We start from the raw sequence: 144,179 nt of genomic DNA, 5'->3' as shown, positions 1-144,179 counted from the left end.
TGGTGAATGTAGATAAAACTAACCCCCCGCTTTGGACAAAAGTGACACTTCCCACTGCCAGTTGGTGGCGCTATAACTTTGACTCACAAAAGTCATATCCATGTGATCGTCCTCTTATAACAAACACACAGCTGAAGTTTCATCAAAATGAATTAATGTATGCAAAAGTTATAACACACTTCCTGTTTCCATTTTCTCGCCATAAATTCATCTCTTCGCCACGGCCAAAGCGTTTGAGATATCAAAAAGTTGCTCGCAATTTAGCATCCTCAGTGTCTTGACTTCATGCTGACCGAGTTTGGTGCTGATCGGGTGAATCGTCTAGGAGGAGTATCGCAAATTCCACAGCATGCGTTTTCCGAACAACCCATAATAGCTCACTTCCTGTTGGGCTGACGCATAACTTAGAGCACGAAAGTTGTTCGGCCCGATGAGCTCTATATGTGTACCGAGTTTCATATATGTACGTGCAAGTGTGTTTGATTTATAGACCCCGTTTTCAGACCCCACTTTAGGGGGCGCTGTCGAGCCCCACTGCCACGCCCGGGTCCCAGCCTCAGCCCGGCCCTGATGGCCGCGCAATCTGATGCGTGTGCAAAGTTTCAAGAGTTTTCGAGCATGGGAAGGGCCCCAAAAATGCCCAAATAGTCGCGTAAAAAAATAATAATAATAATAATAATAATAACAAATAATCCTTAGAAGAACAATAGGGCTCTGCGCCCTTTCAGGGCTTGGGCCCTAATAAAGCTGCGAGCAGCGATGATGGGCCCAAGCCGGGGGCACCACCACCCCGGTGGCATCAGCTTAACTGTGCACAGCAGGCCAATAGGCATTTAATATGGGAAAAAATAAATAAAGGGACTATGTCAAAGTCATTTGAATTCACCTCATTAACTGCAGCAACTGGTGCTGCTATGACCAGGAACCACAACAGTCACATCTATGAGATCAATTACATTTTATTCATTAATTTTATGTCAGATGATGTCAAATGTCAATTTCAAAATGAGTGCAGAATACTGTCCAAATGCTGAAGTTGTATTATCCTTACACTTCTCTTAAAAATAAATTAAGCCAAATCACAGAGACCGCAACAATGATTTTAATATCAGTGTCAGGTAAGAGTAATATGCGTGCATATAATTTAAGGAAGTTTATTATAAACAGCCACTTTTATAAATTCATGTGAAATTTAATTTTTTTATCCATTTGAATTCTATCAATAAATAATTAGTTTAAAGAGGTGTCATACGTGATCTTTGCAAACACAGCACATGACCTTCTTTAAAGCCTATGTTATAGAATACAATTAAAAGTATTAGGATATCACTTTCAATTATGTGCAAATGTATTTTTTGCAGCTCAAAATATTGTAAGTTCAGAAGACCAGTATTACATATATATAATAAAAAATTTTTAACTTATTTTTCACAATAAAGTGATAGATATTGCTGATAGCAATTATGATATGAAAGGGTTAAATTATGAAAAAAACAAGAGACAAGGCGACACACACAGAGTGAGAGAGACCCCCTCCACACACACACACACACACACACACACACACACACACAGAGTGAGAGAGACCCACACACACACACACACACACACACACACACACACACACACACACACACACACACACACACACACACACACACACACACACAGAGAGAGTGATCCTGAGAGAGGGAGGGGGAAGGGGAATGACAGACACAAAATCTAAACAGTGAGAGAACATTGTTTTTATTTCACTGTCTGAAAACACTGTTTTAATATATCAACAATATAGTTTTATCTTCAAAACAGTGTTCTCTAGGACATATCCCACCTGGTTACTAAATAAGGCTACACTCCCACCTTCTGGTTATTCTATATTTAGTTATTCTATATTTATATTTAAACAAAAGGCATTAATCTTCTCATTTTTTAAGTTACACACACTACTTTTTTTCTTTTTTTTTTTTTAAAGACAATTAAATGTGTTTTTTTTTTCTTTTGTTATTAGTGTTTTTTTATATTTATATTTTTTTATTAATAATTATTTGTATTAACACAATTATTTAACTAATTATATAAAACAATATTGTCAATGCCCTACAAATAAACTGGTTTTATACATGAATTTTTTTATTCAAACCCAGAATAAAATGTTTTATCCTTTAATGCAGGCCAAAGCACAGCATTGAGAGTTAATCTTTTTAGACAGAAGAGTGGCTCACACACACACACACACACACACACACACACACACACACTGTAGAAATCAGTGACACGTGTCCCCATGAGTCTGTGTGCATTCAGGTTGAAGTCCCCACCAGGCTAGAAAAAAGAACACACACACACACACACACACACACACACACACACACACACACACACACACACACACACACACACACACACACACACACACACACACACACACACACACACACACACACACACACACAGTAGTAATGCTGAAGTATGCTGCAGGCAACTCTTATCAGTTAAGCCCATTCACCATCCCCCATCCACAACACACACACCCACCCACAAACACACACACATACACACACACACACTCATGTCTGGTTCACTATCTTTCTGGGGACTCATAGACGTAATGGTTTTTATGCTGTACAAACCATATATTCTGTCCTCCTACACTGCCCCTGCCCCTAAACCTACCCATCACACAAAACTTTCTTCAAAAGAACTCATTCTGTATGATTTATAAGCTTTTGTACCCATTGGGAAGTCCCCATGAGTCTGTGTGCATTCAGGTTTAAGTCCCCACCAGGCTAGAAAACCATTCACACACACACACAGAGGCAAGGTTTTTTGCTTGAAAACTTATACAATATTGCCCTCTACTGGTCATTTAAGGGAGAGCATGAGTGTTGAAAAACACACAAAAAAAACAGTGTGATATATAGAATAACCAGCAGGTGGGAGTATAGCCTTATTTATGAACCAGGCACTTGTGTGCTTATTTTGTGTTTTTTAGGCTTTTGCTACGGGAACACCGTTTGAGATATCCAATAACCGTTCGCATTTTAGCATCTTCTGTATATTTACTTCATGTTGTCCGAGTTTGGAGGAGATTGAATGAATCGCTTTTGAGGAGAAGGTAAAAACTAAGAGCTCGCTTTCCACTTCTTGTTATCTTCCAACCAAATTATCTGACTTCCTGTTGGTCAGAGCTAATGACTGTAAATTAGAAAGTTATCCGGCTCGAAATGTACAATATATATACCGAGTTTGGTGAATGTAGATAAAACTAACCCTCCTCTTTGGACAAAAGTGACACTTCCTGCTGCCAGTTGGTGGCGCTATAACTTTGACTCACAAAAGTCATATCCATGTGATCGGCCTCTTACAACGAACACACAGCTGAAGTTTCATCAAAATGAATTAATGTATGCAAAAGTTATAACACACTTCCTGTTTCCCTTTTCTCGCCATAAATTTGTCTCTTCGCCACGGCCAAACCGTTTGAGATATCAAAAATTCGCTTGCAATTTAGCATCCTCAGTGTCTTGACTTCATGCTGACCGAGTTTAGTGCTGATCGGGTGAATCGTCTAGGAGGAGTATCGCAAATTCCACAGCATGCGTTTTCCGAACAACCCATAATAGCTCACTTCCTGTTGGGCTGACACATAACTTAGAGCACGAAAGTTGTTCGGCCCGATGAGCTCTATATGTGTACCGAGTTTCATATATGTACGTGTAAGTGTGTTTGATTTATAGACCACGTTTTCAGACCCCACTTTAGGGGGCGCTGTCGAGCCCCCCTGCCACGCCCGGGTCCCAGCCTCAGCCCGGCCCTGATGGCCGCGCATTCTGATGCGTGTGCAAAGTTTCAAGAGTTTTCGAGCATGGGAAGGGGCCCAAAAATGCCCAAATAGTCGGGTTAAAATAATAATAATAATAATAATTAAAGCTGCGAGCAGCGATGACGGGCCCAAGCCGGGGGCACCGCCACCCCGGTGGCATCAGCTTAACTGTGCGCAGCAGGCCAATAGGCATTTAATATGGGAAAAAATAAATAAAGGGACTATGTCAAAGTCAATTGAATTCACCTCATTAACTGCAGCAACTGGTGCTGCTATGACCAGGAACCACAACACTCACATCTCTGAGATCAATTACATTTTATTCTTTAATTTTATGTCAGATGATGTCAAATGTCAATTTCAAATGAGTGCAGAATACTGTCCAAATGCTGAAGTTGTATTATCCTTACACTTCTCTTAAAAATAAATTAAGCCAAATCACAGAGACCGCAACAATGATTTTAATATCAGTGTCAGGTAAGAGTAATATGCGTGCATATAATTTATGGAAGTTTATTATAAACAGGCACTTTAATAAGATCATGTGAAATTAACTTTTTTCATCCATTTGAATTCTATCAATAAATAATTAGTTTAAAGAGGTGTCATACGTGATCTTTGCAAACACAGCACATGACCTTCTTTAACGCCCATGTTATAGAAAACAATTAAAAGTATTGGGACATCACTTTCAATTATGTGCAAATATATTTTTTGCAGCTCAAAATTTTGTAAGTTCAGAAGACCAGTATTTAATTAAAGATATAATATATGTTTTAGTTTTTTACTTATTTTTCACAATAAAGTGATGGATATTTGTGATAGCCTATGATATGAAAGGGTTAAATTATGAAAACACAAGAGAAAAGGTGACACACACACAGAGTGAGAGAGACCCCCTCCACACACACACACACACACACACACACACACACACACACACACACACACACACACACACACACACACACACAGAGTGATCCTGAGAGAGGGAGAGGGAGGGGAATGACAGACACAAAATCTAAACAGTGAGAGAACATTGTTTTTATTTCACTGTCTGAAAACACTGTTTTGCAATAACAACAATAGTTTTATCTTCAAAACAGTGTTCCCTAGGACATATCCAACCTGGTTACTAAATAAGGCTACACTCCCACCTTCTGGTTATTCTATATACCGGTAGCTCATTGGTTATCATTTTTGTCCTTAAACATTAATCTTCTCATTTTTAAGTTACACACACCAATTACTTTTTGTTGAAAAAGACAATTAAATGTGTTTTTTCCTTTGTTAGTAATTTTTTTTAAATATTTATATGTTTTATTAATAATTATTTGTATTAACACAATTATTTAACTAATTATATAAAACAATATTGTCAATGCCCTACAAATAAAGTGGTTTTATACATTTATTTTTTTATTCAAACCCAGAATAATATGTTTTATCATTTAATGCAGGCCAAAGCACAGCATTGAGAGGTAATCTTTTTAGCGCACACGCACACACACACACACACACACACACACACACACACACACACACACTCATGTCTGGTTCACTATCTTTCTGGGGACTCATAGACGTAATGGTTTTTATGCTTTACAAACCATATATTCTGTCCTCCTGCCCCTACCCCTAAACCTACCCATTTCACAAAACTTTCTGCATTTTTACATTTTCAAAAGAACTCATTCTGTATGATTTATAAGCTTTTGTACCCATTGGGACCTCAATTTAGGCCCCTACAGTGACATGTGTCCCCATGAGTCTGTGTGCATTCAGGTTGAAGTCCCCACCAGGCTAGAACAACACACACACACACACACACACACACACACACACACACACACACACACACACACACACACACACACACACACACACACACACACACACACACACACACACACAGTAGTAATGCTGAAGTATGCTGCAGGCAACTCAAATCAGCTCAGCCCATCCCCCCATCCACAACACCCCCCTTCACCCCCCCACCCCTGCCCCTCACACACACACACACACACACACACACACACACACACACACACACACACACACACACACACACACACACACACACTCATGTCTGGTTCACTATCTTTTTCTGGGGACTCACCATAGATGTAATGGTTTTTATGCTGTACAAACCATATATTCTGTCCTCCTACACTGCTCCTACCCCTAAACCTACCCATCACACAACTTTCTGCATTTTCACCTTTTCAAAAGAACTCATTCTGTTTGATTTATAAGCTTTTGTACCCATTGGGAAGTCCCCATGAGTCTGTGTGCATTCAGGTTTAAGTCCCCACCAGGCTAGAAAACCATTCACACACACACACAGAGGTAAGGTTTTTTTGCTTGAAAACTTATACAATATTGCCCTCTATTGGTCATTTAAGTGAGAGCATAAGTGTTGAAAAAAAAAAAAAAAAAAAAAACAGTGTGCTATATAGAATAACCAGCAGGTGGGAGTATAGCCTTATTTATGAACCAGTTACTTGTGTCTCTCTTTTGTCTTTTTTAGCCTTTTGCTAAGGGAAAACCGTTTGAGATATCCAATAACCGTTCACATTTTAGCATCTTCTGTATATTTGCTTCATGTTGTCCGAGTTTGGAGGAGATTGAATGAATCGCTTTTGAGGAGAAGGTAAAAACTCAGAGCTCGCTTTCGACTTCTTGTTATCTTCCAACCAAATTATCTGACTTCCTGTTGGTCAGAGCTAATGACAGTAAATTAGAAAGTTGTCCGGCTCAAAATGTACAATATATATACCGAGTTTGGTGAATGTAGATAAAACTAACCCCCCGCTTTGGACAAAAGATGGCGCTACTGAGCCCCTCTACCACGCCCGTTTCTGAATCTTTGCTTGCATCTTCTGGACAGCATGTCTGATGTGTGTGTTGAGTTTCATGCAATTTCAAGCATGTGAAGAGTCTCAAAAACACCAAAAAAGATTATTGGACTTTGACACGTTGCCATGACAACAGTTTTTCTAGAATCAGGAATCCATTCATATGTCTATATCTGCTATGTTTTGACATAATACTGATGAAGTTTGAAGTAAATCGGGTGAAAATAAGATGGGGATTTAAAGCAATTTTGAAAGTGACACACTTCCTGCTGCCAGTTGGTGGCGCTATAACTTTGTCTCACAAAAGTCATATCCATGTGATCGGCCTCTTACAACGAACACACAGCTGAAGTTTCATCAAAATGAATTAATGTATGCAAAAGTTATAACACACTTCCTGTTTCCTTTTTCTCGCCATAAATTCGTCTCTTCGCCACGGCCAAACCGTTTGAGAAATCAGAAAGTTGCTCGCAATTTGGCATCCTCAGTGTCTTGACTTCATGCTGACTGAGTTTGGTGCTGATCGGGTGAATCGTCTAGGAGGAGTATCGCAAATTCCACAGCATGCGTTTTCCGAACAACCCATAATAGCTCACTTCCTGTTGGGCTGACGCATAACTTAGAGCACGAAAGTTGTTCGGCCCGATGAGCTCTATATGTGTACCGAGTTTCATATATGTACGTGCAAGTTGGTTTGATTTATAGACCATGTTTTCAGAGCCCACTTTAGGGGGCGCTGTCGAGCCCCCCTGCCACGCCCGGGTCCCAGCCTCAGCCCGGCCCTGATGGCCGCGCATTCTGATGCGTGTGCAAAGTTTCAAGAGTTTTCGAGCATGGGAAGGGCCCCAAAAATGCCCAAATAGTCGCGTAAAAAAAAAAAAAAAATAATAATAATAATAATAATTAAAGCTGCGAGCAGCGATGACGGGCCCAAGCCGGGGGCACCGCCACCCCGGTGGCATCAGCTTAACTGTGCACAGCAGGCAATAGGCATTTAATATGGGAAAAAATAAATAATGGGACTATGTCAAAGTCATTTGAATTCACCTCATTAACTGCAGCAACTGGTGCTGCTATGACCAGGAACCACAACACTCACATCTCTGAGATCAATTACATTTTATTCTTTAATTTTATGTCAGATGATGTCAAATGTCAATTTCAAAATGAGTGCAGAATACTGTCCAAATGCTGAAGTTGTATTATCCTTACACTTCTCTTAAAAATAAATTAAGCCAAATCACAGAGACCGTAACAATGATTTTAATATCAGTGTCAGGTAAGAGTAATATGCGTGCATATAATTTATGGAAGTTTATTATAAACAGCCACTTTTATAAAATCATGTGAATTTTTTTTTTTTAATCCATTTGAATTCTATCAATAAATAATTAGTTTAGAGAGGTCTCATACGTGATCTTTGCAAACACAGCACATGACCTTCTTTAAAGCCCATGTTATAGAAAACAATTAAAAGTATTAGGATATTACTTTCAATTATGTGCAAATGTATTTTTTTGCAGCTTAAAATTTTGTAAGTTCAGAAGACCAGTATTTAATTCAAGATATAATATATGTTTTAGTTTTTTACTTATTTTTCACAATAAAGTGATAGATATTTGTGATAGCCTATGGTATGAAAGGGTTAAATTATGAAAAAAAAACAAGAGACAAGGTGACACACACACAGAGTGTGAGAGACCCTGTCCACACACACACACACACACACACACACACACACACACACACACACACACGCACGCACACACACGCACACACACAGAGTGATCCTGAGAGGGGGGGGTAATGTTTTTTTATATTTATATTTTTTTATTTATAATTATTTGTATTACCACAATTATTTAACTAATTATAAAAACAATATTGTCAATGCCCTACAAATAAACTGGTTCTATACATTAATTTTTTTATTCAAACCCAGAATAATATGTTTAATCATTTAATGCAGGCCAAAGCACAGCATTGAGAGGTAATCTTTTTAGACAGAAAAGTGGCTCTCTCTCTCTCTTACACACGCGCACACACACACACACTCATGTCTGGTTCACTATCTTTTTCGGGACTCTTTTCGGTAATGGTTTTTATACTGTACAAACCTTATATTCTGTCCTCCTGCACTGCTCCTACCTCTAAACCTACCCATCACACAACTTTCTGCATTTTCACATTTTCAAAAGAACTCATTCTGTGTTTTTCCTTTGTTAGTAATGTTTTTTAATATTCATATAGATTTTTATTAATAATTATTTGTATTTACACATTGCATTTAAACCGGAGAATATTTTAAAATCGCTCTAATATGTTTTACCACAACATTTTAGGATCTTCCATATATTTACTTCATGTTGTGTGAGTTTGGAGGAGATTGAATGAAATGTGTATCAGGAGAAGCATTATAAACACATAGACACAAATGGCCTCTCAAGTCATATTTAGGACTGGGAAATTTGGTGATACTTTTGTTACTAGAGTTTTTAGCCAAATCACAGAAACTGTAAAGATGTTTTTATTATCAGTGTCACATAAGAGTAAGATGAGTACCTACATTTCATGTACAGTTATTTTAAACAGGTACTTTTATAAAATCATGTGAAGTGTACTTTTAATACATTTTTGATTAGTGAATTTGTTTTGTAGTGAAAATAATGTTTTTACAATAGTGTATTCAAGTTTTTTTATTATTACTACGCTGTTTGAGAAATTGAAGAATGTGGATGTGTAAAATCTAATAATATAAAAAAAGGATATAAAATTAATCATATCTGATAATAACAAGCATGTACACTGCAGGGAATCGAACCCCATCCTGGTGGGTAACCTGGAGTACCATAACCAGTGTATTTTGCTTTTTGTTATTATTTGACTATAAGGAAAAGCAAAACATGTATTGGCAACAGCATGGTATGTGTAAATTGATCTAGTTAGATTAGCATGATATTCTGTATATTTAAGTATAGTATGTATCATTATTATTACAGTAGCAATATTTACATTTTCCTGACAGTTTGAAATCAAAATAGCACAATTATTTATTTATTTATTTATTTATTTATTTATTTATTTGTTTGTTTGTTTATTTGTTTATTTATAGTTTATTTAGTAATAGTTATGGATTGATTATAATATTTATATGCAAAATATTTACAGATGGGTTAATTAGAAAGTAGTTAAATGTGTAAGTGCATGTATTGTAATTATCGGTGTGTGTATTTATGTATGAATTTTTTTAAAATGTACATGTAAAGTAGAACTATAGATATATGTGTTAATACATGCTGTTGCAATGCAAGAAAAACAAAACCTTTATTGCTTCAACGATTTTTGAACGCATTTTTAAATGAAGGGTTTAATTAATGTATATGTAAACAATTTATATAACGTTAATTAACAGGTTCAAATTGGAATTAATTATTCACATTAAAAAACACTGAGTGGTATAGTGTGATTGTGTAAATATAATACTGGATGGTTTGTACAGCCCACTCAACCAGTTATACGTAGCACAGTCACAATTGCAGATATAAGTATAATACGAAAACACTACCAATAATTACACACATCAACAATACACTGAGAAATAGTGTGATTGCGTAAATCTAATACTGGATGGTTTGTACAGCCCACTCAACCAGTTATACGTAGCACAGTCACAATTGCAGATAGAAGTATAATACGAAAACACTGCCATTAATTACGCATAATAACAATACTTTGTTACTGGCTTAACAATGCAGGAGGAGTTAGAGAGAAGCTTTTTCCTCATGGTTTTGTCTCCTTTACCAGGTAGGCAAATCTGTATAGAACCTATTAACAATATCTATTTACAATACATTGTACAGAACAGTGTCATATATTGCATCCGTAAGCTATAGCTGTCCAACAAGTTGTTCAACACATTTAAACCTGTAAACCTCGAAATGAACACAGAACTCCCTCATGTGTGCTGAAGTAAACTGGCACAACATTTGTGTGCACTGAAAACTCTTCAATGTTCTTCACATAAACATGATCAATTAAGGTTCCTCTTTCAGTTGTTGGCTGTCTAACAAGTTGAATAAAACCCCTATCTGACATGAAAGAGCATAGAGAATGTGATTTTAATGCATCATTATTAAAATCACCTATAAGTACAATTTTATCGCGTAATGAAGACATTAAATCGATCAATTTACCTAAATTTTCTTTGAAAATGGACAACGTATATGTTTGGGGCCTATAAACTACGGCAAGTAATATCCCCATTTCAGTGAAGTCAGTCAGTATGCACTCCAAGTTAAGATTTGGGAATGTAATAGTAGAGTTTTCCACACCACATACTGTGTATAACCCAACACCACCATGTTGTTGAGCTTTTAGTTCACTGAAAAGAGGACAATTGCTGTTATATGCTGTAGAGCGCGATAGACCCACAAAATTATAATTGTCTAAATGCACATAGTCAGGCTGATAGCAAGCAGGCAACCATGTTTCAGTTAAACCTATACACATGGGCTGCAAATTTTGAATGCACACCATCAAATCCTGTTTATGACATGGCAAACTCTGTACATTTAACAAAAAGACTGAAAAATTATGGTTTTGCACTGGGATATTGAAATCGTCGTTTGTCATAAAACATGACATTTCATTAATCGCCTCAAAGACTTTGTCATTACAATAAATGCTTTTTTCATTAAAGTCTTTTATTGTCAAACCAGACAAACTTCTTACCCGACTTAATGCTACGTATGCCTGCCCAGCAGTAAAAACTCGCTTTAAACTAACAACCGCACTATCAACAGTTAAACCCTGAACTTTATGAACTGTGCACGCCCATGCTAATTTTAATGGAAACTGTCGACGAAGTCCACCTTTCGTACAAACAGTTTCCTCTTCTACGTATATCGGTGTAGATTGAAATAATCTTGCTGGCTCAGACAAACACTGCTTTCGTCTTTTTAAGCCCACATTACTATCATCAAAACAGACATACACAGTTTCAGGTAATTTATTCTTATTTGAACGCTCAATGTGTTTAACTGTACCACAAACACCATTAACTAGTCCATCATCAACATCAAGATTTTTTATTAACATTACACGTGCATTTATGCCTATAAGCAACTTTGCTGCCAAGGATGTATTATGAACCTTTACATGATGACCAACAAGTAATGCTAATTTTCCAGTCCGCTTACTACGTGCAAAATCTTCAGCCTCTATAGTTTCAACCTCTTCGCAGATTTGAATTAATTGCTCTAGGTTGTGCTCATGAACTTCATCATTTGTAGAAAAAATATGTAAACAGTCATTATTTTCATCGTTCTCACACCTTGACAGTATTGCCAAATCTTCTTTTCTTAGCGGGGATTTCCTGCTTCGCTTTCTTAATCTATTTAATAATTCAGCAAATATGTTGTCCTGTTGCCTAACAATCTGTGTTAATTCTACAACTTTAAAATAATTTAACCATAAATCGACTCCTGGTACATCCACAAAGAGGGGTTTACCCTTCACGGGAGGTAATTGGAAGAAATCGCCAACAGCAATGACAGCAATATTACCAAAAACAGAAAAATCTGCGGTTTGCTTTATTTGTCGCAATCTTCCATGAATGTATGCCAGAAGTTTATGATCCACCATAGATATTTCATCTATAATTAATATCTGAAGGCCACGGAATTTTGCACGTAAAGAATTTAGCTTCTCTTCACCTAAAGGTGTGTACGGCAACTTCACATTTGTACCAATACAAAATGTTGTATGGATTGTTGAAGCCTTTAAATTGTACGCAGCAATGCCTGTTGGAGCAGTTAAGAGAACACAAATGTCATCTGGGTGCAAAGACGATGGAGACAATAATCGCGTTGCTTCATATTGTATTGCTTTAATTAAATGACTTTTTCCTGTACCTGCTCCGCCAGTAATAAAAGCCTGAAATGCTTTTGGATTTTCTCCTCTAATTTTACCAAGACACCACTGTCTAATCTTATTGAAAACAGCCATCTGGGTCTTGTTTAAAGAACGAATTAAGCTCAACCCATCTATTCGACTTAGACAACTATTTTTCTTTTCTACCTGAGCAATTTGTTGATTGTTAATTAAATCTGGAATAATTTCATTTCCCTCTATTTCCTGATCTGTCTCAAGTCTAATTTGTTTACACTCAAAACGTTCCAATTGTTGTTCAGGACAAAGTGCACTCCATGCATTTTCTAACATGTCCTCATTATTAACAGTATTTTGTGCAGTATCCAGTACATCTGCATCTTTTTCAAAAAGTCCTCTATTTCTATTTACAACCTGTTGTACCAAATGTACAGATCCATCATTAATAGAAACCTCACCTTCTCTATAAAAATTCTCATAATTATCGTAGCCCTCTGGTTTCAGTTGACTATCTACACGATATGGAAGAAACAGTTGTAATAAACTTTGATAAAATTTTTCAGGACTCTTTGTCACTGAGAATCGTGCAAAACGTACAATAGCAGGTTGAGTGCGTGTTCTTTTAACAATAAAACCCAAGTTGTTTTGCAACATAATTTTATTAGAACAAGACTGACCTTTGTATATAATCCGATACTCTGATGCAAATGTGGCTAAACACATATCATTAAAAACTTGCTGGTTTGGCCTATTCTTGTATCGATCAATAGAACTCGTCATCCACATCTCTTCACTTTTCAGATTCTGAGACTCCAACTTGTTTTGTATAACGCTCAGTGGCAAACTCATACGAACAGTATCCTCACCTGTAGGAATAAACTGAACATTGCGTGAACACTCTTTTAAGTGCATATTAGTTAATCTATAAACTGCTTCCTGTGCACTAACTTCTCGATTGTGTAAATACACACTCCCTAGCTTTCTTAAAGCTTGTCTTGCATCAACGTTACCCTGGGTTGTTGATTCCCGTTGGGCATTAGCTAATAACAATCCCATTTCCCTTTCGGATTTTGAAATGTAGGAAATTATATAAACTATGCAGGCATAAGCATCTGTTACATATTGAATGTCCATATTGGCATTCCAGCACTGAAGGCCAAAATTATTATATTGATTAACCCACACTTCATTTAACTGTCGTTTCAAGACAATGTGTGTAGAATTATTTATGGACTTGTATGCCATTTCAAACAATTCCTGATTTATTCCAACACTGTTAAACAAACTTTCGACAGAATTTATCTTCTCTTCTAAAAGAGCTGTTTTAACTGCTGTCATTATGTTACGAGCATATTCTAGATTTGTGTTATCATTGACACTTCCACTTTTACTTTTATCTTGATGACTATTAGTAGAAACATCTTTATCAGGCTCGTCTTCCTCAGGCACATCTTCTACTTTTCTCCGGCATATAAACGTTCGCATTGACGGTGGTTTAGGAAAGTTAAATCGACAAACTGTGTTTTTCTTTTTGCATGTTTTTGAATGACGTTTACTGTGTTGTTGTACAGATGTGACAACGCTGTGCAGCTCTTCATCTTCACTGGGCACTTCACAAGTAACATACCTGTCTATAAAGTCAACAACTTCCTCATCAGAACTTTTATCTATTTGTGGGGCATTTTTGATCCAAAACAAACAATGAACATGGGGAGAACCACGTTGTTGAAATTCAACTCTATAAAAATAATCTACAATTTCTCCTATGGGTTGGACAGGTGACATAAGCACCTCTTTCAAAAAACAATGCCACCTGAAATCAAACATGCGAGCTGCAGTAACAGGATTTCGACGCAAAAGCTCACATTTGTCAGCCCATTCAAGCTGATCTAAAGATTCTTGTCTACCTTCATTTCTTAAAATACTTGACATGAGATTTGTCCATCTCATGTCCGCAGAAGAAAATGAGCAAAACCAAGTGGGAATGCCCAACTGTCTGACCATTGCAAATAAATCTTTTTGCACACCTTGCCAAAACGATGGTGTGCCCCGGATGGGCTTCAAAAACCTATACCCTTCATCAAAATTAAGAACTTGCCTTAAGGACTCTGTGTCTTTAAACATGTCACAGGGTATGGATTTGCTACTCCCATGCCCTTTTCTTAGAGCGATAGATACACTAGACACTACCTGTTGAACTTCTGACAAATACTGTGCATAAAAAATGTATTCAACATTTTGCGCAAATCTGCCATCTGCATGCAAAATTCTAGTATTAAAGTAGCGTGACAATGTTAATCTATATGGCCTTTTGTCATGAAAAGATGAACAACCATCTGGAAATAAAACAGGAAAACATTTTGCCTCGTTTGTTTCATCTGCAAGCATTTTAACTGGAGTATTCCCTTCAGCAGGAGCAATATTCACAATGCCATCAAAGTACTGATCAAGAACTTCTTGCCCAATATCTACAGGCTGTAAACACGTGTCCATGAACATACAGTGCTGTTGCCTATCATGTAATTCCTCATCAACATTTACATTTTCCACTTGATTCTCCTCAGTGTTATCTTTATCGTCGTCACCTTCATTTTCCTGCCTAGTAAACTCATTAAACCAATCGTCATTAAAAACTATTTCGGAATAAAACTTGTTGCAATGTTTTAAGTAACACAATGCCTGTTTAATTTTATTTGTATCAACATACTGATACTTATAATGACCTTTATATGTCAATTTGCGCTTCAACTTCACACATACGAAAGACCCTTCAGCTTCTGTTCTAGGCAAAACGTTTGTTGTTTGTTTTACATTAGCTGGCACACAAGTAATGGGGCCATGGACTCCATTTTGGGAGCCCTTTGGCAAAGATAAAAGTTTCATAAATGGAATATGTAATGAAATTAAATGTTGCTCTAAGTTATTAAGACAACTCAATTCTTCTGGTATTGTTTGCAATTCCAGATTGTTAACTGCACTTTCTGCTGGCATTTGACCTTTTTTTAACTTAGAATGACAAGTAAAGCAAATCCAAAGCTGACCTTTACAAGAATTTGCCAAATCACAGGAAATATCACATTGCTCACCACACTTGTGCAAAAAGCAATCTGTAATACATTTGTTGGCTATCAATGACATTGCAGGATTGTTATTGTAATATTCTCTTCTACAACACAATACCTGCTGTTTAAACAACAATCTATGGCAAACACAACAAACAAACTCTAACCCAGAACTAACTCTCTCTTCAAACAGTTTTCTGACAAAATCAGAATGCTGCTTATTTTGTTGCAATTGTTTTCTCTTCATCTTGTTTTTTCTTTTTACATTTTCTTTATGTGATGCATTGTTGTTATACTTTAAATGACTTTGTTTCTTTACTGTATTTCTATGCTTTTCATTATTATGGTATTTGACCTTGCTGTATTTCTTTACTTTATGTTTGTGCTGTTCATTGACATTGTATTTCACCTTGCTGTACTCCTTTACTTTATTTTGATGTTGTTGATTGATACTGTATTTCATCTTGCTGTATTTCTTCACTTTATTTTTATGTTGTTCATTTTCACAGTATTTCACCTTGCTGTACTCCTTTACTTTTTGCTTGTGCTGCTTGTTTTTAGAATATTTAATCTTACTTGCTTGTTTTAATGAGTTGTTATATGAAACATTTCTATAATATCTTGTTCTAGTGGCAGTTTTCACATGTTGCTGAAACTCAGTATTGCTATGATACAACTCCAAAATACGTTGTTTAATGTGGTCTTTGCGTGAATGCATTCGTACATTCATTTTACTTTTAACTCTTTTCAATGAATAATATTTTCCCACATATCTCCTCCTTTTATCATTTATATCATTATTTGTATCTCGATCAACAGAAACTGGCTCCACATGCTGAACATTAACTTCATTTTGTGGCTTTACACTTTGTCTTGTGCGCATTTTTCCAATATTGTCTTCATTTTGACACAACTTATAACATATCTGGTTATCAGGTTGTCTTACGCATATCACAACTTCATAGTGCGTGTCGTTACAGTGTGTCAAATATATCCCTTGATTACTGATTCTTTTATGTATACAACTGTACTTTAACCATTTCTCATTATGATATGTATAAATATCAACTCCTAAATAATTTGCCGTTGATTGAATTTCGACTTCTGTGGCCCATGATCCTACAAACTTCATTTTTGAACTTGACAAATAATCATCCATAGATTTATACTGACATCTTAAAAGACATCGGTATTCGTCACTATACAATTCCATGTGTTTTACAATTGCAAGTCTAATTGCTCGGTGAGATTTTTGTGTGCCACACACCGCTTGTGCCACTGCCCTGAAGAAACAATTCCCATCACCTACAATACTGATTGTTTTACAAGGACAGCCAATTGGTCCTATTTCTGCTGGTAAAAGTAAATTTTCACCATGGAGCTCTACATGAAGTTTGTTACTTAATTTTTGCTTAAGTTCAAGACACATCGGTCTAAAATCAAACATTCTGTTAGTTCCATTTCCCAAACAAACTACATCTGAATTAACAGGACTTTTAGAATTTTTTTCACTTATGTCCGAGTTTTCCTTGAAATGCTGTTTCTGTTTTTTCACAACCACACAATCTTTCTTTTTGTCCGAAGTCATAGTTGTACTCTGAAATCTCCTTTTCTCTCCAACACACCCTGATTTTCTTAAGTCCGTGACAGCTGCTTTATTGCTTTTAACTTGATGTACACATACACCACTTATTTCAAAAGCCTGTAGGTTTCCGCCAATGCATGCAGCCAAATTTTGAATGTGTTTCAAAACACAACTCAGTGAATTGTAATATACAACCACACTTAATCCATCACAATCTACCATCCCAGTACTACTACGGGCATGAGAATCAACTATAGCAAATTTCCCATTTTGCTTAATAATAGCACAGGTACTAGCATTTATGGTTAAAAAGCATGTATCATATGTTTCAAACATTGATTGCAAACCGTCAAGCAATCTCACACATGCACCAGACAAAAGAAATTCTTCTTTAACCACATCTACAAATCCAGAAACAAAGTCCCCATATTCAAATGTAAATGTATTTGAATTAAAAGTGTACTGCTGGGGTAGATCTGGAATGCATAACAACTTTTCCTCGGTTGGATCAGTGATTGAACCACTTTGACGTAAACTAGAATACAAGCTGTCACCCACAGTTACAACATTATCTAAATCTTTTGTTTCCCATGAGAACACACTACGTACACTGTGTTTTGCCATTGCAGCCAAACTGATTGCAACACACTGTTTTCCAGGCCACTGGAACTTGCTATCACCCTGATGAAATGTTCCACGGATGCTATTTACACCTTCTCTTTCATTAGATGTAGACGGTAAACTTTTTTCAGTATCTTTGACTGTACTAATTTCTCCAAGAATATTAGTATTGCTTAAGCTTGGCATATCTGATGAGATGTCGTGCACATTGAAACCACAGATTCTAAACTCATCTGCACTCAGGCTTGTCATTAAATTGTCGATGTGCAAAACCAGGTCTTGCCAGTTTGTGTTAAAAATAACAACGGATGTACCAATGTTAGATCCCATACCATGTGCATTACGGACATTACAGTCTACAACAACATAGAAATCGTTGTGTCTCACAATACTGCATATGTCTCCATTTATGTTCATCAAAGAATATTCATGACTAAACAGCATCTCCTGTAATTTCTCATACAACTCAATCTTTTTTCCATGTAATTCTTGTCCTACTGTTACTTTGCATGATTTATTGAACACACTATATTGGCCACCAAACCTGTGAGGAAACTGACCGTCTCCATTGCCTTTAGTTTTCATGTCCTTAACCAATTTACTTCCCTCACTACGAATGTCCTGAAGATCTGATTTCTGCCAGGTACACACATTATGTGTCTTATGCTTGACTATTGAAACTACACTGCAGGCTACACCTACAAGCTCCTCATTCACCTCTGTAGACTGCATTCGAACCTCATTGCCTGCTACAATGCCAGACACATCTGGGCACACGCAAACAGGGGAAATAGAGGCATCAGTCTTACTTTTGTTGTTCAATGGCTGGCGCCGCATTCGAAATCGCTTCAGCTTAGGCATCTAAGGAAAAACAATGGCATGTTGAAATTATAGAATTTATAATAATATGTACTAGGCATGTGCCGATATCAATTTTTCATGTTGCGATTAATTGATGAAATTTTATCACGATATACGATATTGTCACGATATTGAAATAAGTTGCAAAAACAAAAGTGCTGCCATAGCATTACAGCTTTAAGAACTATTTTTGTAAGAACAAAAATAACTGAATGTTTAAATACAATAATGCACCAAAAATATATACAGCTCTGGAAAAAAATTAAGAGACCCCTCATTGAGAAATTAATGTTTTGTGGTCTCTTGATTTTTTTCAGAGCTGTAAAAGTACAATTTTCAAACAGATTAAATTGCAAAAAAATTAGGCTATAAAGAACAACAGGGAGGCTAACAAATTACAATAAGGTCTCATTATTTATGCATTCACTAAGATTGAGCAATAGCTACATTTGTTACAGAAAGTATAATGTTTTTGGTAATGTTAGTTAAGAAATACTGATCATTGTTAGTTTTATCTTAGGTCCATTAACACAGTTATTTTGATTTAGATTTTAATGTTATTAAACAGTAACTAAGAAATTAACATAGAATGATTCATTCTTTATAAGTATTTTTCATTGTCAGTTTGGTAATAATGAATTAACATGTTCACTAATGTAGTCTTACGTCTCAAAGTTTTACTGAACAATAACAGAACGTTCTAATTATTAGGGTATGCTGTAGTCCAGATTAAAACATAAAAATGTTTAAGTTTGAAAATAAATAGCATATTAAATCTTTAAGTATTAAGTATTTGGTGCTTGATTAACAACATTGAGATTACAAAAACGAATGGATGTTTTAAAAACTACACGCGGTTTGTTTGTTTGCTGGTTTCCGGGGTAACAGCCGCATTCTGCCGTTCATCAGCGCCCTCTGCTGTCACTGAGCGGCACTTCAGCAGCGCGTCTCCTTCACCGGTTCAGTCATGTGCAAACGCACGTTGGGCTTGTTTATATCTGAGCGCGTGTCCCTTTGACGCAGAATACAGCGGTGTTGAGCATTTATACGGTTGATTGGCAAAGTATTCTTGAATGCATTATAAAAAAACAAAAAAATTGTTAATAAATCATTATTTACGATATTTTAAAGTGCCCACTATAACAATATCGTGCATATTCATTATCGTGATCAATCGCATTATCGAAAATCGGCACATGTCTAATATGTACTATGACACATACGTTAACCTTGTAATACATAATGCATTTACAATCTTTATACATTTAAATTATTTAAAATATATTTTTGCATGAAATGTGCAAACGCATGTTGTTTAAATAACCTGAGGCAAACATAACAAACAAAGTGCAACCAAGTAACCTTTATCTTCAAACTGTTAAAAATGAGTGAGAAAATGTCTTTTTGATTTTAGTAATATTTACATGTGGTTGCATTGTATATGATCTTAATTGTAAACATATTTGTTTCTTGTACTTAGTCAATGTTTTTAATTACTACAAAGCATTTATATTCTTTGATTCCATGATAGATGTTTGTAATTTTAAGCAAACAGAAATAAGTTTTTGAAAGTAATGACAAGGAAACTTTAAATTGCTTAAAATTGCTCATTAAGATAATATATTAATATAATGTTTTCATTGTGGACAATCTCACTTTACACAGAAAAATGAAGCAGCATAACCATGTTCAACATAGACAGATCATCAAATGAGCATTAATATGCTAATTTGATGATCTGTCTATGTTTTTTAATAAAAGATTTCTGAAAGATTTTGTGACAGTGAAGGCTGGCTTCTGAAAAAGCAGGTTTAGCATTACAAAAATATATTTAGACGTGCCGATGTTGGTAATGCAATATTCCACGATAATGAATAGCCTATGCACGATATTGTTATCATGGGCACTTCAAAATATGGTAAATAATAATGAAGTTATTACATTTTTATAATGCACTCAAGAATACGTTGCCCATCAACCTATAAATGCTCAACACCGCTGTATTCTGCGTCAAAGGGACACGCGCTCAGATGTAAATGAGAAGCTCATGAATGAGTGAGGGAGACGCGCTGGTGAAGTGCCGCTCAGTGACAGCAGAGGGCGCTGATGAACTGCAGAATACAGCGATTAAGCAACCGCACCAGTGAAGTTTAAAACAGCCATTTGTTTTTGTAATCACAGCACCAAATTTAATACTTAATAGGCTATTTATTTTCAAACGTAAACATTTTTATGTTTTAATCTGGACTACAACATGCCCTAATAGAATAGTTTAGATTATTTGTTATTGTTCGGTACAACTTTGAGACATAGGCCTAACTTTTTTAATGGAGCTAAGAACTAACAATGATCAATATTTCATAACTAACATTATGGGAGGTAACCGGTGTTACCTGCGCGAGGGCGGGCAAGTTAACAGGGACGCTAAAGACAGCCTTCTCTAATCTCGGTTGATAGCGCACTTTTTGAGGTCACGGTCAAAACGTATTTACATAGAAACCAATGTGAATATATCAAGATTTAAATTCAGAGACAAAAAATAATCCATGCATGACCTGTCATTTTATTCGCATCTAAATATGAGGAGGACGCTCTCATAGAAAGTCCAAAAGCGGATTCGGAGAATAGCCTACCCTGTCACGCTGGAGCTGAGCTGAAGGAAAACGAACGTTTTGAGTGATGAAACGTGACAACGACAATCAGATGTTTGCGAGAATATATGCTTTGTGTGCTTATCAAGCCATCTCAATGTAGCCTATTTATTGACAATAAAGTATCATTTGAATAATGCAGCTTTTTTAATGTAGTATCTTCTGCTCACAAAAGCTGCATTTATTTAATCAAAAATAGTTAAAACAGTAATATTGTGAAATATTATTACAAACTAAAACAGTCTTTTTCCTATGTGAATATATGGTTATTTATTCCTGTGATCAAAGCTGTATTTATCATTAGTCAGTCTTCAGTGTCACATGATCCTTCACTAATCATTCTCATATGATGGTTGTAATAATCAAGAAACATTTATGATTATTATCAGTGTTGAAAACAGTTGTGCTGCTTTAAAATTTTGTGGAAACCATGATACATTTTATTTTTCAGGATTCTTTGATGAATAGAAAGTTCAATGGACAGCATTTATTTGCATTTATTAAATAAATGATTATCTTTTATAATATTAAAAAATATCACTTGTGATAAGTTCAATGCATGTAAAATAACTTTTTTTTCCTATGTGAATATAAATAAACTATGTATATATGCTTTGAAAGATGTTGGCTACTTAGCTATATATTCCTGTGATCAAAGGTGAAATCATCCTCATTACTCCAATCTCAAGAGTTACAACCCTTCAGAAATCATTCTAATACGAGGATTTGATGATCAACAAACATTTATAAGTATCAATTATCAATGATTATCAATGTTGAAAACAGTTTTCTCAAGATAATTTAATGAATAGAAAGTTTAAAAGAACAGCATTTATCTGAAATAAATAGCTTTTACAACATTATACTATACTGTCACTTGATTGAATGCATCCCTGCTAAATAAATGTATTAATATGTTTAAATTCTTTCTCAAAAATAATTGTTCACAAAATTATTACTGACCCAAAACATTTGAATGGTAGTACAATTTTATAAACGTTTTTATTTTAGATAAATACTGTTCTTTTGAACTTTCTATTCATCAAATAATCCTAAAAAAAAATGTTTTACACAACTTCTTTCAACACTGATAATAATCATAAATATTTCTTGATCATCAAATCCCATATTAGAATGATTTCTGAAGGATCATAAGACACTGAAGACTGGAGTAATGATTATAAATTATGCTTTGCATTACAGGATTTACTATATATTCACATAGAGAACAATTATTTTACATTTGAATAATATTGTACAATATTAGGGCCACAGCTTTTTTTTCTATTTTTATAACATAAATGCAGCCTTGGTGAGCAGAAGAGACTTCTCTAAAAACATTTTAAAAATCATACCGTTCTCAAACTTTTGTTTGAGTATTGGATGTATAATTAAATGGCTGACAACAATTTTGGTTCAACTATAGGTTGGCTTATATGTTTGGTACGATAGGGGGCCAACCTCTGAATTTTGGGGCCAACCCTGTTATCTATCTATAAAACCGGAGATTTTTTTTTGTAAAATATAAGAATAAATGGTAAGAAGTAAAGAATGCACTTTAAATAAAACAAATATCACTGGATGTTATTCATGTAGGGTTTTATCGATTAAACTAGGCCTATTAAAATAAAAACACAAAAATTGCTCTCCATTCATTTAATTATAGGCTACATGTACTAATCAAGATAAACAATAGAATGTAAGCAGCCTCGTGGAACAACAATGCGCGTGCAGCAACATGAACATAATAGTAGGCTATATCAGAATAAAATAGAATAATTATTAGATCAACAAAATTAAATATTAAATAACTGTAAATGCCTATTCTAGGCTATAGCCTATTCTTAGCCTGTACTAAGTTTGTTATTTAGTTTCGTTAAACAGAACCTGATTAACAGAATGGAAATGAGTCATAAGAAACCCACATGTTTTTTTTATGTAACAAAAGTAACACAATAAGGTGTAACACAATGTTATTGTGGGAGTACAAAATAAATCCTTTACCGTTTTGAATGTTTTTGAATGTGTTTATAATTTGTATTTAACTTTTTTCCCGCTGTTATAAAAGGGGAGGCATATGATTTAAGTAGAAAAGCTAAAGTTTCTTCATGTTGAATAAGATACATACCTTAATGAAAAGTCTTTGTAATCGTAGAAATCGCAGAGATGTCTCCGAAGATGTCTCCAATGTCTCCGGTTCAGTTTTTCTAGCAGTAGCCTAATATAGTTATTGAAACTTGACGGCCTTCAATTGCGCAGCATAAAGTAGCTGAAACAGTTGTCAGAGCGTAACTCCAAACAAAGTAATTATTGAAATCGGCCAGAGAAGATATAGAACTGAGGGCGTGGCTGGGGGTGTGTGGGAGGGATCAGCATTGCAGCCGATTGGTGCACAATTATTTGAAGATACGATGCAGAAGGATAAAGTTTAACAGCCAATTGGAAAATTTGATCAACAACTTTGTCAAAGCAAAGAAATAAGTCACATTTATTAGGCCTACTTTTAACCTTTAAACTAAATTTTAAAGTGAAATTTAGTAAAGCACTAGAAAACCAATTTGATTATTAAATTGATTTGCAATAAAGTAACTATATAGCTAATGCATTGCTTCTGTTGTGTAAATACACAAAATGCATAATAATAAATCAATCGATATATGTTTGTAGTCATTAGGCCTACTTGATTAAAGGTTATTCTTAGCACAAACAAGTGATTGGTGTTCAAAAGACAGAAGGTCAGAAATTATTTTGAACACTTTAAGTGTCAGTTTAAAGTAATACTTTTCTTGTCACATGTTTCTGTTTTTAAAGACCTTTCTCTAGACTGAATTTCTTTTTTAAATTTTTATAAATGTTTTATCAACCAGATTGCCTGGATTTAATAAATTTATAAGCATTTATACAAAGGCTTAAATGGACAACACAACTATATTGAAAAAAGTCAGGGACAGAGCTATTTATTTCAGGCAGATTGGCTTATATTTTATCCAACTTAGACAACATTTAATTTATTGTTGTTCTTTCTATTTTATTGCCTGTAAAGTCTATTAAAAAATAGTTTTACATAGGCCTACAATTTAAAACTAATTGCTAACATGGTTGAATGTTGGAGAATACGTTTTTTTTAGGCTGTGCCCACAAATTCACAGCTCCTACAAGCCGCTGCCGGTGTTAGACCGCCTTAATGGCCATTCTTTTGTTTCTATAGAGACACGTTTGCATATGTGGCGCCAACATTATAGCCTCATTTGCTTATACAAAAGGACATGTATATTACCGGTAGGCACCAGTTTGTTCTTGTTCAAATTAGTTTTTATGAACCAACAATAACAAAATAATATTTTAAAAAAGAAAAGAAAAGTAAAGCTCTTTAAAAAATGTTAAGAAAATTATATTGTTTAATCAAATCAGTAAAAGTAGTGTATTATCTAAGATATTGCCTTATAGGCTATATATTGTCATATCCATTTATTTCTGATGTAAAGATTTTGGTGTGGGTTTTATGATATGGCATATGTGATATATTATTGGCACCAGTTTTGTCCAAATTAGTTTTTATGAATCAACGACAACAAAATTATATATATATTTTTTTAATGAAAAGTAAATCTATATCTTTAATTAAATGTTAAGGAAAGTATATTGTTTAATAAAATCAGTAAAAGTAGTGTATTATCTAAGATATTGCCTTATATATGTTATATATGTCGAAGGCTATATATATGTTGTCATATCCATTTATTTCTGATGTAAAGATTTTGTTGTGGGTTTTATGATATGGCATATGTTGCTATACAAACAATTAAGGTCTTCATACTTACTAATGTTTCACTTACTGCTCAGCAAAATTAGTTCAAAATTCACATTTTACTTGTAATTCTAATTCAGCATATTTGACCATTTGTTAGTTGTAAGAAATATGATTTAAAAAATATTTTATACCAAATGTGTGATATAGGTCTTATATTGAGCCATTAATTGTTAAATTGAGCCATTAACTTGTCCATTAATGTTAGGCTGTAGATAAATACAGCTGCATAAAAGCCAAAATATCTATCTATCTATCTATCTATCTATCTATCTATCTATCTATCTATCTATCTATCTATCTATCTATCTATCTATCTATCTATCTATCTATCTATCTATCTATCTATCTATCTATCTATCTATCTATCTATCTATCTATCTGTAATCCTCTACTGTTTAATGTATTTTTTGACGCCCACCTCTGACATATGATGCGTTCAATATTGACGATTGGCTGTGTATTAGGGCTACTCCCATTTATATCAAGGTGGCCTACTGTCCTTCTACGTCTTTGACACAAGGAATTCAAGAAGCAACATTCTTTTTTTGCCTCCTAACAGTTATACTGAACAAGGTAAGCCTTTCCTTTCATGATTCATTTATTCAACTACAAACTTTTTATAGTTTTCCACTATAGTTTTCTGTATTGCTGGATCCCTATATCCCTAATATACTGCTAGAAATGGACATTTCTTCTCTGAATTTTTGATTCCATTCTTATAGTTTCGCGTGTTGGAATGTGATCTGCAAATAGGCCTGAATCCACTTGAATTAGTTTGGACTGCTCTCGCACCACGTTTCCATTAAATATTTGCACTAAACCTTTGCATATTAAGGCTGGTAAATGTCGACAAAAAAAAAATATTGCGAAATGATGTCGTTTCCATTAACCGCTGTTATGCGCCTAAAATGTTGTTTTCCCTCTCTTGATAATTCATTCCAAAAAGTATGTATGTTGCTACGATAGCTATATTCCAGCACCGACAACCATTATTTTTAACGGAAGGATGGGCGTGCCACGCTTTAATTTAAATTAAAAGAACAAAATGTTTGAATTTGCATGGTAGCCTAACTCAAAGGGTTTTTCTTTCTTTTCTTCTTCATATATATATATATATATATATATATATATATATATATATATATATATATATATATATATATATATATATATATATATATATATATATATATATATATATATATATATATATATATATATAGGCTATAGGCCTTTTGGGACATTCAATATCTCCTTTATCAGCGTGCGATCACCCATACAATCAGTAACAGTTCGCAATTATATCCATATATCCTACCTTTTCTTGTAAACCCGATAAAATCCATGGCAATGAACGTCATCGGAGATGTTTAATCGACAAGCATTCTGAGAATTATTCCTAGTTGTCATTCAGATCAATCTAAAAGTTATTCTTTTAGCCTAGGCAATTTTCATTCAAATCGATGTAAAAGTAATTAAGCTATGTAGTCTATCATATCTTTTTTTACTAAATAAAAACATTAAAAACATATTGCAACAAATAATTACTCTGTTTAGCCTATGATTGGCCAATCCGATCCAGTCAGCGCTGTCAAAGAGCTTGATAGCCAAACTTAACCCTTGATTAACCAGCAACACTATTTGCTATTTAATTTATAACAAATTCCATATGCATTTTAAATTTTTGCATGATTTGTTCTTTGTTCTATGTGTTATATCTTTGCATTATATATGCAAATGTTTACTCATTAGAAATAAGCTTATCTTGTTCATATAATTAAGTGTGCAATCGTGGAATGTGTATGCCAAAACTCATGTTGGTGTGCATATGATACGCTGTTTTTCGCGTGCAAATGATACGCACTTTATGGCGTATATATGACACGCTCTCTTGCATAGGTTTAGGGTAGTGGGTTCATATGTATAATGCCATAAAATGCGTATCATATGCACGCAAAAAACAGCGTATCATATGCATGCCAAAATTAGTTTTGGCGTATACATTCCACGACATTGCACACTCATACTATTTATGCATTTTTCGTGAGATCCGTCTGCTTTACTAGAGGTATTGTGTCCTTAATAATGGCATCAGAATGCAACCAAAGCAAATTATATTAAAAAGATGGTTATAATTAATTATAAATCATCCAAAATAAATGCCATGATCATTAGATTTTATAAAGGTGTTACTATAATGATTTTGATCTGTAAAGTCATTTTTCTCAGTTCCACACTCCAGTAAGTTAAGGTCTTTTGCCTTTGGCAGTATATATATTTATTTATAATTGTAATATATATTACAATTCCGATTGTTAATGCTTTGAAAGATATACTTATATGTATTTATATATATTTCTTTCTTTTTTTGTGTATAACACTGCTATACATATGTACATGCTTGATTGATATTTTGTGTGTCAATGTGTAAATACATTTATAATAAACATTTCAGATAATGGCATCCCCTACAAAGATCCCAAAAATCCAACATCCTGAGGCTGACACCATCCACGACCGCCTCCAATTGCTTGCTGTAAGAAATATATTTTTTGCTTTTATCGTTTTGCTTTGATTTCTATATCATATTACATCTACATATTGAAAATATGATTACACAGATTTTAAAACTTTTTTTTTTGCCCTTTCAATAGTACAAGTGCCATGACCCCACAGTCAGCCCCAGGGAAACGGCACAACAGCTTTGTACCCTGGCTACTGAGATGGTGACAATTATGTCAAGATGGCAAAAACAAAATATTGCTCATCAGAGCACAATAAAGACATTGAGAGGAGAGCTCAATAAATCAAAAGCACAGCTGGCAGAAGCTCAGGTTAAAGCTGAGCTACTAGCTGCCATGACAGATTTGTGCAGAGATGGTAAGGATTTCAGTGCTTCAATCGTAACACTTTTCTTTTTCTTTTAAAAACTATTATTCTCCAATAAAACAATGATAACATTATCTTTTTTTTTTCAACAGACCTAAATGACGCCAGCACACAAACGGTGTCAAATGAAAATGCAGAAGGTACGCCTAAAGAGTTGTGCAAAGAAGGTAAAATATTAAATTGTTCTGTGCTTCACATCAATACAAATATATATATTTTACTGTTCATCTCCAAGGAAACTATTTCAACATTCTCTTTTCTTTTATAGACCTACATGATGAAGATTCATGACCCGTTTTGCCACTTTACCTCTTTGCCACTTTTTTGAATGTGCACTTTTTTTAAATAGATATATATGTCACTTTCTTTTTGTGTGAGTTTTTGGAAGAATGTATAGGCTTTTTTTGTGTCAATTTAATATATTGTTTTGCTTGTTTTAGCCTATTGCTTCTACTTTTAACTTTTTCATAATTTTACAAATAAATATACATTCATATCACACTGCTTCCATAGCTTCTCTACAAGTGTTGTCTATATGATTTACACCAAACTTTCACCTACAAATCTAGTGGCAGTGGCAGACAAAAGAGTGGAGTAATAATGTCCCATTTCATATATCATAAAACCCACAAGGAAATATTTATATCAGAAATAAATGGACATGACAACATGAATTTAAAACATAATCTCTTAAATAGTTAAATATCCTTTTTCTGATTTGATTAAACAATATAGTTTGTTTAACATTTGTATTAAACATTGAGCTTTACTTTTCATTAAAAAAAGCAATTATTTATTTTATAACCACTAATGTGGCCAAATATGTGCTTAAAGTAAATTGGCCGTCCAAAAATTGGCCGTCCATTGGTGAAAACAGCTAGTCATGTTGGCGGCCCTTATGCAGATGTCTCTCTATTGACACAAAAGAACGACCATTGCCATTGAATGCCACCGGGAGTTGATCTTAAGAGCTGTGAATTTGTTGGCCGCTTATGCAAAGGTCTATCTATTGACACAAAAGAACGAACATTAGCATTAACTGCCACCGGGAGTTGATCATAAGAGCTGTGAATTTGTGGACAATTTAAAAAAAACCTCCCCAAAAACGAATTTCTTTTCCCACATTAAACTGTTTTCAATGGTAAATAAACAGTTATTACATTCAATGTTAGTCCCATAACAAGATTTTCAATGGTAAATAAACAGTTATTACATTCAATGTTAGTCCCATAACAAGATTTTCAATGGTAAATAAACAGTTATTACATTCAATGTTAGTCCCATAACAAGCATATCCAAAGATCCCAAACAACCGTTTTGATTAACACAAATCACGTGTTCAAGCTAAGAAAGCAATAGCCTATGTTTTGAATATTTAACAGATTGTGTTTCAAATGCATCTTGTCATGTCCATTTATTTCTGATGTAACAATCTGCACAAAACTCAAAACGACCTGTTTTCAGTTTATTATAGCCAGTTTATTATTCAGTTTATTACTGCTATCATATAAATGGTATAAATGGTAAATATCAGAAATACATTTAACTGTATTTTCGATTAAATAAACGAGCATCAAATCATCATATTATAATGATTTCTGAAGGATCATGTGAAATTTCCATTAATCAAAAAAAAGTAAAAAAAAAAAAAAAAGCTAAATAAATAAATACATAAAATAAAATAAAAATTACACAACTGTTTCACATCATAACCATAGCTGGTTATTCTTTTGAGAAAATAAAGAGGGTGATAAAATAGAAAAAGTGTTGAGAACATTTTTGGAAAAAAAATTGAGAAAATAAAGAGAAAAATAAAGAGGAAAAAATGGGCGTGGCTATACGTCTGCTGGCACATCATAGGTGGTGTGACAAATTAGGTGTGAAAATTCCAGCCATGAACAAGGCAGCATAAATACAGGAGACAAATTACAGCTCGCTTCACTCTTCTTCAAGATGACATCACGTGTGTGGATCATTGGCAGTTCTATTATCCGCAGGCTGTACACTCACATCTGTGAACATCACATGGGGAGGAACCTCGGACTTGAGTGCCAGATCACTTGGGAAGGCCGAGGAGGCAGACTCTGGGAACAGTTGTTTCCAACGCTGCGCTCTCTTAGGGCCAAGGCTCCTGCTCCTGATGTGCTGATTATCCACCTCGGTGGGAACAGTCTGTGTCGGGGGGGTCGCAACCATCTGGATTTCCTTCGGGAAATGAAGTCAGACCTTGCTGAGATCTTCAGACTGTTTCCCAGAACCAGCGTGCTGTTTTCGGACATTCTGCCACGTCTGAACTGGAGGGGTCAGACTGGAAGGACTGGTTATGGCATCGAAAGACGCCGGCGCTGGCTCAACGGTGCAATTTCTGCCTTCTTGGCAGAGAGACAGATGCGCTGCATTCGCCACCCGAACATCAGCCTCTCGCATCTACTCCCAGACGGTGTCCACCTCACCGCTGACGGAAACCAGCTGTTGGTCCGCAACATACGAGAAGCTCTGCAGGTGGCGATCAGCAGATAGTGTCAACAGAAATGCGTTTAACTTAACAACAGCTCTTTTAAGAGCTCCCAGATTATTCAAATAAAAAGTTCGTTGCCAATTCCAAGTGTGTGTGAAATCATTGTATCCTCACATTATCTAATGTTGACATGTGTTTTTTTTTGTTTTGTTTTAGAAATGCTTTGCCCAATTTATTTGTACATTATAGGACATAATAGCCTACAGTTCAGGCCTAACTAAAAAAAGGGAACAGTTCTCAGAAATGCCTTTTTTCCAGGGGCGTCAGATCAATTTCATTTTTTTTGACAATGCAGCCCTTATTCACACATATCAAAAACATAGAAAATACAGTTGAATATAAGGCTTTCAGGGTTAGTTCCCAAAAAAAAAAAGAAAAAAAAAAAAAAAAAAAAAAAAGATGTCATTAGCCTATATGACTTTGTAGTTCCACACCCGTAAGACCTCCATAACACAGTTTAAGGTATTTTATATTTAATCAGACTCCGAGAGCGTATCCACGTGTAGGCCTATATGCACACTACACTATACAGAAAGGGAATAAAAACATCATCACAGTAGTCCATATGTGACATCAGTGGGTTAATTAGAATCTCTTGAAGCATCCAAAATACATTAGAGTAGAATACATTATGATTAGAGTAAATGTTTTGACATTTGGGTATAAAGTGTTTAATTCTATAATATATGGTGTAAAAACGTCTTAGTGCTGCCCTCTTAAGGTTGAACGGGGGCTACTGCAGTCGAGTTTTCCTATTGGACGTTGTTGTGCTTCGTGAGGTAGGATCATGGGTAGGATGGTACTTCCAACAGCTCACTATCCACGCCCCTGGCAGGAGCTCACCACGCCTTAAGAAATGTCTTCCCTTGATCACATGATGAGAACGGCTTCAGTCCAGCGCTAATTCACTTGCTTTCAACATCCTAATGAAGAAAATACAGATAAATAATGCAGTTGTAAGTACATGTTAAGCTTTTCTTTTGCTATTTTTGCTGCCCGTCATGTCTACAGTAGGGTGACCACCTGCTAAAAAGCCCAAGGGGGGACAAAGGGTATGTTTCTGAGGGACAATGTGGGACACTGCCTGGCGCGGCGGTGCCCCACCCCACGGGCAGACGGGCAGATAGAGGTTTACCCATTTCTAGCACATAGCACCTTACATGGTATATTAATAATGCCCTATTCCCCTAAACACGTGTAGGCTAATTGCTGATGTATGCTCATGAATATAGGCCAACCAATGAGTATTTTTGACATAATATTTTGAACATTCAATGAACTGACAGATGCACTTCCACTTAGCCTACGATTTACTTTAGCTAATTTACTTTACTTATTTTTCATTACAATTTATTCACTTTAAATCAATTATAATATAAAATTATAGGATTAACAGAAACTGAAGTCGCTCAACACAGGAACAGTAAAAAAAAAAGTGTTAAGTTAAACTAAAAGTAAAGTTAACTCCAGTTCACGGAACGAGAAGGGGAGGAAGGATGGTGAACTTCCATGTTAGTAAAGTCTGCACTGCAAAAAAAACAAAACAAAAAAAAAACAAGCATTCTTACTTAGTATTTTTGTCTTGTTTCAATTCTAAATATGTAAAAATTCTTACATTAAGAAACATTTAATAGACATGTAAAAATTATTGTCTTGTTTTGGGAAAAAATAGCTCAAAATTAAGCCAAACAATCTGCCAATGCGGTAAGAATTATTCTTGTTTTCTGTTTGAATTAAGATTATTTTTCTTACCCCATTGGCTGATTATTTGTCTGATTTTAAGCAAAACCTCTCTTAGTTTTGAGTTATTTGTTCCCAAAACAAGACTATTACTTTTGCTTGATATTTTTTTATTTATATTTTGGCAAGAAACAAGACAAAAATACTAAGAAAGAAAAGCATTTTTTGCAGTGTGAGTCTGTGTCGTTTGACATCGTATTTTACTCTCCATGTCCGATTGAGAAAGATGTTTTTCAAAGGTCAATCAATCAATCAATCAACTTTATTTATATAGCGCTTTTACAATCACGATTGTGTCAAAGCAGCTTCACAGTGTCAAACAGGATAATATTGCGACAAAATTAGATTTGGCTGTTATCAGCTTAGTTTATGTTATCATATAGCAACAATGTTGGCAGATCAGTATTTAAGTTTATAGAATTAAATAAGACCTAATTCATACATTTTATTTGTATAATAAGTTGAATAACTTTTAATCATATTTTTAGTGTCCCCAACTGAGCAAGCCAAGCCAAAGGCGACAGTGGCAAGGGTCACAAAAAGCTGTCTCTTTTTTTAACACCTTTCAGTCACAAATATTAATTTTTCCAGTATTTCTTGTACCCATTACTTCTCTTTTTAATTGATGATTGCGGAGCCTAAAGACTCCATTTTTCGAATAGGAAAGTGCGCATCTAAAAAGTTGTAAGTGTCTCTGGTATGCACGTGCGTGCGCTGTCATGACAACAACGAAAAAGTTGACAACAGCAGTTCAACTGAGGGGTGGGTGCGGCAACAGTAGCACGCTGAACTGTCAAGTAATGTTGGTTTGGCTGCCTGAGGTACGAGGATATAGAGCGACCAACTTCTTTTTGAGCAAGCATTAATTATGCGTGACACGGTCTCAATTTGCGGGACGCATGAATTTTGCTTCAAACGCTGTGCGTGCACGCGCTACGCGGGACGGGTGGTCACCCTAGTCTAACGTACAGATAATTTTCATACTTCAGACGCTTTCAGACAAACCCTGACACGCAAATGGTTGCCGTGGTAACGTGAACTACTGGCGTAACTTTTATTTGAGGAAATCTGTTGTAATAGGCTATTAGCTTTGAACTTATTATTCCTGCGCTTTTGTAGTGACATTCAGTATAAGAATATGACTGTTCAATGTTCAAAGATTAGTTAGTGGTCTCATTATCTCTTGCGCTGCTGCTTCGCTAGCATGAATGAATGAAGGAGCATCGTCGGCCTCTGGAGTGTTAACGTTACCCTTTAAAAATTTTTATTCAAACCCAGAATAATGTTTTCTCCTTATATGTTTTTCATATAATGTTTTCTCCTTAAATGCAGGTCAACGCACATTTATAAGCTTTTGTACCCATTGGGACCTCAATTTAGGTCCCTACAGTGACACGAGTCCCCATGAGACTGTGTGCATTCAGGTGTTAGTCCCCACAATGCTAGAAAACCATTCTCTCACACACACACACACACAGAGGCAAGTTTTTTTTGCTTGAAAACTTATACAATATTGCCCTCTACTGGTCATTTAAGTGAGAGCATAAGTGTTGAAAAAAAAAAAAAAAAGAAAAAAAAACAGCCAGTGTGATATATAGAATAACCAGCAGGTGGGAGTATAGCCTTATTTATGAACCAGGCACTTGTGTTCTTATTTTGTGTTTTTTAGGCTTTTGCTACGGGAAGACCGTTTGAGATATCAAATAACCATTCGCATTTTAGCATCTTCTGTATATTTACTTCATGTTGTCCGAGTTTGGAGGAGATTGAATGAATCGCTTTTGAGGAGAAGGTAAAAACTCAGAGCTTGTTTTTATGATTTTTTTAAAATTTAAACCAAATTATCTGACTTCCTGTTGGTCAGAGCTAATGACTGTAAATTAGAAAGTTGTCCGGCTCGAAATGTACAATATATATACCGAGTTTGGTGACTACAGATAAAACTAACCCCCCGCTTTGGACAAAAGATGGCGCTACTGAGCCCCTCTACCACGCCCGTTTCTGAGTCTTTGCTTGCATCTTCTGGACAGCATGTCAGATGTGTGTGTTGAGTTTCATGCAATTTCAAGCATGCTAAGAGTCTCAAAAACACATAAAAAGATTATTAGACTTTGACATGTTGCCATGACAACAGTATTTCAAGAATCAGGAATCCATTCATATGTCAATATCTGCTATGTTTTGACATTATTATGATGAAGTTTGAAGTAAATCGGGTGAAAATAAGATGGGGATTTAAAGCAATTTTGAAAGTGACACACTTCCTGCTGCCAGTTGGTGGCGCTATAACTTTGACTCACAAAAGTCATATCCATGTGATCGGCCTCTTACAACGAACACACAGCTGAAGTTTCATCAAAATGAATTAATGAATGCAGAAGTTATAACACACTTCCTGTTTCCCTTTTCTCGCCATAAATTCGTCTCTTCGCCACGGCCAAACCGTTTGAGATATCAAAAAGTTGCTCGCAATTTAGCATCCTCAGTGTCTTGACTTCATGCTGACCGAGTTTGGTGCTGATCGGGTCAATCGTCCAGGAGGAGTATCGCAAATTCCAGAGCATGCGTTTTCCGAACAACCCATAACAGCTCACTTCCTGTTGGGCTGACGCATAACTTAGAGCACGAAAGTTGTTCGGCCCGATGAGCTCTATATGTGTACCGAGTTTCATATATGTACGTGCAAGTGTGTTTGATTTATAGACCATGTTTTCAGACCCCACTTTAGGGGGCGCTGTCGAGCCCCCCTGCCACGCCCGGGTCCCAGCCTCAGCCCGGCCCTGATGGCCGCGCATTCTGATGCGTGTGCAAAGTTTCAAGAGTTTTCGAGCATGGGAAGGGTCTCGAAAATGCCCAAATAGTCGGGTTAAAATAATAATAATAATAATAATAATCCTTAGAAGAACAATAGGGCTCTGCGCCCTTTCAGGGCTTGGGCCCTAACAAATAATCCTTAGAAGAACAATAGGGCTCTGCGCCCTTTCAGGGCTTGGGCCCTAATAATCCTTAGAAGAACAATAGGGCTCTGCGCCCTTTCAGGGCTTGGGCCCTAATAATAATCCTTAGAAGAACAATAGGGCTCTTCGCCCTTTCAGGGCTTGGGCCCTAATAATAATAATAACAAATAATCCTTAGAAGAACAATAGGGCTCTGCGCCCTTTCAGGGCTTGGGCCCTAATAATAATCCTTAGAAGAACAATAGGGCTCTGCGCCCTTTCAGGGCTTGGGCCCTAATAATAATAATAATAATAATAATAATAATATATTTTATTTATAACACACTTTTCATTCCAAAGAATCAAAGGGAACAAAGGGAAAAATAACACACACAAAAAAGAATAACAAGTAAAAATATAGAAAAATATAAACAATCAACCAAAAGAGAAAACTGAGCAGAAACAGAGCTGATGGTGAAAAGAAAACATCTCAGGTTACTCAAGTAACCTATGTTCTCTAAATAGGGAACGAGACGCTGCGAAATGGCGCATATGGGGTTACGCCCTTGGGCGTGCCGATTGTCTGAAGCCCTTATAGAATCACGCCAATTCATTGGCTAATGGCGCAGCGCCGCCCCTCTAGCTCATCACCTTTTAGCTATACTGGCACGCACGCCATCTTCTCCCCAGATTTCTCTGCCGAGCAAAACGGTTTGTCGGTAGTGCGGGAAGCTTGGCAGCATGCGCAGCGTCTCGTTCCCTATTCAGAGAACATAGGTAAAGTGAGTAACCTGAGACGTTCTCTTTCATAGGTTCACTCGATGCTGTGAAATGACGCATATGGGGAACGGTATACCACACACGCCAAGCTAGTAGCGCTGCCGCATCTGACACTAACGTCAGGAAGACCTGAACGGCTGGATTAAGCTGACAGAACATGCGAACCCGGAGCCGTGTCAAGGTCTAGACTATAGAACTTGACACAAATGGGAGGTGAGGACCATCCTGCCGCAACACAAATGTCCTCCAAGAGAGCCCCCTTGGAGAGTGCCTGAGAAGAGGCTACACCCCTAGTAGAGCGTGCTAATGCCCAGAGGTGAAGGAACTCTGCGCACCTAATAAGCTAAAGAGATAGCCTCCGTCACCCAGTGTGAAACTCTCTGCTTTGATGCGGCAAGCCCACGGCGGCCGGCTCTGAAGCACACTAGCAACTGGTTAGACCCGAACCTCCCAGAATGGAGGATGGTGACCTGCGAGCGGAAGGAAGTAGACAACACCTTGGTCACATACCCCGGCCTGGGTCTGAGAGAGACCTTAACCAGGTCGGGAGCAAAATCCAAGAAAGCCTCGTTAACAGAGAGGGCTTGCAAGTCCCCTACTCGCTTCAAAGAAGTTAGAGCCAAAAGAAGAGCCACCTTAAGAGTGAGAACCTGCTCAGGAGTTGACTCTAAAGGCTCAAAGGGAGCACTGGTCAAACCCTGCAGGACAATAGATAAGTCCCACAAGGGTACACCAGGGGAGCGAACTGGCCTCAGGCGCTTAACCCCTCTCATAAAGGATGAAACCAAAGAATGCTTTCCCAGAGGCGTCTCATCCAGCTCCCTATGAGCGGCGATAGTGTTTAAGTAGTATATACACTCTAAGTGTATAAGCTGCAGCCCTGGCTGAAAACTTCTCCTGCAGAAACTCCAGATCTGAACCAACAGGGCAGAGGTTCAGAACTCCGGGGACATGGACTGCCCGGAGGGACAGGAATTTGCCCTTGGCCCATAGGAGGAGACAGCGCGCAAGCCTGTCCAGGGTGCGCGACCGACAGCCCCCCTGGCGATTCATATGTGACACCACCGCCATGTTGTCTGTCCTGATGATAACATTGTGCCCAGTGAGAAAAGGGAGGAAATGTCGAAGGCCCAGGAAGACTGCTCTCAGCTCTAGGCAGTTTATGTGCCAGGCTTGAGTCTCCTTCGTCCAGATGCCGCATGCTGGGCGACCTTTGAAAACCACACCCGAGCCGGTGAGGAAAGTGTCCGTCATAATCATCTGGCGACTGAAAACTACCCCCATGCCAACACTTACTGGTGAAGTAAGGGGATGACATGGAGCCCTATCCACTCAAAAGTGGCTGGAAATTGAGCGTTTCCTGTTTCATTTCCTTGCATCATGCCTATTTCTTCACGCATAGTTTCTGTTCTTGCCCATCCTCCCACTCCAACCTCCTCAGGATTATTCCTGAAATGTATGTCTGTCCTGTATCGTCCAAGAAAATGTTTGGTGAAACCCTGCCTGCACTGCCCAGTCCTTCAGCCTTGCCTGCACTCTCTCACTCCAGGCCTTTGTCTCTGTTCCATCTACCCATTGTGGATCTGCCTTAGACTGTTAGCTTACCAGTCCAGCCCTGGAGTCTCAACCCACTAGCTCCACCTAGAACCTCCAAGCCCATATCTCCACCTCTGCCTGTTGAGCAGTCAGCTTCTACTTGGCTCAATCGTCCCTCGTACTTCACCCAGCTTCTTCGACACTCCAGCTAGAGGTCTTCACAGGGCACCCGAGACCCATGGACCCGGGATCCGACCCGGAACCCATACGGGTTCAGGTCTATATTTTAAATGGTCAGCTGGGTCCATCAGGTCGGATCCCAATATATATTACTTAGGGTCCAGGGTCTGTTTAACGTTGTAGCCTGTGTAATCGATAGGACTCGGAGAACACCTGGCCGTGAGAGTCAGCACGGCTTGTGTGTTTTGTGTAACTTGCAAATCGCTGAATTAGGAAAAGAAAAGTGTGAGCTGGGAAATGAGGTTTAGAAATATACAACAACAACAAAAACAAGCTCTCTCTCTCTTTTGCTCACGCTCTCTCAGCCGTTTAGAAAGCGGGCAGATTGAATGTATGCGCTCTGTAATGTGTAATGTACTCAAGAATATATTTCAAATCAGCAACAAGACCTCAGGTGAACTGTCACATAAATGTTTTCTGTGACGCTCAAATTGCGTAAAAAAACTCATATTTCAGGTTGCTCCAGCTAACGTGCGAGTGCAGTCTTAAGCGCGTGTCATGTTTCTATGGCAACCCGAGTTTCTGCAGTGACTGTAATGACTTTAATAATACTATGAATGAACCGTCTTGTTTAATCTTAAAGTTCTGATAGTCAGACTCGGCTCAGAGAGATTATGGCAAATAAATAATGCTAACGTAAGCAGCCATGGCACTGAACGAGCAATCGTTATATTAGTTCAAAAGGGCAAACAGTCAAAGTTATTTGAGTTAACTCGAGTCGAAATGCAAATCTGCACAGATGCATAAATCCGTCACTGTGAAATAAAGTGGACTTTTACAGCAGAAATTATAAGTGAATTAAGCGTGCTTGGAACAATTACAGAGGAATATTGTAATACATCACAATCAGGTAGGCTACAAGGAAGGGAGACAAAGGCTGTAATGTTAGGTAGGCTGAGACAAAGTTATTTTTCGGCAAATTATTTCGGTTTATTAACTTGTTAAGAGCAGTTTATAGTGGAATATGAGATAGTCGGTGTGGCGGGGGGCGTGGTTCAGCAAGGTCTGCAGCGGGAGAGAGAGCCGTGGGACGAGCGGTAAGTAAGTGGGTTGGACGCAGATTGATAACACCTGTCTCTCGTTTCAGTAAAGGGCGCGGAGAGAGTATAAAACGCCAGGAGAAACGGAAGAAGGCGAGAGAGAGACGGACTGCTGACGCACCCCCCTAAGAGACTGAGTTAACCGGAAGCCGGAAAGGTCGCAACCCGGAAGTGAAACTGTTCCTGAGTGTTTATGAGAAGTTACACACTGAAGTGTGCGCGCTGTGTTTTGAGTTGAATAATTAAAGTCGTCAGCAGTCTTGCCGACCCCCGTGTCCTCTTCCTTCCTTTCCTACCGAATCACTACACTGGTGCCGAAACCCGGGAGGGAAGAAGGACCCACGCCGCCGCCATGCAGAGTTCGTCCTCCACGCCACTTGCGGACATCATCGCATCCCTCGCGGCCCTACATCGCGAGCAACATCAAGCCCTGCTGGACCTCCGAACCGACCAAGAGAGGCGCTTCCAGGCCATCGTCCAGGCCCAGCAGGAGGACCGCGAGAGGTTCTGGAGCTGGGTCGATCGGGAGGTTCACACCGAGGCCGCCAGGCAGCCCACCGCGCCGGTACACATGCCGCTGCACAAGATGGGGCCACAGGACGATACGGAGGCTTTCCTGGAATTACTCCAAAAATCAGGGGAGGCCTGCGGGTGGCCCCGTGCACAGTGGCCGGTGCGCTTGATCCCTCTGCTATCCGGCGAGGCCCAGGCGGCCGCACAACAGCTACCGGTGGTGAACCTCCTGGTCTACGACGACCTGAAGAGGGCCATCATCCAGCAGGTCGGCCGGTCGCCGGACTGGGGCGATGCCGGCCGGCCCTTCGCGATGGCCCAGCAGCTCTGGGACTCATGCCGCAAGTGGCTATTGGCCGGGGGAAGCGACGTGGACCAAGTGATCGATCTGGTGGTGCTGGAGCAGTTCATCACTCGGCTCCCTAAGAAGACGGCCGAGTGGGTCCAGTGCCACCGGCCCACGTCGCTGGACACGGCCATCGACCTGGCGGAGGACCACATGGTGGTGTGCCCAGGGGTCGGCGAACCACTAACTTCTACCTCTCTCTCTCCCCCCTCTGTTTCTCTCTCTCGCCCTGTCCCTCTTCCTAGGTCCCGTCCACCGGGCCTTCCCCGTGTTCCCCCCAGAGGCCGGGGGGGAATGGGCCCAGGCCAGTTCGGGGGTTTGAGGGCTCCGCCCAGGGGGGCGGGGCTTATGGGGGAAGGGGGGGATAGTGCTTCCGGGGCTCCTCTCTCTCTGCGCCCGTTCTCCAACCCACTCCCTGCCACTGGAGCGGCGGGTAGGTCTGGGCTGGCCTGCTGGCGTTGCAGGGACCCGGATCATTTCGTGGACAGGTGTCCGGTGATGGAGATTGGGACGATGATCCGGGTCCCGGACGTCCCACAGGCCACCCCCGATCAGGCTGGCGAGTACCAAATACCTGTGAGTATCAAAGGGGGTACGTATCCGGCCTTGGTGGATTCAGGATGTAACCAAACCTCCATCCATCAAAGCCTGATTCAACCGGGGGCATTGGATACAAGCCGCGTGGTTAAGGTGCGGTGCGTGCATGGAGATGTGGTGGAATATCCGGTTGTCCCAATTACGATTCAATTCCGGGGGAAAAGACATAGTGTAGACTAATTCTCTTGGTGATGATGACTTTCCTCTGGAGCAGTCTCAGGATAAGACTTTAAAACATGCGTTTAGGCAGGTCCGCTCCATCGACGGCCAGTCTCTCCAACCTGCCCTCCCGCTCACCTATCCGTTTTTTGCCATCGTAAAAGATCGGTTGTATCGAGTGACCCAAGACGCTCAGACCAAAGTAGATACAACCCAATTGTTAGTACCAAAGAGCCGCCGGGAAATGCTTTTCCGGGCGGCTCATTCTAATCCTATGGCGGGCCATTTGGGACAGGCGGCAACACTAAATCGTCTCATGACCCGGTTCTTTTGGCCAGGCATTCATTACAATGTGCGCAGATGGTGCGCGTCTTGTCCGTAATGTCAGTTGGTGAACCCACTGGCCGCCCCAAAAGCGCCTTTGTGCCCTCTTCCGTTAATGCAGGTCCCCTTCGAAAGAATTGGGATGGACCTCATCGGGCCATTAGAACGATCAGCGCGTGGGCATCGTTTTGCCTTAGTCATAGTGGACTACGCAACACAATACCTGGAGGCAGTGGCTCTCCGCAACATTTCCGCGAAAAGTGTTAAGGATGCACTGTTTCGACTTATCTCCCGGGTGGGGGTTCCGAAAGAAATTCTCACTGATCAAGGCACGGCATTTATGTCACATACACTACGCGAGCTATACGGGTTGTTAGGCATTAAGTCGATTCGAACTAGCGTCTACCACCCACAAACGGACGGCTTGGTCGAACGGTAGAATCGTACCCTTAAACCATGATCCGTAAGTTCGTTCAGGAAGACGCCAAAAATTGGGACAGGTGGCTAGAGCCCTTGTTGTTCGCTGTGCGGGAGGTCCCGCAAACCTCCACAGGGTTTTCCCCCTTCGAGCTCCTCTACGGACGCCAGCCCCGGGGGGTGCTGGATGTCCTGCGAGAAACTTGGGAGGAAGGACCGTCCTCGGCCAAAAACGAAATTCAATATGTGCTGTACTTGCGAACAAAACTCCACACATTGGGGCGGCTATCAAGGGAGAGTTTGTTCCAAGCCCAGGACCGCCAGAGCCAGCTTTATAACAGGGGAACTAGGCTGCGCAAATTCGCACCGGGAGATAAGGTACTTGTATTACTCCCAACGTCGAGCTCGAAATTGATGGCTAAGTGGCAGGGACCGTTTGAGGTCACACGACAAGTCGGAGATCTCGATTATAAGGTAATACGGTCCGATAGGAGCGGGCCCGTCAAATTTATCACCTCAACTTCCTGAAAAAGTGGAATGAGGTCGAATCAGTGATGTTGGCGACGGTGATCGGGGGGGGAGGATGATCTCGGGCCAGAGGCGAACATCAAACCCCAATCCCTCGCGCTGGCCCCCGGGGGAGATCACCTCTCGCCGTCCCAACTCACTGATTTGTCGAAATTGCAGGCCGAGTTTGCCGACGTGTTCTCGCCCCTACCGAGTCGTACTAATCTGATTCAGCACCATATCGAGATCGAGCCGGGTGTGGTGGTTCGCAGCCGGCCGTATCGCTTACCTGAGCACAAGAAAAAAGTGGTTCAAGATGAATTGGGGGCTATGCTCGATATGGGGGTAATAGAGGAATCCAGCAGTGACTGGGCAAACCTGATAGTTTTAGTTCCGAAAACGGACGGCTCTGTCCGGTTTTGCGTGGATTATCGCAAAGTGACCGCTGTGTCGAAGTTCGACGCGTATCCAATGCCGCGGGTTGACGAGTTGCTTGATCGGCTAGGCACGGCTCGCTTTTACTCAACATTGGACTTAACAAAGGGCTTTTGGCAGATCCCCTTGTCTCCATTATCCAAAGAAAAGACAGCTTTCACAATGCCGTTTGGATTACACCAATTTGTTACCCTTCCGTTCGGCTTGTTCGGGGCTCCCGCTACCTTTCTGCGACTCATGGACTGGATTCTGCGGTCCCATGCGACAAATGCTGCTGCCTACCTAGACGATATCGTGATATTTAGTAACAATTGGCAGCGGCATATGCAGCATGTGAGGTCGCTGAGGGGAGCGGGGCTCATGGCCAACCCAAAGAAGTGTGCAACTGCTGACGCACCCCCCTAAGAGACTGAGTTAACCGGAAGCCGGAAAGGCCGCAACCCGGAAGTGAAACTTTTCCTGAGTGTTTATGAGAAGTCACATGCTGAAGTGTGCGCGCTGTGTTTTGAGTTGAATAATAAAAGTTGTCAGCAGTCTCGCCGACCCCCGTGTCCTCTTCCTTCCTTTCCAACCGAATCACTACAGTCGGGTCCAGTCGGGTCTGTGTCTTCCCGCTGGGTTCGGTTCCAGCTATAAAATAATAGACGGGTCCATGTCGGTTCCGGGTACTATATTTTTTGGCATTTCTTGGATCTGCAAAGGTCCGGGTCCAGTTTTTGAAATAATAGACGGGACTCGGGTTGGTTCTGTGTAGAACATCGGGGACCTCTTCGGGTTCGGGTATGAATTTTTGGATCCGTGAAGACCTCTACCTCCAGCTACGTCTTGGTCGGTTGTCGTTCTACCTGCATCATGGACTTACAGGACACCAGCTGCACTTCGCCCCTCCATCCTTTTGGCTCCACTGGGCTCCTTCCCTTCAGCTCTACCTTGGTCCTCAGTCACCCCACCTTCATCTCATTCATCTGGCAACCTGGCTTGGGCTCTGCCCTACCCTCCAGGACATTCTGTCGCCCAGTACCTTCTGTTAATTGTCTTCTCCTGTGTCTCTACTGTCAGCAGCTCCATCTCGGTCAGTTGTCCCCTTGATTTCAGTTGCCAAGCCACCACCATGGCTCTTCCCTAACTCGACGCCATGGAACTGCATCCTGGCATTCCTGCTGAGGGTTCTGCCCAGGCTCCTCCCACATTCATGTTTGCCCTTGTTCCTCCCACCTTCTACTTTGCCCTGACTCTTCCTTGCATCATTTTCGCCCAGGCCTGTCCCTTTTTTATTGCTCTTTCTTTGAAATCGGCTTCTGACTTGCAATGACCGTCTCTACACTGACATTTACGGAATGAATAACAAACGGTAAAAAGAAATCTTCTTGGTTGAGAGGTGTTAGTTACAGGAACTCTGTTTGGTTAACAAATAATCCATAGGCGGAGGGTGAACAAGGGTAAGGTTAAGGAGATGCACTTCCCCTTTAAAAAACAAATTTCCTTGTAATTGTTTCAATTTGTCATACAAATTGACAAATTGACACAATCTACACAGCACAGCATAAACGCTCCTGAAAAATTATATTTTATTAAAGCTTCTATCTTCACAAACCAATGTTAATTGCTTACTGTATGGGGGATTTGCACAATGTGAGTGTACAGAATGTCTCAAGTTACGCATTTAATCGTTGACATTGACATTGGCCGACAACAGCCTGTGATGTCACTACTGGTGTGACCGAGAGTATAACATGTCAGCTGTAGAACTCATCCACTTCTTTGTCTTAAGGAGATGTGCACAGGAATGCCTGAAGCATGGCAAGGAGATGTAGGGAACCATGGTTACATGTGCAACCAGAGACGTTCCCTTTTGAATGGGAACATGCACTGCGCACCCTAGAGGACACTATGGAGAATGAATACCAATACCATGCTGAGAGGAAAGTCAAAGTGGCTGCGTTAAAGTCTACTTTAAAGTCTTATATATAATTTTTTCAACAACATTCTGTTCCATTAAAATCTGCATTTCCTGATTCAGTTAGAATGTCATCATAATAAAAAGCACCCAAAATAAGCAAATGGACAAATCAGATTAAACTTAATGTAGAGGCGGAAGACCTGATTATCTCTCGTTATACTCTTGCTATATTTAACAGAGTCATAGTGGAGACATTGAAATTCAATTAAGCTGTAAATGTTCTTTAATCAGCTTAGTGCCGGCACTCGTGTACTGGGAGATGGCAAAATATTTTTCTTTTGATCAAGGATTAAAAAAATGCAGCTGTTGCCATGCCAACTCAATTTATGCTCTGACCTTGAGAACATAGAGTTTCTGCATACAGAGTCAAATGTACCCAAACAGAAATGTAATATATTTACATACATGACCCTATATCCCGAGTATTGTTGTCATATACAGTGGGGCAAAAAACGTATTTAGTCAGCCACCAATTGTGCAAGTTCTCACACTTAAAAAGATGAGAGAGGCCTGTAATTTTCCATCATAGGTACACTTCAACTATGAGAAACAGAATGAGAAATAAAAAAATGACAAATAATATTTTCTGATTTTTAAGGATTTGATTAGCTAATTATGGTTAAAATAAGTATTTGGTAACCTACAAAAAAGCAAGATTTCTGCCTCTCAAAGACCTGTAACTTCTTAAAGAGGCTCCTTCGTCTTCCACTTGTTACCTGTATTAATGGCACCTGTCCACAACCTCAAACAGTCAGACTCCAAACTTCACTATGGCCAAGATGCAAGAGCTGTCAAAGGACACCAGAAACAAACTTGTAGACCTGCATCAGGCTGGGAAGACTGAATCTGCAATAGGTAAGCAGCTTGGTGTGAAGAAATCAACTGTGGGAGCAATTATTAGAAAATGGAAGACATAATAATAAATAATAAAATAATACATTTTATTTGTAGCATACTTTATATTTAACTAAATCTCAAAGTGCTACAGACTTAAAACAATCACCACCAACAACAACAAAATAAATAAATAAATAAAATAAAATAAATAACAGAAAAATTAAGAAGTTACAAATCAAATAAATTAAAAGCTCTGTTAAAAAGGTGGGTTTTAAGACCACTACAGTCTGTGGGGTCCGCAAGTGGTCATGGAGAGCATCCCAAAGACTGGGGGCTGCTGAGCAGAAGGCCCAATCTTCCATAGTACAGAGTTTGTTCCTGGGAGTCCTGAGAAGACAAGTTGAAACAAAACGGAGGTTACGTGTGGATGTTTGCGTGGTGAGGAGTTCCTTGAGATATGTAGGTGGATGGACTGCACCATGGATGCACTGGTGGGTAAGGAGGGAGATCTTTTACTCGATCCTGAGCGATACAGGAAGCCAGTTTTGTGATTTGAGAATAGGGGTGATATGGTTGTATTTGCGCACCCTCATGAGGATCCTAGTAGCGCTGTTCTGAATATACTGCAGCTTCTGGAGATTTCTGCCAGAGATGCCGATAAGAAGCGCATTGCAGTAGTCTAGCCTGGAGGAGACAAAGGCGTGGACAAGCTTCTCCACATCTACCAGTGAGACGAAGTATGGCAATGTTTCAGAGGTGAGCTTACACAGATGTTTGATGTGAGCTTCAAAAGTGAGTTGCGATTCCATTTTGACCAGGTTGGTGACTGATTTAGAAAGTGGAATGTCCTGATATGAGAAAGGAATGCTGGTGATAACAGAATTCCGGACCTGAAGTGGAGTGCCGACTAGGATTGCTTCAGTCGTGGAGCTGTTTAGCTGCAGAACGTTTTGCTTCATCCACACCTTTATCTCATCCAGGTAAGTGATCAAAGTGGATGGTGTGAGCCTGTGAGGTCAGCAGAGGGGGATGAACTTGTTCTAAGGTAAATTCTAGTGTCATCAGCATAGCAGTGAAAATAAATCCCATGCTGGCTTAAAGACCACTGATTGTCACAAGCCAAGTGTTTTGACAAGTGTCCCGAGTGCTCATCAGCGTCGCCCTGGAAACAAGGCAGTCACACCTGCACCCGCTCATCACGGGCTGAGCCGTCACACCTGCGGATCATCAGCGGGTGGCTTCATAAAGCCGACAAACAACCAGAGAGGTGAGAGATGTCTCCAGAAGACTCGGCTAACTGTTGTCTCCGTTTACCCCATAGAGAGCAGCGTGTGACGGCCAGCCCCCCCACTACGGAAGAAGGAGCACGGACCCACATCACCTCGAGCACAAAAGAGGGAGAGATAGAGGAACACGCCGAGCACCGAGCACTCTTCACACCGCACTTTCACTTTCTACATCAACTTCACTAATAAAATCCACCCTTCTGGGAATTCACCTGCCATCCTGTGTCGTGTGCTTCTTCACCCCATCACAGTGTCCATTAAAGATTTGCGCAAAACATTTTTTTGCGATATTTTCTAAATGTCAATAAAAGATCTATTGTGAAATGACAGTTTCCATTAGCCTCAGTTTTATTACTAAAACGTATTTTCCTCTCGCAATGTAATTCCAAATATTATGGCACTTTTGGTAGGTTTGTATATCCCATCCACCTCACTAGCCATTATTTTTATTGAAAGGAGATGTGTGTGTTATCCAAGCATTAATGGCAAGGAAAGCCTCCATAGGCTACTTAAGTGGCATGTAAATGAGGTGTTTGTACGTCTTTCTCCCTCAGATCGGTTTCAAGGTCTTTATGATAATGTGGCAGTTCTGTGTTTAGAATCCCATAATCCTGTAATTCTATTGTCCTTTATGAGTTGAGTCTCGTCTTCTGGCCATACATACCGCACCATCTGAACAGAACATGTTCTCCAACCAATAAGCCTATATAGGTTGTTTGTCACTTCCTTGGAATATGACCCATAGGAGAGTTTACTAAAGTTGTGCCCCTATCGACAATATTTTAATTAATTAAATATGACGCACAGGGGCGTTTTCTAAAGTTGTGCTCCTATTGACAGCAGGACACTCATTTTAAAGCATTTTTCCCTTTTATCTGCACATGACTTTAAACGTAAATATAGGTTGTAAAAGGGTGCTTTAAAAACAACCTATAGAGTCATATTTTTTGGAGGACAGGTTGGAATAGAATGATTGACTTACGCAGGCCAGGTTATTTTGATGCATTGCTACATATAGAGAACAGCAAAAATGTTTGAATTTTGTAGGCCACCCAAAACGTCCCAATGGAGGCTAACGATTGGTGCGTGAAGGTCGCTGCGCGTTTGTCTTTTCAGCGGGGAAAAGGGATTTTATTCCAATTCCTCGTTATCTGACTCCATTTAATCATAATTTAGAATTTAGGTTAGAATGCCAATTGGTTATTTGGTCATTTATATTTAATAGTTTACACAATCATTTGAATACTCCAGGGTTTCTACTGATACAAAGCCATATGCTAATCGCTGAAGTAACCCTTTAATGTTAATACACATATAAATGCATCTATTCACATTAACAGTGCAATTAGTTAACATTAGTTAATGCATTAGTGAACCGTGAACAGTGCCTGTAGCTTTGCTGTTTTTGTAAGGTTATCTTACTGTACAGTACATATTTACATTAGTTTACATAGCAGTTGACATACACTAAGGATGAAACTTTCTAACTCACCATCGCACTCTAAAGGTAAAAATGCTTTTGTGTACTATATCAACATTATTAAACAAAGCATGTATTAATGGTTCTTTGAGAACCATATCAAGTGTGCACTATTTAAACATTAACTGTTATGTTAACATTTGTAGTTTCATTACAAAGCAATAAATAATAATAAATGCCTAGTTTCATGAATGGTAAATCATGTTAATTAAGATTCTCGAAATGTTAATAACACATTAGTTAATAATGAAATAGTGTACACTTTACAATCAGGTTCTCAAAAACCATTAATACAAGCTTCGTTAATGATAAGTCGTGTTAATAAAAGTCTACTTAATGCTAGTAACACATTAGTTAATGATGAAATAGTGTACACTTTAAAATAAGGTTTTCATAAACCATTAATACAAGCTTCGTTAATGATAAGTCGTGTTAATAAAAGTCTACTTAATGCTAGTAACACATTAGTTAATGATGAAATAGTGTACACTTTACAATAAGGTTTTCATAAACCATTAATACATGCCTCGATAATGGTAAGTGTTGTTAATAAAAGTCTACAAATGTTAATAACACATCAGGTAATGTTGAAATAGAGTACACTTTACAAATAAGGGTCGCAAAATGTAATGATAGTAAAGTGCGTATAAACATTAACAACCTATCTGTTGATGTTCAGATGGTTTCCACTTTAGAATTATGTTTACTAACAGCCCAAAATCAAAGGCTTATTAAATAATGTTGATAAGGTACACAAAAATAATTTTTACATTTAGAGTTAGATGGTGAGTTAGAAATGTTCATACTTAGTGTGTGTCAACTGCTATGTAAACAAATGTAAATATGTACATAAGATAACCTTACAAAAACAGCAAAGCTACAGGCTTTGTTCATAGTTCATGTTAACTAAAGCATTAACTAATGTCAACTAATTCACTCTTAACGTGACTAGATGCATTAACATGTGTGATTTAAAATTAACTAATGCTGAAAAGAGGTGTTGTTCACGGTTTGTTTATGTTGCATTAACTAATCGAACTGTTAATGTGAATAGATGCATTGTGTGAGTTAAGATTAATGCTGAACAGAAGCTTTGTTCATGGTAAATGTTAAATAATTGTGTTGTTCATTTTAATAGATGCATTAATATGTGAGTTAAGATTAACTAATGCAGAAAAGATGTGTTGTTCATGGTTAGTTCATCTTAACTAATGCATGAACTAATACATTAACTAGCTGCTCTGTTAATATGATTAGATGCATTAATATATGTGTAACCTCAACTATATGGCGGTTTAAGAATGTCGACTAAATAGACTACGCCACCCCCACTTCCACGGGATAGGGGACCCTCATAATATTTATAACAGGTCGTTCAATTAAATGAACTAGAAGCCAGGGTATAAAAGGTCAACTTTTATTAGTTGCTCACAATTTTTCCTTGATACCACTTGGGTTCACAGCACGGTTCTCAAATAAATAAAAAAACACAGCAAACAAAGAAATCAAACTCCACCAAACACAGAACACACAAAAAAAGGAATGCCAATGTGCCGTTCACCACAAATTAAGAATCCCAAAATTAATAATACATCTAGTGCTCAAACACAGTAAAATAAAGTTGCGTTGCTCAAATTACAAAAAAACAAATGACAATAAAAAAATAAATAAAAAAAAATAACTCAAACTGTAATCATGAAACTGGATAAACCACATGGGAGAAAACACACCAATCCAAAACAAATGAACCCAAAAGCAAAATCCTTCACAAAACGAACAAACATCAAATATAAAGATCTCCCATACAGTTGTAAACTAGTAAATGAAACAAAACAAAAAAACGTTACAACAAAATAAATACCAAAAAAAACAAATAAATACCCAAAAACAAAACGCAAATTAATCAAATGAATCTCAAATATTAGTGGGAAAAGAAAACGGTGGCTGCTAGACCAAAAGGAGGGATGTAAGACCTGTAATTAAAAACATTTCCATCACCTGCCCCCCTTAAAGGCATAGCGTACTCATTCCGGTTACATATGTGTGAGTTAATGTTATTAGGATACTCCACCGCTTTTTCCTATTAAACTGTTATTCCCTTAACTAAGACCATTTAGCTTAGCCCACTAAGCCCAGTTCATTCATTACAGATATCAAACAGAGATCAAGTTAGAAGCGACCAAACACCTCCAGTTTTCCCTATTTAAATACAGTTACACAGATAGTTGAACGACCAATAGTGACTCAAAATAAAACTTGCCACTTTTCTTAGTGGGTTAAAAAAGATAACTATAATGTATGGTGGAATTAGCCTGGTTTTACCAGAGTCTCTTACATTTCATTTGTACATAGAGTCTGGCCACTCTCCATTGACAAGGGTTTATTTCCGCGAAGGCGGGCACCCTGTTGAGGTTTAAAACTATTGGATCTGCCCTGAGCCACTCTGGATCTGCCATAACCAATCGCTAACGTTTGGTCGTGACGTATGTCATGCGCCCTTCGCCTGTTTCACTCATGGAAATCCGACAAAATAAAAGTGCACATGTGCATGCCACCTCAGTAATAAAACTATAGGATAAAACCTAGAACTCGTGCATTCGGATTGTGATTTATTCACGCCACGGTGAAGAGGAGAGCTTTGTGATCGGGAATGCGGCGCTCACGTGGTCCGTAACATCATTGTATGCTGTAAATAAAATGTCATATGCTTGGTATGATAATAAATGCTGCTATAAATAACTGACCAATTCAAATGTTTAAGTGCTTTTATTTTAATTTGTTTGAGCGGTGATGAAATATATTGCTCTTCTAAATACTTGCCAGCATTTTAAGGAAATACAAGTCTATAAATGCATCCAAATAACAGCAAAGCAACCGTATGGTGTTCTGCAGTGGTCAAAAAATGATTACAAACAGTGAATTTTGAAGTGATATATTGTTGAAAACTCAGAGATGTGTATTCGGACAGCTGTTACATTAACACGACCTTGCGTTTGTCAAAAGCAGTAAGTTAGGTAACTTGGCCAGGGATTTTTACACGGGTGGTGAGAGACGGACGGCAATAAAATAACTGACCAGTCCCTGTAACTTAAATGATGGCAATCCCTTCCGACCCCACAAGAAACAGTTACCGTCCGAATAGCTTCAGCAAACTCCTTCATCACTAACGAAGCGATCTGGAAAATCAAACTTTTCCTGAATTTACCCTGTTGGAGGGTCACAACATCATGGCCACCAACAAACCCCAGCAAAGACTGTTATTGCTCCAGCTTTAACTTCTGGATATTCGGCAGCGGTGCCACAATGCAATCAATGGTTTAGTTTGCATCTTTCTCCGCCGCCATTACTGAACTACATCTCAAACTAGCGCTCGACATCAACATCATCGTTCTCAGCCACTCCCTCTGTTCACTGATTGGACCGGTAAAAATTTGTTCGGAGAAAACCTAAGACTACACAGCAGTCCCAGACGTAGTACTGAAGTAAAATGAAAATTGAGCGGAAGTACGTAGGAGGGCAGAGCCAGGCTATGGTGGAATAGCACTTTTGAGAGTACTTCGACTCCCCCCCCCTCATTTCCATCCATAGAGGGGAGGAGAAGATGTATTTATTGTATGTATTAACTTGTGTATTAACATAGTTTAATATGAAAAAGTGGGGAAGTATCCCTTTAATGCTGAACAGAGGTGTTGTTCATGGTTAGTTCATGTTAACTAATACAACCTTATTGTAAAGTGTTACCTCTATATTTAACATATATATATATATATATATATATATATATTACCCTAATATGATTCTAATATTGTTCTAATGTCCTAGCTTTAGTTTGAATAGTAAGGCTGTACTATTTGTGATGATAATGTTGCAGTTAGTAATTATTCCTTATTTCTTTTTATGTTACAACCACACCCATATATACCTAAATGCATATTTTGTAGATTGAAACGTGAAGAAAATAGATCTCAGAATACCACACCATGCTGGTTGCTGATTCTGAACCCTAATACTTCAAGTAAGCATATATCAAACTGATCCTGTCTTCCTGAGTTGTGACTGACATCCTTTAGTGAATGTAACATATTATCAGCTAAAGGGTCATTCCTACCTCTTCCTAGCATTGCAGTCCTTCATGTCTGATGTGATTTGCTACAGTGTCAGTATGGTTGATGATTATCAGAGGTTCCTGTACAGCCAAGATGCCAGACATGTCATCATGCTTACTTTGATGATTTTGAAGTGGACTATGGAGGTTATCGGCCATGTATTGAACATCCTCAACACTTAAGCACAGCAAAAATCATGCGGTAACGTTATATATGTATCCACATATTGGGCAAAGACGTGACCATACCTCAGCATAAAAAAATAAAATAAAATAAAACACTCAGCACTCGCTGCAGGTCAAGTTGACTGGTGTGTTTGACGAACAATATGTAGATGTTTAATGAGTGGAAATTGATTGTTTCTGAATGTCAGTTTGCTATTTTGTGTTCACGTCACATTGTTGAAGTGTGTTTTCTCAGGTTACTGAAGCATTTGCAGTTTAATGCACTTTTTTACCAAATCTTTCTTATAAAATTATATTTTATTTAATTACAGTTGTTTGAAATGTTAATGCACTTTAGTGAATGCTTGATTTAGTTTAGATGTGGTTGTTGCGCTTGCTTGTGCCCTCTTGTGGGCATAGGAGACAATACAGCACTTCTCCTTCTAACATTAAGTATTGACTTTAGAATTCAAAATATAATTAGAATTTTGATAATATTTAAGAATTAATTTTGAATTTAGCTTTTCAGCCATTTTGACAGCCCTAAACCAAGTTACTCCCCTCAGCAGCAGAAACCTCCCCTGACTAAGCCACTCAGTGCCAGAGACATGAATGTTCTGATTGACGAAATAGGGTGTCAGTTACAGCTCATGAAAGAGGTGTCCAACAGCCAGTTATCCGCAGCCTTATGAAGAGCCACCTCCTGTGCATTATGAATATCCCATCCCACATGGTATGCAAACAGAGCTTACAGGCCATCTAACAGATTCCAGATCAGGTACAATCCTGTCCCTAGATCAAAGAGTGATAATCACCACCCAAGGACCAAAGACTATTAACTAATTCAAAATTAATTAAAAACCCATAACCACAATTACATATTACTTAATCAATTTGTTAATAATCATGTGCCCCAACAAGTAAAGTCATAACATAATGACACCTTTATAAATAATTAGCTAATGATTAATTAAAGCAGACAACTGGAAGTTTAAATGCATGGCTTTGACCCAATATGGTAATTAACACGTTCATTTAAGTTATTAGTTAATATAATATCGTATTAGGAATTAATACATTATGACATATTTAACTAATAACAATTTAATGATTACTTAATCTATTAATCATAATCTTCATTAGTTGCTGATGCAGTAATCATTAATAAATGGGTCAGTTCACCATTAGTAATATGTTAACTCATGATTATCTGTGCATTAGTTAAGCATGAATTAATGCATATTAGTGCACCCTTATTGTAAATTGTTACCGAGTTGGTAATTGAAAGAAATATTAAAATAAAGATTGGGGAATGTATATCAAGGAAAGGAATAATTGAGACTGGAACTCCTCAGAGTAGTGTCATAAGTCCTTTGTTGTTTATTATTATGATTAATGATGTGTTTGCAACAACAGATAAGAGTATGAATAAATCGTTGTTTGCTGATGATGGAGCTTTGTGGCTTAGAGGTAGGAATGTAGAGTATATTGTTAATAGAATGCAATTAGTTTTAGAACATGTTGAGAGGTGGTCGTATATAGATGGGGTTTTAAACTTTCAGTGGAGAAAATCAAATATATTTTGTTTACAAATAAAATGTCAAGTATTGATTCAAAGATGAATGTGGCAAGGGGGGCGTGGTTCAGCGAGGTCTGCAGCGGGAGAGAGAGCCGCGGGACGAGCGGTAAGTGAGTGGGTTGGACGCAGATTAATAACACCTGTCTCTTGTTCCAGTAATGAGCGCGGAGAGGGTATAAAACCTCGGTGGAACCAGAGACCAGAGAGAGAGAGAGACGGACCGTTGATGCCCGAACCACAGAGACTGAGACACCGGAAGCCGGAAGTGCCGACCCGGAAGTGATCGTTGTTATTTTGAGTTGAGAGAAACTATACACTACTGAGTGTGTTTTGACATTGAAAGAGAATAAATAAAACAGCATCAACCGTCCAGCCGACCCCCGTGTCCTCTTCCTTCCTCATACTATCGAACTTTGTTACACTGGTGCCGAAACCCGGGAAGGAAGTAGGACAGCGCCGCCGCCATGCAGACGCCCTCCGCCTCGCCATTTGCGGACATTATTACATCCCTCGCGGTCCTCCATCAGGACCAACACCAAGCCATGCTGGACCTTCGGGCAGACCAGGAGCGCCGCTTCGAGGCCATTGTCCGAGGCCAGCAAGAGGACCGCGAGAAGTTCCGGAGCTGGATCGACCGGGAGGTTCGCACCGAAGCCACCGGGCTGGCCAGCGCACCGGTCCACGTGCCCCTGCACAAAATGGGGCCACAAGATGACCCGGAGGCCTTTATTGACCTCTTTCAGAAGGCCGCGGAGGCCTGCGGGTGGCCCCGGGCACAGTGGCCGGTGCGCCTGATACCACTGCTGACAGGGGAAGCCCAGGCGGCTGCACAACAGCTACCGGTGGCGAACCTCCTTGAGTACGATGACCTGAAGAAGGCCATCCTTCAGCGGGTCGGCCGCTCCCCGGAGCAACACCGGCAGAGGTTCCGCTCCCTGGAGTGGGGAGAGGCTGGCCGACCCTTCGCGATGGCCCAACAGCTCTGGGACTCCTGCCGCAGATGGCTCCTGGCCGGCGGAAGCGACGTGGACCACATCGTCGATCTGGTGGTACTGGAGCAGTTCATCGCTCGGCTCCCAAAGAAAACTGCCGAGTGGGTCCAGTGCCACCGGCCCACGTCGCTGGAGACAGCCATCCACCTGGCGGAGGACCACCTGGTGGCGTGCCCGGGGGTCGGTGCACCCCTTCTAACCTCTCGCTCTCTCTCTCCCCCCTCTGTATCTCCCTCTCATCCTATCCCTCTCCCTAGGTCCCGCCTTCCGGGCCCTCCTCGGATTCCCCCCAGAGGCCGGGGTGGGATGGGCCCTGGACCGTTCGGGAGTTCGCGGGCTCCGCCCAGGGGGGCGGGGCTGCTGGGGGTGGGGGGTGACAATGGCTCTGGTTCCACGCCCTCCCCGCGCTCATTCTCCAACCCACTCCCCGCCGCAGGGGCGGCGGGTAAGCCTGGGCTGGCCTGCTGGCGGTGCGGTGATCCGGATCATTTTGTGGACCGATGTCCGATGATGGACATCGGGACAATGATCCGGATCCCGGACGTCCAGCGGACCACCCCCGATCAAGCAGGAGAGTACCAAATTCCTGTAAGTATCAAGGGGGGTACATATCAGGCCTTGGTGGATTCAGGATGTAACCAAACCTCGATCCATCAAAGCCTGATGCAGCCTGGGGCATTGGATACAAGCCGCATGGTTAAGGTGCGGTGTGTGCACGGGGATGTGGTGGAATATCCGGTTGTCCCAGTCACGATACAGTTTCGGGGGCAAAAGCATAATATAGAGGTGGCGGTTAGTCCACACCTCCGGCATCCGCTAATTCTGGGGACGAATTGGCCCGCCTTTACGGCTTTATTGGGATCGTTGTGCGCGGATGCCGCTTGGGAGAAAAAGGCGAGGAAGGGGGCGGGGCGAGTACAGCTTGGGGAGACTGAACCGGGACCCTCGGGGACAACTCCAGAGGAACCGAGCGGGATCGAGAGACTAATTCTCTCAGACCGCGATGACTTTCCTCTGGAGCAGTCACAGGATGAAACCCTTAAGAACGCTTTCCAGCAGGTCCGATCGATCGACGGACAGTCTCTCCAACCTGCCTTGCCTGTCTCCTATCCGTATTTTGCCATAATAAAGGATCGGTTGTATCGAGTGACCCAAGACACTCAGACAAAGTTAGATACAACCCAGTTGTTAGTACCAAAGAGCCGCCGGGAAATGCTTTTCCAGGCGGCTCACTCTAATCCGATGGCGGGCCACCTGGGACAGGCGGCCACGCTGAATCGCTGAATGACCCGATTTTTTTGGCCAGGCATTCATGACAATGTGCGCAGGTGGTGCGCGTCTTGTCCTGAATGTCAGTTGGTGAACCCACTGGCCGCCCCAAAAGCGCCATTGCGCCCTCTTCCATTAATGCAGGTCCCCTTCGAGAGAATTGCGATGGACCTCATCGGGCCATTAGAGCGATCCGCACGCGGACATCGTTTTGCGTTAGTTATCATGGACTACGCAACACGATATCCGGAAGCAGTGGCTCTCCGCAACATCTCGGCGAAGAGTGTTGCGGACGCACTGTTTCGTTTAATCTCCCGAGTGGGGATTCCGAAGGAAATCCTCACTGATCAAGGCACGGCGTTTATGTCACGCACGTTAAGCGAATTGTACGGATTATTGGGCATTAAATCCATCCGAACAAGCGTCTATCACCCACAAACAGACGGCTTGGTCGAACGGTTTAATCGCACTCTTAAATCCATGATCCGTAAATTCGTACAGGAAGATGCCAAAAATTGGGATCGGTGGTTAGAACCCCTCTTATTTGCTGTGCGGGAGGTCCCGCAAGCCTCCACGGGGTTTTCCCCCTTCGAGCTTCTCTACGGACGGCAGCCCCGGGGGGTGCTGGACGTCCTACGAGAAACTTGGGAGGAGGGACCTTCGTTGGCCAAGAACGAAATTCAGTATGTGCTGGACTTGCGAACAAAACTCCACACCTTGGGGCGGCTATCAAGGGAGAATTTGTTGCAAGCCCAGGACCGCCAGAGCCGGTCATATAACAGGGGTACGAAGCTACGCAAATTCACACCGGGAGAGAAAGTGCTCGTTCTACTCCCTACGTCGAGCTCGAAATTAATGTCAAAGTGGCAGGGGCCGTTTGAGGTCGCACGACAGGTAGGAGAGCTCGATTATGAAGTGATTCGATCCGATAGGAACGGGGCACGTCAAATATACCACCTCAACCTGCTTAAAAAATGGAATGAGGTGGAATCAGTGTTGTTGGCAACGGTGATCGGGGGAGAGGATGATCTCGGGCCAGAGGCGAGCATTAAAGCACAATCAGTCGCGCTGGCCCCTGGGGGAGATCACCTCTCACCGTTCCAACTCACTGATTTATCAAAATTACAGGCGGAGTTCGCTGACGTGTTCTCGCCCCTACGTACCGACTTGATTCAGCACCATATCGAGACCGAGCCGGGCGTGGTAGTTCGCAGCCGGCCGTATCGTTTGCCTGAACACAAGAAAAAGGTAGTTCAGGAAGAATTAGGCGCAATGCTCGACATGGGAGTAATCGAGGAGTCCAACAGTGACTGGGCGAGCCCGATAGTTTTGGTCCCCAAAACAGACGGCTCGGTCAGGTTCTGTGTGGACTACCGCAAGGTGAACGCTGTGTCGAAATTCGACGCATATCCACAGTGTTCGAACTATACTGTGGCCTTTGGGGGAGCCCACTTTTCGACGCGAACGCGTCAATCTATTGCTTAATGCATTGCGGAGACTCTTAATATACAATTTACAATCATTGAAGAACATCTTTGTCTGGAAATGAAGCAGCAGACCAGTAAGTAAGTAAGTAAATTTGATTTATAAAGCACATTTAAATTCAGCTTACACTGACCAACATGCTATACAAAACAATCAAAAATACATTAAAAATAAAATAAGAAGAAAAAAATAAGAAGAAAATTAGATTTAAACAGTTACTAATCCAAAAATTAATAAGCAGGAAAGGCTAGAACATGAAGATGTGTCTTAAGTCTAGATTTAAAAACAGAAACAGAAGGAGCTCACTTAATGTCAGATGGCAACTATTCCATAATAATGAAGCAGCAACTGCAAAGGCTCTGTCACCTTTCAGATTAGAAAAACAAATGAGCAAAAACACGCTATGGCAAAGGAATCTATAGATATTCAAATTATATATAGCAAATTAGAAGTCAAATCAATAATAAAAAGGGACATATATACAACTGGCAATCTAATTGGGATAATGAGCAAAAATGCAGACATTTACATTTATTTCAACAATTGGTAGGTAGAGGAAGGAATTCAAGTGGGAGAAGGAAGGAAGACTGTATTATTTCTAGACTAAGATTGAGACATACGTCTTGTTCAAAATAATAGCAGTACAATGTGACTAACCAGAATAATCAAGGTTTTTAGTATATTTTTTATTGCTACGTGGCAAACAAGTTACCAGTAGGTTCAGTAGATTCTCAGAAAACAAATGAGACCCAGCATTCATGATATGCACGCTCTTAAGGCTGTGCAATTGGGCAATTAGTTGAATTAGTTGAAAGGGGTGTGTTCAAAAAAATAGCAGTGTGGCATTCAATCACTGAGGTCATCAATTTTGTGAAGAAACAGGTGTGAATCAGGTGGCCCCTATTTAAGGATGAAGCCAACACTTGTTGAACATGCATTTGAAAGCTGAGGAAAATGGGTCGTTCAAGACATTGTTCAGAAGAACAGCGCACTTTGATTAAAAAGTTGATTAGAGAGGGGAAAACCTATAAAGAGGTGCAAAAAATTATAGGCTGTTCAGCTAAAATGATCTCCAATGCCTTAAAATGGAGAGCAAAACCAGAGAGACGTGGAAGAAAACGGAAGACAACCATCAAAATGGATAGAAGAATAACCAGAATGGCAAAGGCTCAGCCAATGATCACCTCCAGGATGATCAAAGACAGTCTGGAGTTACCTGTAAGTACTGTGACAGTTAGAAGACGTCTGTGTGAAGCTAATCTATTTTCAAGAATCCCCCGCAAAGTCCCTCTGTTAAAAAAAAGGCATGTGCAGAAGAGGTTACAATTTGCCAAAGAACACATCAACTGGCCTAAAGAGAAATGGAGGAACATTTTGTGGACTGATGAGAGTAAAATTGTTCTTTTTGGGTCCAAGGGCCACAGGCAGTTTGTGAGACTACCCCCAAACTCTGAATTCAAGCCACAGTACACAGTGAAGACAGTGAAGCATGGAGGTGCAAGCATCATGATATGGGCATGTTTCTCCTACTATGGTGTTGGGCCTATTTATCGCATACCAGGGATCATGGATCAGTTTGCATATGTTAAAATACTTGAAGAGGTCATGTTGCCCTATGCTGAAGAGGACATGCCCTTGAAACGGTTGTTTCAACAAGACAATGACCCAAAACACACTAGTAAACGGGCAAAGTCTTGGTTCCAAACCAACAAAATTAATGTTATGGAGTGGCCAGCCCAATCTCCAGACCTTAATCCAATTGAGAACTTGTGGGGTGATATCAAAAATGCTGTTTCTGAAGCAAAACCAAGAAATGTGAATGAATTGTGGAATGTTGTTAAAGAATCATGGAGTGGAATAACAGCTGAGAGGTGCCACAAGTTGGTTGACTCCATGCCACACAGATGTCAAGCAGTTTTAAAAAACTGTGGTCATACAACTAAATATTAGTTTAGTGATTCACAGGATTGCTAAATCCCAGGAAAAAAAAATGTTTGTACAAAATAGTTTTGAGTTTGTACAGTCAAAGGTAGACACTGCTATTTTTTTGAACACACCCCTTTCAACTAATTGCCCAATTGCACAGCCTTAAGAGCGTGCATATCATAAATGCTGGGTCTTGTTTGTTTTCTGATAATCTACTGAACCTACTGGTAACTTGTTTGCCACGTAGCAATAAAAAATATACTAAAAACCTTGATTATTCTGGTTAGTCACATTGTACTGCTATTATTTTGAACAAGACTGTACATGACTTAATTCTACAATGCATATAATAGGAAAGCATCCCACAGGTTTATGTGAATGTGGAATTAGAGAAACTGTGGAACATGCACTTATTAATTGTAATAAATATTCAGATGAAAGAAGAAAGATAATTGAAGAATTTCAGAAGAAAGGTGAGCAACAATTAACATTAAAGAAGCTTTTAAACTCAGTAGAAGGGGGTAGATTAATAATACAATAATACACATTTTTTAAATGGAACAAATTTGATTTATAGAATATAGATGGGTTTTTGTTTTATTATTATTAGTATTTATTTATTATTATTATCCCTCTTTGGAATGTGATGGACTTGGGCTGCAGATGGAGGAGCTGAACACATAGAAGCATTGAAAGCATGAGTTCTGATTATTCTAGTAGGGATATAATGCTTCTGATTCATTAGCTACAGTAGATGTTGGTAATGCTCTTATTAAGAATGCGAACCGCCAATAATCCCAAGAAGAAGAAGAAATGGTCACGTCTAACACATAAGAAAACTAACTGGTGCGAGGACTAGAGATGGGTATCGTTAAGGGTTAAGGGTCCACCAGCACAGGGACCACCGGAACACGATCCACCGGCACCAGTACATCACTACCCGCTGTACAATTTTTTAATACATCCCAGTTTATTATTCCACCTAATTCACTTGAAGTACACTATGAGTACTAATACAGATTTCACCGGAACAGAGTCCACCGGATCAGGGATGAGGAGAGTCTTCCTTCTCCTTCTTCTCCTTCTCCTTCTCCTTCTCCTTCTCCTTCTCCTTCTCCTTCTCCGCTTAGAACCCACTGGAACTGGGTCCACTGGAGTCGGGTCCACCAGAACACAGACCACCGGAACTGGGACCGTGGAAAGACTGGGGTTCAGGCGGTCAACGAATTCCCAGAACCCCAGACTTCCCATTCTCTCCATCATGTCTGGACAGAGGGGCATGTCAAGGCAGAGGTTGTCTCTTTGAGGAACAAGTGATGCACCTCAATGAGGAACTGGCAGGCAAACTCCTGCATCACCTGTAAACTTCGACTCCACTCCATAGAAAAAATAAACACACACAAAAAAAAAAAAAAAAAAAAAAAAAAAAAAAAGACGTCAAAACCACCTAACCTGAGACCAAGACAAGACCAAAACTTTGAAGGGTCGAGACCAAGTCAAGAACAAGACCAGGGAATATGCATATTGGCACTTCTCTCGTATGTGTGGGTGTGTAAGTGTACCATGAGAGAAGTTTTGATAATCAGAAGGCATTGCAGATATGAGAGAAAATAATATTTTTCTTTTATAAGCAAATAACACTTAACTTTTCGGCAGAGGGATGCATTGAAGACGACAAGTCCATATTGTTTACAGTCTATGGTGAACAGAAACACCACTGACAGAGGGCATGTTTGTTTAGTGAAACAAGCTTGCACCATTTAAAAAAAATGCTAATCTCGATGAGGTATTAATCTCAGACACAATCCATTATGTCTTAAATGAATGTGAATAACAGAAGATGGAATATGTATCATACAGATATCCACTATTATACTGCTTTGCTTTTGTTTTTGTCTGCGTTGCATTTTATTTAGATTACACACACACACACACACACACACACACACACACACACACACACACACACACACACACACACACACACACACACACACACACACACACACTTTATATACTTTATTTGATTCCACATTACAAGTCATTTTCATTAGTGATCAAATTTTTTGAATTATCTAACAGATTAAAACAGCAGCACATCATCATCGATTATGCCATTCTAAGGGTACAGGAAACATCGCCTCTTCCAGATAAACATGCTTCCTATAGTAGCTGAGACTGAGTGGCCCCTGTTTTAGAAATCCCCCCAATGCGAAGTCCACGGGTCACCAGCCTGTGCACATGACCCAAACTACCAAACACTAACACTATAAGCTGGCATTTATACCCAATGTTCTCAATTATAGATACCAATGGCTGATTTCAGAGTCTTAGCAGTAAGAGTCCTCCATAAATAAGTCAAATGCACATGACACTTCAAATAATTTGACTGTTTTGCTATTCTGAGAGATGTTCAGAATGTCTGGTGTATTTGCAATTCCTACAAAAGTGTTAGCAGGGGAACGGAACCATTTATAATGTACAGTTGTGGTTTTTAAAAATCTGCTCATCAGTCGTGCAAGGAATCTGAGCAGCGATGAGGTCCACGAGTCTGTCATGTCTGGCAGTATATAATCCTTTCAGTGATGATGAGCAGCTGTTCATGATGTGGCCGACTGACTCCAGGTATTGAGGAGGGTCATGCAGAATGCAGGTGAATGGGTGGAGGGAAACCTTTGTAGTGACTGGGCTACATATATTAATAGATTAAATTAGCTCAATAGGGAATTATGGGGATTAATATTTAATTATTTATTATTAATCATAACTGGTTATGATCAAACAATAAATCTTCAAATCACCCAATAAGACATACCTAACCTAGGTATTTAAGCAATATAAATTTGGTTAACAACAATGGATTGCAATTAACGAATATATATTAAATCATTCAGAATGGCATTTCACAAACATTACTACAGAGAGCCAGCAAAGAACAACATCACCTTAAACAGGGTTACTAGTCTTAAACGCATCTAAATTTCGATGGAATTTATACTTGACTTGCATGATTTGCTTTGTGTTGAGTATAAAAGAATGCGTGTGGGTCCTCTCAGAGTGTTCTGTGAGCTGGAGCGCTCTCTCTCAGTTCTTCCAAGTAATCGGGTCTACGATCAGCGGGAAGTTTGAAGGTAGTTTGAAAGTGAATGTTGCCAAAAGGAGAGGAAGGTTTCCTTCGAAGTTGTGGAAGTTCCTTGACCGTTGAGATGGTGTTCAGTGCCTTTGTCCAAGGACTGAGTAGCGGAGCGTGCTGACTTCAAAGGAAACAACCACTCTGACCTCACCTCCTAGCTGGGGTCGAAGCCTCACGGCAAGAGGTGAGCCGGCTTCAGAGGATGGGAGGAAAGGTCCGAGGACGAGTAGAGAAGAGAGAGCAAAGAAATGTTTCCATTTGTCTTTTAAGACAATTAATCCACACCCCTTCTGGGTTAGTTTACCCAATCCAGAGGGTGAATTCTGAGCGGGAAAAATTCTCTTTGTCTCTGTTTACGACCTACTTTGCATGTTTTATCAGGTGTCGTAAAGGGTGTTGATTTTATACAGTTCTAATCCCAAGTTTGCTAAACGTATTAATGACACATTTCATAATCCTATTCTGTGCATCGTTGATTAAGACAAAGAGAGAGGAATATTTAGATATCAAACACATTATGGCTGGGAGACATTAAAGCAGAGATACATTCTTACACATGAATACAAGCATTTAAAGTGAGAACTTACATTGTTCGTTTAATCATGGTTAGGTTGGTATGACCTAAGGAGCATGCATACACACAAAGATACATCATATACAGTCTAGAATAGTCTTAATTAAAACTTCATAAGGAAAGTGTGTGTGTGTGTGTGTGTGTGTGTGGGTCTGTGTATTGGAAGAAGTTTCGGCATCTCTCTGTCTGAGAGAATGTGAGGGGGGAACAGGGTTCAAGTCATGTGACCAGATAACAATCTGATTGAAGTTGTCACAGCTTTCCAAAGATGCTGCCTGTCTCATTTCGACTGGGTCATAAACTGTCGAAGGTTTCAACTTCTCCAGACTCGTTCGCATCTGGCCCCTAATTTATATGTGGCTAAAAGCTATCCACCATAAACATCAGAATTGACTCATCTTTGATCCTGATGAGAGAGACTCCAGACGCTACACCATAGAGATAAGTTATTTTTAGTGGAAAGAACCTGCAGGCGTGCTTTTACACAGAAAGTAAGGATCTCCTCATTGATGGTGGCATTGCTATAGATGGTGTGTGATACAGAGTGGTCCGCACAGGGTAATTTTGCCAGCTTTCCCTGGAGCTTTATGCTGGTCCACTACTCCATGTTTTGGGCTCTCCGTATTCTGGGCTGGAGCAGGTGAACAATGTTATTATGGTGCAGCCTGGCCTCCACGATGACAGATGGGTCCTTTACCACCGCCTCAGAGACCTCTACAGGTGTATTATGGGAAGTCCACCTCAGGTCAGTATCTGTCCTCCAGCATAGGTCATTCAAATCTGGCAAGTCTGAGGACACACCGAATCCCTGTGCCCGTCCCTCCAGCTTCCCATTGGTCTTTCTCTTAAAGCCCAGGAAGCCATCTTCCCCACCGCATGCATGCTGCACCTTCCGTCTTTTAAAATCCAGCAGTAAGGATGCTCTGGCCATTTGCCTCACACTAGCATCATCACAGTTCTGCATGTTGGTGAGGTGAGACTGTCTCGTGGCTGTGTACTCCCACATGCAGTTTGGAACCCAAAGCCCTCCATCCTGTCTTTTCTGAAAGATAAAACATCTTGTGGAGTGTGTGTTGAGACAAAGCCATTTCCTAACCACATTTACAGTCTTGTTGTCCATTTCACGCAGCACTTTTTGCGGAATATGGAAATTTGCAAAAAGATGTTGAGTTTTAAAGAAAGCTATGTCTATTATTGCTTGTACTTTTAGGATTACAGGAAGAGGTGATGCGTCAATGAGATCCAGTCTGGCCATAAACTGATGTGCCATGTCAGTCACTTGCAGACTCCATTCTCCAGCGATGTTAAACTTGTGGCCCAGATAGTTATAGGTCTCATGTCTAGAGTACACTCTGAGTGGCTGGTCTAAGATGCCAAAAGAGGTAGGTTGGTCGGCCTTTGACATATACCAACGGTTGCCACCGCTCCTCCTCTCATAAAAGACTGCACATTTACTGTGCTTTCCATGTAGGCCAGACCATGTCAGGAATCTGTCAGTGCATGACAACATGCTTTTAATTACGCCTCCATCTCGAGATGCGACGACCAAATCATCAGCATAGCCCTGGACTGGGTTCGGAGACAGCTCGTGGGACGGGGCATGTGCACACAGCCATTTTAGCCATTGATTTATTGCAATGATAAAGTTTACAGCACTCCATGGACAGCCAGTTTTGATTCCTACCTCAAGTGGTATTGGTCTGGTGAGATATTTTCCACAGATCACTTGTAGGTAGGAGTCACAATACACATCCTTTATTATGTCCACTTAGATCTTCGGGAGCTGTATCTATTCTAATGCATCAATAATGACTCTATGAGGCAATGTGGCAAAGGCATCTCTGAAGTCAAGGAAGACGATGTATAACTTAGCAGATTCGTGCTTAAAATCATCAATGGCAGTCTTTAAGCAAAAAACATGTTCATTCATGCCTTGTCGCTCAATGTAAGCTTTTTGTTTATTAGACAGAATTCCCGTATCAACCAGCCATGGTAATATTCTTGAAAGCAAGCACTTCATAAAGACTTTATATACAGATGGCAGTAGAGAGTTGTCCCTCCAGGTTGAGGGGTCTTCTGGTACATTGTCTTTTTTCAGTATTCTGTGAATAAGTGCTCCCTTCCATGAACTAGGGACTTTGCCATTAATCAAATAGGTGTTAAAAATGCTTTTTAATATGTAGCGAGATGTTTGTCTAGTGGCTTTCAGATTCTCATAAGTAACACCATCTGAACCGCTGGCTCTATTATTGGGCAGATTTACAATCACTTCTTCAATCTCTTCTATTGTAAACGGCGATGTGGATAGCGGCAACTCAGTCAATACACCGTCTACATCATCCTTCCACGGGGGTAATTCAAGCGTGATAGTAGTTGGATCAAACTGACATTTTTCCCCGAAAATAATTATACACCTGCTCAGTGTTGCCAGATTCTAGTGGTAGCAGGAAACATGCAGTCATTTAGAATAATATCAGTCGCCTTTGTACTACGATGCTGCCATAGGTAGGTTAGTTTGTTTTTAACTACCTTTTTAGGATTTCTCCGATGCTGTCTATTGGCAGAGGCGATCGGTAGTTGTATCACCTCCCGCAAGTACCGCAGTTCTTCATTCCAGTAGGCCGGGTTTGTAACATGGAGTGATTTAGATCACACCTTATCTTCCAGTGGCAAAGTTCTTAAAATCCACATTACATACTTGAGCAGTGGTAGTCTTAGCTGTCCTCCATCTGTGCGTTTTATGGAAAATATTCCGGTTTTAAAGAAAGAGCTTCAGAGTTGATCACTAACTCTGGATTAAACTTGAGTTGACAGAGAATGTTTATACTGAGCTTTGAGAAACAGTTGAACTTGATCTAAACCAGGTTGGATTTATCTGGATTTGTCAACTCTAAAACTACTCTGAAACTCAGAGTTTGTTCAGCTAGCTTCATGCAACAGGCCTCAGATGTTTTTCAGTGTTTATTTGCAAGTAGTGCAACCTGAAAACACAGAATGGTACAGTGCAGTTGGAATGCTTTAAGGTAAAAGGTTACAAATAAAAAATGGACACAGAAAACAGAGTGCAATTTCTAATAACAATAATAAATACAATAATTTTTACAATAAATTCTTTCAATACTACATAAACAAATAAATAAATAGGTATCTATCAAATAACAATAACGGACAAAGAAAATGGAGGAATTGCAAATTATAAATATAGTAAACAATAACATTGCAATAACGGATACAAATAAAAACGGAGGTAGTGCAATTTCTTATGTAATAATAGTAATAAATATAAGTTTCCGTAACACTTTATTTAGTCCACTTTAAACATTATACTTTGTACATTTTCAACAACATGTCAACTAACTCTCATTAGAGTATTAGTATACAGGTATGTTATGATTAAAGGTGTTAGGGTTCGGGTTAGTAGAATAAGTTGAATTGTAGTTGCAAAGTTACTTACAGTCAGTAGAATGTCTGTTGGGGGACCAACAAAATAAAGTTTTCGTCGTTGTCGGTGCTCCACTCTTTGTTGGGAAATTCATGTGGATCCAAAACCTTAATAGTTCCGATTTTGTCCATAATCCGGTCCTTAAAAAAGGCAATTCACTATGGGTTCGGTCTTCCAAACTTTTGATTTTGATTAATATGTGAAATATAAAAGAGAAACAGCTAAGAAGGTGCTTATTTTGAAGACAGAGCACGCGCTCGGGGTGGAGTTCTCTGTTCTTTATATGTCCTCAGTTGTGGTCTTGAGATAAAATCCTGCGTCATCTTCGTCTAAGACCCAATAAAAATGCGGTTGATTCCGAGATGAGACCAAGACCTGTAAAAAAGTGGTCTCTAGACTGGTCTCGAGTACTACAACACTAATATAGAGGAATGGAAATATGGAATGATTTACTATTGCATACTATATACAGCATTTAATGTAAAATAAAGTAAAAATAAAATAAGTTAAAAAAAATATTTTAAGGAACATTTAATGGCACAATAGTAAATATATGTTTTATTGACTTTTTATTCTTGTGGATTTATGTATTATTTACTTGTTGGGACCTCAGGAAGAGTAGCCACTACCTAGGTATTGGGGTATCAAACTAAATAAATTAACTTTAAAAAACATTTATAGTCAACTTACTAAGGAATATTTTTTGTTTTTATATTGTTATTTTTATAGCAGTTATAGCAGCACGTCTTGCCCAGTGTCCACAACTTTTTTTTTTTAGGTGTCCTCAGAGTATGTCTATATAATTGTGTCAATTTTTTTATAAATATCTCATTTAATTTCTAAAGTCTGCAGGGCAGGGGCCCTCCAGGAGAAGGATAGACATCCACGTTATAGACATATATATATACATATACACACACACACACACACACACACACACACACACACACACACACACACACACACACACACACACACACACACACACACACACACACTTATATATATTTTATACACACTAAGAAAACTGGTGGTACCGGTATATGTATATTTATTTATTATATATTTATTATAATGACAAATCGACAACATTGATTGGATTTCACTTCCTATCATAGTTTTGACATTTGGACATTATTGTTTAGCTATTGACCTGTTATCAACTTTCCAGTGGTGGTTTTGTCTCAATTGGACAAGCAGTTTTAAATATAATCGCAAAAGTTTTGTAAGCGCTAAATTACACAAACTATAAGGCAAAACCTGCCATGTTTGGGATTGTTGGAAAAACACTGGTTTGAAACATCTTAGGCTACTTCACAGCATTGTGCCGATGATTTTGTGCCATTTTTTGAGATACGCCAATGTTCTCATAGACTTTCATGGCACCCTGGACAAAGGCATTGCATGCAACTTATTATCAGATTAATGGTTGGGTGTGGTTATAGCCATTTTCCTCTTACAGCACCACCAAGAGGCCAAGCAAGTTTTTTCAAGTGACCGAAGTTTGAGCTTATATACATGTGACCCAAGTTTTGCAAAAATATCTTGTTCCATTCACAAGTTATAGTCATTTTAGTAAAAGTGGCCCTCAACATTTTGACTTCTCTTAGAGACCATGAATCAGAATTTTTTCCATAATTATTAATAGACTCTCTCCAAAGAACATTTCTACAGTGGTTTGGTTCCAGTCATAAAACAATGTGTGAGAAGTTCACAAAAGTAGGTTTTTCAACCAAAAAAACTATATTTCTTGAAATTGGCGTCTGAAGGGCAAGCCAAATTAAAGCATGCGCTATGTCCACCTTGAGCCAAGGATTCCAACGATATAAGACACTTGAGTCCAAGCCTAACGGTTTAGGAGTTATGAGCCATTTCATACTTTTGTTTACTGTAGCGCCCCCGTCAGGCCGATTGGGGCATGCCTCAGTGACATTGGTAGTCAGTGTGCGTACTACCAGCCCTGAAAGTTTCAAGTCTCTACAACTGACGGTTTGGTCTGCCTGAGAAGTTTTAGATAAAGAATGATGAATCACGGGAGAATTTTCTACCATTTCGAAAGTACACATGGAAATGTCAACGTGGAAAGGGAACGCTGGCGCGCCTTGGCTGCCGCTCCTTGGCTGCGATTATTGTTTCTGGACTTGCACTCCGGTGATCTTGCTGTTCGTGTGGATTTCACCTGCATGGCTTTAAGGTACACTGCTGGCCATCTTCTGAAACTAAAGCAGTTTTTATCTTGCAAATGACATTTATACAACTTGTGTGGATGTCGGAATACTCCGGCGAAAGCGTTATATAGGCTACATCACTCTTCGAGGTGCAGTTTTACACCTGATGTTGTTTCCCGTCCTACATTTCTTTGTCGGCCTCAAAGGCTGATATATAGACCTGCTGGGATTAATTATAACAACTTGTCTGTGCCTACATATAGAGAGTTTTCACAAGAGTCTTCTGACTCCCCATGCCTGTTGAAATCAGCGTTTTTTTAATGCTCGCTCTGTCAACAACAAAGCTGTGATTTTATCTAACGTCATTGTGGAAGAAAATCTTGACCTCTTATGTCTAGTTGAAACATGGCACAAACAGTCGGATGGTCTTCTTTTTAATGAACTCACTCCTTCTGGCTACAGGTTATTTGATCTCCCGCGACCCTTCTGGTAGAGGTGGGGGCATCATTGTATTATACAATCAAAAAAACAGCTTAAGTCCCGTAGCTGTTCCGAAGTTCAATTCATTTGAATGTCTCATCCTGACTGTCTCTGAGTCTCATTCTACTGCCATAGTTACAGTATACCGGCCTCCTAAGGCGTTTATTCTAAGACATTCTATCTGAATTTGCAGAGCTGTCGTCTCATCTATGCCTCAAATTTGAAAGAACTCTTATTCTGGGGGATTTTAACATCTATATGGACAAAAAGGATTCTGCTTTAACAAAATACTTTTTGTCTATATTGAAGTGCTTTGACTTAATTCAGTTTGTTGACTGTTCCACTCATAACAAAGGACATATTTTAGATCGTGTGATATCAAATGGATCGCTTGTGTCTCAGTTGACTACTATTGACTTAGGGTTATCTGATCATCTGGCGAATTTCTTTGATATGCATATACCTGCTGCCAACATTGCCTCTTCACATACTCTATCATACCAGAAATTGAGATCAGTTGCACCACCATCTAACGTCTCTGTTTTTATTGATTATTCATTAAGTGAAATTTTTATGCAGATGATACTCAGATCTACATACACTTAAAACCTGATGAAATTGTGCCTGTTGATTTTCTTTCTCAATGTATTTCTAAGATGAATGAATGAATGTCTCAAAGTTTTCTATGTCTTAACCGAGAGAAGACAGATTATGCTCATTGGTTCACCCCACCAACTACATAATGCTGGGTCGGTTACCCTAGCTACTGATGGTTCAACTATTGAGTCCCAATCAAAACTGAAGAATTTGCGGGTGATCTTTGATGCAAATCTAACATGGGTGACATCAAAATGCATATTATGAAGTCACCGATGGCAGTGGCCTGAATGATTCATTTACATGATTTATTACCAGATGATTAATAATTTAATTGTCTCATGGTCTGCAACAAGAACATATTTTTGGCTTTAATATCCAAACAAAAGATGTGTCGATGCAGAAGAACCTTTATTTTCTAAATCAACAAGCATATTTTGGTGTGCAAAAAAACTAACAAAATTATTACTTTATTAAACAATTTCTTCTAGCCTGTGTCAGACTCTTACTCTGTTTGCTTAAACAGTGCAGTCAATTCATCATGCTCACGTGAACAGCATCAGCCAATGGTAAACCGACATTCTGGAGGCTGCACTGTTAACATTACATCAACAGTCTGACACAGGCTAGAAGAAATTGTTGAATAAAATCGTCATTTTGTTTGTTTGTCCACTAAAGGCCAGTTGTTTTAAACCCAAGTGCAGTTTATTTATACCTAAACATGAACAGACTTGGCTTGACAAAGAAACAAACTAAACTTAACTTGAACCTGAACATAAAGAGGGCTTACAGGTAAAAAGTTGGACAAGATATAATGATAACAGGAGTAATCACTGAACAAGGAACACCTGTGAACAGTCAAACCATGAATAAATGAGAACATGACACAGATAAAGGGAACTAGGGCTGCACAATTAATCGCAAAAAAAAAAAAAACTGTGATTATTTTATGCGCAGCTTCTCTGACCAGACTCTGTGATCAGTAGTAAATGCTGCTGTTTGCAAGCTAGAGGGAGCTCTTGCACAGGGTACTTCAAATATGCGCCGCAGAAGAACAATAGCATGTCATTCCAGGAAATCCCCATGAACATCATATTGGCTGCGTCCGAAAACCTAGGCAGCCGACTCGTTGCCTCATCAGACAATGGCAGTGTTTTGTGCATGAAGGCACCTCACAAAACTGATTTCAGACAGACTTCTAAGGCAGTGTAACACTTTAATGATCTACAGAGCAAAATAGAGCGAGCTTTGTTGAGAACTAAACAGATATTTAATTAATACATTAGTCATTTTTCGCTAGAAATTACATCAGAAGTGGAATATATTGGTAAAAAAAAAAAAAAAAAAAAAAAACATACATTCCCCCCCCCCCCCCCCCCCCCCCAGCTCAACTGTCACTGAATGGAAAGGACAGGATTGTGGGATGTCAAAGGCAACAAAGGACACATGCTGCCTTCAAAAATCCATCAGATGAAGGCATCTCAGGAGACAGAAAGTGAAGCAAACATTAGATTCGGACATTGCTTTATGCCTTCCTGCCTTCAAAGTGTCCTCCGAATGCAGCATTTACCAGGTTTTGGATGCAGCCATTATCAGTGAGCTGAATAGAGGGAATGAACATGACATCACCGTCAGCTGGACCGACTGCGGTTACACCCTACTGAGTGGCAAAAAGACTGAGAGGCAGCATTGGTTTACAGCGTGGAGGCTTGTCCACGGACATCGCTGTTCCAAACATGAGACAGACTTGATAATGGCGTGTCATTTTCTCACTCAAACTACTGCCACATACTGCTGCTTCTGCTTTTACAGGGAAACACTGCCCATAACTGCTTGTCTGGGATATGTAATCCTCGTAATCCTCTGTAACAATTCGTAATAATAGCATATTATTAGCGAAAAAGAGCTAGCAAAAGATCCAGTGTGTATCTGTATTTGCACTTGTCAAATGATTACATTTCCAACATGTTTTTGCTTCGGGGAGTAATGCAGCCAATCACAAACATGTTTGTAGATTTTTACAGTGCAATTGGCCAATCACAGGTGTTGATTTTGGAACCCACTCACCACTCAAAATGTTTGTCCAAGTGCTGAGTTCAGTTCACAAGCGTGCGCATCAATCCTCTGTAAGTGCAGACCAGGGGCGTAACTACCGACAGTGCAGGCAGTGCAGCCGCACTGGGGCCCGTGCGGCAGGGGAGCCCGCAGCGCACACGGGCCCATGCCCACATTGCAAACGGGCCCCTGGCGACAAAGTGACTCCGCAGAATATTGTGACACTCACATTTCAAATGAAAAGCACTGGTTTCAGATTTCACACGGCTGTCGCACTCTACCGTCACGCTTAGGATAGGCTACTGACCACCTTTTTCAGCATGTAAGCGGAGCACAGTTGCGTGACGCTCCGCTAGATATTCCGCTCTATGCCAGTAAGCTCTAGCCTAGACGGCCCGTCAGTCAGTGGGCGGGGCCATAATGACGACTACCGAGTTGCATTTGCGTGCTTCTAGTAAACATAGAAACTGGCAAACGGCGGCGGTCTTTCGAATCAGCTCTGACCACGACTCTGGAAGACTTGGAGTTAAGCTTTTCTCTGAGAAAAGAACAAAGAGCGGCACTGAAGCCATTCTTAAAAAGGGAAGATGTGTTCGGAGTTTAGCCGACCGGATACGGCGAATGCTTAATCTGTCAGCGAGCTCTGCTTCACCTTCATTTTGGTGTAGCGCTATCCTATCGTGTGCAGAGGGAGTTTGAAAGACAACCGTTTATCCCGCCCCTCGGATTGAGCCCTGTCTATGGTGAGTTTCCAGACCAAACATCTTGATGTGGGTCTGGCTTGTCAGGCTAAGTGAGCTCCACAATTCAGTATAAAATGTGAATTATTTGATTTAAATCTAGCGATTTCAAGCTTTCTTTAGACGTATGTTTCATGTTTATGTCATGTATTCACAGAGTTTCAGATTCTCGCAGATAGAAAGCGCACCTTTTTTATTTATTTTACTAAAGCAGAAAGTTTTGTTGTTATGCGAGTGTACACAAATAAAAGTAGACAATTAATAGTTTATAATTATGTCTCACATTTATCTGTATGGCCAAAAATTACGGAGTATTGCGAGTTATAGGCTATCCCCCGTCATGACTTGTGATGGGAAAAAAACAGCCGGTACGTTCTTCAGCCAGAGGGTTAAAGAAACCGTAGCCTATTTAGTTTCATATTTATGTTTAAATAATAGCCTATAATATTATTTATTATTATTATTATTATTAATTATTTTAATTAGGGATGCATCAAATATTCGGCTGAAAATGGACCATGTGCATTCTCGGTGCATTCTTGGCCGAAAGACTTTCATCACCGAAACAATATGTCCGAAATGTGATGACGCAAACAGAAACCGCGACCTGCGTGCTGGTCTAAAGAAGTGGTTCATCTCACATCTGATGACGCATCTATGGGTTGTAACTTGAAAATAATACTTTGTTAATGTTTCTCTTGATGGATACACGCACTGGCTCCTCAGTGATACACTAACACCAGCGATTATAAAAGAAAAACGTGGGCAAAATGGTCTCTCTTTATAAACTCTGTTCAATGCATGTGAGTGCTGCCTTAGGTTCGAATATGGACAGTCATTTTCACCATCAACACCCGCGTGTAGTGCCAGAAGACGCGAATGAGAACATCTGTCTCTGTGCACTCATCCGAAAGCGCGCAGTCTCACAGAGCACAAATATTGAGTTCTCTTTCAAGTCTTGCGTTTGAACGGACAAACTCACAAAAAAAGTAGCCTATGTCAACATGTCCATCTTGATGATTCTCTAGTTATATTGTTATCTACTTTTTTGGCCTTCAGAACATCTTAAAATGCCCATATGTAGATCCTAGAAATCTAAATTTTCTCGGGGGAGCCTGCCCCCGAACCCCCCTAAATAACTCACATTTGGAATCTTAGTGATTATAAAAGAGTGTCTTTTTTACGATTAAGGGGTGTAGGCCCTACGGTGACACAGAATAACCTATTAATATTTGATTTGTAAATAATAATAAACAACCGATATCCTGATATAGAAATGAAACCTAAACCTAAAGTGTTACATATGCTAGGTTAGGGGGGGCCTAACTGCATAGCCTGCACTGGGGCCCATCATTAGTAAGTTACGCCACTGGTGCAGACATTGTGAAAATAAGAGATTCATTGTATACCAGCTTCACTGATTAATATAGTGGAACTTTATGAGATGTAGTTTATTGAATGAGTGACAGCTTTTAGTGATTATAAAGTGTATTACCACATACACGCTTCCATACACAGACCCATTCGAAATAATGTTACATGTGGGATTTACTCGAAAATATAGTGGAACTTTGTGAGATTGCATTTATTGAATGAGTGACAGCTTTTAGTGACTATAAAGGAAGCGATCTTAGTACAGAATTTGAATAAAACTTTTGTTTTCCATTCTTGAGAAGCGGCCGCTCATGGGATTCACTCGAAAAGTGATGACTGACAGAACAAAAAAATTAATTTATGTCAAAATCATGCTCATAAAAATGTCAGGAAAACACGATTCCTAGCTGCATATCATTATCCATGGATCACTGAATTTTTGGTAAGTTGTAAGGACTTCTATATCGAGCCCAACCTTTAGTTTAAACTGATAATTGTTTGCTCTACTCGCATTTTCCTCTATTAACTCCAGTCATGCGGCAGCTCTTCTGCCACCCTGCCCTGGCTGAAGGGACGTGTTTCAGCAGGAAAGTGATGTTGATGCATACCCTCTTAAAATTGAAGATTGAAAAACGTTGATTGATTAAACTTGACTATATGCTTCTCATGTTTGGAAAGATGTTTGATTCGTGTTGCCTTTTCAATTGCACATTATAATTAACTCAGACTTGCAGTGATTTCAAATGGAGTAGCATTTACTACTGATCATTACGACATGCTGCACTGACAAACTGGGCATTAAAAAAAATCTCATTCCCCTGAAAATGTTACAGCTGGTTCAAAACAACCCACAAAAAAAGGAAAACATACATGTAGTGATTATTTTGTGTGATATTTTTGTGCAATTGTCACTCGAAAAGGAAGTCCCCCCAGTTTCCATTTCAGAAATCTAGTCATCTTATTATAGAATGCAGTAAAAATCCATATCTAAAATTTAAGACATCTGGCAAAAATGCCCCAATTTGAGTCTTTGAGTGCATTTTTACACTAGGCACCAAAGTGGTCCGTGTCAGAGAGTGATTTTTCCCGCAGGTGCCATGCGTGTATACTCTGGTATCTAAGGTAAATCATCAATACTATCATCACATACATGTGTTCTATTTAACTAAATACATTGTCATCGTCATAATTGAGCACAAGTAAGTTGCGTAACCAAACTCAGATCACCTTCTTCCAGGCAGTCTCGGGTTCAGTAACATACTCAATTCTAGTCAGAATACGAGTCTGATCTGGTCCGTGGCAGCCTTATAAGCAATACATGCTGTCCCAAACACAGAATTGATTAGTTCACCTCGAGTCTTCATTCTCACAGCCCCATAGGCTGTGCAGAAGATCCTGTACAGAACTGTTGGCCTGTAGCACATGCACGGTCAACACAAAATGAACAAATCACTCTCTGAGACAACTCGTTGATCCCGAGTCATATTTAAGATTAAAAAGAACAAATTGTTCATGAAAAAAGCATCACTAACGCATAGTCAACAGAACTCAACTGCACACATGCTGGAACTTGTAGAAGATGAGCGTAAACAATGTTTGCCGATGCTGGAAAAAAATATTTATGCAGATCTGCATTTACTTTATAACACAATCATAATTTTTGAGAGAGATCGTAAAGGTGAATGCATATACAAATAAGTTAGTCATTTAGGATTTCAACACAACTCTACAACTATACAACTCTAAGCACTCTTTGTTGACGAGGATGATTGCGTTATCTGTCAATCATCGTTTAAAGCCCGCCCTGACAATTTGATTGGTCTGAACAGTTTCTGTTCAGGCATAATTACTCGTCAACGGATCAAGTCTAGACCTAATTATGGAGCTATTTCAGTCTCATTAAAGATAAATACACACACTACATTCACATATGCACACACAGGATACACAAATGCACACACGATTCATAAATGCACACACAGGATACACAAATGCACAAAAAAATTCACAAATGCACACACAAAATTTAAAAAGCACAGAAGATTCACAAATGCATACAAAATTCATAAATGCACACAAAATTCATAAATACACACAAAATTCATAAATACACACAAAATTCATAAATGCAAAGAAAATTTACAAATGCGCTCAAGATTCAGAAATGCACAGGGCAAGATTCAAAATTGTATTTCTGATGCACACACAAATATATCTCGATTTACAAACTGCCCGCGGTCTGTGAACTTCACTGCATTTGTGTGTGAATTTTGAGACTCCCCTGACTTGGATCATCACAAGAATGCACCCCACATGGGGGATTGTAAACTTATAAGCCAATCACATGAACACAGGTGCTGCGAGCGCTGCGGAGTTCTGTCTGTCTGTCTGTCAGTCAGTTGAGAATTGAAGACATGGCTTCTGGCAACGACAGGGGAGCGGTAAGTATAACTTAACGTGTTAAGCTAGTTATCTCCTTGTTATGAGATGTTGTTTAATTGTTAATGTTAACCGTATGTAATGTAATTGTGCAACATTCAACATAAGCTAGCGAGTCTGTCGCCCCATGCCGAGGTAGCAGCTCGGGCCTTTGCGCAGTTATTGGCCCGGGAGCTGTCCTCAGCCCCAAACGCACCGAGAGAGAGCACAGCAGTCAGGGCTGGAGGCAGTGCAGCTCCTCTGCCGGTTAGCGATGCTAGGGTGAAACAGGCTGTGAGAAGGTGATACATTTAACTGATTATTTTAATTATTTTGGGGGGTTGAGGTTAGGGGAGGGTGCTTAATTGGCATGTTAACTTAATTGGCATGAATGTTTAGGTGAAGAATGTTACTAAAGCAGAAATTCACATAAAAATAGAACTTGAGGCTTAAGAAAAGATTATTAAGTCCACCAAAGTTTTTGATACATAGATAAAGCGTTGTGTTGTCAATTAAGTGACACATGTTCACTTTGCTGACAGTGAGTAATATTCTTCTGAGACATTTAATATTGATGTCTGCAACAGTAATGAGTAGTAGCATTAGTGTATTTCATACTTTTATTGAGACTTTATTTAAATTAAAGTTTACCTGCAAATCTTTGTCTTTCCTGAATCAGGCAGTTCCCAAGTATGTTTAATACTGATCAGCCAAGAGGAAAACGACGATTCTCGACCCCTGCCCCTTGCATTGTAAAAAGGACAGACTTTCATATCTATGTCCTTTCGGAACCCAGTCAGTTCACACCCAAGGGCTCAGAAGAGCTAGAGCTTGCCCATGCTGGCCTTGGGAAGAGGATGTTAGGTATACCAGACAACTTGAAACATGATGAGGTAATCATATTGTATATAATATTGTAGAATGGGTAATGATTAAAAATGTCAATCATTTGCAGAATAGTGAATCATTTCATTTATTTTTTTAAAGATTGTAGCTCTACTTGAGGAGGAATATCCTAAACTAAAGACCTTGCAAGGAGGTTGGATGTTTTTTAAGTCTACAGGTAGAATTTTTCTAAATCTCCAATTACAAAAAATGTAGTTAATGTTTTTCCAAATCAAAACCTCAGATATGTTATGTCTGGAGATTAATTACTATTCATGTTGTAGAATGACAATACTATGACTTGTTTGCCTGACAAAATATAATATTTAATATTAATGATTGTGAGACTGCAAGGTTTTAAAGGACTCTTACTACTTTCCATTTTAAAATAGGTGGTAGCGGACGTCGCAAGCTGTCCATAATTCCTACTGATGCTGAGGGTTACTCCACAAGGCTTCTAAAATCTCCGTCTAATAATGGGAAAAATGTAGTATTTGTAGTTCCACTACAGGAAAAGCTTTCTACGGAACCACTTTCCTTTGATTCAGTAGAGTTTGCCAAGATGCCACAGGCAAAATGCATTACATGTGGCAATCAAATGCCTTTGCAGCTGTTACCTTTACATGTGGAGGGATGCAATGGCCCATTGATTGTAAGCTGCATGTCTCTCATTTCTCTTTTTTAGTTTGTTCAAATGACTTTTTCAAAGTATTAAGTATTTGTTTATTATATATTTTCATAAATTGATTTTATTTATTTAGGAGAGTGAATCTGGGACTGAAGAAGAGTTCTTGAGCAGCCAGTCCAATCTCCCATGGATGAATCCTTGCCGGTAATAGATGCTGTTTTTTCTGTTGCTTTGGAATTTAGAAAGAAATGATTTTTTTTATTCATTACACAATGTAAGCAAGCAGAGGTTTTAGTACAATAAATTGAATGTTTGCAAATATATAAATAGATTTTTTTTTTTACTATGACACGTATGTAAACATTTTTGAACATAGCATATTTCCTGTCACTAGTGAATAGAAGACATCTGTATGATGCAGAAAACATGACACTATTCTTATAATAATTTCATGTATGAAAGTATTGACTTTTTTTGCAGGTCTGCCCAATCTGTCTTGCATCGTACCCAGCTGATGTTCTCCCATTTCATGCAAGCACATGTGGTGACAGGTAGGAAGTTTATGTCTGATAGATTCAGGTAACTGATAGTCAGACATTATCAGAATGTAAAGACATGTTCTAAGTATGAGGAAGGACATGTGTAAAGAGTGTTAGTATTACATCAAGAACTATCAGAGGAACACCTTTCTGCATTAAAGTGGGGGGCTATTCCCAAACTGGTTATTCATATTAATTCTGTAGCACATTTAGATAACATAGTTTTGTATATTAACTTCATGTCTTAATAGAAACATTTAGCACCACTGACCAACTAGATGGTAAATTATTTAAAAAAAAAAAAACACCACTCATGATTTGGCTGTTTCCCATCCTTCCAAGCAATGTTTTTTTTTTTATTATAATTTATTTGGTCTGTTCTAAGAATGAACTGTGCTCAACCCAGTGCAGCCAGTCCCTCAAGGGGAGAAGAATTGCCAGGACCCTCAAGGGGAGAAGAATTACCAGGACCCTCAAGGGGAGAAGAATTACCAGGACCCTCAAGGGGAGAAGAATTACCAGGACCCTCAGTTCCACAATCGTCAGCAGGTGATTTTTGCACAATTTATGCTATAATGTTGCATTGTTGAAAATAATGTTGTCAAAAAAAACTTTTGTCAAGTGATTTTAAAAAAGGAATATTGATTTCAAGTACTTCCACATGTTATTTTTGCTTTGGAAATAAGTTGATATTAGCATATCGTTTAGAAGGCCCTTTGCATCAACAACTTTTCTGTGGTAAATTACAGCTTCAACCTGGGCCACTGAAGTCGACCCCCAAAAAGCATGCCATTTGTTCAGAGAGGAGTTACTAAACCGTTACTCTGAAAGTCCACGCCTCTCTCTATCACTCGACATGTTTGATGCAGAAGAAGAACAGGACAGTGCATTCATTTTATTCTATAAGCAGAATAATGTGAACTGGGCAGCTCCATTCAAGTGCAGGCTGAGAGGTATTAATAAAGCGTGTAACTTTTTCCATTATAGGTAGTTATTCACTGAATTGATTTGAGTCCACATCCCTTAACCCCCCTGTATTATTATTGTTGTAGAAACTCTGAATTTTAGTACAATAGCCATGCTCTGTTTACTTGACATAATCTGGTCGATTGTCCTTTTCATCTCAAATATTATTTTCCCCCAAGGAGATGCAGCAGTGGGTGATGGTGTCAACAGACATGTTTTGTCAATGGCCATGCAGAAATTGAAAACTGGCTTCAGAATACATTTAGGTTTGTGTGTGTGTGTCCTCTGTTTTCATGTTAACTTTTTTTAATTGCAGTACTTTTTGTAGCCTATTCATTGGACACTGTCACCAAATTAGAGAATGGTTTGGACTTGTAAACTCTACTTTAAATAAACGATGTTATAACTTAATCTAAATGAACCTCCAAAGACACATTTGGGTCTAACTGTGATCAAGCATGTTTTTAAACATAATGCTCAATGTTTTGTGGCTTTTTTTTTTAATTTTTGTTAAGGCTCTGCTGCTCCTACAACCCTTTTTGAGGGGGAAAAAGAACATCGGGTTCCCTCTACATCTGCTGTCTTGCGGGAAAGCAACCTATTTGAGATGGCAGGTCGTATGATCGGCCATTCTTTCCTGCATGGTGGGTCCAGCTTATCTGGACTCAGTTTGCCTGTGGTGACCCTATTGACTGGTGAAAGCATCGACACTGCAGCATCAGCTCTGACACTGGAGGACTGTCCTGATATTGACCATCGTGAAACAATTAGTTTGGTGAGTAGCTTGGTTACACATTTGTACGAATTACTAAATTTTTGTTCATATCACATGTGTCTGTGCCAAGACATTTTGTAATCTGTGATTTCCAAAGCTTTTGGTGTCTTTTATTTACTCAATGTTAGTTATTTTTATTGTACCTTTTGCCTTTTTGGGGATTGCCTGGTGACAACTTTTCATGTAATTAAATTATTTTACCTTTTGTGAATGTGTACCTGCTTTAGCTGAAGAATGCTGAACTTACTGCAGAAGAAAACACCAAAGTGACTGATCTTTGCCTGTCCTGGGATCTTCCATTTCCAACCTCCACCAATCGTGTCTGGCTGTTCCAGGAATTGCTTTCTCATACAGTAATTTTTTTTTTTTTTAATTACCGTGTTAGTATTTATATTGGAGGTTGGCCATGTAACTCATGTTACATCTGTGCCTACAGTCTCTCTCTTATAAAAGAGTGCCTCTGTGTAAATGTTACCTTCTGTCCTGTCAATTCTGTCTTCAGGTACTTCACCGTGTTAAACAGCCAATTAAACAAATACGAAAAGGCCTTAAACAAACAGGAATCTGGCCACTTCTTTCAGCTAGGCCAGATGTCCACCCCTTCATTTTCCCAAGGGAGTCAAGTGAGGAGCTTAACCCACAGGTAAACACAATTCACACTACATGATTTTTAGCCCGATTTGCTGTTCGGCAACTGTCAGGCTGTGATCTGGAGTAAATCAGTGATCAATCGGCGGTCGCCAGTTGTGTGTGAACTACTCAACTCATCAAAACAGTGCCCCAACACCAGCCAGATATCTAGCATGAGAAATATCTGTAGAAGTTGGCCGACTCGACATCCAGCCAATTTAGCCATTATTCAGCCATTTATGATTTTATTTTTGCAAAGCCTGTGTGTAGTTTTGTTTGGTGTCACAGGGGTGTGTGTATCTAAAATGAATGGTTTATTTTAGTCATATGTTAGTTGTTACTTATGTGACATAGTTCATTTGTAAAAAGATAACTACAATTTTGAGATCACTTTGCAACATTTAATAAGTTTCAATCATGACATGACATGAAATATTTGATCCCTTGTAGACTGTGATCCAGAGCATTACCTGGCCACAACCCAACGTTGACAGTGACGAGGATGAGGACGACACTGTTCCATTGGAGAAAATCAGTCTTGTCACTGGATTTTTGAGAAAATTCATAGAGGAAGGTAATACTGTAAATAGTCTTTATTTTTCATTCTCATCTTAATTCACATAATTGTTTCCTCATAACAATCCCAGTTGCTACAATAATAAAGTGGTTCTTCATATTTACCACATTTTATGTGCATTTGTTTAATTTCATCTCAGTGTGAGGTGGTTTATTGTTTTATTGTCATGTTTCTCTCCCTCCTCCTTTCTGTCCTCTGCTGTGTGCTTTACAACAGCACAGGGAAAGGTGAAGACGTAAATGTGACTGTTTGACAGAAACCGTAAAGCCCAGCTCACATCTAGATGTAATGCACATAAAATTGCTAAATTAAACTTCATACTTGGTTTACATTCAGCAGCATTTAAAGTAATCATTTTGGCATTCTAAACTAGGAGAGAAAAAGGGACTACAGGGATTTTACTTTTGTAAAAGTTTGTACTATGCAAGTTCAGCACTGATATTTTGAAGTTTAGCACATTATTATTTGTCATCTGTTTTAAAGCCTGTCTAAACATTGCTTATTTTACTTGAATATTTTTTACTTTACTAAGAGTGCCATAACTGGATTTGTTGAAAAGATAAGAATCTTATTAGAGAATCGTTACTTCATATTTTTTGAAAGATCTATTCCAATGTAAAGTTTTGAGGGGTCAGAAGTACAATTTTCTCTTCCGTAGCATCACCAGATGTGCTGCGTGACCTGATGAAGTTTTGGGTGGGGTGGGAACTGCCAACAAGAAGACTCAATGTTGAGGTTGTAACCTCAACTTATCCAATGGCTCACACCTGCTTCTTCAAGTTGAAACTCCCCAGCCACTACCAGACCTGTTTCACTACCAATCCTTTTTCACCAGGATTTGATGATGGCCCTTAGTTCTGTAAGTTCTGGCTTTGGACTTGTGTAGGTGCAAATGTCATCAACTTCATGCACTTAGTCCCTCTTTTGAAATGAATCACTTGGAGTAATTCCTGCACCATTAACGTTATGAAGTTTGATTATCTGGCACCACCTTCACCTGTCAAAAAATACTTTGGTTTGGTTACTTTAGTTGGTTTGGTGATTGTTTTTAGGCTGTGTTTTTTATTTTTTATTTTTATTTTTTTGCACTAGTTCTTTATTGATTTTTATATTCTCAATCTAGTTGCTAGTGTACTTTTGTGACGTCATCTGAAGTGCAATGAGCTTGGGTCATATAAAGATCATCTCTTTGAGAGCTGCAGCAGTTTTCTTGGCTAAGCTCAGACTTCCATAGACATTTTGTTTTAAATATTGAACACTTTATACAGCTAGTACATGTTTAATACATTCAGATGTTACGGTAGATACCAGTTTCTCTAATGTTACTGTTGCCCTTTTACAGTTATGTTCTAACAATGTAGGTTTTTGTAAAGGCGGTTTGTCTAAATTTGTTACCCCTTTACAGTGATGTGTTGTAAATACATCTGTACTGCTACATTTGATAAATTTACACAAGACTTTCCATAATTGTGTCACCTGGAACAATATTAAAGGTGTTAAACAAGCATGTTTATGGTCTTATTCTTTATGTAGCACATGTACCCATTTGAAATGGCCTTCTCACCCAATATTGGAGCAATTCCAAAAATATTTTCACAAGTTACAGGGACAAGTTAAATTTTTTTTTTAAAATACAGTGTGTTTTTTAAAGAAATGTTTTTATTTCAAATGCCTTATTTACAAATGGCATGCAAAGCGCACGCAAAAAAAAAAAAAAAAAAAAAAAATCAAAATAATGACCAGACAAACTTATAAATTTCATACTAACTTACTGTATTTTTGTAGTGTCAATTAGTATGGAGTATCCTGGGCTCCTAGCATAATGCTCAAAACATAATTTGAAATGTTCTAAAGTAGTTTGAACAAAAACTTAAAGTCATAGGAAGCCACTGGAAAGTGGAAAGAGTACTATAAGCTCTTATCTTGCCTCAATTAAGTTCTCAATGTATTGGACCGTGTTGAGGTATATATCCACCCCGAAACAGTCCGATTGCTGCAATGGATCCATGTTGTCTCGCAGTGCTATCATTTCCAGATCCAAAAGAGGACTGCCCAGTTCAGGGATATTGACCCCGGAATGAGGCTCATTTGTGTTGCCACTCTCCTCCCATTGAATCTCTGGGATGGGTATTCCCTGACAAAGACGTGTGTATAAAAATTAGGCATATTAAATGTTATTGAACAAATGTACACTTTTGCACTGTGCCCATATCACTACTTATTACAAAACAGATAATCATTTCAGACAATATAGAAAAATGGATTCTATTTTATATAAATAAATGAATCACTGTGTTAAAATGTGAAGATAATTAAATATTCAAGACCAAGAAATGACCTGGACCCTGTTTCAGAAAGCGGGTATAGTGAAAACTGAGTATGTTCAGCCTGAGATGAGTGGAAACTCTGGGTTTTCAGTTTCAGAGAACGAGATCAGATTATAACACTGTGCCTATGTGGACATTAAAGCAACTGTCAGGTTGGTAGCAGCTGCACTGAAACAGTTGCCCAATCACTAAACCAATCTGTAAAAAAATTATCAATGAACAAATCTTTTATATGGTAGTTGCACTGATTGGAACATCTATATGGTAGTTATGTTGGATTGGCTATGATGTGAAAATTCTTGAGTGAGGATGACTGGTGCAGCTGAAACAAAAATTTGTTTAAAAGTGAGTTTTTCCATTATTATCTGCTGATAGTCTGAATGTGTTTAACATAATTTTATTAAACACAAAATGAACTTGTGCTCAGTTTGTTAAGCCTGCTTTCTGAAACAGGGCCCTGGCTATGCTCATATTCGTCACTTCACTAGAGGTACACAAACAATCCTATTCTTGCTTGAACCAAGCCATGGCTTTTTGAATCCCAAGAAAGGGACTTCAATTAATAAGGGTCAAGAGTCAGAACAATCTTCATTTTTTGGCATTTGGCTTTAAAGGTCCCATTCTTCGCGTGTTTTCGAAGCTTTGATTATGTTTACAGTGTGCAATATAACATGACTTCATGTTTCGTGTGAAAAAAAAAAAAAACAGTATTTTTCACACAATTGACTTATCTCTGTACAGCGCTGTTTTCTCTGTCCTACAAACGGCCTGATGATTTCCTTGTTCTATGAAGTCCCTCCTTCAGAAATACGTAACGAGTTCTGATTGGGCCAGCGCTTCCTGTGTTGTGATTGGACAGCAGCTTAGCGCACTTTGCCCGGAAAGGTCCTGCCTCTTACCACAACGGGGCAATGCAAGCGCTGAATGCCGCTCTTCTCCACGTGGGAGAGCAACAACACAACGCCTCCTATTTTGCGTGTTCTTGTGGGCGGAGCTTTAGTCAACAAACGGTTCTAGTGACGTCATCACAGCAGGAAGTGCAGCGGTGTAGTCCAAACTGGCCACTCGCTGTAGGCTTTGAAAGGGAACTTCTGTTCAATAAAATATCTCCCTTAGCATTGAACTTTGAGCTTTATAATTTTACAGGTATTATTTATGCTCTAACAGCAACATTACACACTAACTAAAGTTTGAAAGATGGAATTGCGAAGAACGGGACCTTTAATTGATTTAGGATCAACATTATTAATGCATTATTTACCTCAGAATTAGGATCTGCAATGGGGTTAAGGGCCTGGCCCACCTGCCACAACTGATTTGGTGTCAGGTTCTGCTCAGTCCTGATGGGATGGTTGTCCCACGCATCACTGAAGACATCTAGGCTTGCCTGAATGCGTGGTAGGAAAACATAGTGGCAGCAGAATATGTGTAGGACGTTGCTGATGTCAAGTAGGTGTTCGTCCTCAAGAGAGTGCAGGATATTGTAATACACTCCTGTAACACTCATGAACAAATCACGCCAGAGGCGCTCAATCCTGTATTAAAAAAAGGGAGGAAAATAATACATTTTTCCTAATGTGTCATTTAAGATCCTTTGAATAACTTAAAATGACCATTCTTCAAATCTATATACACACACACACACACATACATACATACATACATACACAAATATATATTATTTTTCTATACATTTTAATAGAAATCAACTGACATGGGAGTTAATACTATAAATTAAATTCAAAGAGTTTTTTTTTTTTGCAGTCATGACAATCATATCATGTCTGTTATTACAATTGCTTATGGTAGGCATATTAATAAATACTACTTTTTGGCTTCCAAAATAAAGTTGAACTCACCGCTGATTGTGTACGCTTTTCCCTGCAATGAAGCTGTTAATGTCAGTACCACGAACTGAGAACATTAATTCCGCTATCCCCACATTTTCTCCTCCGTGATCTCCTCTCACTCTGAAAATAAAACATGAATTTTAGATCTCATCAAGGACACAATTATGCAGAAGTGCCAACAAATAATACGTGAATCCTTTAAATTTCCCTGCATTTGTGCTTAATATTGTAATAAAATATGGTCTGACAGGTATATGTACTGTAAGTAGTATTTGTAATTGATTTGTAGGTATAATGAGAAATACAAGTCACTTCAATTGTTTTTCTTTCATAAAGAAAGTTTCAGAAACCATGCTTCAAAAACTGAGCCTGATATGTGAAACTCCGAGTTCCAGAACAGCTGATCAGAATTAGTTCAGTCAACTCTTAAGTATGTTTGTGTATACTCTAAGTATGTGTGAGGTTATAGCATTCTGTAGTTGATTCATGAGACAACAATTTAAAAGTAGCCCATTGAGAATTCTGTAATATCATCTTTAACAATTGTACATACACATGCTAATGAGCTTATACAAGTTTCAGATGCAATTTGGTGACCTGGAGGGGTTTGTTATGCTGATTATGTCCAGTTGTAGGGCCAAGCATGTGTTCAGACTATGCTACTTTGAACCAACTGCAAAGCACTACTATATCTGCAACAATAAGTTTGAGTGTTTTTTTTTTATCTGATGGAACCAATTGAGGGAAGCCTCAAAATTACACAATTACAATAATAATTACAATTAAATAACATCACTACCTCAGAGGAAACCCATGCTCATTCACTGCTTCATTGAAGAATGCCAGGTGGGTATCAGATCGGTTGTTGTCTGCTACCTTAAGGTACATCATCTACACATACAGGAACAAATAGAATAATACATCCAAACTGTCAAGAATTTATTTCCCCCTGTAAAATAAGTCAGCTGACAAAGTTCTGAAGCGAGAGAAGCTGAGAGAAACTGTCTAAATGACAGGTGGAACAGTAAGAACTACTGAATTATTTGATTCACAACGGGATCTCATGACATGAGAAATCAAAACAGTTAATTTTAGTTCAGTTCATAATGAGTTCAGCACTGATAAAACTGCATCGGCATGAGGAATAGTTCGCTGAATTAGACAGATGTAAACTTGACAGGAAAATTGTTAAAGGTTTAAAGTACACCCTCAACGTTAACATAGAATAATGCGTAATAGGTTCAATACGACTTGCAAAGCTAAGTTCATGTAATTGAGTTTCCGGAAACCATTCAAGTGAAAAGTCTATTAAAATCAACAGGACTTAGGAATATGATGTGTATGCCAAGGCTAACCAGTTGCTTATTTTTGTATTTGTCATGAACATCCAAGAGACCATAACGACACTTGCTACATGTCTTCATGTAAATAGCCTAATGCAAACAAACAATCTTTAATTTTCAAAGATTAGTTTCTCCACTCGTTTTCACATTTCAAAAATACATACATAATTCATGTTGCAAATTATCCTAATGGTCTCTTGGATGTTCAGGGCAAATCTAAAAAAATAAGCAACTGGTGAGGCTTAGCATACACATACAAAGAATCAGGATCAGAAGACCCCACTTTAAATGCATAACTTAACCAGTACTTTGGGGTAGAGCTATAGGAGTTTGCAAACACCGGCTGATTTGGACTTTTTCAAATTACTGTGAAAATCTACGACATGAATTAGGAGGTTCCAGGTGAGTTGGTAGGGAACGACCTTAGGGGTAGGCTACACTGCTGGATGACAGTAAACCATAGAAGTCAAATATATTTGTCTCTAAGGAACACCACCTGTTTGTACAGAAGTACAGAAAATCAGTAACATTTTGCAGTTCTTTGCCCTTGACAGGTAAAATTCTTACCTTTCTTGAATAGCCATCTATTCCCCCAAAGATAACAAAGTTGTACCTAGGTTAAAATAAATCAGACAAGTAGTAAGTCCGTAACACACAACATAACATCAACAGTCTGTCTTACAAAACAATATCTCTGGAAATGCAAGCAAAATCAAATCAGTTCATGGCACTCTAATTCAATGAAGTTCACTTCACTGTGATCTATTACTCTGGTTGATGTGATACAAAATACACAATGCCAGACACACAACTAGAAACAAAAACAAACTAAACAGATAGATAGTGTGCAGACATACCTGATGAGCTTGTGATTGGTGTCAATGTGCACCATGTACTTCGGGTAAGGAACCGTGTATGTCCTCCTCACCACACATCTCAGACGAGTCATCCTAGAAAGCACACCTACACTGTCCACGCGATGCATGGATGCATACACTCGGTCCCATTGCACTCTGTGTCCCTGGGCAAGTAGAGCACCTTTGACTACTCTGCACCCAGCATCTGGCATTGTGCTCTTAATTCCTGTGATCAACGAGTCCAATTCATCGTCACTGCAGCCACTGTATGAGGCAGATATATACAGATTATTTTCAGCCATCCGTCTAAAAAGCGTAGCTCTCGACACACCGAGGAGTCTAGCGATGCATTTTGATGGAAGTCCAAGTTCTATAAGATGTGTGAGGGTCTCTACTGACGTCGTCAATCTTGGACGCCCCCGAAAGCCCTTCTGCAAATCCAGTGTAATACATGTCTGCTCATTCTCCATCTGCTGTTGAATAACAGTACTTAAATATGTAAGTGCAGACAGTAATTCTTCTCCTACATTCACTGCGTCATCCAGAGCACTTAATACAACTAAATTCTGATGGCAAACAAAATGTAACCCTTCAATGTCAATAGGCTGCCTCTCCAAGATGTGTAGCAGCGGGTCATGCAATCTCTGAAGGATTTCAAGTTTCAGTGATTCCTATGGGATTAGAGATAAATATATTTTATTCACTCGCTGTCTGTAAACTTTTTCTTAACTTTTCCCTTAAATGCAGAATCAAAAGCTGTGAATTAGAGGCCAACTTCAGCTTTGTCTTATGCCGGTTTCACATAAGTTAAAACCTGTTAGGCTGCACCCCCACTTTTGAAAAAATCCTAAGAAATGGCATACTCAGACTAAAACAGATACAGATCATGAATCGTTTGCACTATAATTATTTTCATAATCAAAAATAGCTATAATAAGCGTCAACGTTAAGTTATTAGACATTTATTTGTATAAAATATCCATATGAAAATAAAATTGAATTTGGCCTTTAAGCAATCTAGAAATGCCCTACAGTTTAAGCCACAAGTCTGAGTCTGACCATGTTATATTTCAAATCTGCTGAAGATGATAAGTCTAAAACTGAATTTTATGAAATGTTTTACAAGATCATGTCATGTGATTTTATTTTGAGATTTCACTAAAATGTTTATTGCCATCTCTTCTGAGCTTTCGTGCTTAGAGGTGCAAACTGCCCCATTCAGTTTGTCTCCCTAGCACACATTCACACATCTGTGGATTGGTTATGGCTATAATTATTATTCTTTTGTCTGCATTGTATTTACGACTCTATTCAAACTGTTCTATTCAAACCTTATTTCTAAATCAAACTTCTCACTTTACCTTCTCTGAGACTATCAAATGCCTTTCTTGCAAATAAACATTTCAGTAGTTTTTACATAAAAAATAAAAAAAAACATAAATATAAGGTATTTGCTCAGTGGCAGGTGCATCTTAGGGAAAGCTAGCATGTTATCTTAGCACACCACACCAGCAAAACATAAATTTATAAGATTAAAATCAATATAAGATTAAGATTAAAATAAAAACGTTTGGTTTTATTCCAAACATACTTCATATCACGTTATACTTCATAAGTCGAGTGTTTTACATAACCTTCTGTGATCTCATGTGTAAAGATTGAATAATACATTTCTGTATAGAAATTTGACTCAAACATATGAGAATCTATCAATATTTCTCCACATCTGCACACATTTGAAAAGCCCTGAGGGATGTTGTTTTGTCGCGAGTCTTCATGAGGACCATGGAGGAGTTTCGCCGGTTTTCATATTCATAACTTCTGTCACATATTAACATATTACGGTCACTATAAGACATTGAGAATAAAACAGAGGTAACAATTGAAACTTTAGTCTTAGATCTTTTTAATGACGTACAGTTTGTCAATGTAATTACTTGCTTTAGACAGTCATTTTGAGCTAATTTAAGCAAAGAGAGCTTCAGTGCGTCCTCATCCTTGCTGAGCTTAACAGGTTTTAACTTAACGTAACAACGCAAAATTGGGGCTGAGGACAGCTCCCGGGCCAATAACTGCGCAAAGGCCCGAGCTGCTACCTCGGCTTGGGGCGACAGACTCGCTAGCTTATGTTGAATGTTGCACAATTACATTACATACGGTTAACATTAACAATTAAACAACATCTCATAACAAGGAGATAACTAGCTTAACACGTTAAGTTATACTTACCGCTCCCCTGTCGTTGCCAGAAGCCATGTCTTCAGGTCTCAATTCTCAACTGACTGACAGACAGACAGACAGAACTCCGCAGCGCTCGCAGCACCTGTGTTCATGTGATTGGCTTATAAGTTTACAATCCCCCATGTGGGGTGCATTCTTGTGATTGGTTAAAACGAGGGTGATATCTGATTGGCTGCTGATCATTCCCTGTTTAAAAAGGGCATTTGTGTGTCGAGCCAAGTCAGGGGAGTCTCAAAATTCACACACAAATGCAGTGAAGTTCACAGACCGCGGGCAGTTTGTAAATCGAGATATATTTGTGTGTGCATCAGAAATACAATTTTGAATCTTGCCCTGTGCATTTCTGAATCTTGAGCGCATTTGTAAATTTTCTTTGCATTTATGAATTTTGTGTGTATTTATGAATTTTGTGTGTATTTATGAATTTTGTGTGCATTTATGAATTTTGTATGCATTTGTGAATCTTCTGTGCTTTTTAAATTTTGTGTGTGCATTTGTGAATTTTTTTGTGCATTTGTGTATCCTGTGTGTGCATTTATGAATCATGTGTGTGCATTTGTGTATCCTGTGTGTGCATATGTGAATGTAGTGTGTGTATTTATCTTTAATGAGACTGAAATAGCTCCATACTAATTGCTTGACCTCAAATGTTGTGGACGGGCTAAATTCGGCTTGCATCTAGGCTACCTGAGGGCCACATGACAGCTTTCACGTTTTGAACTAAACTACAAATGTGAAAACACCCTTAACATTTACATCATAATTTATAAGGAGTATTTCACAAGTTTTTCTGTCCAGAATAGCACGAGTGCAAATGTGATCGGCCTACTTATAGGCTATATTTCAGCAGTTTAATAAAATAAATAAGTAGGTTAATATTGTGTTGTTTTAGTCACAATATTATCTATTCTGCTCAGTTTTGCTAACGAAAATATAAAGACAAAGCAAAACTCTCCAAGCAATTTTACTTAATTCCTGAACGAATCAGCCAATTTAAGGAATCGAAAGAATGAATGACTCAATTACTGGATCCCAAGTCGCCTACTTATACTACGACCTAAAAGTATGAACTCTTTTTGTGAAAAAAAGTACATACTTTTGAGTGTGTCACAGAACTATGCAATACAACTTTGTCATCTTTAAAGGGGTACTTCAGCGCTGTGAAGATGAATCTTTATCACTGGGTCATCAATGTAGTAGAAATGTGAAATTATTTTTTAATTTGGTGCCTTCTAGACAGATAAGATAGAAAATGTATTTTTGTCGCATGATGATGACAGACTTCAATTCCCAGAATGCTTCGCTGCTCTGTGAGGCCATTCCAAAAGCCACCTACTTGACTACTGTGACACCGCATTTAACTGCCCTGTCAATCATCGTCAGATTTGTCACAGTTAAAATCAGTTAAAATCCTCCACATTCAGTTTAATTTCCTACCATATCAGAGAGAAAAGTAGTCGGGCGTTGCTTTGCCATGTGTAGGTCTTTAATGCAGAGACTCGCCTCATTGTTACGGTGTTGGATGCAGCAGAGATTAGGTGATCCAGGACATCCAAACAAAACACTTTATTTAAATCAGGCTCAAAACAGACCATCAAACACCATGAACTTATTAACATAACGTAAGACCGGACAGACAGAGTGAACAAGATGAATTTAAATACACACACTCATGACTATTTTTTTTTTTTTCCTTTACGAAATTGTTTAATGCAGCATTTTATATGTATATGGATGTGTTTGGGTTGTTTTAAATGTTTTTAAAAATATCATAGAGTTGTTTGTGGTGGGGTAAATTAAACGCGATATGTGGTGACGTCACAATCGTGTTGCATTGTGGTATATGAAGCTTGAAACATCAAAAACGGTCAAAATCGAGGGAGCAAGGGTCTGTCCATATAAACTTCCCTTGTCCACTTCACAAAGTGGAACGCACTTCAAAATGGCGGCGGGGATTCCCCCAAGGGGAAGAGCTTAGGGAAGTTTGCAAGTGCGTGTCTTAAAGTGGAGTGGAACGCAGCACTGTACTTCGAATTCGGACCGGAAATAGTAAACCATCCGGGTATCTTTGGAATACTCTTTTCAGCATACTACAGTTTGGGACATACTAATTCTATTTCCGCATACTATTTAGAATGTATAGTACTGGTATGCGAATTGGGACGCAGGGAAAAGCTCACTCAATTAGACATTTACCGCCACCTACTGCCAGTTTTAGTTTATTATTTAGAGTCTAATTTAATAAAAAAAAAAAAAAAAAATTATATATATATATATATATATATATATATTATTATTATTTATTTATTTATTTATTTTTACACAACAATGGCTTTAAATTATCTTTTGAGATTCATTTCTCAGTCAAATTTGATGTGTTCCACATTGTGAACTAATTTTCTTTCCTCAAGCTTTTTTTATATTTAATCAAAGGTTATATTTTTTTAAATATACTGAATAAATGACCAAGTGGATAAACACCAAATACATTTTTTTCCATGTTGTTCTTTGCTCATTTAACCAGGAGTACCAAGTGATGTCAGCCTGTATGGGCTAAATGATGTGGGTGTAACTGGTATTTACTGGCCATTATCCTCTTCTCCCAGTGGAACCTGAAAGGAAATTCTTTGTTTTGGTTTCCTTTAGCACAAGCTAAATGTGACATTATTTTTGTCAACTGATAAAAACATTTGCTTAGAGATGAAAGCATGCCTTCATCTTTATCTCTCATGTGAGGTAATTACCAACTAACCCCTGAAGTTTGAGTCACATCATGCAGTGTGACACACAGGGTACAACAAAACTTATCCAGAGTTTCAACCTAATAGAGGGAAGTTATTGATGTATTAAAGTAACAAGATATTTATCACACAGAGAAATTCAAAAAAAATGTTTTACTTTATTAAAAATGGAATAACTCAAAACAACCTTGTGAAAAGCATGTGGTTTTTAGTACCTATTAAATGCACAGTAGAGCATTGTAAAAAAAATAGGACAAAAAATTAAACACATTAGAGGATTGTGCATGATTAAATTAGTGTTTTAGGAGAATATGGGTGTAAAATAGAAGAGATTAACAAAGGCAACAGTATTCCAGAGTGAGGTAAGGGATTGCTTGGAGTGACTGATTTCTGCTAGTCCACTGGGTCAGGAAGATCATGGTTGAGTTCTGCATATTCTATCAGGGTTTGCTACAAAAACACAAGCACGAAATTGACTGATGAGATGTGTCATCGCTTTCAGAAATCAGATTAAATGATTCAAAATAGTAACATCCTCAAAAAGATATATTTCCAACTTCATGTCTCCCTTTACATGCTTAACTTGGTAATCAGTATAGTCCACCAAAGATATTCACAGAAGAAGAAGTGAAAAAGATTCATCATAAGTGTTAAGTTTATTTAAAAAATAAATAAAATGTTTTACAAGAAATCCCAATAAGGAAAATTTGGTTGATGTCAGATTAACAGTTTAGATTTACTTCCTTCTTCTCTTTCTTGTTTCTTTAACAGAATTTATGATGTCACTGTGTGTAACTGCTTTCTGTAAATTCTTGCCCTCTGTTCAAGAGGAAACCACAGCCCTGATATTTGTTCCTATCTGGAAAGTCTGAATGGTGCTTCCCTCTTCACTAGACAGAGTCTACAAAAAACACACGCACTATCAGTCCTCTACTCCCACATGACATTAAGATACTGGAGAAACCCAAATCACATCTAGTCATTTAGTGGCTTGGTCATTTTTCTGCATAACATATGTAAGATATTACTTATACAATTAATCTGTTAAGAAGTCCCGAATTGCCCTTTGGCCATAAATGTTGTTGATCTGTAAATAAACAAGGTGCACACTTGTTGAAGTCATGTTTGATTTTGAGATTTCGATTTGAAAACAACAGCTAAAAGAAAGCGCTGTTTCACTGTTTGTTGGTTCACTGTTCTCATAATTTTGTATCACTGTTCATGTGCACAGCAGCTACTGTTAGCATTTTTCATGTGAGGTGACATCTACAAACAAATTATACTGGACCTTGTAAGGTTTTTATGATGAAATAATAATATTTTTAATGTAATTTATGAATATTGTGGTCCACAGTAAATCATATAATCAATCTATAAACATATTTTTTTAACACTACACTTTCTTATCTTTTTGAACACACTGGAACAGTCCTGATTTTAAAGGTTAAATGGCAGGATGGAAAAAAAATGCAGACAATGGGTGATTCACTGGCTTAGAAATTTGTAAGAATTGAAAGAAAGGAACTTACATGGTTAATGTGCTCAGGAGCCCCTGCAAAAATAGAAATATGACTTAGAATAAGAGAGTCATTAGAACAACTGCTCTGCGTGTTTGCGTTACATAATTTTGTGTAGCTGCTATTTGTGTGTGTGTATATGCTTTCTTAGCTGGTTGTACCTTGAGAGGTCTGAAGCTCACTGTATACAGTATCTGTGCCTTTTCTCAAAGGAACTAAAGAACAAAATAATATGAGGGTTTAAAGATGAAATTTGGTATTTTCTCCAGATTTTTTTTTCTTTTAATATATTTTTCAAAAAGTTTGTGTAAAGAGTCAAATGCAAACTGTAACTGTTATTCTGGATAAGTAAGTGAATATTGGAGTTAGCAGAAACCTAATTAGTCTGGCCTTTCCTGTTTATAAGATGTCTCTGTAATTAAAGCCAGGGCCCTTGATAATTTGGATGGTTTGGCCCTACCCAGGAAGTGGCTTCTCTAATAAGCTCATGTATGGCAATAAATCACAGTCTTCCTTTTCAAAGGCAAGAGGAGAGAGGAGAAAGAAAAGAGATGGATATAATTTTAAAATATTGAACTTACTTCGTGTAGGATCTACAGGTTGAGGATGAACCACCTCTGTGTACTCTACGTCACCTTCATTCTGGGACTCTAGGCTGTCCTGATCAGCAACATCTGGTGAAAAACAAACAAATAAATCAAGTATAGTTTAGAGATGTTTCAGTTACAGTATATGCTGCAAGAGTTTGGAAAGTGCATGGAAGGCATTCCGATTATTACTTGAGTGATGACGTACCTGGAGGTCTTTCGCTCCAAACACTCTCCTTATTATTCACCCCCACTGAAACACAGCAAAAAGAGTGCATCAGCCAAGGTCAGTTTCATGCCACTGGTCTCAGCTGAAAATAATATTATCCCAAACTTTAAAATAATATTTTTGTTTCATATTTTAAACAATTAAGTCACCTGAGGCGTTAGGAATGAATGTACACACGCACGTGCAAGCACACACAAACAAACATCACTTTAACAGAGTTCAAATGTTTGGCCCCACTTTATATTAGGTGGCCTTAAGTACTATGTACTTACATCAAAAAATAAGTACAATGTACTTACTGTGTTCAAATTGTATTGCAAAGCACTTTTGCTGATATTGAGGTAGGATATGGGTAGAGTTAGGGTCAGGTGTGGTGGTGTGGGTCAGTTTAAGGTAGGGTTAGGTGTAAGGGAAGTGCCAACTGTGTAATTACTAATGTAACTACAGATATTAATTACAGACGTGATTACATGCAGGTATTTTTAAAATGTAAGTACAATGTAAAAACATGTATGTACACAATAAGTGCATTGTATCAAATGATTAGTTACAATGTTAGTACATTGTAGTTAAGGCCACCTAATATAAAGTGGGTCCAAATGTTTTCAGCCAAATATATAAGCTCACCTTTCACCATGTTAAACACATTTAAGAATTAGTCAGTGACATTTCCCTAAGCTATCAGGAAAAACTTGTTTTGTCCAGCTACAATGTTTCAAATTTAGCTACAATCACTGTATTTATGAAGCTTATGGCCTGCTTTTAGAGACATTGCATCTTAAGTAAACTTTTTGGTCTGGGCACTACTGGACTGTGCACCAGACCAGACAAATACAAAAGCAGCAAATTGGACATTAAATAAATGCCTATGCAAAGTTGCCATTCAACATGTTGTTTAAACCAAAGGAGGTGGATCTTAACACAATTCTATCTTTTATCTGCAAAGATCAAATTTCACAAATGTGCTACTGGATACAGACTGGATTAAGACAGACATTGACAATATAAAGGGAATAAATTCAAAGTGAGAATTCCAAATAAAGCATTTTATTAGATTTTAGATGCCTACCAAATCTCATTTTATGTACCAACTAAACACATACACACAATTGTATAAAGTAAATAATGCATTGACATAGATGTTTTTAGTGTAAAATTAAACAAACATCTATTAACATATGACGATGGAAGCATAAACATACACATATGAAAGCAAAGCAGTTAAATCACAGAAAAAAAGCACATGGTGAAGAGATGATTCAGATTTTGTTAAGATGGATGAGCCAAACTGTTGTGATATAGGTGAGTTTATTTTTTTTGTTGCTGTTGTAAGGAGAAGATTGGGCAGTTTATTGATATACTTTAGTTGCCAGCATCAAAAAGTGACACAATTTGATGACAAATTTAACATTTAGATATTACATTACAACAACAAAAAATCTTTCCAAATCCAGTTTGATTCCTGGTTTCCTTTTGCAAAAAGAAAGTATGATCTGAAAATGTAATACAGTCAGATGTGGTTCTAAAATTCCTTTTTTTTGTTTCCTCAGAAAGTTCTTAATCTAAAACTCCCTGCAAATTTTTGACCCTTCACTACACCCTTGTTGGGATTCTGTAGTTGTTTTCATTAATTGTGGTGACCTAATGTTCCATAGGTCACCTTGCCCGCAAAATAAAAAGGTCATCAAAGTGTAGCTCTGCATGTGGGATTAGACAGTTTTTCAGCGTCAGAGTCTTAGTACAGTATAGAGTGGAAACTGGCAACTAAATATAATGATATAATGATAAACAGATTAACACATGCATGCATAAGTTGTAAACACAGACAGAAAAGCCTGAATACTCCTGGTCTGTCCTCTTGACTCATGGACAGGATGTGTTTGTTTGACCGAACAGCATATTCTCTAAAACAATGAAGTTGTTTTTTAACAGGAAGTATGTGTGTGTGTTTGTTTGTGGTGGTGGTGGTGTGGGGGGGGGGGGGGGGGGGGCTTCACACTCTGTAAGTGTGAGGACAGTTTAACAAAGAATCACATTGAATATGCTCCTAACAGTAGCATTAGCTCGCCACCAATGACATGAGATGAGCTCCATCATCCTTAAAAATAAAAGTAATTGGAAAACCTTTACCTTCCATGGAATCTTTCCATTACAAATGGTTATATATATATATATATATATATATATATATATATATATATATATATATATATATATATATATATATATATATATATATATATATATATATATATATATATATATATACACTAAGAAAACTGGTGGAGGAACTGTTCACTGAAAAGTTATCAGTAAACAAATACAAATAAAAACTTACTGGATCCATTGTAGCTTTGGCATGCCACAAAACTATAGAAAGAACTTCTGTCCACATGGCCAACCTTTTGGTGTCTTATCATACAAGGACTCAATATTAAAAAGTCCTATGTTTTAAGTTAGGATTTGTCAGTGTTTGCAAGAGTTTTGGTCTGAAAAGGTGAATGACCACAACATGGACTAATGGTAAAAAGAGTGAAAGAATGAATGGAGTTGATGACAACTGGGACACAAAAATAAAAATATAAAGAGACTACCTGTGGGGGCGTTATATAGGGTGTCATGGGTGAGACTCAGGGTTAGAGAGTCATCTGATTTAGGACTTGCAGGCTTTCTGAGGAATGGTGAGAGAAAAATCAAAAGCACTTATAAAATATTCTCCGCTACCTAACTTTCTTGGTGGTCTATATATAATAAACTAGGATTCCTTTTAAGACAGATTTGTCTGTTCAGGACTGCATGACTTTTACAGGCATGGTCAGATGAGTGTAGTGACTTTCTAATAACACAAAACCCCTTAATTTTGTCCCTCTAATGCCATCAACTCAAGACTAACTTATACATAAGCCAGTCAACTCACACTGATAGTTTGGCAGCCATCTCTCTTTTACCTGTGACAGAGAGAAAAGTTGAAAAGAGAGTTTTGTTCACAAATCAGGCATGTGTGCAGCTTGTGATGCAGGGGGGCTGTAGGTCTCTCTACCTCGCTTGGCCTTGTAGCGCATCACAACGAAAAGGATCAGCAGCGTCACTAACAGCATGCTGAACGCAGCAATCAAAACCTTTTTCCACTTTGCTAGGCTCACTACAGGGAGAACAGAGATGGAAAGACATAAGAATATAACTAGTTGACAAATAACATCGACTTTATTACCTTTAAGAGTTTCAATAAACAAGTGGTTTCTTTGATAAGTAACAATTTTGTCACCATATACATGTCTTTCGAAACCTGTATGACTTTCTTTCTTCCGTGGAGCACAGAAGGGGTTTTAGTAGCAAAACTGTCCAAGGTACTCTATTCCATACAATAAAATTAAAAGGTGACCATGGCTGTCAAGCAATATTTGTTATTAAATAATGATTTTTAATGTCAGTCTTTTCCCCACAAAAACATATTGCATGGCTTCAAAATAATTTGGAAAATAACCCATGACACAGACTTTATGTTCTTAAAAGAGATCATAATCAGGGTTTTTACAGGTATGAGGGAAAACAAATCACAGCTATTGCACATAGAACATGTTCTAAAACAATGGGTGATATTTAACTTTGATGAAAATCGTGAACCAGCAAATAGTTGGGACTTTATTGGAAACTTTGAGGCAGAAAATACTAATTAAACTGTAAATGTTAAAGAAAGATGAAGCTCACCTTTGATTGTGACAGTGACACTCTTGCTTAACATGCCTGCGACGTTAGATGCCTTGCAGTAGTAGTTTCCATTCTTTTCTCTGTTCACTGTACTCAGGACAAATGAGGATGAATTACTCTGAACTGTGGTGGTGTTAATTGGTGTGTGATTGTTGTCATAAAAAGTAAAGTTGATTGGTGGAGAGCCTTTTGAAATGCCACATATCAGGGTAACATCATGACCCTCTTCAATGTTTTCGGGAACTGGAAGGACTGTTAATAAGGGCTTCCCTACTGGAACTAAAGACAAGAGAACAATGAACTCAAAGATGTCTGCAATAAACTAGGTCATTGCTTGGTAAATATGATCAAAAATGGCTGTAAACATTATCTATATAAAAAATAAAAATAAATGTGCATTGTTTATCATTTTGATCTTTTTTTTTAAAAAAAAACATTTTTTCAATTAATTAAAGTGGGGGGTAAATCACATTGTTAATTAAGTGCTTTTCTCCAAGACACGTTGGCCATAATAATTGGCACCCTTTTATTAAATACTCCTGAATAGATATCAGAGACCATTCCTTCTTACAGAATCTCTCCAGATCCATCAGATTCCCCAGCTTCATATTGGTGGTGCTTCTCTTTAATTCACCCCACTCATTATCTATAGGGTTCAGGTTAGGAAACTGGGGCGGCCATGGCAGAAGCTTAGTTTTGTTCTCAGTGACACATTTTTGTGTTAATTTTGATATAACCATGCCCCATTATAAGATATCAAGCAGAAGAGGTCAAGTTTAGATTTTTTTTATCTGTTGGTATTTGCTAGAATCCAGGATCACCAGCAAAAAAATAGGCCCACAACATTAAAGATCCAGCAGTATATTTAAAAGTGGGCAAAGGGTAATTTTTATCCCTGTTTTCACCAAAGCCATCAAGTGGGTTTGCTGCCAAAAAGCTCTTTTTTAGTTTTATCTGACCAAAGAATGTGGTTCCTTTTGAAGTTCCAATTGTGTCTATATACATTCACCTAAAGGATTATTAGGAACACCTGTTAAATTTCTCATTAATGCAATTATCTAATCAACCAATTACAAGGCAGTTGCATTTAGGGGTGTAGTCCTGGTAAAGACAATCTCCTGAACTATGAAACTGAATGTCAGAATGGGAAAGAAAGGTGATTAAAGCAATTTTGAGCGTGGCATGGTTGTTGGTGCCAGACGGGCCGGTCTGAGTATTTCATAATCTGCTCAGTTACTGGGATTTTCACGCACAACCATTTCTAGGGTTTACAAAGAATGGTGCGAAAAGGAAAAAAAAAACATCCTGTATGCGGCAGTCCTGTGGACGAAAATGCCTTTTTGATGCTAGAGGTCAGAGGAGAATGAGCAGACTGATTCAAGCTGACAGAAGAGCAACTTTGACTGAAATAACCACTTGTTACAACCGAGGTATGCAGCAAAGCATTTGTGAAGCCACAGCATACACAACCTTGAGGCGGATGGGCTACAACAGCAGAAGACCCCACTGGGTACCACTCATCTCCACTACAAATAGGAAAAAGAGGCTACAATTTGCACAAGCTCATTTAAATTGGACTGTTGAAGACTGGAAAAATTTTGCCTGGTCTGATGAGTCTCAATTTCTGTTGAGACATTCAGATGGTAGGGTGAGTCAGAATTTGGCGTAAACAGAATGAAAACATGGATCCATCATGCCGTGTTACCACTGTGCAGGCTGGTGTTGGTGATGTAATGGTGTGGGGGATGTTTTCTTGGCTCTGAGCGGGGTTTGAACTCCGGTCTTTCCGCATGGGAGCCTGATGCTCTACTGATGAGGCTAAATGCTGCATATTTTTGCATTTGGCCACTAGACGAGTGTCTCTTGATATGACGGAAGTTTACCTGCACAGTTCTCATTAGCTTGCCTCGTTATACTGACAGATATGTTTCAGAACCAGCCGCTATCAAAACAATCTGCCAGATTTGGCAGATGTGGGCACGGGCCAAATATTATCGCTGGTGGGCTACTTTTGGCCCGTGGGCAGCCAGTTGCCGACCACTGCTTCATGTCCACCATGTACCCATCCTCTGATGGCTACTTCCAGCAGGATAATTCACCATGTCGCAAAGCTCAAATCATTTCAAATTGGTTTCTTGAACATGACAATGATTTCACTGTACTAAAATGGCCCCCACAGTCACCAGATCTCAACCCAATAGAGCATCTTTGGGATGAGGTGGAACGAAAGCCCTGGATGTGCATCCCACAAATCTCCATCAACTGCAAGGTGCTATCCTATCAATATGGGCCAACATTTCTAAAGAATGCTTTCAGCACCTTGTTGAATCAATGCCTGAAGGCAAAAGGGGGTCAAACCCAGTATTAGTATTGTGTTTCTAATAATCCTTTAGGTGACTATATATATATATAGTGCTTGAGTGCACACAGACTTCAACATTCAGCATGCTAAACACAACAATGGTAAAAAGAAATTGCTTTTTTCTTTTTGACACTTAATAAGACCATTACAAGTTCATTTGCTGTCATTATTGGGGTTATACTGAAAAAAGACAGCAAATAAAATGGTAAAATAAAGCCAAAAATAATAAAACAGAGTTACTATTGCTCTGTGATTCATTTATTCATGCTGCAATGCATTCTGGGAGTACACTTCCTCAGCTCACAGACAGAATTATGTCGATTTCTTCTTACAAACCCCAACTTATATATGTAAGTTGGCTGAACTTTTGAAATTTAGTTACTTGAACTCAAGTTTTATGGTAACCACTACAAATACACAAGTTAACTTTACAAAGTAGTAGCAAGTAGTATCAAGTCAAAAATTATGACCTAATTTGTTTGAAAATCAAAATCAGGCAATCAGTTTCCACAGCTTTTCTAAGTAAAGTCAACTTTTTACAGTGTAGGAATAATTTAGCAAAGCCGTCTGCTCATGATAAGCATTGCTGGTGATTTAAAACCATCCACAGGTGCATTTCTATGCTCCAGAATGCTCAGGTATGGATCTTTTCCTTCTTCACACGTGTGAAGCTGCGAGCAGCAAACTTTCAGCATACATCAGCAAACTTTATATATCATATATCATTGCCTGTCAAAATTAACGTGTTAACGCAAATTAATTTTAACGGCACTACATATATATATATATATATATATATATATATATATATATATATATATATATATATATATATACACACACACACACACACACACACACACACACACACATATATATATATATATATATATATATATATATATATATATATATATATGTAGTGCTGTTAAAATTAATTTGCGTTAACACGTTAATTTTGACAGGCAATGATATATGATATATAAAGTTTGCTGATGTATGACGCCGCTTATTAGCAGGAGACCACAATGGTTGGTAAAAGTTGCGGTGATTGGTCAAAATTGCGAGTCGCACTGAATTCACAGGGACTGATTGCAAATGACACACAATAAATAATCTAGAATTCTTTCATCAGATATATAAATTCAAGCTTAAGTTTAAGATTTTACAATTAGGCTATACTGAGCCTGATCTATCTAAGAGATTTTCTTAGAAGGAAGTTAATACCTTTTAAATGTCACATGGGTTAAAACTCCTGCTACCCTGATTTGCATTTGTATAGCTCACAGCATGTTCATTTACATGTTAAAGCCTCCCCTGGAGTTAAGGGAAGGGGGGTCTTGGGGGGGACAACTGCCAAGCAAGGCCCACGTCAATTTCTGACAATTCACGGCAGTTTTCGGTGTCGCCTGCAAACTGCCGTGTGCAGTCGTAAACCTGATCTTCCACGACAATCTACAGTGCCGCTTACTGACGAAAATCCCACTTTTCATGCAGTGTGCACGCTCTTGTGGTATATGCTTTGCGGTTTGGACTTTTTTTCTGCGAGGCCATTACTTTGGACATAGTATGGGCTTGTTGTTGTGTGCACAAAGTCCAACTGTTTCACAAAACCACTGAACTCCTGTCAAAACTGTATTGCGGAGTGTTATCTGACATGATCTTCTCTGGCACTCCATGGCGCGCAAACATTCCTTTGAGCTGTTGGATCACCGCAGCCGCAGATGTTGAGTGTATTTTTTTCTAGCTCGAAATAACGACTGTAGTAGTCAACGGCTATAATATGTGACCCTGTCTGAGAAAAATCTCCTAAAGTCATTTTTTTATGATTTATACACAAAATCATCCTACAAAATGTAAAGAACATTCTGTTAAAATATTACCTTGATATATCTAATATTAACTCAGTATGGCTATGTTAAAGATTTGCTGAATTTCGGGCTCAGAAAATCATGTTTTTGAGAAATTCCAATGTAAACACAAGCTTATTTTTAAAACTGCAACACATTTGATCCATATTTATCCTGAATATGAGCCATATACCACATTAAAGCTGAGATTCTCCCATTTTCAGTGATATATGACACATTTATGGGAAAATTCTAAAAGTTTTGTAAAACAGGCCTATTTATTATGATGCATATGTCCAAAAAGCACAAAAACATTCAAATGAATTGGGGGTACAAGAGCTTGATTGTAGCAACAATTGCCAAGTCAATGAATTTAATTTATTTGTATAACTTTATTAATAAGATTAAATATCCATGGAAAAAGTCATTAATATATAAAACAATTAATATATTACATTTCAGTAGAAAATATGTAACTTAAATTATTTTACTGGGCTACATTAAGTACAGCACTGAAGTAAAAATAAAGAGAAGGATAGTTCAGCCAAAAATGAAAATTCTGTCAATTTATTTACCCTCATGTACCCTTAACCTGCACTTTCTTCAATAAACCCGGTTATATCATTATTCGGGGTAATTCCACCGAGATTAATATCGGAAAAGCTGTTTAAGCAATCAGCTAATTTCTGTTCCTGCTAGCGTTTAAGTGCTGCCATGTCAAATAGCCTAGATAACTTAATTCATTCATCCAGTGTTTCCCAACCTTTTTTTAGTCATGGCGCCCTTTGAAATGTTCTAAAATTTTTGGCACCCCCTCGCATAGGTTATGCTAGGGGTGTAACAGTACAGATTACTCACGATTCGGTTTTAGGTTTTATGTTCCCAGTTTCAGGTTCACGGTTTCTGTATGGTTCGGTATTTGCTATGTTCATAGAAAAAAAGGACTACTGTCAAATAAAAATAAAGAAAAGAACAAATAACTTAAATACAAGCAGCTATTGAGCAAAGATAATAAAATAATGCTTTTTTTCTTTTCTTTTCAGGTAGGTCTAACATTAGTTTTTAGGTAAATAAATTGAAGAAAGTAATCAAATGAAAAATTACTGCATATTTAACTGTTTAAATTAAATATCAATCCTTATTAAACTTACAAAACCTATTCAATCAATAGTACTGAGTGATTCTTTATCTTCTTTGACAGTAAACAGACAGCAGTAAAGGCTACTGCTCCTCTAAGACCCAGGGATATCGCTTTTTCGACTGTATATTCACTTAAGGCATATTCAGACTATGTCTGCTTGGATACTCATCAAGATGGACATGTTGACATAGGCAACTTATTGTGTAAGTTTGTACATTCAAGCGCAAGACTTGAAAGAGAACTCAATAGTTGTGTGCTGAGAGACGTGCATGTGCGCGCTTTCGATGACCGCACAGGGACAAATCTTCTCACATCGCGATCTCACGTGAGTTCTCAATCGCGTCTTCTGGCTCTACACCCGTATTCATATTCGAAGATACGGCAGCACTCACATGCATTAAACAAAGTTTACTTAGAGAGACCGTTTGCCCAAGTTTTTCTTTTATTATCGCTGTTGTTGTAATGTATAACTGAGGAGCCAGCATGTGTATTCATCGACAGAAACATACATAAAGCATTATTTTCAAGTTACAACCTATATTAAAGATGCATCATCAGATGTGAGATGAACCGCGATGCAAATTGCTTGCCATGGACGTTTGGGAATCAAGTGCGCGATCATTGGCTCTCACTGGTTGGAAGTACTGTATGGTGCGCTAGGCAAATAGAGCAATTTTGAACAGTTTTTCTATTTGCTTACTCATGCCCGGCCAGAAAAGGACATCTCTTGCTTGCTGTTTACTTTTTTCCACACCCATATATCCTGTGTGTATCTTTTGCAGCATACTGTGTCTTAAGCTTTTCCGCACAATGATGGCAAAGGAGATCTCATCTCTGTGATTCCAGTATTCCAGCACCAGCGGTGGACAGCTCTGTCGGGTCTCTGGCCATCCTGTGTGCACTATGTGCCTCAAAGCTGTGAGCTGTGAGTCTTGTTTTGTTGTCTCATGGAGCTCTGCGAGCTTGTCGTCCGTTACAGGTAAGTTGCTGACAGGTAAGTTGCTGAGTATGGACCTGTGCTTCCATTCCTTCACTTAGTGATGTGTCCTGATAGGCCACAGATTTTTGGGACAATGTGTCCGCAACGGGTATTTCTTTACCTGGCCTATGGATCAACATAAAGTCGTACTTCTGCAGCTGTAAACACATGCGCTGTAGACGTGGAGGGGCGGCTGATAGCGCCTTCTTTAGTATGGACTAGTGGTTTGTGGTCCGATTCCACAGTGAACGCTCTTCCGTACACATACTGGTGAAATCGCTTGCATCCAAACAGAACGGCATACAGTACTTTTTCGATTTGCGCATAATTCTGTTCTGTCTCTGTGAGTGATTTGGATGCATATGCAATTGTTGTTGTTTTTTGCAGGAGTTCCGCGCCCAAGCCTGGTTTGATGCCCTCATGTGTGAGTCTGTGTCTGAAATAACGGACCTCAGGAACGCAACTTGCGCTTTTTTCAGGATTCAAACGGACACCTCTCGCCCTCATTCGTTCCAACATTGCACGCAGGTTTTTGTCGTGTTCGTCTTTTGTGCGACCGTACACTAGGATGTCGTCCACGATTACCGCTACTCTGGGCAGTCCTTCATATGTCTTGTCGAATTTCTTTTGAAACTCATCCTGTGCAGAGATTATTCCAAATGGCAGATGGAGGAACCGGTATCGCCTTACTACAGATTTGAATGTAGTGAGCTTAGAGGACTCTTCGTCAGTTTAATGGCCCAGTATCCTGATCTGGCATCCAATACACTAAAGTATCTTGTGCTTGAGAGCCTGGAGATCACATGGTCCAGGGTTGGCAGAGGATAGTGCAGCCTTTTAATCGCCTTGCTTAGGTCACGCGAGTCGAGGCATAGTGGGCTCTGTGTATTTTACACTTGGCAGGGAATTCCCAATTCCTTCAAAAACATCAGCAAACTCGCTCAGCAGATCGTTGCTTTGTTGCCAGTTTGTATGGAGAGGACCAGTTTTATGAGGTCCATTTCCAGGCATGCTCTGAGTCCTAGAATAGGCGGTGCTTGAGTTTCAACGACAGAACTCTTGCATGGCTTTTGTCACTTTATGCTTGCATTGCAGCCTGCATTTTCCTCTCATGGAAAAGGGTTCTCCACGATATCCGGATAGCCTACGTGTTGCTAGGTTCAGCTGGCCGACTCTGATAATATCTCTTATTTATTTATTTTTGAAATTATGTTCACTTGCGCCCCAGTATCCAGTTTAAATTGAATCTTCTGTAGCTTTAAACCTACTTCAAACTCGGCAAAAGCCTGTTCATTTGTCACGTTGCTGTGCTCTTTAGTTATCATGTCTATTAAGAATTCCTGGGGCTGTTCGTAAATCTGGTCAGTGTCGTTATTTACGGCATGCAAGTTTTTTTGTTTCCACGTTTGCTGTGTTTTGCAAGCCTTCGCGAAATGGTTTGGTTTCCCGCAGTTCTTACACTTGCCCATGACTGGGCATTTCTCCTTGTCTTTATGCACCTGCGTGCACCTTCACGGGCCTGAAGATTTCCTGTGCTTACGGTCGGGACTCTGGTTTAAAATCTGTTTGTGTGGTGTACTGTCTTTGTCACATCATGGCACACCACTAGGAGCAAAACGGTTAAATCTAGGATTATTTGTCCTCATGTTTGTGGTCCATCACATTTTGAAAATCTTATAAGATATAAAAAATATTTTGGTGTGTACCCAGCATAACAGATTTTGACATATCTGTGAACAATATTTGAGAGAAATAAGCCTTTTGTGTACATAGAAAAAGTCTTAGATCTCTGAGTTCAACTCATGACAAATGGGGGCAAAAACCACTTTCCTAATATTGAGTTGGTCACCCTTTTGCTGCCAAAATTTCCCTAACCCCTGTTTCCACGAAAGGGTGTACTTGGTCAGCAGCAATGCTTACACCCATTTCACACATATTCCGTTTGCAGATGGTATTTTTTTCTGTACCCATGTTAGCCATTTAAAGCTTTCACACTGCACTCAGATGCGGTCCGGCAGTCCATTCTAGGAGCAGTGCGGCGATCATTTCCGCACTTCAGTCTTTTTTTTTTTTTTGCTGTGCTGCACACACTGAATTAAAGTAACAGAGCATTGTGCACATTAAAATAAACATGTAATGACACAAAAATCTAGTAATTTCACAACAGATGCATATCATTTAAAGTCCACTAATTTTCAAAGTCAACATGTGGCTTTTTTCCTCGGGTAAAGTAAGGAATTTGATATCTTAGCCTATCTGGTCTTTAGCAGTTAAATATTATAGCACTTGAACTTTCTTGGAGGTGGAAAAACTTTTCTTTATGACCTGCAGGATTTCTTGTAAAAAGATTTTACAACAAAATAAAAGGCGAGAGTCGGCTGTTTTTGTCCTATTATAAGTTTTTATTTAAAATGTTTGCGATTTTAGGCTAACCTATGTTTAAATGCATTTGCACTTGCGTGAACAATTAATGTAGGCCTATAGCTAAATCTAAAGGACAAGGCTACAAATATAAATTAATGAATTGAATAAATGCTGTTTAAATGTAGTTCATTGTGACATCTATGAAAGAGTGTAGGCTATACAAAGATAATTACAATGCTGCACTCTAAAAAATGCTGGGTTAAAAACAACCCAAGTTGGGTTGAAACTGCACCGACCCAACAATTGGGTTGTTTTAACCCAATGGTTGAGTTGTTTTAACCCAGTGGTTCGGTTAAATGTTGCTTAAGACAACCCAATTGCTGGGTAAGAACAACTCAACCATTGGGTTAAAACAACCCAATTGTTGGGTCGGTGCAGTTTCAACCCAACTTGGGTTGTTTTTAACCCAGCATTTTTTAGAGTGTGACAATCCATGTTCAGTAACAAAGGTTGGATTTGAAATTTTTTAATTAATCAATTTTGTGTTTGTGGATTAAAACAACAGATCAGCTTCGCACTGTAAACGCAGCATATGTGAAAACACAACAGCGCGTGCTGGTCCTGCATAGCGTATGCACCGCAGCACGCACCTCATACACACTGCAAACAGACTATATTTGAAACGGGCATTAGGTAGGTGGTACATGTCAAAGTAACATCCACATGGATGGCAGCACCCAAGGTTTCCAAGCAGATCATTGCCCAAAGCATCACACTGCCTCCACAGGCTTTCCTTCTTCCAAGTGCATCCTGGTACCATATGTTCTGCAGGTAAGCAACACAAGCACACGGCCATCCACGTGATGTAAAATAACATGTTATTCATCAGACCAGGCCACCTTCTTCCATGGCTCTGTGGTCCAGTTCTGATGCTTACATGCATCAGTGCTTAGTGCTTTCGGGGTCAGCATGGGCACCATGACTGGTTTGCGGCTATGCACCCCTATACACATCAAACTGTGATGCACTGTTTTCTGATACATTTCTATCAGAACTAGCATTAACTTCTTAAGCAATTTAAGCAGTATTAAGCAATTACAGTAACTCATCTGTTTAATCGGACCACACGGGCCAGAATTTGCTTCCCAAATATATATATATATATATGTAACACTGGTTATCTCATCATTACATCACCTGTTAGTGGGTGGGATATATTAGGCAGCAAATGAACATTTTGACATACTTCTCATCATAGCTTGACAATTTCATGTTCTTAGTCACCCTGGTGTGCTAAAAATGTAAATATATATGGGAATATACTTCAGATATATTTTACTTATAACAAATTCTAGGGGTGCCAATAATTGTGACCAACCTGTTTTGGAGAAAAACATTTTCAGTTTTGCTCCACTTTCAATAATTTTTCTTCAATGAAAGTTAGATATTATCACTTTAATCTAAACAAAAATGGTAAAAACACAAACAAATTCAAGAAATGTCAATAACAATACTTAATTGGTCACCCTTTAGATTACAGTCCGGAAAGTAATATGTAAGTAAAGCAAATTTACAGCGTTACTTTCTGTAATTATAGTGTAACTATAAAGTAAGTGCGTATAAGGGAACAATATGTAATGGTTAGGGAATAAAGGGGCAAATATCATGAAAATTAACCAATTTTTTATATTGTAAGCAATTTTATCCATGTAGTTACATTGTAAGTGGTGCTTGTTATTCCATGTAGTTACAGGATAAGTGTGAAATGAATCTGCCGGCTGTGAATTCAAGTGGTGTTTGTTACCCACGTTTCATGTAGTAACAGGGTAGGTACAATAAAAACAAGGACACAATCTGATATCACTCGGAAACATTTATTTAATTTCAAATAATAATGTTCTGACAGAAAGAGGCACGGTTTGTCCCTTTTTTCTTTCTCTTGCTTGGCTTCTCCTCTTATTCTTTCTCATTATTTCTACTGATGGATCTTAAGCAGGGCTGGATTGGTAATCTGGCATACCGGGCATTTGCCCGGTGGGCCGACGCACTTTGGGGCCGGTAGTGTTTAAAAATAATAATAATATTAATTTGTACCACTGACAACATGCAGCGACAGCGGCCCATTGGTTTGTCTTCTGAATTGACACGCCGAAGCGAGAGAGACCTCCCCATATTAGGTGCTTTTTTCTATTTATTTATTTATTAGTATTTGAGCGCATGGAACTGCAAAGGTGAATATCTGCACAGCGCAGCCGCTGACGAACATACGCTGCGTTTAAATGCTGCTCTACACGGCACTTTGACTCCGAATTTTGTTTTATACAATCGTATGATATGGAAACATTACAGGTTCTGTGTTGAATCAGCTGAAAACAGCCGCGAGCATGTATTCATGACGAGGTAAAGTAGAAAACGGCAATGCACACAAACGTTTCACTTTAGCAGAACCACAATTTACATTGCAGCTAACAGCAAAGAAATATGGTGTTTTGGAAGAAACATTTATTAAAAATATTGCTATATTACTTACATTAATATTGCAGAATATAAATCACTCTTATAGAGGCTGTTTTCGTATTTTCTACAGGTGTTTACATTTTTTTAACTTACAAATATAATAGTTTATTATATATGTTTTATATAGTTTTAGAAACCATATAGCCATATAATGAGGAGTAAGGTTTTTACAGTCTATGTTTTTTACCCTGTGACTACCATGATCTTACATTTAAATGAAACTGGCCTACAACTAAACTACAGTCTATAAAACAGTTTTAATGTCTGGATTCCATGAATTAAGGACAAAGCTTTTTTTCCTCTTTAAAAGTTTTATTAACTTTGTTTAATAGATTTAATGAAATGTAATAGCCTCATGAAAGATATATATCAGTGTCTTACTTAAATGATGTGTTAGCTCTTGAAAAATGTGATTGTTCAACCCAAAAATGTGATCATTTACTCACCCTAATGTCATTCCAAACCTAAATTAATTTATTTCTGTGTACCATAAAATAAAATAATTTCAGTCTGTTTTTTTATTTTTACAATATTCAAATGGTAGCCTAACCAAAATGGCTTGGTTGCCAACATTCTTCAAAACATCTTATTTTGTGTTTCACAGAAGTCATGCAGGTTTGGAATGACACGAGAGTGAGTAAATGCTGACAGCATTTAAAAGAAGTAAATTTACTTTACTGCATCCTAGCTGTGTGACAAAAAAAACAATATTAAGTTTATCTGCATTTGCAGCAAATTCGATAATATCTATTATTATTTGTCCTTGTCCTAGTTTTATTTATATACTCCAATTTAAGGCCCCAACCCCAGCAAAAACAATCACGGGGAACTCATGGGCCGGATGTTCTGGGTATGCCAGAGCCGAATTTTAGCCCCAGTCCAGCCCTGATCTTAAGAATGAATCCCATGCCGCTTAATATTCTGTATTATCATTTATTAAAAGCAAAAGTTCACCCAGAAATGGTCTCATAATTTACCAATATTTTTGCATCAGACCAACTGTTACCAGTGTGTACATAAGTAAAGGGCAACGTGAAGCTTCATGCTTTCATGATGTCTCTGTCTTCTAGTCTTGTTTGTTTCTCATTGCTTTTATCATATATTGGGCTCTATTTTAACGAAACGCAAGTGTCAAAGCGCGGAGCGCAAGTAACTTTGTGGGCGGGTCTCGGCACTGTTGCTATTTTCCCTGCGGGATAAATGGCTCTTGCGCCCGACGCAAATCTAAAATGGGTTGGTCTGAAGTAGCTTCATTGTTTATAGGTGTGGTTTGGGCGTAACGTGAATAAACCAATCAGAGCGGCTGCAGCGGCATCCAACATTCCCTTTAAAAGCAGGTGCGCAAGTTCCATTATGGGTTGCTATTATTATGGCGTATTTACCAGGCGCACGTTCTTGTAAGAGCAGCCCTTACGAAACAAACATATATTGCAGTATATTTTAAAATGTCATGCAAAACATTAGGCAATATATTCACATATATGGGAATTAATATTTATATCTTTCAATATATTGCAATATATTGAAAGTGGCAATCAATTGTATATTTTGCCATATATTACATGAATATATAATATATTTTATAATACCATCAATATATTATTCCATATATTTACAATATATTTCAAATAAATTTAAAGATATATTTTGGTAAATATATTTTCCTTTCGTTAGGGAGTGAAAGACAGAGAAGTTGTGTTGTATGGGGATGGTAGAAACCCACCCAAAATAGTGTCGGTTAAACAGTTTTTTCAGTTTTTCAGTCGATTTTTTTTTCCTGGTTCTTGACGGACAAACTAATTTGTCAGATGTCCTTATATACATATATGTCTTGCCACTATTGGGCAAACAGGTCTGATCCTTAATTACTACAATAAGCCTGAATAATTTGTAAGGTAGATTTATGCCTATTTTTTCACATCTTCGTGGCACACGACAATGTGTTAATATTTGTTTTAGTGTAACAATTTATGATTTGCAAAAATAACTGTTGCATCTGTGTAGATTACATGAGCAAAGTGTATGTGAGTTGTGCACGCTATACATTATGGTCAAGCATGCGCCCTTAAAATAGCATAATGAACAACGCAACGCGCCACTGACTTTAGACCAGTTTTTTTCTGGTCAGTGGCGCAACTGTTTAATGGAACAGCAAAATAGCACCAGGGATTGTTTGCGCCGGAACACGCCTCCTTTTTTGCGCTGAACCGCCCACGGAGCGCAAGTTCATTCACTAGTTTAGCGACGTGCTTCTGTGGAGGGAAAAGCGCGCTTTGCGCGGGTGCAAAATAGGAATGACACATGCGTCGGCGTACAAAGTCAATTGCGCTGGGTGCAAGATAGGGCCCATTATGTTATTGTTTGTATACTGTTGTGAGCATTAATTTTAAAAAAGTAAAATAAAGATGGATGGCATGCAAAATCCATTGCTGGTCAGAAGCGATAGTCTACAGTTTAAAAAGTTTAAAATATTGGTATTTTTCTTACAAACACTTATTGTTTCACTTCAGAAGACTTTGATTCATCCATTGGGATCGTATGGATTACCGTAGTTATTGCTGTATGTGCTGTTTGATGCTTCAACTTGTAGGAACCCAAATGAGTATTCATTAGCTGAGGTTACTTATTTTTCTATGCTCATCTACTGAAAGAAAGTCGTATACATCTCGTATTGCATGAGGGTAAAAGACGAGTAAATGGTAAGAACATTTCTGTGAATATACTGTATTTCCTTTTAATATAAAATAAAGAATAGCTTGAGACATGGGGTTCATTTTTAAGATTCATCTATAGTAAAAACGAAAATTAAGAGGAAAATGAGGAAAATGAAGCCAAGGAAGAGAAACTAATAGAAGTGTCGTAAATATGTTTTTTTTTTAAATAAATGTTTTCGAGTGATATCAGATTGTGTACGTGTTTTTATTGTACTTACCCTGTAACATAAATACATTACCCTGTAATAACAAGCCAAGCATCACAAATTTTCCTTCTATTCCCCAAATATTAAATATTGTTCCCTTATTACCAAAACAATTAAATTTAATGTTTATTTGGTAATTTTACCAAAATAATGTAAATTCATTTTACTTACTCAGTACTTTCCTGGCTGTAATGTAAAGTGTTTCCCAATAATTATTGTTTTGACAAGCAGTTCTTAAAGCTACTAGAATCACAAAATGAATCAGTTAATTACTTATTTAATATATTACCACATTCCTGTTGGCTTTACAATAAGCAAGTTTGTCATTATTATGGAAAAAATATAAAAAATATTCAGCCTATACAAATCAACACTAAATACAGATATATTTACAATAAACTCACCTATTACAGTTACATGTAGTGTTTCACTCATCTTGATTGAGACTTGACCATTATTCTCTGCTTCACACAAGTAACTAATGTCTGAAGGAGTCGATAGTAAGGCTAAGAATTTAGCCTTCTTATCCGGGTAAGACACCGTGGTCCTGTTCAGTGTTATGTTGTTTCTTTTCAGCGAGTAGGTAATTGGCAGACTTCCATTCTCAGAGTGGCAACTAATCCAAAATGGCTTATCCATGATAACAGGACCATCAAGTGAGATCTCAGGCTTTGAAACAAGCACTTAAGAGGAAAAAATGGGTAATTAATACTTTTATATTGATCAGATTTTTTGGTTAGTTTTGCAAGACAAGTCACTGCCTACCTTTTGCTCTAAACACCACCGCCAAACTCTCTTTGATAATCTCTTTGGCTTCAGCCTTACACATGTATTTTCCATTGGTCACTTTGCCTGCAGTGTCACTGTAGCTGTTATTGCGTATTACAAGTGTTTTGTCTCTAAATATTAAATATGTTATATTCTTGCTTTGAATTCTCTCTGAGGCAAAGCTGCTGATTTGACAGCTAATGGTAAAGTGTTCTCCTTCAAAAACCTCCTCTGAAGGAATGCTCAGGACAGGAATAGAGAAAAGCTCTGAGGAAAAAAATAAGCAAGTTGTTATCAGAGCAGAATACATTTATACATGTTTGACTAAACAAGAGGTAACGCGTGGAAGCTAAATATTTCACAAGAAATACATTATGAAACATCAATAAACATTCAATATCGCTCACCTTTTATAGTGATGTTCACAGAGGAGGATTTAGAAACACTACCAAGCTTTGAATAGCACTCATATTTTCCAGAATCATTAGCCTTAGCAATCATAATGTGATCTTTTTGTGTCATGTTCTTACTAAGCATGGTGTGTTCATGGAGTAAAGAGATTTTGAGTTCTGAATTTTTCTTTTGAGTCTTATCCACTATGCAGTTGAAGGTTAGGAGATCTCCTTCAATGACATCTGTTGATGGTTTTACTTCGATTTCAGATTTGATCATCAGCTCTGAATTGGAACACAATGTGGACATATTTTATTTACTTCCAGGATGAACAAATCCATTAAATCTATTAATAATGTATTAATGACCAAAATAAATAAATAAATAATTGACCTACCTTGAATGTGAATACTAATCACATTACTGTTGTCAGAAATGTCTACTGTGTCACCCAGATTAATGGAATAGTAGCAAAACATATTCATAGGTTCACATTTTTCAAAGGTCTGGTTATACTCTACTTTGTGATTTTTAGTGGATTGCCGGTAGAGTTCCTTAGGTCCATTTTTAAAGAAAAACGTCAAAGAACCTGTTTCTCCCTCGGCTGCACAGATAGCAGTAACAGCATCTCCTTCTGTCAGTGTCTGTTTATCCACTGTTAGGACTGGTGTCAGAAGACCTGCAGACACATCATCTGATATTAGGATTCGAGAAAAAAAAAATCTTCCAGACATTGAACTGATGTTACTCTACCTTTCACTGTCAGGTCTTCGACACTGCTCTCCCATTTTTGCCTCTCAATGACAACAGCACATTTGTATTTCCCAGAGTGGCTCACTCTGGAATCTGGTATAAAGTAGATGTAGTTCGTAGCATTGGTCTGGACTGTATTTAGCAGGAGATAATCTTTGTAGAATATGTATGTATAGTTGTGTTGAGACCCAGTGTTGTGGATGACTTCTGGCTGGCATATCAGTGACACGTTTGTACTTCTTTGAACTTCATTCCTGGGCTGGATAATTAGTTCTACGCTTCTTATGGTCTCTGAAGAGAAAAAAAAATTTCCACTCAGATGGTGGTGGAGATTTCAAGGAATGAGATAAAACTTGTTTAATAAGATACTTGGTGTAACAACTATGACTTATGAGTTTAATGTCTCGGGGAATAATTAACTCAAAAGGGATTTAAAATTCAATATTCATGAATTTATGAATATAATTTGCCAGTTGTTCATTACGTATTAAAATTTTCCGATAGGGAAAATTGTTTAATTAAATACAAGTAACCCTTTATGAAATTGCTTGAAATTATCCTACTAAGTTTGTCCTGCAAATTAGTTATAGACTTTTCAAATCAATTCTCAATAAGGGATTACTGCTTTACGAGCGCATAAGAAACATTAACTTTACTGATCAGGATAAGTTCAATATTTCAAATGGTCATACAGTTTACTTTACTAACATAGTAGCATAAGCAGTCAGGTAACGTTAGATCACAAGTTTCATTGACTTTGTGTATGTGGCAGAATAACAGATTCAACTCATTAAATGTCTTTTGGAGGTTTAATAAACACAGACTAAAAATAACACTACAATTCACACAGAAAGTACATACTAAATATGCATCAAGAGAGTAGAAGTATAGATATTAACGAAAGAATACATAAAAGAGAATAATGAATAGAACGAAATTAGAGGGAGATAAAAGAGAGAGAGAAAGAGAGAGAGATGGTACAAAGCATTAGAGGTAAGGAGCAGCTTTCCTTCAGTTCATCCAATACGACCTTCACGGAGTTAACTTGTCCCAACGGGGACATAACACACCCTCTTTACAGCAGTAAGAATAAGAATACTTGCATTCTTTTTTTTGGTTTCGTTTTGGCTTCTCGCTTGTGTGCGTGTATCTCTGCGTGTCCGGCGGCCCTTTCCGAGGTTGGGAGGGAAGCGGCTGTTTGCTTTAGCGATGCTTCGTGTTCTTGAAGATCGGATTGTAGAAGAGAAGATTTTTGGAAGGGCTGAGGCCTGCTTGGAGGGCCTGCATTGGTTGCATGGCTTAAGTGCCAGCCCCCCCGTGGGTGTTGGCTCCCACAGGGAGAGAGTTGGAGAAGTAAGAGCAAGAGATTTTCGGAGAAGAGAAGAGGGAGAAGATTGTCTCCACTGGTCTTTTAAGGTCTGGAAGAAGTCCCACCCTCCAGGGTTAGACTTAACCAATGAGATTGTTGGGATTTCCAGGCGGGAAATTCCTCAGCAGATTTATGGCTCTTTGTTTGAAAGTTCGACTCAGTGGGTCTCTGAGTCTTCATACTATAATTAATGCAACAAACACACACTGCATTTTCTGAATAAGTGATATACATGGAAGTGTAAGTCGTGAAGTGAGCATTAATTTGATAGGAGACATGACATATATGAGGTTATCTGAACTAGTACTTTGTTAAGACAAAGATAAAAAGATGCAAAATACCATACAGAATAAACATTTTACAAGACAGTTATGTGTTTACATATAATGTCCTGAGGTGCATGTTCATTTATAGATGGTTTGTCTATAATTTGAGGCAAAAGCTCTGTGTCTTAAACTCTTTGTGTATAAGACACTCTTCCTGCACCTTCTGTGGCCAAATTCTTTTGAGCCATAAAACATCTTATCAGATGGTTTCCAGGGTAACAAAGAGTCCTTCCCTGTTGTGTTGGGGGAAGGTCTGCCACTCAGCACAACTTTCAAAACATATTTGTTAAATGTAACTGGCGATTGTGTGTTTGATTCGCCTGAGTCGCTACATAATCCCCCCTTTCGCTAGTTGTTGTCCCTCCTATGGACAACAACGAGCGATATCAAAGATTCAGGAAGATCAGACACATCATAGCCATGTTAGGCTCCAGTTGTTTGTGTCTCCTGAAGTGATGGTCGTTCCATGGCAGATAAGGCAGACAGTAGCCCAGTTCAGGTCTCTGTGCTTGTGCAGCAGGTGTCGAGGCAGCAGGTGCCCTGACGGTGCGTCACCTGTCATCCAGAAGTCTGTTTGTGTGGTGCAGGTGTGCTGTGGGCTTTCTGCAGCCCTGGGTGGAACCATGTTTTTTTCGCAATGGCCAGTCAGTCCTTTAGGTCTCCTGCCTAGGAAGATGGACTGTGCATCTTGACACTTTTATGTCCTATGCTGACTAGGAACTTTTCCAGAGGGTGCCTCGCATTGTGGCCAGGCTGGGTGCCTTCTGGTGATCCACTTTGGTTTCTCTGTTTCAAAGTTCAAAGTCATTGGGGTTTTGAGAATCCCTTCAGAGGCGGCCTTGTGTTCGTTAAAGGCCTTCTTTCTCAAATCACATGCATGACATAGTGTGGGGCTTGGCAGTATTGCCTACAAGGTGACTAACTGGTGTTGGAGGAGAAGGTTCTTAAAGCTGGTGTAAGGTTAGGCAGAGGGCTTGGGCTCCTCCCCCCTTTTGCGTTTGTGTGCAGGGCTGGAGGAGCTTGCGCTGCTGATGTGAAGTTCAGGAGAGTACGTCTTTCTTTTGAGGATTCATTTGCAGTTGGTGATCAGCAGTCCAGGTTGCTCTCTCAGAACGATGCCCGAGGCTGGACCCGGTGTGATGATGTCTGGTGGTGGCTGGCCTCTGATTGTCTGGAGGCACAGGAGCATGATCACGGCCGCGTTTCTTAGGCATTTCCAGATCTGTTGCATGGCCTCAGTAGTGAAGTGGATGCCTCTGTCTGAGTTGATTCTCAGTGGCAATCTTGACAGGAAAAAGATGTGATTCATCAGGTGGTATGCCGTGGTCTGGGCGGTGTCGTTGGGTGCTGGTTGACACTCCACCCACTTGGTAAACTGGCACACCACTGTGAGAAAGTACTTTTTGCCTTTTGTGGACCTGGGCAGGGGTTCTACCCGGTCGATTTGTAGGTTTGACCATGGGAACGTGGTCCCTCTGTGTTGCAGTGGGGCTCTGTGGATCGGGTTTGCTGGTTGGAACTGGCAGCGAGCTAGCCATTCTCTAACATACTCTGCCGCATCTTGATGCATCCCAGGCCCATATGCCACCTGTTTCAGTGTGTCATACGTGGCTCTGGTGCCGTGGTGTCCAGCACATGGTGTGTTGTGGGCGTACATTAGCATCACCCCTCTTTGCGACCGTGGCACTACAAGCCGTGGCGCTGTGTTGCCATCGGGTGCAAACCAGAGAATGGTGTCCAGAATACGCATCATGTGTCTGGAGTTATGTAGATGTCTGTGGCTAGAGTCATCAATGAGCTCAGAGTCAGTGATAGGGTGGTTGGAGGGGTCTGAGAGGTGGTCAAGAATTGTCTTTATTGCAGTGTCAGAGGCTTGCATATCCGCAATATCGTTGTGTGAAAACTGCGGCGTTAGCGATAGCAGCTGCAAGGGAGGCATTGTAGCCGGTGTCGATCGCTTGCTGTGGGTTAGCACTGCAACAATGGGGCTGGATGTGGGGTTTGGGGGTGCCCACATGTCGCCGTGTGGTGTGTTTCTACTGATTGCATTGCACAGTGGTAGACTTTTGGTTGAGTTGTCTGCCCACAGTGCAGGGATACTGTTCGTTGTGATAATGTCATTCAGCTGTAGGTCATTCATGACCTGGGGGCAGAAGGTATCAGAGTCTTTGGATAGAAATGTGCAAAGTAGCGAACTTGAACTTGGCTTTGGGGCTGAGGCTGTGTTGTCACAGTGTGCTGCAGGGGGTCCCGTGGCCTTTGTGACCTGGCAGTCTGGCTCTGTGGGAGTTCCCGTGACCTCTGTGACTTGACAGTCTTGCTCAGACGATGTGTGTGTCTGAAGGGGCAGAGGGTCACGCACTTGAGCCCAGACTTTCAGCTGTTTGAAGTCCAGTACGGGTTCGAAGCGGTCCAGCAGGTCTTTTCCGATGAGAAACGGATAAGTGTTCATAGGGGAGATATAGACTGGGTGTATCAGCCTCATAGGTCCAATTGTCAGGTGGATGGAAGCTACGTGCTTGAGCTGGATGTCGTTTTGGCTATACGACTGCACATTTAGCTTACAAGTGTGAAGGTTAAGGGTGCGATTTTTCCTCTGTGCTTCAAATCTGAGTCTTTCAAACAGTTGGGCGGATATAAGCGTGAGGTCGGAGCCAGTGTCCACTAGGGCTTCGAGCTTAAATTCCCTTTCCATAGTGATAGTCAGATAGAGTTTTCGAGCCATCCCCTTCTCGATTAGGTTTCCCAGGAGTCTTGGTGTGGGGACCTGTGTGTTGCTTGATAAGCCGTCTGGATATGTGTCAAGTGTCTCATTATGCGTGCAAACAATCAAAACAGCGCTTTTTGGTACGCTGGGCTGCCCCATGATACTGTCTTGATTAGAGGCTGTTGCTGTCAGCTGTCGTGTGGGTGTGCTGCTGACGTGTGGGGGTGCAACAGTTAGTACACTAGTCCGTGGTTGGGGAACAGTGTTCAGGGTGGATGATTCAGTTGCAGGAAGGGCGGGAAGGTTGATTTCAGGTATCATGTCTAGTCGTGCTGTACCTGGTCCGTCCTTCTTGTCTTCCTTGTGAGGTTTCTGTCGGAGGAACTCTTTCAGCATCTTTATGAGCTCTGTAACTTCAGAAGCAGCTACACTTTCTTTGCCAGACGTGGGTTCAGGTCTGGGCCTACCATTGTCCCGTCGAGAGTGGCCTCTTCGCTGGCTTTCTGGGCGAGGCGGGTCCCAGGATCCTTCAGAGCGATCGCTCTGGTACCGTGGACGGTCGCCATTATGACCACGCTGCCCTCTGCTGGCTTGGAGTGGTTTGGACTCTCTGTTGACGGGTCGGTAACTGTGGTTCTGTTGGGCGCCCTCTAGGGTTAGCTCTGGGTGGTGCTCAGAGACAGGGCAGATGGTGGCCTGTTTTACAGTCTTTTCAGAAATGGTTTTCTGTTTGACGTAAGCTTTGTGAGCCAAGTCTCTTAACTGTTGCGTGCCCATGCTGCGCGGGCACGCCAGCACCCCCAGGTGGTAACTGATGGTAGGGTGCAGGTTTCGGAGGAAAAGAGTTTTGAAGTTGATGTCCTCCTCCATGCCTGGGTCGTTACGTGCCCCGAAGTAGGCACGTCGCAGTCTGTTATAAAAGTTCTGTGAGGTCTCAAGTCGAGCTTGCTTAAGGTCCATGGCAGTGATGAACCCCTGGTCTGACTCGGGGTCGAAGTACTCACGAATTAGAGCTTGTCGTAGATGCCGGTAGTCCGCTTTGATGGCCTCTGGTTGTCGATCCAGAAAGCTGCGTACGTCACGATTAGACGTGGCCCTGAGCAGGTACAGTCTGTCCCAGTTGTTCGCGTGAGCGACAGTTTGCAAGTAAAAGTCTATGTCTTTTAAGTATGCGTGGACGTCGTGTCCTCCTGCCGGGTCTGGGCTGAAGGTAGGAATATTTCTGGCCAGCTTGTCAAGGTTCTTTGAAGCTTCGTGGCTGTTGACCTTGACTTCCTGGAAGGGCGTCCTTTCCTTTGCTGCTGACGGGGATTCGTGGAGACTGGCGGGTGATCTTTTAAACAGGGGGCTGTCGTCCCCCTTTGTAGCTCTTGCTTCGTGGCTAAAATGTGCGGAGTAACTGGTCAGGGGAAACTGTGTGTTGTGTGTTTCCCCCTTCCGGTAACGTTGCACTATATATGATTGTCTCAGTTCTCTTTGCACCATGTCAAGTTCATCTTTGAGCTCGTGTCTTTGCTGTATGAGCTCGTCGATCTCGGCTTGTGCCGACTGCAAATGTTTTGCATAGACTTTAGCTTTAATGTCTCTGTCTTTAAGTTCATCAGTGGCTCTCTCCAGGAGGGATTCGCCACGCCGAAGCTGTTCGTCGAGGTGTTTCCTGGCGTCTTTCTCTGACTTTACTCGTCGGTCGGTGTCACGACGGAGCTCCTCCAGGGTCTTTTGAAGTCTTTCTATTTCTTTTCTTTGTTCTTTGTCTGTTTCGTCGTCTTTCTCTGTGTCTAGAAGCTGATCTAGACGAAGCTGGGTGAGGGCTTGGTCTCTCCGGGCCTCCTCGGCTTGAAGCTTTAGCGTTGCTGCCTCCTGTTCCAGGTTGTCGTAGCTCCCTTCGCTTAGACGTGCCTGTGCGATGAGGACGTGGCCGAGGCTTCCGAGGATCTTGGCCACTTCCTTGTTGGAGTAGCTGTGCGTGGGGTCGTGTGTCATCAGCTGGTCTAGCTCGGTGTCCAGTTGCTCCTGGCTCGGCTGCCCCAGACTTCCTTGACTGGTGGCCGTTAGCGCTTCCAGCCATGTCGTTAGGCGATCCCACGGGACGGCGGAACTGGGTGCACGGAACATTACTGCGGACGAGAGAAACACAGCACACACACACACACAGAGAGAGAGCCAATGCAAGCTTGTTCTAAGCTAACGAGCTATCGTACGGATAGCTGGGAATTTTGGCTAACTGATGTAGACAGTTAGATAATTAGACAATTTAGACAATTAGGTGGGCGGTAGCCCTGGGGGGTCACTTGGTGAACTGCTGCTCGGTCGTCCCGGGACTATCTAATTCTCCTTGGGGTCTCTTGGTGAACTGAAAGAAACACAATCGTGATAGTCCAACAGTGAGGATAGGAAAGAGCACAGTGGAAACAAACACAAGATGAATTGGTCTGTAATGAAAGGAATGTCAGCGTGCGCGCCGGGAGTGTTAGGGAAAATTAATAGGCTTAATGCTCAAGATATACTAAAATTCGGCTTGTACTATGGGTTATCCCATTTAGCTCATCCGGGGTGAATTGAGGTCGCTTAAGTGGAAGATTAAATATCAAGAGCAATTTAGAAAAAGGCAAAAGTTTCTGTCAAGTAATGATAAAACAAAAGCACTTTTGATACCGTTTGTAATTACCAGACTGAGCTTTATTCCCAATGGTAGGGGAAAAGAAAAACTTTTGCAGAGAGGAAAAAAAATAATAATAATAAAAAAATTAATAATAATAATTTTTAATTAAAAAAATTAATTAACATTAAAAATTAAAATTGAAAATTGAAAATTAAAAATTAAAATAAAATTATAAATAAAAAAAATAAAAAAAATTAGAAGCTCAACTTAATTCAAATTAAATTCAAAGCAAGTTTAAATGAAATTTAAATAAGCCTGTAAGGAAAATCAAATAACAGAAAGCCAATCAAAAATCCTACCCTATAACGATTAATCTCTAAGTGGGAGTTATCCAAATAAAAGAATTAATCAGGAAGGGCGTAGGGATTTAGTGTTGCGCTGACTTAACAGGGTATAGCCACGCGGTGGCGTCCTTCCTTCCAATTGGACTGTCTGTGACTTAAACCTAATTTCACTTTGAGTTAGAGGAAGTTATGTTTCTTTTTAAACTTCAAATTCGAATAAGGGTGTTTAATCAGCGAGAAAGGAGACTTGGTTGTTGCTAGAAAAATTGTATAAATGAAACTGTGTACAACAGTAAGCAATAAACAATTTATAGGCTCAAACTTATTTTGTTAAGGCAAAATCAAATAACGGAGAGTGAAACTATCCGAATTTATCCACACGATGGCGCTGTTGCGCCCGCCCTAGACTAGAGTTAGTTAGGCGGAAATGCTCACCAGATGGCTTTGTCTGGTTCTGAGTCGCCCTCTGGCGTTCTGCAAGCGGCGTTGCAAATTTTGAGTCGCCCTCGCGTTCTGCAAGCGGCGTTTCAATTCTTGAGTCGCCCTCTGGCGTTTTGCAAGCGGCGTTGCAATTTCTGAGTCGCCCTCGCGTTCTGCAAGCGGCGTTTCAATTCTTGAGTCGCCCTCTGGCGTTTTGCAAATCATTTACAAATGACTGGTGCTCTAGATGCACGAGTAACAAAGCGGGTGAAAGCAGGAATTTTCCGTCTGCCTATTCACGCCTTTTACATTGACTCCAATAGACATTTATCAATATGGCTGACGGTTTTCAGCATCTCTGATTCAAATGTTTTAGGTCTCAGGTCTTTGGTTAGCTAAGCCAGACTTAAACCAGGAGTTATCGTTTATCTTAACGATATAATAATTATTCTGAGGCCCCTTATATTGTACAGGAGAGTCTCGCCCTGTCCCAATCTTCCGCAATGATAGAACTTTCCGTAGTTCAGATCAAGCGGGATAACGCAACGTACGTGTCTACAGTCTACATCAAAATCTCATTATTTTGATGGAACACATAATATATTGCTCGAGTCAAATGTATGGATTTTCTACAATTCATTTGTTTGGAAATCACGCGGATAAACCCTATTGTGCCTACGGCTGCAGAGTTATTCGGAGATCACGCGGAGATTTTCGTACCGTTCATATTTCATTAATATAATCCGGCTACTTCAACATTTCTCAGCATCTGTTTATGCTTGGGTTCGCTTTGCGCGTACCGTTCATATTTCATTAATATAATCCGGCTACTTCAACATTTCTCAGCATCTGTTTATGCTTGGGTTCGCTTTGCGCGTACCGTTCATAATTCACCAACAACAACAAAACAAAAACGAAACAAAACACGCGTGCAGGTTATTAATACCTCAAAAATACACAATGAATAGAATATGAATATCATTCACACATACACAAACGTTTGAAACTTGCCCGATATTTCTCCACCAAATACATGTATTTACTATGACTTATGAGTTTAATGTCTCGGGGAATAATTAACTCAAAAGGGATTTAATATTCAATATTCATGAATTTATGAATATAATTTGCCAGTTGTTCATTACGTATTAAAATTTTCCGATAGGGAAAATTGTTTAATTAAATACAAGTAACCCTTTATGAAATTGCTTGAAATTATCCTACTAAGTTTGTCCTGCAAATTAGTTATAGACTTTTCAAATCAATTCTCAATAAGGGATTACTGCTTTACGAGCGCATAAGAAACATTAACTTTACTGATCAGGATAAGTTCAATATTTCAAATGGTCATACAGTTTACTTTACTAACATAGTAGCATAAGCAGTCAGGTAACGTTAGATCACAAGTTTCATTGACTTTGTGTATGTGGCAGAATAACAGATTCAACTCATTAAATGTCTTTTGGAGGTTTAATAAACACAGACTAAAAATAACACTACAATTCACACAGAAAGTACATACTAAATATGCATCAAGAGAGTAGAAGTATAGATATTAACGAAAGAATACATAAAAGAGAATAATGAATAGAACGAAATTAGAGGGAGATAAAAGAGAGAGAGAAAGAGAGAGAGATGGTACAAAGCATTAGAGGTAAGGAGCAGCTTTCCTTCAGTTCATCCAATACGACCTTCACGGAGTTAACTTGTCCCAACGGGGACATAACACACCCTCTTTACAGCAGTAAGAATAAGAATACTTGCATTCTTTTTTTTGGTTTCGTTTTGGCTTCTCGCTTGTGTGCGTGTATCTCTGCGTGTCCGGCGGTCCTTTCCGAGGTTGGGAGGGAAGCGGCTGTTTGCTTTAGCGATGCTTCGTGTTCTTGAAGATCGGATTGTAGAAGAGAAGATTTTTGGAAGGGCTGAGGCCTGCTTGGAGGGCCTGCATTGGTGGCATGGCTTAAGTGCCAGCCCCCCCATGGGTGTTGGCTCCCACAGGGAGAGAGTTGGAGAAGTAAGAGCAAGAGATTTTCGGAGAAGAGAAGAGGGAGAAGATTGTCTCCACTGGTCTTTTAAGGTCTGGAAGAAGTCCCACCCTCCAGGGTTAGACTTAACCAATGAGATTGTTGGGATTTCCAGGCGGGAAATTCCTCAGCAGATTTATGGCTCTTTGTTTGAAAGTTCGACTCAGTGGGTCTCTGAGTCTTCATACTATAATTAATGCAACAAACACACACTGCATTTTCTGAATAAGTGATATACATGGAAGTGTAAGTCGTGAAGTGAGCATTAATTTGATAGGAGACATGACATATATGAGGTTATCTGAACTAGTACTTTGTTAAGACAAAGATAAAAAGATGCAAAATACCATACAGAATAAAAATTTTACAAGACAGTTATGTGTTTACATATAATGTCCTGGGGTGCATGTTCATTTATAGATGGTTTGTCTATAATTTGAGGCAAAAGCTCTGTGTCTTAAACTCTTTGTGTATAAGACACTCTTCCTGCACCTTCTGTGGCCAAATTCTTTTGAGCCATAAAACATCTTATCAGATGGTTTCCAGGGTAACGAAGAGTCCTTCCCTGTTGTGTTGGGGGAAGGTCTGCCACTCAGCACAACTTTCAAAACATATTTGTTAAATGTAACTGGCGATTGTGTGTTTGATTCGCCTGAGTCGCTACATTGGAGATCCTGCAAAGCAAGAAATCAAGGCAAGTCAAGTCACCTTTATTTATATAGCACTTTTTACAATGCCAATTGTTTCAAAGCAGCTTCATAGTGTTAACAGGAAAAAAAATGGAACAAAATTTGATTCGGCTATACAGCTGCTCTGGAGAAAACAGTGATGTCATCCAGCTCATTTCACTGCATGAAAAGTGGGATTTTCGTCCCCGTAAACGGCCGGAAATCTCGCTGATTTTCGACAATTAACGTCAGTTTACAGCCTGTGAACGTCGCGTTCGTCTGTGCCACATATTGACGGAAACGAACCATGACGTATGTGGAGCTTGCGGAGGCATGCTGGCGCCGGCGCTGGCTCTAATTAGCATATGAATAGCAGCTCTGGGCGGCGCCTTGCCGGAATGGCTTGAATTTCCTCACTCAGTATTGGTTGAAACTACTACATTGAAACAAGAAATATCACTCGTGATTGGTTGGCAGATCTGTTACTATTGGTCAACCTGGGTAATAAATTAATAAATTTAAACCCCCAAATTATAATAATTTTACACACATATATATAAAATTATGATTTGCATATTTTTTAATTGTATATATTCATATTCATGTGATATGCTATTATGTTTTATATTCATGTCATTGTTATCCTATGGACTACGCTATTATAACCATCAAGGACATTAATTTATTGAGGAAAGGAAAATATGCCAGGGACGTGCAGTTTATTCAAAGAAAGAGCTTTATTAGAACAAACACAAACACACAACCAAATGCAAAACGTTTGAAACCTGCCCACACAACAATAGGAAGCTCACGAGAAGCCCAAAATCCTACAGCACCATGAAGTCTCTGTTTTCCGCTTCAGAGCTGTAGGTAACTAGCGCCATTCTGTCTGTTTTAAGTCCATTTTTCAGACGTCTGTCGTGCGTTGCCCTGTTCTTTGGAATCGCCTCTAATCTCGATTGCAGCGTGGCACAGAGCTCGGCGAGCTCCTGGCTGGTCGAACAGTCCATCCAGACACCGCGCGAACGATGCCGTCTTCCTCATCAGACATCAGGTCTATGGTAGCGCACTTCCAAAGGCCCACCTCATCCTCAGCTAACACACTCTTTCTTGCTTGTAGCAGCTGTAAAAACAAACAATAAAGACAATCAGTATTGCGCGATGTACTGCGTAAAATGCACCTGAAAAATAGTCACACTGACCAAAAACGGATCTAATCTAATAAATCTTACCCTCTTTCTTCTCAATCGACTCCGAGCTGAACTCTTCACAGCTTCTGCGTGCGATGCAAGAACTGGATGTTTGTACCTCCTGCGTACTGTCTCTTTGTCTTACATGCAGCTGGAAAACAATTAAATGAGTGTTATGACGAAGTTGTGAAGACGGCGTGCTGCTTCCTGTAAAATGACCAGAAAAAGAAAACACTTTTATAAAACAAGGCTAATTTCAGCTTGTGCTACTTAAAAAGCTTTACTTTAGGTTACTTTAGCTTAGATAACAGTCTTACCGCAATCTTAGGACTGGTCTTCTCTTAGGCACTCGTCTTCTCTTCTTAAAGTTAGTATCTTCCACACAGTTTTTCGACTCCAAAGCAAGCAACCTATCGTCTATGGACAGCAACCTGGAGATTACTAAAGTTAACTGCTCGTTAAAATCGGCAGCAAACTGAGCAAGCTGACGAGATAGCCCACTGATTGCATTCAGCTGTTTCTTCCCGCCGGTGTTACGGATCAACTGGGGATCATGTTATCTGGGGACGGGCGCGTGCACGCAGCTAGTTTTACCTGGATTTACAGCAGATGTTAGACGAGGACAGATTCGTCACAGCGGATTTTCCACTGAACAGATTTAAAACGCTTTCCACATTATTGGTAAATGTTTGCATAATATCAGGCTCTGTGTTTTACTCTGTCGCTGCTTTGCTGTATGTTTCAAACGCAGTTTAAGGGAATTTTTAATGTGGTTTCATTTCACAACACAGACCACGGCCACATTTTGTTACATTCTTTTCGATGAAAGTCGTATCCAATGACAATTACATTCAATAAATTACATTGTGTCGTATTAGTATCGGAATTTTCATTTTATTTTTAATAACTATTGTTTTTGTAATTTGCTTAGGGTATTTTTTTAAATTATATATATATATATATCCTAACTAAAATAACTCATAGCCTGTCATATTACCTTTCTCATGTTAGCCTATTATAATCTATTATATTGCCCACCCCTTGCCCACCTGCACATCCTAGCTGATATACAAGATTTGGGGGGTCATTCTGCATTTGAAAGTTTGAAAGGGTTTTAAATCTTCTAAATAAAGTAAAATGATTCAAAATCAAGTAATTTATATATGCCAAAATCAACTTTAAACATATACAATGTAATTTCCAAACAGCAAAATTGTGGCCAGTGACAATGCTGAGTGACTAGTAACTTTGGAAAACCAGTAGCCACGGTGGCCGGTGAGCAAGTTAATGTCAACCCCTGTATGTATATATATATACATATATATATATATATATATATATATATATATATATATATATATATATATATATATATATATATATATATATATATATATATATACACACACACACATACATATATATATATGTAGTGCCGTTAAAATTACCTTTTAAATGTCACATGGGTTAAAACTCCTGCTACCCTGATTTGCATTTGTATAGCTCACAGCATGTTCATTTACATGTTAAAGCCTCCCCTGGAGTTAAGGGAAGGGGGGTCTTGGGGGGGACAACTGCCAAGCAAGGCCCACGTCAATTTCTGACAATTCACGGCAGTTTTCGGTGTCGCCTGCAAACTGCCGTGTACAGTCGTAAACCTGATCTTCCACGACAATCTACAGTGCCGCTTACTGACGAAAATCCCACTTTTCATGCAGTGTTTGAATTATCATATAGTGTCAATGCGGGCAGATTGGTAATATAGTTGAAATTGAAGCGACCATAATTGAGCAAGCAAAAAGCCAAAGGTGTGGGTGGCAAGGAACCAAAAACTCCTCCAGGGAGTGAAGAATGGAGAAAAAAACATTGGGAGAAACCAGGCTCAGTTGGGGTGCCAGTTCTCCTCTGGCCAAAGAACAATGTCAAGTCAAGTCAACTTTATTTATATAGCGCTTTTTACAATGCTGATTGCTTCAAAGCAGCTTCACCAATGCTAAAGAGGGAAAAAATGCAACAGATTTTGATTTATCTGTACAGTTGCTCTGGAGAAAACGGTGATGTCATCAGCTCATTTCAATTGCCATATAGCGACAATGTGGGAAGATCAGTAATTTAGTTCATATAGTTAATTTAGTTTAGTAATTCAATTTATTTGGATATTTAGTTGAAAATTTTGAGTCCCCAACTGAGCAAGCCAAGCCAAAGGCAATGGTGGCAAGGAACTAAAACTCCTTCAGGGCCAGAATGGAGAAAGAAAAGAAAAAAACGTGGGAGAAATCAGGCTCAGTTCTGGTTAACGAACAAACAGTGTATTATTATGATTCTGGCAACATTACAGGTCAGAAGTCATATTAGATCAATAGATATTCATAAGATTATTCAAAAGAGTGAAGTCGTCATGTCAGAGACGTGTTTAATGGGGATGTTGTGTCAAAGTAGCATTTACAGGGAGAATATAATTAACACGCCCTCAACTGACATTTCAGTTCTATTTAAAATACCAGGGACAGGTAGAACTGGATTGGAAAACTGATGGACTAATCCAATTTCCTTTAAAAAAAATATTGAATCCTTAGACTCATCTCATGAACTTATTGTTCTTTTTGGTAAATTAGCACACTATTTAATATCCTTATGAGAGAAGTAAACATGGAGGAGGGCAGAATCCTAAAATCTGTCTACCTATTGGTAGTGGTGCCCAAAGGGGTCTCAGTATGGTAACATAAACATCGGGGCAGGAAGGAAAATAATCAAACATATTTAAGAGGTTATTTTTAGAATTAGAGCTATGTTAGAAACTTCTGTACACATCCATTTTATTCAAATAATTGTTTGAATAAACCCAGCCTAGTGACACTAGAAGTTCCTAGAGAGCACTGTTTTAAAATGCATGGTACCATTAACCATAGCAAACCAAATAGCAAATGGAATAAAAATCACAATTTCATAAAGGGGAATAATTTCAAAGAGATCAAGATCAAAGCAGATGAGGAACAAAAACAAAAAAACTCAATTTCCTACCAAAGGTTTACAAGCTTGGAAGTTGAACGGAAGAAAAATAAAATTTCAATGCAGACTATAAAAAGAACACTAAACAAACACTGACTTCATGCTTGGACACCTTCGTGAACAACACTCTTAAACAAAAGAACATAAAAGGCTGACTTGAACATGCTAAAAGGAATTTTGAAGAATGCACTTTGGTAGGGGTGGGAAACACTGATCCTGGAGGGACACTCTCTTGCAGAGTTTAGCTCCAAACCCTGAAAAAACACTCACCTGCCTGTAACCTTAGTAAACCTGAAGACTTTCACTAGCTTCAGGTGTGTTTGATTAGGGTTGGAGCAGAACTCTGAAAGAGAGGTCCTCCAGGATCAACGTTCCCCACTCCTGAGTGGTGAGACCAAACTGTACCTTTTTGGACTCATGGATTAGCAGTATGTCTGCCTACAAAAAAGGCAAGGCTTATGACCAGAAGAACACTATCCTAAGAGTCAAACATGAATATGTATCTTATTGATATGGGGGTGCATTGTTGCTGCAGGAAGTTAAAATATTGACCATGTGACCAGAGGATTCTTTGAACATTTTGGCAAAGTATGCCTTCAATTTATAAACTTAAGCTTCACTGGATCATTAGAATTTCAAGGACAATGAAAGTATACATCAAAATCTACCAAAAAAAGAAAAAAGAAAAAAAGATTATTTTAAGCCCTCAAGGTACATTCACACCAAATGCGAATAGAGCGTCTGGAGCGAATGATTTCCATGTTAAGTCAATGGAAAGGTGCGTTGACGCGCATCTGGAGGTCCTGTGGCGCGATAGACGCATTTCGTGCGGCGCGATGGACGCGATTCCGCGCGCGAATAACGCAAATTTGAAGCAAATTGAGCGTCTTGCGCGAGTGGTGCTTTTTGTGCATTCAGGCGTTTGAAGCGAATTTGCGTCTACGACCGAGTTGAAAAATTTGAACTTTGGCATCATTTCGTGCCTCGTTAACCAATGAGGAGTCTGCTTGCTGCTGCCACGTGATGAGAAACCCTGCATACAATTTAAAAAATACTGATTTTCTGTCACTTAACGTAGTTTAAAGATCCAGGCGATCTCCGGGCGCTCAGCGCTCGTTAACCCCAGCGAGAGCAGCCTTTCCTCGGCCAGTCCTTCTGGCGTTTGCCGCTGGCTTGGATGTCTCTGTAGAGTTTAACATGACATATGCTTCGTCTTGTGTACATCTAATGGGCGATCTTTGGTCCAATTAATCTATTGTTGCCTACTAAAACATTCTGACTCTGGGCGAAGTGAAGTTTCATTACTTTATATTTTATTTAAATATACATGCAGTGCAGATAATCCAGGTAGTGCATTGGCTGAACCACATGTGGCTGTTAATGCTTAATATATTTCACCTGGGACGCCTTTAACGCGCGTCTATTTCGCTTCAAATGCTCGATTTCTACACGCGTCCAATTAGCTGCAGACGCGGGAATGGATTCAAAATGTTCACGCGTCAAACTAGACGCGATTTTGACGCTCAATTCGCGTTTGGTGTGAACGTAGCGTTACAGGTAATGCTTTTTTGATGTTAAAAATAGTAAAGGATGCCTTAAAAATTCTAAGATATACGTAGATATGTATAATCTTTTTATTATCATCACATAATTTTATAATAATACAATAAAAATTGAGTGTATTTTAATTAGACAAACTATATAGCCTAGTTTTGATCCTCAGACATCAAAACTGACATCATACATTGTGATGTCCTCAGATTTCATTACAACTGGACATTCAACATCTATATTTTTGTTTCATATTTGATATATAACTACTATTTTTAAAAGGTCTCTATAAAGCTATAAAGATTTTCAAAACTTTATAACTAAAGTAAATGAACATGATAGTTCCACATGAACTGGCAAAGCTAAAAGGAGCTAAAACTTGTACAGTATATATATAGCTCTATCAACTATAATGAGATTGGAATTTTGAATCAAGCTTACAATAGGGCATGTGATAATACATACGGACATGTTTTCAAAAACAAACAGCACTAAGTAGCACAGTACCACAAAGCATTACAAAAATTCTTTAGTCCAAATTAAAGACCCCACTGTTAAACAATAACATTCTGAGAAATGAGCAGCCTACAGACCTGCACAGGCTTCTTCTGCTGATGTCAGATGACGTTGAAGAGGGTGATTTTGCAGAAGAAAAAAAAAAGAAAAAAATCAAACTACATTCATATCCAGACAATTTCAGTATCCATTTAAAGCAGAAACAAGAGACTGAAATGAAAAGTATCCTTACAGGTGAAGAGAAAAAGAAGGAGAATGGTTCCAATTCTCAGAGAGGGCTGGATTTTCAACTGCATTGTTGAGCACCAGTGTATGTTTCACTATGGGACAAAGTGAAGTGAGACTGAAGGGAGGAGTTGTGTATGTAGTGCATCTCCTCTGCCTGGTTATCACTTCATACAGCCCCTGTGCTCTTAATTTCATAGGAAGTGAGTAGAGTTTCCTGGGGAAGTGAGGCCAGGAGATGGAATGTTCCCTCTGGCTAGATTTGTATCACTCTGATGAGTCAGGAGACTGGAGCAATAGACAGGCGATGGAAGTGAACCTGTCTCAGTACTCCAAGTAAACACAGAAACTTCCATATCCAGTCATGAACCAGCTGAGCCTCCCAGAAAGGCTAAAACAGGGAAATTATATATAAACTAAACTGCTAGATGATTGTTCCTGTTTAAACTATGAAAGGCTTCCTGTTTAGCCTAGAAATTCAGATGCACTCTAGTGTCTGATGCAGCAGAGATGAGGAGATCCAGGACTTCCAAAGAAAATGGGCTTTATTCAAATCAGACTCAGAACGGAAAATCAAACACCATAAACTTAACTTCACTTAATGTAGGACCGGACAAGAAAGGAATGACCATGAGGGAACTAAATACACACACTGAAGACTACAGTCAGCTGAACAGAACTAGACTAACAAGGGTAACTATGGGAACAGAAACGTGGCAGGAAACTGAACAAAGGACCATGTGAACAAACTCAGACCAGGAAATACATGGAAAACATCACAACAGAAACACCTCCCAGAAGGCATGTTCTTGCGCCATAGAAGTACAACTGGGGAGGGCGGGTGGGCATCCTGGAATCCTGGGGGCGGGAGCACTGGGGCCTGACTGACTGGCAGGCCTCCAGGGTGGAGCCGTGGGTGACCATGGTCAGAAGAAGTCAGAAGGTCAGAAGTCCTTATGGGTGGACTTATACGACTGGAGCGGAGGGCTCGTGGACGGCTGGAGCAGAGGGCTCGTGGGCGGCTGGAGCGGAGTCCAGGGGAACGTCTGGAGCGGAGTCCAGGGGAATGTCTGGAGCGCAGACCAGGGGAACGTCTGGAGCGCAGTGCAGGGAAACGTCTGCAGAGCAGTCCAGGGGAAAGTCTGGAGCTGAGTCCAGGAGGGCTGGAGCGGAGTCCAGCAGGCATGGAGCAAAGTCCGGCAGGCACAGAGCAGAGTCCCCAAAGTGAATGAGCCACTGCTCCCTTGGTTTTGTCGTGGTCGCAGCCATCATGGCCGGAGGTGAGAGCTTCTTGGCAGCTCTCCTCCTCCGCCTCTTGGGCCTCTAGGCAGGAAGGGCTACACAGGATGGCCCACTGGAGGGATAGGTGGAGGAACCTGGCTGTTGGCGAACTGGCCAGGCCGCATGTGTTTCTGACGGGACTGGATGAGGAAGACACACATTCTCTGGTTTCTCTTCAACCTTGAACTCAGAACAATTTAGGAACAAAATCAGATTGATTGTCTTGACCAGGGAATAGGAACAGGCAGGTTCCATAAAACGAATGGTGTTCTCATCCAGACCCATCAGAAATACTGCGTTAAGCGGGGCATCTGGCCATTTCACCAGACAGGTAAGTTCAGAGAATTCCTCCACATACCTCTCCAGCGGGCGTCTGCCGTGCCTGAGGCCCCACAGGCGATCCTCTGCAGCTATATACACTGAGGACTCGGGAGACAGCGGGACCAGGAAGATGCCCATAGTGTTCTGAAAGTCGTGGTAGTTAGGTCCGGTCTTCTGTTACAAGGGTCGGATGCAGCAGAGATGAGGAGATCCAGGACTTCCAAACAAAATGGGCTTTATTCAAATCAGACTCAGAACAGAACATCAAACACCATAAACTTAACTTAACATAACTTAACGTAAGACCGGAAAAGGAACATGAGGGAACTAAATACACACACTGAAGACTAGACTAACGAGGGGAACAGGTGACACAGACTGACTACACACAGCTGAACAGAACTAGACTAACGAGGGTAACTATGGGAACAGAAAAGTGGCGGGAAACTGAACAAAGGAACATGTGACCAAACTCAAACCAGGAAATACAGTCTTGTTCAAAATAATAGCAGTACAATGTGACTAACCAGAATAATCAAGGTTTTTAGTATATTTTTTATTGCTACGTGGCAAACAAGTTACCAGTAGGTTCAGTAGATTCTCAGAAAACAAACAAGACCCAGCATTCATGATATGCACGCTCTTAAGGCTGTGCAATTGGGCAATTAGTTGAAAGGGGTGTGTTCAAAAAAATAGCAGTGTCTACCTTTGACTGTACAAACTCAAAACTATTTTGTACAAACATTTTTTTCTTTCTGGGATTTAGCAATCCTGTGAATCACTAAACTAATATTTAGTTGTATGACCACAGTTTTTTAAAACTGCTTGACATCTGTGTGGCATGGAGTCAACCAACTTGTGGCACCTCTCAGCTGTTATTCCACTCCATGATTCTTTAACAACATTCCACAATTCATTCACATTTCTTGGTTTTGCTTCAGAAACAGCATTTTTGATATCACCCCACAAGTTCTCAATTGGATTAAGGTCTGGAGATTGGGCTGGCCACTCCATAACATTAATTTTGTTGGTTTGGAACCAAGACTTTGCCCGTTTACTAGTGTGTTTTGGGTCATTGTCTTGTTGAAACCACCGTTTCAAGGGCATGTCCTCTTCAGCATAGGGCAACATGACCTCTTCAAGTTTTTTAACATATGCAAACTGATCCATGATCCCTGGTATGCGATAAATAGGCCCAACACCATAGTAGGAGAAACATGCCCATATCATGATGCTTGCACCTCCATGCTTCACTGTCTTCACTGTGTACTGTGGCTTGAATTCAGAGTTTGGGGGTCGTCTCACAAACTGCCTGTGGCCCTTGGACCCAAAAAGAACAATTTTACTCTCATCAGTCCACAAAATGTTCCTCCATTTCTCTTTAGGCCAGTTGATGTGTTCTTTGGCAAATTGTAACCACTTCTGCACATGCCTTTTTTTATAACAGAGGGACTTTGCGGGGGATTCTTGGAAATAGATTAGCTTCACACAGACGTCTTCTAACTGTCACAGTACTTACAGGTAACTCCAGACTGTCTTTGATCATCCTGGAGGTGACCATTGGCTGAGCCTTTGCCATTCTGGTTATTCTTCTATCCATTTTGATGGTTGTCTTCCGTTTTCTTCCACGTCTCTCTGGTTTTGCTCTCCATTTTAAGGCATTGGAGATCATTTTAGCTGAACAGCCTATCATTTTTTGCACCTCTTTATAGGTTTTCCCCTCTCTAATCAACTTTTTAATCAAAGTACGCTGTTCTTCTGAACAATGTCTTGAACGACCCATTTTCCTCAGCTTTCAAATGCATGTTCAACAAGTGTTGGCTTCATCCTTAAATAGGGGCCACCCGATTCACACCTGTTTCTTCACAAAATTGATGACCTCAGTGATTGAATGCCACACTGCTATTTTTTTGAACACACCCCTTTCAACTAATTGCCCAATTGCACAGCCTTAAGAGCGTGCATATCATGAATGCTGGGTCTCATTTGTTTTCTGAGAATCTACTGAACCTACTGGTAACATGTTTGCCACGTAGCAATAAAAAATATACTAAAAACCTTGATTATTCTGGTTAGTCACATTGTACTGCTATTATTTTGAACAAGACTGTATATGGAAAACATCACAACAGAAACACAGATATGTAACTAGCAGCAGCACATCCAATTTGGATAGTTTTCTAGCAACTCTCCATAATTGTGAGCTGGAAAAACCAAACTTGCAGAGGTTCCACGTGCTATTTGTAAACAAAAAAGCTGGCGAATGGCGGTCTTTCGAATCGGCTTTGTCCGCAACTCTAGAATACTTGGAGTTAAGATTTTCACCCCACTTTATATTAGGTGGCCTTAAGTACTATGCACTTAAATAAAAAAATAAGTACAATGTACTTACTGTGTCCAAATTGTATTGCAAAGCACCTTTGCTGATATTGAGGTGAGATACGGGTAGAGTTAGGCACAGGTGTGGTGATGTGGATAAGTTTAAGGTTAGGTGTAAGGGAAGTGCCAACTGTGTAATTACAAATGTAACTACAGAAATTAATGGCAGACGTAATTACATGCAGGTATTTTTAAAATGTAAGTACAATGTACAAACATGTATGTCCACAATAAGTGCATTGTATCAAATTATTAATTAAATGTTAGTACATAGTAGTTAAGGCCACCTAATATAAAGTTGGTCCAGCTTTTCTTTTGAGAAAAGAACTAAAAACGGCACTGAAGTCATTCCTAAGAAGGGAAAATGTGTTTGGAATTTTGCAGACCCGATACGGCGAAAGTTTATTTATCAACTTTTGCATTCTCCCTCCAACAAGATTTGCGCACGATGTTGTTGTTTTTTAAACCAGAGATTGAAATGTACGTTTATGAAAATAACTGCCCACGTGTAAACGTAGCCTAGATTTCACTACATACCCTACCTGAATCATAGGGTTAAAGGTGTAAGATAAAACGATGCACCAAGTAACAATATAAATGCTTAACATATAACATACACACATGTACACCTGATGATGGAATAATGGAATCTGTGGTGTTTCATTGTGTAACCACAAGGTGGCAGTGTAATGCTTAAGTATGGAAGTAGTGTGGGTAATCTGAAAAGGGAGAAGAAGATGGTGTTCCAGGTGAATGTGTGTAAGATAACGTGTTAAGAAAATAAAGAGCCTGAAGGAATAATAGTCGTGTGTTGAGTGCTGCAAAACACAACAAATTGGCGACGATGGTTTCCATGCCTACGCCCTCACCTTTTTTGCCCTGCAATGGAGATAGAGTCTGCGATACCTTTTGTTACTTTGGCAGAAAATGTTTGAGAATTACTTGCTTGCTATTAATGCTACAGGAGGCTCGTGGCCTGATGCCAGAAAACGTGCTATCTTACTACACAGCTTGGGTACTGAAGGCCAGCAGCTGTTCTACATGTTGCCTAATACTGGGACTACTTTTGAACATGCAATGAAAGCGTTGGAGGATCATTTTACTCTCAAGGTGAATGTTGTGGTCGCTCAACACCGCTTTCGCCAGCGCTCTCAGCGTGCAGACGAGACTAATCCACAGTTCCTGTCTGCTCTGAGGGAATTAGCTTCATCATGTGCTTATGCTGATATGAAGAGTGAAATGCTACGAGATCAGCTGGTCGAACGATCATATGTCCCAGCAGTGCAAGACAGGCTCCTGCTGGAACCAACGCTGACACTGGACTCTGCTATTACTATTGCGTGTCAAGTAGAACAAGCACTTTTGAATTCGGACATGCTCACTGCACAAAGTTCAGTTCATGCTGTGGCCTCTAAATCCTTCAGTCATAGGAAGAAACACGCAGCACATTCTGAGGGGGTAAAACTTGTGGCAAATACTACACAGAGCGCGAATTGCGTGTGTTACCGTTGCGGAGCTAAAACTCATCTGGCTAACGCTGCCAATTGCCCAGCTGCCCGGGCCAAATGCCGTACTTGTGGTAAGATTGGACATTTCTCTAAAGTTTGCCGTTCTTCCAAGAATGTTAGGGAAGTGGGCCATGACGTTGTCGTTCTTTTGACTGATACTGTAAATACTCATGCAGACAAACTTTTATGCAGTGTTAATGTCACAGTGCCAAATGGTGTTTTCGTTGAGACTAAATTAGTTGTGGACACAGGCTCTTCAGTGTCAATTCTGCCTGAGGCTTTGTACAAAAGACATTTTTTGGACTGATCACTTACTGCTCCTAAAGTGAAACTGGTCACGTACTTGAAAGAAAGCATTCCAGTTCTTGGATGTTTAAATGCAAATGTCTCCCTGAATGATAAGGTAACCACTGCTTGTCTTTTTATTGTGAAAGGGGGCTCTGCTTTGATGGGAATGGACTTAATTCGAGCCTTGAACTGTTCTTTTCACTTTGGTACTGTTACTGCACCTGACGAATTACACGCAGTGGTCGGTGAAACCGTTCCTGCTCCAGAGGCTTCTGTGGGCTGTGTGAAAGGCTTCATTCATAAGCCTATAGTCAAACCTGATGCTACACCAATACGGAAAAAGCTTCGTCGACTTCCATACTCTGTCCGACAAGCTGTTTCTGCAGAACTTGACTCATTATTGCAAAGAGGCATAATTGAGAAAATCGATTCTTCCCCTTGGATTTCTCCTATTGTTGTCACTACGAAGAAAGGAGGTAAAATACGGCTCTGTGTTGATCTGCGTGAGCCAAATAAGGCCCTGATCGTTGACAGCCATCCTCTGCCGCATATAGATGAACTTTTGAGTGAACTTCGAGGCGCATCAGTGTTCACAACAATTGATTTGGCGGCTGCTTATCATCAGCTTACCTTACATGAGGTGTACATGTGCTGGGACATGACAGCTTTTATTATGCATGATGGCCTCTTTAGATACTGCCGAGTTCCATATGGCCTGGCTTCCGCCCCATCTGCGTTTCAAAAGATGATGGAAACCGTCCTGAAAGGCATACAAGGAGTAAGGAACTACCTGGATGATATTATTGTGTATGCCGCTACTCAAGAAACTCACGATGCGACGCTACGTTCAGTCATGCAGCGCTTGTCAGATGCAGGACTACAACTGAACTGGGAGAAGTGTACGTTCAGCCAGTTGTCCCTAAAATTCCTTGGCCATGTAGTTTCCAATCTACTTTTTCCAGATGAGGAGCACAAGTCTGCAATCATCGAAGCCCCTGCACCGCACGATATTGCTCCTTTACGCTCGTTCTTTGGACTGATTTCGTGGTACGACAAATTCTTGCCTAAATTTGCTTCTGTTGCTGTGCCATTACGTGCGCTCCTGAGAGATGCATCAGATACTAAGTTTGAATGGACTGTTTCCGCTGATCGCAGCTTCAAACAGTTGAAAGAACTGCTTTCTGGAAGCCCTGTGCTTGCGTTGTTCGACCCTTCCCTTCCTACAATAGTTTCGACTGACGCCTCTGACTATGGATTGGGTGGGGTTTTGACACAAATACACGCAGACAAGGTTGAGAGAACTGTAGCGTTTGCTTCTAGAACCCTGACAGCGGCCGGAAGGAAATATTCTACAGTCGAGAGAATATTCGACTGTATATTGTATATCAACTGTGTATACTGTATATCGACTGTGTCTGGGCTGTAGAAAAGTGGCGGCCATATTTATGGGGTCGACAATTTACCCTCAGAACTGATCATAGTGCACTCACTACACTTATGGCAACCAAAGGCATTGGCCGGGCTGGTATACGGGTCGCCCGGTGGTCAGCACGCTTGCTTTGCTACACATATGATGTGATCTACCGACCTGGACGTCTTAATTGTGCTGCGGATTGCTTATCCAGACTGCCACTGCCAACAGAAAATGATGGTGCTGTGGAACCAGAAATGGCTGCTTTTGTTACTGGATTGTCTACATTGTCTGTGGAGGATTTCGTAGTTGCTTCGGAATCCTGTCCAGAGTTAACCCAGCTGCGTTTGCTAATTGGGCAGGGCTGGCCGAAAAAAGGCTGTGACCTGGATCCTGTTCTGGTGCCTTTCTTTCGCATCTGTGATGAACTGTGTGTTGATGGTGTGCTGGTGATGAGAGGCGAACATCGTGTTATCGTTCCTTCTACTTTGCACTGTAAGCTGAAAAATCTGGCACATGAGACACATCAAGGAATAGTCCAAACTAAACAGAAGCTGTGTGAACTATTCTGGTGGCCTCAAATGGATGCTCAAGTACAGTCTGCTGTTTCCTCCTGCTTGACATGCCAATTTAATGATAAATCAGCTAAAGCAGCCCCTGCTCCTGTTCAGCCTGTCAGACTGCCTTCTGAACCATGGCAGAAACTAGGGATCGATATAATTGGACCTTTTGATAGAGGACCTTCTGACTGCCGTTTTGCCATCTCTCTGGTGGATTACCACAGTAAGTGGCCTGAGGTGGCGTTTTCTCCAAACTTTACTGCCGAGGTAGTCATGTCATTCCTCCAATCGGTTTGCAGTAGAGAGGGAAATCCAAAGTGTATTGTAACTGACAATGGGCCTCAATTCCTCTCCAGTGTGTTTGCAGCTTTCTTAAAGGAGAGGGGAATACGTAACATCCGTAGTAGTGTGTACCATCCACAGTGCAATGGTGCTTTGGAGCGTTGGAACAGAGTTTTAAAAGAATGCATCCTCTCAGCAGAACAAATGAGGAAACCATGGAAACATGCAGTGACTGAGTTCTTGCAAAGCTACAGAGCTACTCCACACAGTATTACGGGCGTTTCCCCCTCTGAACTTCTTCACCATCGCAAAATGCGCACAAAGCTGAATATCTTCCCTGTTGGCCCAAAAGCAACAAATGTGCTCAGGTGAAAGATACCGTGAGTGCCAAACAGCTCAAGAGCAAAAGGTATACTGACAAAAGACGTGGTGCCAGGAACCACACTTTCAAACCAAGAGACCAGGTGAGAGTGAAACAACCAGTGCATGTGAAGAAGGGAGTTTCCAAGTTCTCACCACCCCTGAACATTGAGCAGCAAATAGGGAAGAGTATCTTCGTGCTAAGTGATGAAGAAATGGAATGTTTCCAAGATAACTCGCTTTACGGGCCCTGTTACTATACAGAATGAGAACTTGCTGGCACAAAGGACATTTAATCCTAGGAGGAGTAGTAGAGAGTGTAGATCGCCAGTGTGGTTGAAGGAATATGAGTTGCAATGAGAAAATGTGTACATTCAGGGAAAATTTTATCTCGCTTTGGTTATGTTGCGAGTTATGTGACAGTTAGAACAATATTGCCTAAATATGTTAAACTGTGTATTGGAAGTAATGCAATGGTAGAGCAGAAGTTTATTCTGTTGGGACACAGTAATGTTCGTAAGCTTGGGACAGTAATATTATTCATTGCTTTGTTTAAAGAAGAAAAATAGAATAGTAATCAGAATAGTAATCTGTAATATGCAGAATTCTTTCAAGTAAGAGGGGAATTGTGGTGTTTCATTGTGTAACCACAAGGTGGCAGTGTAATGCTTAAGTATGGAAGTAGTGTGGGTAATCTGAAAAGGGAGAAGATGATGGTGTTCCAGGTGAATGTGTGTAAGATAACGTGTTTAGAAAATAAAGAGCCTGAAGGAATAATAGTCATGTGTTGAGTGCTGCAAAACACAACAGAATCTACGCTAATATTAGTCTCTGTTTATCCCAAGATTAACTGTAGTCTACTGGATCCAGGCTGTATCCAGATCAGATGGTCAGATTGTGAAGGCCTCCTTCACTTCACTTCCCCTCTGTACAGCTGAAACATTATCGGAAACGGAAATGACTGAAAACGCTGTATTATTCAATGCAGATAAATAATTTGGCAGTAATTTTGTAAAGAAAAACGATGTGCCTGCGCACATACAAACTCGCGCTTACCTATAGACTAAACATGTAATGCTTACGTCCATGCCGTCACCATTCTCAAAGATTCTTGTTTTTTCGAAAATTGATAATGGTATAGTTTCAAAACTATTTCAGAACCTGTTTCGGGATTTGCTTTCTCTAGCCGCCTGGTGCTGCTGCCATGTGGATGAGAACGCAATGAGAGTTTTCTATTTTGGTTGAAAATGGTGTTGTGCAAGTCACCCCAAAGTAAATAAGTAATAATTATTTACAACGGAAATGAATCAATCAAAAAACTTACTTTAGCTGGACAATAACTTGTTTATGAAACAATCTATATTGTGAAAAGCACTACACTGCGTGCAAAATAATTGCAAGGATATTTTCTGATCACATTTTTTTTCCAGGTACATTTTACCAATTAAAAACCACAATCCTAATAACTACTATTAATTTTGTATTTAATAATTATATGGGATATATATTTGTTCATAAGAGCTGGAAATGGAAATTATAAAATAAGCCAAAAAAGAGATTTAGCTATTCAAAAAATATTAAATGCTCACGGGAGGGATACAATACTAATGCAATACTAGACAATGCAGTTAAGGCATGACCACTGGACAGTGAAATGCTCAGTGGGTCATCAGGGTCAGACAAAAACAGGTGGCGAAGAAAAGACACACTAACTGTAAAATAATTAAGAACTAAGGTGAAAAATTAAGTGGGAAACCATCAGGAACCCTTTTGTCTCCAGCACCAGCATTTTCCAGAACTGCAACCTACCTGGAGTCTCCAGAAGTGCACAGTCTCAGGATCTCAGACTTAAGTTAAGGTAAAGGATCCTAAAAAATGAGCCCCACTTAAAGGTGCACTGTTTAGTATTTTTGCAGTAAAATATCCAAAAACCACTAGGCCAGTGTTATATATTTTGTTCAGTTGAGTACTTACAATATCCCAAATGTTTCCAACTATTTGTAAATTGTGAGAAAATTGCTATTTTAACTGAGGACCAGGACGTTTCAGCATAGCGTTTGAGCAAGTCGCCTGTCAATCGCGTCATATCTGTGTTACCCTCGGTTTTATTCTGCAGAAGCGCTTTTCTCTTAGCAGTGTGAACATGTCACAGCAGCGCTGAGCAAACGCACAGAGTAACGTCATAACATAATTTTAAACACACTTAAATGTAGTTGTTTGTAGTTGCACTTAAGTGTGCGCGCCCGGCGACTGTGTCCCGTCCCGTCATAATATCAATCAATCAATTAATCAACTTTATTTATATAGCGCTTTTCCAATCAAGATTGTGTCAAAGCAGTTTCACAGTGTCAAACAGGACAATATTGCAACAAAATTAGATTTGGCTGTACAGTCGTTCTGGAGAAAACAGTGATGTTATCAGCTTATTTTAATTTATCATATAGTGACAATGTTGGCAGATCTGTATTATAGTTTATAGAATTAATTAAAACCTAATTCATACATTTTATTTTTATAATTAGTTGAATAACTTTGATCATAATTTTAGTGTCCCCAACTGAGCAAGCCAAGCCAAAGGCGACAGTGGCAAGGAACCAAAACTCCATCGAGGCATGATGGAGAAAAATAAACCTTGGGAGAAACCAGACTCAGTCAGGGTGCTAGTTCTCCTCTGGCCTATTAACACACCGTTTATGAATATTTTGGGGTATCACGCAAGAGACAGGTTTATTTAGGATGGTACGTCGATTACACAAAAGTATGAATACATAAAAGATCGGAGTCATTGCGCCGAAGACGGGTTTTTTGAGCATGACGTGCCGGTGAGGCAAATTCAGAGGAAACACCAATTGACACGGTCTCAGCAGACACTCCAGGATGCGTTGGTCATGTCCAGGCGCAGGTCCACCATCCGATCCGCACACGTCCCAGATCCGGGGTAAACCTCGGGATAAACAGAGAGACTAACATTAGCGTAGATGCCACTCTTTTTATGATAACGAGTACATCAGGTGTTATGGGTAGTGTTCCCGGTTCCGGCTGACCTAGTTAATGCAGCCTAACTATCAGTCAATTGATTTGAATAATGAAAGTTAAAAATGTTCTATGTGTATGCCATAGTAAAGAGAAGAATTCAGAAGAATATTGTGATCATCAATAGTATCGAATGCAGCACTAAGATCGAGTAAAACTAATAGAGAGATACAACCATGATCAGATGATAAGACTAAATCATTTGTAACTCTAATGAGAGCAGTCTCAGTACTATGATACGGTCTAAATCCTGACTGGAAATCCTCACATATACCATTTCTTTCTAAAAAGGAACATACAGCGGGGGAAATAAGTACTTGACACATCAGCATTTTTATCAGTAGGGGGATTTCTAAGTGGACTATTGACACAAAATTTTCACCAGATGTAGCCATCAAGCCAAATATTGAATTCATACAAAGAAATCAGAACATTTAAGTACACAAGTTGAGTCATAATAAATAAAGCGAAATGACACAGGGAATAAGTATTGAACACACTTTGTTTAATACTTAATAGAAAAGCCTTTGATTACAGCTTCTAGACACCCCTTGTATGGAGAGACCAGTCGTCTGCATTGCTCAGGAGTGATTCTGGCCTATTCTTCCACACAAATGGTATTTAAATCTTGAAGGTTCTTTGATCTTTAGTTCTCTCCATAGATGTTCTATGGGATTTAGGTCAGGTGATTGACTGGGCCATTCAAGCAACTTGATTTTCTTTTTTTGAAACCACTTCATTGTTTCCTTGACCTTGTGTTTGGGATCATGGTCTTGCTGAAATGTCCACCCTCTTTTAATTTTCAGCTTTCTGGTAGATGGAAGCAGATTTTTATCCAGAATTCCCCGGTACATTTCTCCATTCATCCTGCCTTCAATAATATGAAGTGTGCCAGTACCCCTTGCTGAAAAGCAGCCCCAAACCATGTTGGTTCCACCCCCAAACTTAACTGTTGGTATGGTGTTCTTGGAGTGGTAGGCAGTGCCATTTCTTCTCCAAACATGGTGTGTAGAATGACTGAAAAAAGTTCAATTTTGCTTTCATCTGGCCAAACTATAGTCTCCCAATAATTCACAGGCTTCTCCAAATGCTCTTTCGCAAACTTTAATCGCGCATCAACATGGTTTTTGGTCCACAATGGAGTCTTGCGTGCTG

At 39.3% G+C, this 144,179-nt stretch overlaps 3 protein-coding genes and 1 long non-coding RNA gene across 10 annotated transcripts; 1 reads left to right on the top strand and 3 right to left on the bottom strand.

The window, feature by feature from the left end:
- Positions 1-77,671: 77,671 nt before the first annotated feature.
- LOC137093362 (uncharacterized) lies at positions 77,672-82,058 on the top strand. The gene is made up of 11 exons (XM_067458178.1): positions 77,672-77,740; positions 77,850-77,920; positions 78,197-78,267; positions 78,662-78,804; positions 79,005-79,208; positions 79,401-79,487; positions 79,737-79,996; positions 80,224-80,349; positions 80,499-80,639; positions 81,077-81,200; positions 81,862-82,058. The coding sequence occupies exons 2-11, from the start codon at positions 77,903-77,905 to the stop codon at positions 82,056-82,058; spliced, it is 1,371 nt and encodes a 456-aa protein (XP_067314279.1). The 5' UTR covers positions 77,672-77,740; positions 77,850-77,902.
- On the bottom strand, positions 82,034-90,446 carry LOC137094156 (uncharacterized). Its single transcript, XM_067459485.1, has 7 exons — positions 89,810-90,446; positions 87,581-88,251; positions 87,291-87,336; positions 86,180-86,271; positions 85,390-85,500; positions 84,792-85,065; positions 82,034-83,337 (listed from the first exon to the last, which is right to left on the bottom strand). The coding sequence occupies exons 1-7, from the start codon at positions 89,834-89,836 to the stop codon at positions 83,122-83,124; spliced, it is 1,437 nt and encodes a 478-aa protein (XP_067315586.1). The 5' UTR covers positions 89,837-90,446; the 3' UTR covers positions 82,034-83,121.
- Positions 90,447-92,713: 2,267 nt separating this feature from the next.
- Positions 92,714-131,745, bottom strand: pecam1b (platelet and endothelial cell adhesion molecule 1b). 6 transcript variants are annotated; one of them, XM_067459464.1, is made up of 16 exons: positions 131,609-131,745; positions 131,454-131,471; positions 114,651-114,941; positions 114,295-114,576; positions 113,912-114,181; positions 113,502-113,771; positions 113,141-113,419; positions 98,604-98,882; positions 97,936-98,037; positions 97,813-97,843; positions 97,490-97,566; positions 94,875-94,919; positions 94,661-94,753; positions 94,241-94,294; positions 94,092-94,114; positions 92,714-93,012 (listed from the first exon to the last, which is right to left on the bottom strand). In XM_067459464.1, the coding sequence occupies exons 1-16, from the start codon at positions 131,670-131,672 to the stop codon at positions 92,956-92,958; spliced, it is 2,235 nt and encodes a 744-aa protein (XP_067315565.1). In that variant the 5' UTR covers positions 131,673-131,745; the 3' UTR covers positions 92,714-92,955. The 6 variants fall into 6 exon arrangements, 3 of the variants coding, with proteins under 3 accessions (XP_067315565.1, XP_067315566.1, XP_067315567.1); XM_067459465.1 differs by lacking the exon at positions 94,241-94,294; XM_067459466.1 differs by lacking the exons at positions 97,490-97,566; positions 97,813-97,843.
- LOC137094170 (uncharacterized) lies at positions 125,670-127,520 on the bottom strand. 2 transcript variants are annotated; one of them, XR_010908607.1, is made up of 3 exons: positions 126,618-127,520; positions 126,343-126,507; positions 125,670-126,233 (listed from the first exon to the last, which is right to left on the bottom strand). It is a non-coding gene; the product is annotated as an uncharacterized lncRNA (long non-coding RNA). The 2 variants fall into 2 exon arrangements; XR_010908608.1 differs by having other exon boundaries at positions 125,672-126,233; positions 126,343-126,451.
- Positions 131,746-144,179: the final 12,434 nt, after the last annotated feature.

The sequence above is a fragment of the Pseudorasbora parva genome, chromosome 12 (assembly GCF_024679245.1).
Source record: "Pseudorasbora parva isolate DD20220531a chromosome 12, ASM2467924v1, whole genome shotgun sequence".
NCBI lineage: Eukaryota > Metazoa > Chordata > Actinopteri > Cypriniformes > Gobionidae > Pseudorasbora > Pseudorasbora parva.
The sequence above is the reverse complement of the archived record's forward strand: the minus strand, read 5'-3'. Positions and strand labels throughout refer to the sequence as shown.

Bases quoted from the DNA above. Each gene is read 5' to 3' on its own strand.
- pecam1b (XM_067459464.1), bottom strand. From the start codon at position 131,672: ATGCAGTTGAAAATCCAGCCCTCTCTGAGAATTGGAACCATTCTCCTT. The intron at 97,567-97,812 runs GTGAGTTGACTG...ACCATTCCTCAG, and splicing joins ATGGCTGCCAAACTATCAGT to AAAGCCTGCAAGTCCTAAAT. The intron at 94,295-94,660 runs GTAAGTTCAATA...TTTGTTCTTTAG, and splicing joins ACCTGTAGATCCTACACGAA to TTCCTTTGAGAAAAGGCACA.
- LOC137093362 (XM_067458178.1), top strand. The intron at 79,488-79,736 runs GTTTGTGTGTGT...ATTTTTGTTAAG, and splicing joins TGGCTTCAGAATACATTTAG to GCTCTGCTGCTCCTACAACC. The intron at 81,201-81,861 runs GTAATACTGTAA...TCTCTTCCGTAG, and splicing joins GAGAAAATTCATAGAGGAAG to CATCACCAGATGTGCTGCGT.
- LOC137094156 (XM_067459485.1), bottom strand. From the start codon at position 89,836: ATGGCTTCTGGCAACGACAGGGGAGCG. The intron at 88,252-89,809 runs GTAAGTATAACT...CTAATCCCATAG, and splicing joins CTGGCAACGACAGGGGAGCG to GAATCACTGAAACTTGAAAT. The intron at 87,337-87,580 runs GTATGTCTGCAC...ATTTTAACCTAG, and splicing joins ACCAATCACAAGCTCATCAG to GTACAACTTTGTTATCTTTG.